Source organism: Chelmon rostratus, chromosome 13, assembly GCF_017976325.1.
Source record: "Chelmon rostratus isolate fCheRos1 chromosome 13, fCheRos1.pri, whole genome shotgun sequence".
NCBI lineage: Eukaryota > Metazoa > Chordata > Actinopteri > Chaetodontiformes > Chaetodontidae > Chelmon > Chelmon rostratus.
The window spans coordinates 5,686,419-5,830,597 of NC_055670.1; the positions used below are offsets into that span (position 1 = coordinate 5,686,419).

The 144,179-nt window shown below is 42.2% G+C and overlaps 5 protein-coding genes, 1 long non-coding RNA gene and 1 pseudogene across 7 annotated transcripts; 1 reads left to right on the forward strand and 6 right to left on the reverse strand.

The window, feature by feature from the left end:
* Positions 1-430: 430 nt before the first annotated feature.
* slc49a4 (solute carrier family 49 member 4) lies at positions 431-48,334 on the reverse strand. The gene is made up of 9 exons (XM_041950778.1): positions 47,920-48,334; positions 43,598-43,691; positions 33,237-33,508; positions 32,577-32,706; positions 27,442-27,550; positions 21,577-21,644; positions 15,618-15,745; positions 10,966-11,148; positions 431-2,315 (listed from the first exon to the last, which is right to left on the reverse strand). Exons 1-9 carry the CDS (start codon positions 48,212-48,214, stop codon positions 2,200-2,202), a joined length of 1,395 nt encoding a protein of 464 aa, XP_041806712.1. The 5' UTR covers positions 48,215-48,334; the 3' UTR covers positions 431-2,199.
* Positions 48,335-48,466: 132 nt separating this feature from the next.
* hspbap1 (hspb associated protein 1) lies at positions 48,467-61,416 on the forward strand. Of its 2 annotated transcripts, XM_041950933.1 has the most exons (8): positions 48,467-48,578; positions 49,583-49,804; positions 50,818-51,002; positions 52,782-52,918; positions 55,008-55,179; positions 57,538-57,621; positions 58,081-58,191; positions 59,936-61,416. In XM_041950933.1, exons 2-8 carry the CDS (start codon positions 49,609-49,611, stop codon positions 60,485-60,487), a joined length of 1,437 nt encoding a protein of 478 aa, XP_041806867.1. In that variant the 5' UTR covers positions 48,467-48,578; positions 49,583-49,608; the 3' UTR covers positions 60,488-61,416. The 2 variants fall into 2 exon arrangements, with proteins under 2 accessions (XP_041806867.1, XP_041806868.1); XM_041950934.1 differs by lacking the exon at positions 58,081-58,191.
* slc15a2 (solute carrier family 15 member 2) lies at positions 61,155-78,512 on the reverse strand. Its single transcript, XM_041950931.1, has 22 exons — positions 78,322-78,512; positions 76,331-76,418; positions 75,020-75,161; positions 74,430-74,522; positions 73,654-73,753; positions 73,148-73,238; positions 72,969-73,046; positions 71,901-71,983; positions 71,664-71,747; positions 71,420-71,509; positions 69,914-69,958; positions 69,560-69,595; positions 68,441-68,529; positions 67,382-67,463; positions 67,094-67,219; positions 65,667-65,831; positions 64,706-64,752; positions 64,478-64,582; positions 64,217-64,316; positions 63,984-64,127; positions 63,026-63,130; positions 61,155-62,745 (listed from the first exon to the last, which is right to left on the reverse strand). Exons 1-22 carry the CDS (start codon positions 78,328-78,330, stop codon positions 62,536-62,538), a joined length of 2,112 nt encoding a protein of 703 aa, XP_041806865.1. The 5' UTR covers positions 78,331-78,512; the 3' UTR covers positions 61,155-62,535.
* Positions 78,513-83,007: 4,495 nt separating this feature from the next.
* si:dkey-91i10.3 (cytochrome P450) lies at positions 83,008-93,851 on the reverse strand. Its single transcript, XM_041950932.1, has 10 exons — positions 93,702-93,851; positions 93,098-93,528; positions 92,162-92,352; positions 90,238-90,437; positions 87,982-88,179; positions 86,723-86,886; positions 86,289-86,455; positions 85,939-86,020; positions 85,538-85,741; positions 83,008-84,678 (listed from the first exon to the last, which is right to left on the reverse strand). The coding sequence occupies exons 2-10, from the start codon at positions 93,323-93,325 to the stop codon at positions 84,520-84,522; spliced, it is 1,593 nt and encodes a 530-aa protein (XP_041806866.1). The 5' UTR covers positions 93,326-93,528; positions 93,702-93,851; the 3' UTR covers positions 83,008-84,519.
* Positions 93,852-99,215: 5,364 nt separating this feature from the next.
* eaf2 (ELL associated factor 2) lies at positions 99,216-104,743 on the reverse strand. The gene is made up of 6 exons (XM_041950991.1): positions 104,584-104,743; positions 104,029-104,123; positions 103,621-103,757; positions 103,069-103,253; positions 102,669-102,905; positions 99,216-101,048 (listed from the first exon to the last, which is right to left on the reverse strand). Exons 1-6 carry the CDS (start codon positions 104,684-104,686, stop codon positions 101,002-101,004), a joined length of 804 nt encoding a protein of 267 aa, XP_041806925.1. The 5' UTR covers positions 104,687-104,743; the 3' UTR covers positions 99,216-101,001.
* Positions 104,744-107,502: 2,759 nt separating this feature from the next.
* On the reverse strand, positions 107,503-108,344 carry LOC121616615. Its single transcript, XR_006007312.1, has 2 exons — positions 108,295-108,344; positions 107,503-107,965 (listed from the first exon to the last, which is right to left on the reverse strand). It is a non-coding gene; the product is annotated as an uncharacterized LOC121616615 (long non-coding RNA).
* Positions 108,345-142,721: 34,377 nt separating this feature from the next.
* LOC121616287 overlaps positions 142,722-144,179 on the reverse strand; it is a 9,876-nt pseudogene continuing 8,418 nt past the window's right edge.

The following is a 144,179-nucleotide window of genomic DNA, read 5'->3' on the forward strand; positions in this document are numbered from 1 at the left end:
GTCATGCAAGCCCACCAGGGGGGCAACACACACATTTTTCTAAGATGCATACAGCAGAAAGTGTTACAATACAAGCATAAGAATGGAGCTAAAACTTTCTCAACTCAAATATAGTCAAGAGTCACTCTGAAAGGAATCCACCTGAAGTGAGACATGACTAAAAAAATGTCCACTGAGTACAGCATCTACAGACAGCAAATAACGGAGCCAAATACACTGCAGCAGTGAGAAAGGCTGACTTTTCAGTGCAGAACCCAGCTGAAGCAAACCAGTTAACTGAGACGGTCACATCCACGCTGTGTGAGCAGTGGAGGACACACCCATCATGGAGCAAAGGCAACAAGTCAACGTCCCACAACAGCAGACCACTAATGTAAGGAATCCAGCTTTTAATAACCTTCATCAGCTCAGTCACAACAGCAGAGTCATTCTTAAAATGTTTATTTTAATAAGGTGCTGGAAATATTCAACAGTCACATTTGTTCTTTTCCCTTTCCCCAGAACAAGGACAGTTACAACCCAAAGCCCAGGAAACCACAGAGGAGCATGACCTTCAACATTATATACAGACAGAACAGTCACAGTGTGGAAGAGAGGGGGGGCTCAACGCACCGCAACGGGCAATTAAGGCAACACGTCAAAAGGTAAAAGACTGTACAAGGAGAGTAAAAAATAAAAAACAAGCACCAGGAAAGACATTACAGAGCCTCGTCGAACCCCAGAGGGAAACACGTTAGAACACTTCTTATAGCTGCTGTGCAAGACAAAGACACAAAGAGAAGTCACGGACAAGTTAGAGGAAAAAAATGTCTTCAAGTGACAGATGTTTTTCATTTGCCTGGGTGTGTTTCTTTGTGGTTACGTCCCTCCAGATCTGGAGCTGGCTTCTGTCACAGCTCCAGTTTTATCAGACAAGGAATCCGAGAAAATGGCACCTTCCTTTTCTTTTTCCCTTCAGGTTTTGTGTCAGTAGACTCTCAGTTGGCGCAGAGACACCTGCTGGTGCTTTGGAGTAGGAGCAGCTCGGCAATTACGCCGCGACGTAATCCTCATGCCTGTGTAATAAAATAATCTCCCTCGGTGTGCCTCAGCTGTGGTTGAAATCATCACAAAACATCCTGTTTCAGTGAAACTAGGTGTTAGCTGTGTTAGTGTTGAGACATTTTCCAATAAATACTGGCAAGGCTGCTGAGGAAAACAAATATTAAAAAACTGTAAAAAACAAATTAACATTAGTGAGTAATATTAAAAAGCAAATCTCCCAGAAATTGACACAATTAAGCATAAATAGGCTGAGCAGCTTCTGAAATGTGACGGTGTCACAGTTCAGAGGGCTCAGACGAACAGTTCATTGGCAGGAAGAAGAAACACAGGTTTATCCAATCCTGGCCCACGTCTCTGGCCTGCATCCAATCATGAATCTGCTAGATAATTTTTGCATAATATACGTCTTGAGAGGGCAATAAAACATAATATATCTGAATGACAGGCAGTATCACAGGTCACTTAACAGTGTTGGGCCAGTTAAGCCTCCCCAGTGAGTCACAGGCAGCAGTTTGAAGCAGCACTAAAACGACAGGAGGTCACTCGCTTAGCCTCGACTCAGCACAGCCAGGCCTGCTGATTGGCTGATGAAGCTGTCTGGTTGTAACTCTTTCAGGTAATTCCTCGTTAGGCAGCCGACACCTTGAGGCTGATCCGGAGCCGGCGCGACATCCAGTTAGTAAGCGTTTGAGTCAGCATCAAGTTGCTTGAGAGACGCCTGAGGAAGGTGAAATGAGCAGCCACACGGGGGCGACACTGAGAACAATGTTAAATATTAGATAATCTGTAAACAACAACTTCTAACAGTCCGACATGCTGTGCCTGGTGACCAGAATTAAACCGTTCATAAAAGTTTGTTTCCATACAAACATAAAAACAGGTAATGATGTGTTAGACAGTCATATGGCACCGAGTCAGTCGTTTTTCAGAGTAAACATCGGTGTAGGGTCGCTTCTTGGTTCTTCTCAGCAGCCACACAACAGCAGTCCATCACCACTGTCACCAGTATATACAGTTACATCCTAAAATCTTACATCTTAAAAGACTGTGGGCTTCTCCCACTTTCCCTTCACTGCCCTTTTCTCCTCGTGGTTGTGCAAGAATAACTCTTCAGTCCGTTATCATCAAGTTGTCGTGTTTTTGTCCTCGGCGGTGTCACACGGAGACGAAGACGTCCAGGTAGAGGCGGTCGTAGGACTCCCTGAAGAAGAGGATGAGGACGAGGCTGAATAGACAGGAGCCGGTGAGACACCAGTTCAGCCAGGACACCTCTGGATAAAGGAGAAAGAGAGAGATGTTAGGGTTAGACTGGAAGTGGTCTGCTTCAGCTTGTGTCCAGAACGTGATACAGTGGTGGGCTGGTCGATGATTCACTGTCCTGCTCAGAGACACTTCAGCAGGTCAATTTATTATTATTATTATTATTTTTAAAAACCCAATTTGGAGACTTTATTAATGTGTTTGCCCTTTATACACTTGATGGCCAAATGTATATGGACAGGCCTGTACCTTTGCATACTATAGGTGTGAGGCTGTTTAATTTGGGGTAGGTCTCTTTCTACTGTACAGCATGCAGTTATATAATAGACACCAACAGTGTAGGAAACAGCCCCCATGAAACCAGTTCCATGAAGAATAGGTTTTCCCAGTTTGGTGCGGAACCTAACTGGCCTCCACAGAGCTCTGACCTCAGTCCCATCCAGCACCCTCTGGGATGAGCTGGAACACCGGCTGCATGCCAGACCTCATCACACAGTGCTCTTGTGGCTGTATGCAAGCAGCAACAGTTCAACAGCTATGGGTGTTCAGGGGCGAGTATTAAATAAAAAAGAAGAAAACATATAATGACATATATTCATGTGTACGTAACATCAGTTCATTTTCCTTAGTAGTGTCAACTGAAATGAGTGATCTGCATATATGCAGAAAGCTAATGACAGTGTAAAGCACCACTGAATAATTTATGAGTATCATATAGAATGAATGGCTAATCAATAGGTATTCCTGACATACCATATAGAAAATAAGAACAGCCTCTTGAGCTGTCTTTCATAAAGATCCTGAATAATTCAATGATATTGGCAGTGTTCCCCATTATCATTGACCTACACTTGAACCTAAACATAGTGCAGAATGAGGTGTTCTATTTTCTCTGCACTGTTCAAGCTCCATTAACCACAGGAGAGGTGCTCTGGCTGTTTGCAATAATGCTGAATCTGGAGGGCAGATGGGAAGCTCGCAGCTGCACTGAACCGTTGGCATCTTAACTCATCAGCACACAGACAAATAGCCTCTTCTTCCTGCTCAGCCCCGGTGATACACGCTCAGATTTTCACCGTGCAGCCTGCACGACCACGCAGGCACACCTTGACTCAAGCGTCAAGTCAGGGCAAAACCCAAATCAACTGACTCCTTCTTTCAAATGCATCAAATAGCCCATCGCTGCGAAGCCGGCTATCTCAGCGCTGCGCACAGTAGATGTTTGAGGTGTTTCGTCCGGACAGAGACGTTAAACAGGGTCTGCGCTGCGCGGGCCGGCTTCTCAGCCGGGACGGAGGATGTGGTAGCAGCAGGCAGCTGTTTGGGTCCTGATTACGAGCCAGACTAAATATAGAGAAATCAGGTCGTAACACGTAGTGGAGGCCCGGGGGCCCTGCCAGCACAATGTGTCTCAACTCATGCCGGCTCCACTTCCATTCCAATCACCCAGTTTTTCATAATGTCGTCAATCAGCCACCCCAGCCTAGAGAGTGGCCGATCAATGCCTGAAGAGACCGGTTACTGGACTGCGCGGCGCTGCCTCTTTGAGGTAAAATATGACTTTTGGCGGTGAGGTGCTAACCTTTGTGTGCCCAATGCTTCGCCGCTTCTATGAGGAGAAAAGAATGTGGACTAAGAGGTGTGAGGATGAAAGCAAAGGATACATCAAGGCATGAGGGAGGCGGGGAAGGGGCCTGAGAGGAGAGGGAGCAGAGGGATTGGGTGAGGTGTTTGAGGCGAGTCGAGACTCCTGAAGCAGCCTCATTAATCAGGGCCGTGTGCGCTGGACAGCAGGAGACCCGGCGTGGAGGCGGGTTAATGGAGTTGTGTTTATCTGACCTGCCGTCTTCTTCGGCTCACTCTGTCTCGCTTCCTCACATGTGCACCCGACACACACTTGTCCATTTAAAGTTAGAGACACGCAGTCTGTGTGTGTGTGTGTGTGTGCGCGCGCGCGTGTGTGTGTGCGCTTGGGCCTGCAGCCTTGAACTAATGCTAATGGGGAGCTTGGTAATTGTATAATTCAATCAGGTGATGTGGTAAAAATGGACAAGCAGCTCAGTTGCTTGCCTCTGATCTCTAAGGACACGTCTGGAGCAAAGTTTGGAGGAAGCACAGTCAAAGTTTGGATAAACGGAGGAGAACTGAGGAGGAGGAGGAGGAAGAGGAGGAATGAAAGGAGAAGATTAGAGCAAATGAGACGAGAGGAAGGAGAGAGAGGTGACTTTGCTCTTTAGTTTACTGGTTTGCTTTAATGTTGGTCATTAGATTTTAATGATCACTGTTTAAAGGACAGATATGTCGGCTCGAGCTGTGTTGCAGGTCTGAATATAATCCAGCGAACGGCCACAGATTCTTGTTCTAAACTCCGGACTCAGGACTAAAAGTGACTCCTGGCTCTGAAGCAGTTGAGAAGCTCCAAGAATCTTTCAAATCCTTTCTCCTAATTTTCCCATACTTTGATAAAATATTCGAATCTGTCGTGCACTCTTGTTTTTCCTTGTTTTTGATTGATGATTAGGCTTTTATACTGATTATTGAAGCACTTTGCATTAATCAGCTGAGTTGTTTAAATGGATGATAATTAAGTTGCGGAAGAGGAAGGGGGGTGATGATGGTGAATATTTGTTAGGGAACAACAAATCTCCTCTTACCGAATTTAGAAAGAAAGAAATCTGTAACTAAAGCTTCCAAACTTCTACAGTTTATTCCAGATGACGGGATGGTGTCCACGCCTGCACGTCATCTTCACCAGGTAGACCCACTGGAAGCAAGCTGCCGGGTAGCTTGTTCCTCAGCAAACATTGTGTAAGCAGGATAGCGATGCCATTCTTGGACAACTTATGTGACATTGTGCCAAGCAAGACTTCATTTCTCCTGTGTCTGTAATCTTGGAGGCAAGAGAAAAGCGTACGAAAGAGGAATCAAAGAAACCACAGCGACAGCCTCCTCCACAGGTTTTCATCCACAGCAGGTGAAGACTAAACTTTCTGTCACATCGCTGCATCGCTTTTTTTTGGGAATTGCTGCTGAGCCTCGGGACAAATTCCTCCCTCATTTGCATGAAGTTGAAAATGTTCAACTTTTAACCATTCTCTCTTTTTTTTATCACTCATCAGTCCTGCTTTGCCTGGAATCCCACAATGCCTTTGCTCACACCAGAAAACACATGAAGGGAGCAAACATTGCCTCGCATCACACCTTCAGTGGGTCTTCATTGTTTTCTCTCCTTGCTTTAAAAATGTATTCAGATTTGAGCCTTCAAGGAGCACTCTAAGATGTGTGACTGTGGTAAGTCCACATCTTCACTCATCCACTGTGGTAAGTTTAGTCTGTTTGCTTGAATTTAATTAATCCTGGCAAACTTTTTCTCATCCTTTTGATTGTAACTGAGTATGTACAAGAACAAAAAAAAAAAGTTAAAAAGACAGTAGAAGGTAGGAGCAGGCGATGATGGCGGAGGACGCTGAGCGATTCCAACCTGCTGGGCTAAGTTTTAACTGAACCAGAACAATTGGACATCAGCCACACAGACTTTTCAATTGATCATCGGCGCCATTAACTACAGCGGGTTCACCGTGACGGTATGATCACATTCAGAGGACAGCAGTGTGAACATGGGATAGTTCATCATATTAACAGCCTATTACTGTAGCTGCCGCCGTCAGCACATTGGTGCTACAGATGAAGACAGAGACGTGGGCCAGCAGGAATCTTATGGCCTTAATCAGTTTTAATTGAGGTCAATGCAGCATTATAATGCTCAGTTCTCCTTTATGGCCGCGGCCTTTGTTTGAGACCACACCTCGAGATACATGGATGAGCTTCATGTTAAGAACAAGGTCATCCAACACAAGACGATGACCGCTTCATCATCACGATGCATGGAGATGACGAAGATCGACAGGTTGTTGAACAGCTGCTAGATTATTCTAAAGGATGCTAAGTGTGTGTGTGTGTGTGTGTGTGTGTGTGTGCACACTCTGCAGGTGTGTGAACTGAGCTAATGTACCGCTGTTCATTTACACTGTCAACGTTGCTTCTCACTCATGATTTAAATATTTCAAAAACAGCAAATGAAAAAGGCTCTTATTCTCTCAGGAGTGACGGAGCTCTACAAAGCAAGGCTGTTTGTTTTTTTAAACACCTCCACAGTCTTTACGGGGGGTTGAAAAAGTTAGACAGCAAAGGCATTTTCACTTCAGACAAGAATGCAAAGTTTAGCAGAAAGGAAAAAAAGTTGTTGGGACGAAAGAACTGTGGCAATTATTTCTCTGTGCTGAATAATCCCTGCCTCCCCCCCATGCAGTAGAGTAACAACTCACAGCTGAACAGAAACACAACGCCACCCCTCCCCTCCCTCCTCATCTTCCTCCTCCTCCTTCTCCTCCTCCTCTTCTTCTTCTTCCACCACAAAACCTTTGAGGCTCTTTTGCTCCACAATTCCTCTCTGCTGCTTTGTATTCCGCCCGATGCGCTGCACTAAATGACACAAACACAGAGTCGATGAAATCGAAAAAGAGCGACAAGCGGAGATATATGGGCCGGGGGCTCCATTCATGTGTCAGAGTCACATGGTTCAGAGACTTTGAGGATTTTTAAAACACGACAACAAAGTCAAGAGGCCAGGTAGGACTCGCTGAACCAAGACCGGCCTCTCGTGGATATTAAAATGGACAAGGAGGCAAATTCATAAACGCTTCTCTGCTTGCAGGGAAAGGGAGCCGTAATTCAGAATGCATAACGAGGCAGCGGGCAGCCAAAAGGAAAACCTTAAAATGAACTGGAAGCTGGAAATAGATGGAAATCTTTAAAGGCCAGGGTGGATATTTTCAATATCAGGAGCTAAAAAGGATTTTGAAAAGACGAGGCTTGTGCAGAATTTATCAGTTTTGAAGTCGGCATATTATTTACCACATCCATTATGGGACTACAGAGAGGAAATTAGAGTAATGAGACGACACACTACAATACTTCCGAGGGGAATTTTCACAATAATCGAATTAATTTCTCGCAGGAGTGATCTCTTCAGGAGAACAGAATACAGCTGGTTTCCGAACAGGACAGGAAATGCGCACTTCAGCTCAGCGATCGTGGATGATCCAACGTCCAATTTTCAGAGCAGACGTGGAAAAAAACATTTTCAACCACAGAATATGTTATTTCATTCCATAATAGCATTATATACAGCATGTTTCCACAATTTATCCTCTATAAATTCAATTGAGAAAATGGTTATAGATATAATAGGCAGATTTAATTAACACTGGGCGATACTGAAAAGGTTTGAAACAAATAGCTAATAATAATCAATTCATGTTGATAAAGAGTGAGGATTAAATCTCAATCCACACTGGGGTTTAAGGCTGATACTGATATTGATGTTTGAGAGTTAAATAAACATCTAACAACAATGCATTTGTCAATATTACCTTTAAAAAACACAAAAGCATAACACAAAGAAGATTTTTGGATGAATCTGGTTTTTCTGAATGTCACTGGGACGTGGAAAATGGTGTGAGAAATGATGGAACTGTACCGTCGACACCGATACGGATACTGCACATCTGTGGTGAGCTACAATTGGCTGATAATAGGGTATGCTGAGACACTGGTCAGATGGGCTCTGTGGGGAAACACAGTGCGAGACTGATGACTAAACAAGCACTGTTTCATTCACTGTTTATTGTATTGAGAAGGGTCAATTAAGCCCAGAATATCACTATAACACCCGCCTGAGGAGTGACAACATTCAAACGATAAGGAGGATAAGATACATTTTTTTATCAACACTTCTCATTAAAAAACAACAATGAATTACTGTAATTGAGAAATATAGTCTGTGTATCCAAAGTCTGATAGACCTTATTCCTCTATGCCACCGTCCTCCATTGTTGTCCAGAAAATATTAAAAACACATCAATGAGCCACACCGATTAAAAAGTGCTCAGCTATTTAAAGGAAAATGCTAAACCAATACTGCACCGGCAAGAAGGCAGGATCAAGATGCAGTTGTCAGGCAGCAGCTGTCAGTAGCCTCGTGCTCAGCTATTTAAAGGAAAATGCTGAACCTATAGATGAAAGATGAAACAATATATGACTGTGACCCATTTTTCAAGATTTTCATCTTCAGGAAGGATTGGGCTTGAAACTGAGATCCACAGGCGGGGTTGGAAAGTTAGAAAGTGTTGAGACACAGACACTTTGTCGGGTTTGGTCTTTTCATGGGATTTGCTGACAATAACAAAAATATGGAATAACACCAGACTTCTCCTTAAATATAACCAAACTCTAAAGGATCTAAAGAACCACTGATTTATCGCCCTGTTCTAACAGCTCTGAGCTCCAAACACTGGTTGGTTACCTGCCACCGTGGCAGAAACAGCAGACTTCGACAACTTGGTGCCGACAGACACTTTGTGTGAGTAGATGGTCGGTAGCAATCTACTCTGCAAGCTCACTTCACGATGCCTGCAAGCCTACAGCAGCGAGAGCTTCCTGACACGGCTTTGATGCATCACACTGCAACAGACGACTTCAGGGCGGGAAGTGAAGAAAAGAGCCTCCATCATCTCAGCTTGATCTTCTCTGCGGCTGTTGCGTGGAAGTTGTCAGGATCCATCTCTGCACATCAGACGGCCTTCAACCCGCCCACATACATAGTGCACACACACGTGTCGGCATTAAACAAACAAACACATGCACTTTACACAAAGTGCATAGCTATGTACAAAGCATGCAACACACACACACAGACACACATTCACATCTAGCAGTCAATCATTCAGCACAGCACAGAGAAGTGTCGAGCGGAGGATATATCATGTATTCTTTATGAGTCGGTTTTGAGTGTGTGTGTGTGTGTGTGTAGGTCTGCAGCTGCTCCATCTACACAAAGCTCCGTCCATCCACACCTGGTATCACGCTGTCTAATCTATGATTTATCGCCACACTGACACAGCACAGCTTCAGACAACTCAAATACATTATTTGGGGCCTGGATCACAATTTTTCAAACAGCTTAATTTCAGTTGGAGTTATTCCTTCACTAATATGCTGTTTACTGTGACAATAACAAAAACTGAATTCAACTAATCCACTAAACATCCCTCCAGCGTCATTCTCAGCTCCTCTATCTCGACCTGCTAAACAAGTTGAGCCAAACCTGTATCTGTGTGGAATTCCAGTGCAGCCCAAGGAAAAACATGAAGCCAGGCCACTGGAATGACAGTGGAGTGCTTTAGTCCTGCCACAAAGGTGCACTGAAGGGCTTCACCCTCTTGAAACACTTCAATTTTTCTAGACTCGGGCAAACTTTTGTAAAATACTAGTATAGCAATCTGCCCGAAGTCTAACTAAATTTTAAATTAGATTATCCCACTGACTGTACCTTTAATGCAATCCAAGGAGGACATTTACAAAAACAGGCTCTGATTTTAGAATTCTACAATAAGACATTATGACTTTCTTGAATTGCTGCTGTGGTTTGATGCCAGCAAAGAGCCAAATGTCTGTTTCTTGGCAGTCGCTGGCAACTTTCTCTTCTTTACAAGCTACATTGGCAGGAAAGCAATCAAAAAATATCTCCGCAGGTTTTGTATATGTATGTTGGTATGTGTCACCTAAACGTTTGAGACCTGCTGATTTCGACAAGACAAGCTGGTTTTGTGCCCTGGCGGTCGTACTTGTTAGCGGGCCCAGTGACTGATCGGGTCAAAGAAGAATCACATGCACCTGCACCGGCAAGACAGCCCAGAAGGCAGGATCAAGATGCAGTCGTCAGGCAGCAGCTGTCAGTAGCCTCGTAGCTATCGGAAGGACTTGGCAGAGGAGGAGTATGACGCTCATGAATATTTATGAAGGTCTGAAAATATATCTCTTATTTACTCAAACAAACAAGGTAGGAGTGTGTGTCAGCGACGGAGCCATTACTCCAGCCGGTTGGTGCTGTGATGTAGCCACACTTACAGGGGAGGTCAATGAAACTGAAGACAGGTGGGCAAGTATCACAGTGGAGCTGGACTCCTGAACCAAAACATGGTCCTGAGTACACAGCAACATACACACATGTACACGAAAAAACTTCCTCACAGACGCAGGCGCTTACATGGATGACTGAGCGAGGCTTACTTCGCTTTCTCCTGTGACCGTCGCAGAGGGAGAAGAGAAGCAGATGACATGCCGTCCTCTCTGCTGTGGGCCTAAATTATTATATCAAACTCTGCCAGGCAGTCAACTCAAAAATAAATCGGAGGCTAAATTACAATGGGGAGTTTTTCTTTCTTTGTGCTCAATGTGTCAATTGCATTGTAACCTAATTTTCCCACTGTTCGCCTTTTATCGGCAGCATCTGCAGGGCTTCAAATGGATTTTTGAAAACAATGGAGCCTGTGGCGTTTGGGAGGCGGGAGAAACCTGCAGGGGTGCAGAAAGCTTCTGAATGGAGCAAAAACTTCAGAGGGTTTAGACTTTTTCCTTTGACAGCAATAAGAAATACAAAAGAAATACTAAAGTGGTGCTACCCTGACCACACGACACGGAATAAGCACGAGTGGGTCGATAACAATGGATGAACAACTGCATTTATATTTTGTGCTAACAACAGGGATGTCATTTCTATGTATTTCTATTGTTTCCCCATGTATATACGCACAGTCTTACCTGTACAGTAAAAGGTGAGGAAGAAGAGAAGCAGACCGGTGACCAGGCTCCCCAGGAAAGTGACAACTCCACACGTGATGCCTTCAGGGACCGGGTACACCGTCTCGATGAAGAGCTCGAAGAATATTGGCACGCTGCTGTTAATGAAAATGCCCACCAGGATGCAGGAAGTGTACAGGATGGCTGCAAGAGGGACAAATAAACAGAACAACGATAAGCTAGAGTTTAACTGGAAACTGTGATTTAACAGAGTATCAAACCCCATCACAGTTCCTCTTTAAAAGGGTGGCAGAGCGGTCAAGTTTATGGAGCAGCATGGTGATTTGTGCCACCTTTCACAGCCATCTACTGTACCATATATTTTCAGCAGCACTAAGATTTAAGATGAACCCTCATCCGGAAATAACATTTAAATTAGAACGCCACCCCAAAACCAAAATATTGTAGGTGTCCACCATGACCTTTACCTGGTCTGCAGCGTCACAAGCTGGATATGTCAGGTTTGTCCTTTGAACTGTGTGTTTCTGGCTTTATTTGCTTATATCACAGTCATGTTTCAGCATCACAAATCTGACCAAGCATTCCACGTCACCTTCGCTAATGGCAGCTTTTGATAGTCTGGACACGTTCGGATAAGAAAGCATCGAGGTTTGATGCAGACACCCAGCCCTCCACAGGGAGGGACTTTCCTCCCAGTCTGGCTTGGAGTGTCACAAGAAAGTTTTGACAGCACTGTGAAAGCCATTCAATTTCAATTTCGTTCAGTTGTTTTTAGTTTACTTGCATGCTCGGCATCACGATATAACTCATTTCACGGATTCCACAGTATATTAAAATCGAATTTCTGATTCTCATACTGCCAAAATGTGCAGATGTCCACACAGTAAACAGCTTGTCTCATTTGCTCCTCAGGCATGACGAGAATGTTACTGTCCGCGCTGGCTGCTGCTTGTTTAATTTGAGTGCAAGTGCTTCTTGAATTGGAAAAAAAAAATTTGGATGATAAACTTTTAATTTAAAATCATGATGTGCAGACTGGCTCAATCTAGTTCCCACAACAGTGGAGGTTTGTAGAGGTTTGTGTAATATAGGCTTATTGCTACAACATACAGCATGCCATTGTCAACTCTGTGTGTGTGTGTGTGTGTGTGTGTGTGTGTGTGTGTGTGTGTGTGTGTGTGTGTCTGGGGACGAGGACGACGTAAATCTGTTTACACAGTCACATTGTGGGGACTCCCGTTCCTTATGAGGACAAAACACAAGTCCCCATGAGGTAAATCATTACATTTTAGAGTGAAGACTTGGGTTAAGTTTTGGGTGAGATCAGTAAGTCTCTGTAATGTCCCCAGATATTTTGGAAACATGACTGTGTGTGTTAGTGTCTGTAGAGCAATCAGAAAGACTTCAGTATGTTTGGCCAGTGTGGGGTCTAGTCTCAGCTGTAGCCCTTTGGTTGTGACCTAAAGAAAAATGTGTGAATGTGTATTAGAGTGGATGTGAAGAGAGATTAAGCCATCACCTCTGGAGCATCACGGCACCCTCCATCTCCCTTATCACAGCAGATTGGTCCAAACGAGGTCCCCATTAGCCTGCACGTCCCTTTAATCACAGTGCCTCTGAGGGCCCTCGCGTGCCTCCCTGCCCGGCTGCCTGTGACGGGGAGCCCAGGACTCACTCAGGCAGCCATCACTGGCAGCCTTCTCGTATTTATTCAACCCTAATGAAGCACTGATATCAGACACTTAAGACCGCTTCAACCGCTACACTTTTCCACTCACGTTATTGAATTAGGCTATCTGGCCCTATTTCCCAGAAGGCAGTGGGAGAAACACGTTGTGAGCACAGCAGTCGGGGAAGTTATATATATATATAACTCAGTAGCTTGAAGAGATGTTTTTTGGTTTTTTTATTTTTAGAAATTATATTGGGGATATACTGTGTGTATATATATATATATATATATATATATATATATATATATATATATATATATTCATTGATTTAAAATGAGCTTACTCTCGTCTGTCACGGCTCTCACTGCGCAGCCGCTTTGAAAGTAAACACGTACGTTGCCTAGCAGGATAACTTATTTCTTTACAGATATTCAGCGAAATCACGTCAAATGTGGAGAAGTGACGGGACATCCCAGACCTGAGAGAGACGTTTTTACATTATTCTGAATTTGATGCAGCTACATGTTTCAAACACGTTGGGACAGGAGCAACAACAGACTGGGAAAGCTGTGGAACGCTCCAAAGACACCTGTTTGAAACACTCCACAGGTAAACAGGTTGATTGGTAACAGGTGATAGTATCGTGATTGGGTATGAAAGGAGCATCCTGGAAAGGCTCAGTGGTTCACAAGCAAGGATAGAGCGAGGCAAATGATTGCATTCTGTTTTGATTTTTACACTTCTTGGGGTTCAGGGCTGTAATTAAGGGTTGAAAGTAATACTTATTTTCATTATTGAAACATTTGGTATGTATGTATGCATATATATGTGTGTGTGTGTGTGTGTGTGTGTGTGTGTATGGATACACATATGTACATAGAAACATACACTCCAAAAAAACTTTGACATAAAAGGTGATTATGCTCTGGGGGGATTTACAGCTGAATCCGCGATATTGTCAACTTCTATCTATATATCTATAATCGTAAATCTGGTATATCTGTGTACCTTGTTCACAAACCTGGAGTTTCTTATATTCGTGCAAACATGATATTTGTCAAGAACTCGTGTCTGTGCCTCGCTGCTTTGAATAACGGGAAGTTAAATGGAGGACATGGAGGACCTCAGGTACGACCAGAGCAAATCAGAAACTGAAGTGCGACTGACCCTATTGACGATTTATTGACAAAATATTAAAGGATTTTTGATTGAAAAGAATGGTCACTTCACAGCAAGTGCAGATTACTCTGATCTGTGTGTGTGTGTACAACTGACCACACCACGATGATGAGGTGGTCTGGCAGTGTTAGTTGCAGTGTCACACCGCCCTCTTGTATGATATGCCTGTTGGATGGACAGGGTTGCAGCTCGTCTGCTGCAGGCTGCCAGTGTCTGGGATAAGAGGACGTGAGATAGAAGGAGAGCAGTGCCAGGGCCGGCAGAATGATGATGGATGATGATGGCAGGAATCAGTGGCTTTGAACGACATGCTGGTACGCTTATTGGTTTGGCTAAGGAAAAGGCAGCTGAGTCCAGTTCAAAGTCCCTAATGGGTTTATCACTGACGTCTAAAAATAGATTGGTTCTGCTGAATATGTACCAAAGTAAGTATTTGGAAAGAGAGACATTTTTTATCGTTTTGGCTCTTTTTGTTGTACTCTTGTAATGAAACAGTAACTACATGGCTGACTTTAAGCTTTCGGGGTGTTTGACGGTCCATACTGGTTGAACTGTGTATGACATCTTTCATACATACTATAATTTAGTCACATGACCTAGATCCAGCTGACTATGTGTTTTGTTTGCTGAGGACCAGACTGAGGGCAAATAGGCTCCAAAACAAAAAAGGAGTGAAGCTGGTTGCAGGATATGTCTGACAGAGCATCATCAGGGAAGACAACAGGTGTCTGCTGTCGTCTGTGGATTACTGACTCAACCACATGAAGGGTGTGGATTTTCTGACCACTAGTGGAAGGCCTCAAAGGTAAACACAGTGTGTCCGGTGACAAAGACTGAGTTTGTTTCCACAGACACTCCACATGTTACTAAGGTTGTCAAATAATATTCTAAATTCAAATTTTAATCGAATTGAAAATAATTAGTATGCTCAGTTGTGAAAATGAATACTAGATTGTAGGGGAAAAGCAGCAGCGCTGCGGTGGCTGCACTGAATGCACTGCATGATGAATGTAGCTAAGTTCCTTTGGTTATAATTTAAGGTGAAAATAATTCCAATGTTAGGCGTGAAGCGGCTCTACACGCTGTTTTCCCCGCCGCTTCTCTGATGTCCACCCTCACTTGATTTGGTGAATTAAGGGTTTACTTCAACCATACCAGAATTAGTGATGATTGTTGGAACAGTGGAAAGATGAGACAGAGGCAGCAAGAAAGTTTTGGTGAATTCTGCTCTGTTTCTGTGACGTTTGAATGAAGTGTGTGTTTTTGGCGGTATAACAGCTGTCTCTGGTTAAATAAAACGGATCTTACTCTACAGGGTCCAGGGTCTATCTCTGTAGGGATCCTTTTTGTAATGTTGTCAGACCCCTAAAAAAAAAACAATCTGAGCCCATCAGTGTTTTAGTGGACGTACGCTGACAGTGCGCAAACGGCCAGAGGGATTACATTGCAGTTCATTGTGCGACTGACAGCTGCTGAGCTCTCACTGAGAACTGGAAAAATTCAAAAACTGTTGTCTCCATACGTCACTTGGATGCAAAAATCGATGTTCGAATGGTTCATAAAAAGGGCCATAATTGCAACATTTTTCACCGTAGAAGACCATAGAATACACAGAAAACACACCTGAGGTCTGATGTTCAACAAATCCACAATAATAATAATTCAGAGTGGACTTTCCTGTGTTTTGCAAATAACCTTGAACTGCCTGCTGAATTCATGTTGGCTGTGGGCTGTATCAGTCTCCCAGCCGCACTGCACGTATGCAGTGTCACCTTGACAGTGATGCTGCTGTGGACCCACCTGCAGTGGAGGGGAGGTGAGTGACACCGCTCAGACACGTCAGTGTGAACCAGGTTGAGGACAGCGAGGCTCCTGCCAGCATCAGCACCAGGATCAGCTTCAGCATCCCCCGGATAGAGTCCGCAAACCTGGGGGCGGGGGGGAGAAAGGAGGAAGATCAATTTATAAACGCTGAGGCGCATCACATTTTTAAGACAGTGACCCTGAAATACACCAGGACAAAAAGCAGACAGGACTACTGAAGTGAGTAAAGACAGCTGCTTCGAAAATAAGATGCATCCTTCACAAACACAATGAGAGGCCATGCAATTTCTAAATGTCTGCTTCCTCTGTGACTTGTGTCATAATCTATTACTGGAGACATGCATTGTTTCAGAGAAAGGCTACATCATTTCCTTCTCCCACTTGTTTCTAAGAGCATCAGTTGCACTTGTCATTACACAAGCAGACACCATTCCAAGAGTTGATTCAATTTGTCTCAGCAGCTAAGCACGCAGACTTCAGATGCGCATTGTATTATAGTGTGGAAGACAAGCCATCGGGCCATTTCCAAACTCTCTTGAGCACTGTGGTTTCTCTTTGTAGCCCTTTCTAAAGCCTCGTAGTTCATTAACTGCTATCCGCTCCTCTGGGTACATATGCATATGTATGCTTGTGAAAGATTAGATGAAGCTACAGAAGCCTGCAGCAAAGACAGACACTAATTACTTTTGTTTTGTTGCTCACAGACAAGATGCTTGAGAAAAGAGGTCTGAACTTGACAATGAACTTAGTCCAAGAATAAAAAGAAGTGTTGGAAATGGCTGATTAGTTCAGCTAGGTTGTGAAGTTCTGTCAGCATGCTGAGGGCCAGGGGACGAGGGAAATCATCCCTTGGACGGATAATGAGAACCTCTCCACTCAGAACGACATTTTTAGATGACATCCCTGTCTCCTGGGATTTCATGAGCTGTCATTCACAGCCTCAACACATTACCTCCATGTTCACAGGACACTGGCTACATCCTGAACCCCTACCTTTGGACTCCAGACCAGGAGTGAGGGAGTTTACAGCGGGGTATTGGTAACATGGGATAACATAGTGAGTACTGTGTCTCTTTTCTGGCAAACAGATCTGAAGCTGTCATATTTCTGTCCGCAAGAATGAGCTGGTTGCATTGCAAAAAGGCGATCTAGTCCAAGGGCCAAGCTATTGCTACTTCACAGAGATGTCTGGTGTCCCTGCCCATAGCTCGAATCTGCATCACCCATCTGCCACTGACTGGCTCGCATCCACAACCCTTCAACCACCCCTGGTGCCAGAGAGGGATGAAATCCTTAGCCTGCACCCAGTCAAGCCCTCGTCTCTTCTCTTTGCAGAGAGGATCACAGGCTACTCCTGTGTTTCAATTCCAATCTGATGCTCTGGGCAGAAACACCATAAGCAGCTTATTTCCTATACAGACTCTGATGGTCCCTGAGTCCACTTGATAAAGAGATTGGTCACTGATTGGCAAGATAAATCTGAATTAAAACTAATACACCTGAGCAGAGTTTGCATTTTGAAAACCACTGGCTTACAGTTGAGCGACAGCAGCATAAATAATTCTAAGTCTTAAGTTTTTAAAGGGTAAGAGAAGTGGTGTTCTGTCTTTGTCTTACTGTCAACAAATCTATGAAGACCTAACCCAACAACCGATGCTACTAACAAGTAATGCCTGTGCAGTCGAAGCCTGATTTCCCTGTGCCCAAGAACATAATGCTGTCGAACAACAAATAAAAACACATCAGTGGACTACACGTTGCATTGGCTGAGACGTTCCATAAGTAGTTCATGTGGTAGTAATCCCACATACGCCGTCCTGATGCTGCAAATTCTCATTAAACCAGCAAATGCATATTAATCCACAGCTGAAAAATTAGTGTGGTTACATTTGTTTGAGTACCATTGCCCAGCTGCTTAAAGAAATGACTGCACCTTTTGTAAAAATGGAACTATACAGTCAGTCCCCGTTAAAGATTTACCTAAGCAGGAACTAAAGGGCTTGTCACAGACAGAGTACAAGAGTTAGAACATATTAAAATACTCAGTACACTAAGTACTCAGTTATGTTTTTTATTAGATTTGTTGACTATAAGAAAAATACACTATACTGATAAAAAACCCACTTTGCTACAAAGGTCTGCATGTCTCCAGTAATGTAATTCAGAGCTCTGTTACACTACTCAGTGAGTAAAGAGGGTCATGTCATCTCATGAGGTAATATCAAAATTAAAAGCCTATCTTTTACACCGCTCTAACAGGATTTATTGGCCATAAAGATAGCATCATTTAAGTCATGTAGAATCAGATTCCATTTTCTGCTCTCCCAGTGCCTGTGGGGAATGATGAAATATCACCATCAGTATGACATTATCAGCTGGGCCTGTCTACGTTTTTTTAGAGAGGGACATGCCGTAAATAACCAAATAGATGTGGACGGTATAATATGATGATCAGCATGCAATCACAGATTGTCCCCATTAACAGGCAAAACAAATTAGGCAGTGGCTCATACTCATTTGTGTTTTGCTCTATCTCATCTCATTAACCTAGAGTATTGTCTGGCTCACACCTTTGTGTTGTGAAGGAGAATACCCTGGTTCTGTTTTCTGCCACCTCCTCGTCCTTCCCCGCCTCCCCCCCTTCTTTTCCTGGAGCTTGTAATGGGAAGATAATGAGGGACGCTTGTTAGTTATTCTTTCTAACCATCCTCAATCTGTGAAAAAAAGCGTACAGTGTGCCGCTGTCATCCAGTCAGCTTCTGTCTGGGCCATACAATTAGACAGCTGCCAGACTGTTTGTCAAATGTTTCCATGATGGCTGCCACACCTTGGAGCATCCACCACTAATTGAACCTGCTGCATCAAGCTCCCTGCCATTCGACTATCCACCGGCAAGACACAGGCAATGAAATGTTCACAAGCAGCCAGTGTTTTTTTGGAACAGGCCCAATGCTAATCCCCCAGGAACTTTAGCTTTGCAGGAGTATAAGCCACGTAAAACGAAACTGCAACACCTGCAGCACAAAAAGCATTTACAGAGGGCCTTTTTCTGGCCCCTGCGGTAAACTGTGCTCTACATTGGCAGCATCGTGTGCTAGCTGGAGGGACAGGGACATCTTAAGGGCTGCTAGGAGATAAGACAAGGGGCAAAGATTGCTCTCTGCTCAGTTCATTACCACAAGCTTTCCTGGGACTGTATCTAATGATGCCATATTGCAGCACGCTGATGAAGAAAGAGACAAAAAAAGGCAGAGAGGCAGCATTTAGCTTTACAGGAGAAGGAAAGGAGTGAGATTCTGTTAAATATCTTCTGCTGTTTTCAAAATTTCTCTCATCAAAGGACCCTGGTTGGATTGCATCTAGGGGATCATGTCCCAATAGACATCACCAATCAAATAGAAGAAGTGAGGAAGAAAAAAAAAAAAAGTCCGGTCAATGATTATTAATGAGAACGTCTGCTCCCTATTGTAAATGACCCAGCAGCAGCTGCAAGTCACGATGGGTTAACACTTAAATCAAGTGACTCTAGCACAGCATGTAGCATTTTACACAGATATGGATATACAATATCTAGGTGACCAAAAAAATCTGACTATAATTCTGAGAAAATGTACTAATGAGGAAATAACTTCTTTTGGAAGTGTATCAGCTTTCTCTTTCACTGTTCTGTTTTCACCTTCCATCCATACAAAACAGGGCTATCTAAAAGCAGCCTCTAGTGTCAGTAGCTTTGCTGCTTTTTATAAACAAAGATTTCATAAGAAAAAAAAAATAACACATACTGCGTTTGAATCCTAGAGTCTAAATTGAACCTAATGGGAAAAGGCAATAGGGGATCATTTCCACCATTGCTACCCACTAAGCACAACTGACTGGCACCATCAGAGGCTACGAGAAGTTCATAACCAAGCCCACAGCCACATTTAGCACATTTCAACAGTTGCACATAGAGCAAATTACTATCAACTGTTGCACCAAAGAGAGTCTAATCAATCCCTCCACTGACTCAGAGTCTATGTAATCAACACCAATAATTCAATGGCTCTGTTTACATACCCTTTCATCTTGTGCTGCAAACAGCTTCATTGATTAACAGTGGGAGTTATGGGCTTATTTCCCTGATTACAACTTTAAGAAAACAGTGGGCCTGCCTGGAAGTGCTGATTGGGCCTCCGCCTGCGATAAACATATATCCGTCAGGAGAGCAGGAATGCATCCCTTGCTTTTGCAGACTCCACACTTTGTCTCCGTGGTGCAGCTCCCTATCCATCAATGGAGGTGAAGTGGCTGTTGCATTAGCATCTATTTCCCTCGCTCTATTACAGAGTCGCCGGCTTCGGATCATTTATTAAACGAGAGTAGATGGGATTAGGTGAGCAACAGAGAGACCCCCCCATCTCAATTCGACCCTCAACCATTCTTCATGAGAGCTTTATTAGATATTAACATTGTTATAAACAGTACAGCTTTCCAAGTGTCAGGAGGATACAGCATCAGTCCAATATGTATGCATGCCAAGTGACCAGAGCTATTCCACCGTGAGGAAAAGTCAAAGGTTCTGGGTTCTAATCTTGTTTGTCAGGTAGCAGAGGCACAGCCGAGGCTATTAAAACAGAATATGAATTTATTATTTCCATGATTTAAGAATTAAAGGACCCTTTGTTCACAGCTGTCTAATGTGTTATGTAAAGAATGAAATTCATTCAGTTTTTTGTGTCAGCTGTCACATTGGTATTAAATTTGCAGAAGTGTTACAAAAAATACGACTCCCTATATTCATAGGATTTTTTCCTTTTTCTACCCTTTTAACTATGCAAAAAAAATGGTCAAGCTGAAAAGATACTTAAGTCAGTTCATATACTTTACCTCTATCTTCATCTAGGCCAGTGCTTCCCAACCTTCCCAAGGTAATGTCTACTGACTTGTGACCCGGGTTGCATGAATTCATGAGTTGTGAGCAGTTCAATTAAAGAGTGATTCTCCCTTCTCAGCGTGTTACATTTGAATCATTTTTACAGATGTGAAGGTGCAAAAATATTCAATATTTTTTTACAAGAAGAAAAATGGGGACAAAAGCGGGGATAAGGCCAACCCAGGTCACTTTGTGCCGCAGAAATACAAACTTTCTTATTAAACATTAATGATCTTCTGATGCTGCAGATTTATCTTGTAGTCCTTTCTGTGGTGAAGAACTGATCTAAACTACTTGTTATATAGTAGTAGTAGTGGTATACTAGATATTTACTTGAGCAAATACTTCTTGGTAGTTCTTTTACCAAATTTTTCTTACTTCCAAAGATTTTTTTATATATATATTAAGACGCTTGAAGAGTAAGTGAAGTGAAGTGCTAAATGCTCCTTTCACAGGTTTTCCCAAGCGGGAGAGGTTTTAACTTTCCTCACTGTGTGCAACCTCTCTGGTATTCTGACCATCTCAGAGACATGTCAGATTCAGCTGCAAAGAAGGTCTGCAAATGTAAAGGAGGGATTACAGCAAATGCTTATTTTCTAATTTGATGCCTCACCAGGTACATCCAAGTTTTCACCGAGCCGAGTGGCATGAGCCTGATAATCGGACTGAACTGACGTTTTTCTTTCACTTAAAACGCTGAGAAAATCTGAGATGTGGGGGGCAATTCAGAGGTCCGGAACCAAGGAATAGTGGCAACTTCAAATCATATTCAATAGTCACACAATGAGCAAGTTACAAAAAGCATGAATGAGAAGGCTGCATACAGGTTATCCAGTTTGATGAGGGTTTGTGGGAGATGTTAATTAGCAAAGACATTACACAGAGGATCTGTACATAGCAGTAGTCTTAGTCTGGACTTCATTGGACAATCTTACCTTCTTACTTCTTTTTCACCTTAAACCCATATTCAACAATTACACTATGCTATAGTCAAACAATAAAAACAGGTATACAGTATCTTACCTGGCCATTGCTACTCCAAACACACATCCACCGACAGTCGACCAGAAACCAATCCAACCTGCGTCCACCTGTGTGTCAGAAGAGAACAGGGGTGGTGGGTAGAATGGAAGAAGGTTATTCAGTGTTCAAAATGCAGTCCATGACTATGAGGACAGAGTTAGACAGAGGGCAGGCACTAAGTGTCTGAAGTCTACAGAGGCCTGTCAATCACTGTGTCTGGTAAATTGCCAAGCAGCTAAGGTGTAAGAGCAGCTGTGTGTGTGTGTGTGTGAGTGTGTGTGCAAGAGTGTAAGATTGTTGTCCTTTCTTATTTACACGGATGAGAGCCAACGCATACACTTGGCCTTAAAGTCAGGAGAAAAGACGTTGTGGCCAAGGTAGAGCAGCAGAATCAATATGAGGGAAAGTGTAGCACACACACACACAAGCACAAAAAAACAATCAGTGTGTGGCACCCAGGCGAGAATGTCTCCGAGTGCCAGTGAAGGTGTTTGGTTCCCATCAATCTCCCCGCGGCAATAGCTCACATTCAACCAAATCCAACCACATGGAAGATGAGACAGCAAGTGACCAGACTCTAAAGCGAGATCTGATGCTGTTCGCTTAATCACACTCTGCAGTGACCTGTCAGGAAACTCCGTAATGAAGAAAAGTGGACGATCAAAGTTATTAAACGTAAAACGTATTCTGGCTTAAGTGATGAATGTCAAAAGGTTGTTATATTTGATCTAAATTACACCGCTCCAAGTGTTGTGTGTGTGCCTTCTGTAAGATGCTAAAAGCTCGTTGGAAAGCCACCCATCTCTTGTTTGCATGGCCTGAGGCAGCTTGCTGAGGTGTACCCTCACAGATTTGAAGCTTTATCTTGTCTACGACACTGCGATGGTGTCAGTAAGGTGGAGATGACTGGTGTTGGAGGGAAAGCCAGGGCTCAAGGCTCTTGACACACTAATAAGTGTATTTTCCCTAATCCTCTAACTGTTTTTCAATCACTTGTTATAAGCCACTTTAAGCCAATAATCACTGACTTTATCCTGAGCATGGATCAGGCATCTAGTTATGCGAATTCTAAAATTGCTGCTGTCCATTAAGGGAACAATTACATATGACCCATGAGCAACGTAAGGTACATGCAAGGCTGAGTCATAACCAAACTCAGTGCATAAGCTTTCTGTTTGCAGGTTTGGAAGTTCACACAGCAGCTGTTCCTGCTCCAGGAGTGCAGTGCTTTACAAAATTCCTATACTATCCCAATTCCAAATCACAAGCAAGAATTATAGACCGTAGTCTTTGTCTGACCATTTATACTCTCACCATCCTTTTGGCTCTTGCCCTTGTCTCAGTCCAGTTCTTAGTAAATACAAACACAGTGGACACTATGCTGTCAATGCTGGAACTGTAGGAAGGACAGATTGACTGCATTTGAGAAGAATGCACAATCTCAGGTGCACAACTGAAACAAGGATGGCAATGCAACCCCTGATGTGTGCTTCTGTCAAAGGAAACTGCCCAGTTCTGTTGTTTTTATTTCGTTTTCAGGCCATGCAGCAACCGTTGTGTCTGCAGGGCTGAAGTCAACGAGAGGCAATACTTCCAATGGCTGCTATATGCTCACTGGGAAATAGCCGAACTTGATGGAGGTGAACTCCTTCACCACAGCAATTCACTCCCAAACTAACTCCAAAGGGGAAATCCACCCAGCAGAGTACCACAGCCTTGGACTCAGCTACAAGTTGCACAGTATGTACTAGATGGCAACAGAACTAAATCATCAGCAACTACAACTACCACCTAGAGATTGTTTGTCAAACTGCAGTCTGACCAGAATCATACATGCAAAGGAATTTAATAAAAGGTATTGTACATAATGTGTGTTTTTTGGTGAAATGGAAGCGATCTCTGTATTGACATGCATGATTCCAGTGAGTAATTTCCTGGTAGAAACATGTTGTCCTCACTTACAGATGTTTTTTTCCAGAGCAGTACAGAGGACTGATAGAGAGCTTCATCACATGATGCAATGACAGTCACCTGAAGCTTAATATCAGCAGAATCAATGAGCTTGTGGTGGACTACAACGCTGCAAAGAAGCTACTAATTGTATAACGTGGACGATTCACACACATTTTCAACTCGGCAGCACCGAAGATCTATACAATCAACACAGTTTAAAGGTCGACACCCAAGATTAGTGCCACCAGTTCAGTATCTGACCAAATGTGAAATATGGTCCCAATCTCCCCTTCTGCTCCTGAGTTATGGTCCTGAATAACAGGCAGAAAAGTGTTTTTATAGAACATTATGATGTCACAGTAAATTGACCTTTGACCTTTTGGAGATAAAATGTCATCACTTCATCATTTTATCCTATGAGACATTTGTGTGAAATTTTGCTATAATTAGCATATGAACTATTGAGTTGTGCTTTGGTGGTCAAACCTCACGGTGACCACCATTATAATCATCATTGAGTCCAAGTCCAAGTCCAATTGTTTCAAAATTGAAGAAATTTCCTCAAGGCATTCATGAGACTCCGACAGACAGACATCAACGGACAACCCGAAAACATAATGCCTCTGGCCACAGCTGTCACCAACATGGAGCCATTAATCAATAATCATAAACTCTCACTCTCTACACCTCTGCTTTATCGAGACATTATGTTCATGAAAATCAAAAGCAAAAAGGTACAGCCCCTGTGGACCTCAATAGCCAGTAAGGATATGCAGCTCTCATGCTTCAACGTGTTATATGACTTGTATCAATGGCACCAGAATGGGAAAACTCTTAAAAACAAGAAAATAGCTGGTACACTTTTCCACAGCCAGAAAAAAAATCCAAATTTCACCCTGAATCTTAGGTTTGACCATGAGCAGCCTGGCATAAGCTTTCCCAGGGAGTCTGAGTAGTATCGTACAATGACCAGTAGCACAATGGCCAATCAAATAAAGGACACTATGACTCCCACCTGCTTCAGTCAGATCGCCACATCTTGTCCCGCTGCACTGTTTGCCAGCCAGCTGGTCCCTGTGTGTCTCTGCCCCTCTGCCTTTAATTTACTGAATCAATCCTCGCAAGTTGTTAAACATCCCAGTTGAATTTCTGGTCATATTTACTAAACTCCTGAAATCTCAGCATGAACGCTTACAAATTATTGGAAAGCATGAGGAAATTAATAGAGAGTATGGAATTGCTCTCTTGCTTTAATGCATTGTGCCTTGGCCTGAGGCTCTTACTGCATACTTTAAATTACCAGAGAAACAGTCAGACTCAGTAACGTTTTTTGGGGATGAGAGAAAGATGATAAACGACCAGGGGAACAGAGCAGGAAACATTTTTGAACTTGCACGGGAATTTAGGGATCGAAAGAGGATTAAGGTCTACATACAGCACATCCTGCGTTTGTATGAAATGCCCCCTGAACAGCATCATTCTGCGCTGTGTCTGGATACGACAGAATCAACAAAGCTTACAGCTTAAGCTACGATACGGGTCTGCAGATTCATGCTGAGCTTAACCAAGAAGAAGATGCAGTATTTGCTTTTCCTCAGTTCAACTTGACTTTACGAATAAACATCTCACGCCCAAAGAAGAAAGAGACACTTCAGAAGTCTTTTGCTGCATCAGTACTCCTCCACCTCACACTGTTTAGATGCACCACTATCTGGTTTCATTTATTTTTTAAGCTCAAAGTTTTGCCCCCATGGGATATCCTGTAACATAGCTCACCTCATTGCAACACACTTTTATTCTTCACACGCTTTTTATCTTCTTAACTAGCATGGATAAAAGAAATATGGAAGAGAGAAAAAAACTCTTTTGAGAACAAATGAAATCTAAGAACAATTTGGTATGCGCTCAGCTGCCTCCTCACTGAGGTATGAAGACAGAGGTGTGACGAGGAGCGTCTCATCCTCCGCTCTCCTGTGTGTGATCTTGTCTCAAGCAGCATCTGTCTGATGATAACCTTGAAAAGATTCTCGCTTTGTCTTTCGGCACACTGCTGCGTCGGGACCCGAAAGATGCAAACTACACACAGCTTTTTCCTCCAGCCTGCACCACACTCCCAGCACCACTCAACATGTCTTCCTCCTCGATCTGTCTCACACGGAAGAAGGTGAGCAGGCATGCAACTGATGGGCAGAAGCTGTGAGTAGGTTCAATGAGTGGATAACACAAAAAGAGAGAAAAGATGAATGATCACTGTTGTTTTATTTTTCAGTTCCCTAAAAACCCACTGGATGTGTTTTTGTGTGGTGAGGCACAATGCTTTTTAACTTTGAAGGGTATTATATATATTATATATTAGAGGGTGGGAGCGAGTTAATAAACCCTTGCAGAAAGGTTCAGCTGTCTGGAGACCTTCTACACTGAAATGCACTTTTCATGGTAGTATAGGAGCCTTGGGGTTAATTATCCCTCAACATCTCCAGTATTTCAGATTTCCTTTAAAGCAACTACAAGGAACTTGTAACTTTTGTGTGATTTTGGCCGACCTTGCAGACAGAAGCGGGGGTGTTTCCCAGAATGAAGACTGCTTTTCCAGTCTTTTTTCTTTATCTGGCCAGTGCTTTCATTTGTTTTGGACGTGAGTGAAAGAAAGATCAAAAATATTTTTTTCTTTTTTAAACACAGCTGTATGCAGGATGTAAAGCAATGGGGGTAGTGTTTTTATTTGTGGCTATTTATGACTATAATATGATGATGGTTAAATAAAGCAAACTTTGTTATATAGCACTTACACAAAAGTTACATGCACAGATCTGGTTGTTTGGTCATATCTGAGAAAGCTAAAGTTATCAGAATTCCCTTGTTATGTTATTGTACTCATAATAATAAGCCAACAGCAAGATAAAAGCAAGGCCAACATGAAATGTTGTAAGCCAGTTGTATTACAGTAACATCCACTGTGATCAACATAAATGCACACAATACTGTTGACTCGTGTTTTTGCCTGTGCTCCATCACCTCCCCTTTTTTGTTCTTTGGTCAATTCTTTTCTTTTTCTATTTGTTGATCCTGCCCCAGTATTAGCCACGGGCACAAAATGTAACGCCAAAAAAAAAAAATCTCCTCTTGCTTCCTTTAAACTGGCTACTCACTGCAAAACTTTACATCGGAAAATGTAAACTAGGTTCTTCTGGTCAGCGTCCCATAAATCGTTTCATCTGATTTGCAGTGCACTTGGACAGGCATTAAGAATAGTACATAGAAATAGCCAGTCTTCTTGCGGCTGGTCTCGTTTTCTGAGGTAGGTCTTACAGAGACATCAGTATCATATTGAAGCAGTTTCATAACCGGTTAAAAACTCCTTGTAGTGGCTTTATACGATGAGTACTTTCTGTGACTTGTCATTAAAGAGTATTGCCTGGACAATGACAGGTCTCAGAGTTTCTGAAAAGTGTTTCAAAATGCAACAATGACACGAAAGAGACACCTTAGCAGCCAGTCAGACCTTCTTAATGGACTGCCGAGCTACTCATGCTACTTTTGTTTTTATGCAGAAATACAAGATGAGCTTCCATTCATACTAGGTTCAACGTATAATACAGAATATATCGTCTAAAGGGTAACCAAGCAGAAAACTAGCGTGCTGGGCAGAATAAGTGCTGACCTTGGCTGCACATTTTCACAAAAGTCAGTCAAAATAGCAGTCCTGACTAAGGACTGCACTATTTTGATGGACTGGAGTTTGGAATGACCCTCTGCAGAAACAACTTTTGGCAAAATGTGCACAGAAAAAATGCTGCCCACAGTCAGTGTGTTCTGTGTTGTCAGTGACCTCGGTTTACTGACGTGCTTCCTGATTCAAAGTCTAATACATGAACAATGTTCAAGGTGAAATGTGTGTGTTTTGCTGCCTACCTGGCTGACTTTGGCTGGTGTTAGGACCATGTCGAGGACCCCTGACCAGCCAGAAACCACTCCTATGGGGACAGCATAGGCCAGAGCTATCATCAGGAACCGCATGTTACTGAAGGGGAGAAGAACACATTAGAGATTCAAGATGGCGCTCAGGACAAAATCTTACAATCTAACTGTTTGTGTGCTGAGTATCTCCAAAATATGAACATGGATGAGTTCTTTGACCTGGTGTGTCTTTGCAAGACTAGCTGCATAATGCGTCCTGATGTCCTAAATAATATGCTGGACATTAAGTTCTGTGAAAAGACAATGGGTTGTTCTTTTGTTACCCCCTGGTTTATTAACATACGACACCCACTTACATATGTTCCTTAAAAGCTGCATTTTTTTTAGAGAGGGCCCTTTCACTGTCCTCTGGGTAAAAGATCTTTACTTCTCGAACAACCGGATCAATTTTCATGGGGAACAGCATAAAGCTCACAGCAGATCAATCATTACATGCAGCAGTTTGCTCCAATCAATAACGTAATGGGCAGATCTCCATAAGAATTTGATGAGCCATCTAACTACATCCTGTTTTCCCTTCAAATCATTCCACCATACAGTATTTTCACATGTGCTCTCATTATAACAAGAGGACAAATGTTCTAACACTTATAGATGTGTGTCTGAGCCTCTGCACATGCGAGGTTCAGCAGTTGACTCCAATCCTCGACGCAGTCATTAAGGGTTTCATAGTCACGCTCTAACAACAAAATGTCACTAATTAGACGAATGTGCATGAGACCTCCTCCCAGTACAACCTGCATCCTAACAGCACGGGCCTGAGACGAGACAGTGAAGGCAGCATAGTGGAGTGTCCCTTCCCCTTCTGTTCACTGGTGTTTGGAGGCCTGCCATTAGCCTCAGGTCTTTTCACTAGCCCACAGTATGTGTCTCATCCCCCTGCTGCTGTCATAGCAGAAGATGACACAGAGGTACGCAGCTTCCTCAGCGCAGTGGCCGGAGCTGCCAGAATAAAGCTCAGAGGTATCGCAGCGGGCAATTTGCATCTAGAACTGAACAATACAGTCCATGAAATGATGATTCAAAACACTGTAGAGCTCAACAGAGTGTGGTGAGTATATTAATTTGATGGGTTGATGAATTGATAATAAACGCTTCTAAACTCAACAATGGAATCAATTCACTCTGGTTGCAGCAATAACCAATCAAACAATTTGGATCAAAATAATCAAATTGAATGGAAATGATTCCCCTCTCTTCTAACATTGAAAAGCCATGATTACGGCAACTACTACACCTGCCTCTGTCAGTTTTAAACTGCTGATCATTTCATTGAGTTCAGAAGATAGTCAGTCTTTAGATCTCAGTTTAAATGCCATCTTCCAGTTTGACGCCACTGTTCAATGGAACAGTCTCAGTATCATTTCATACTATTTAGAAAAAACAGATGGATATTATTATCGTTTATAATAGATTTATCTATTGATTGTTTTAGGTTCATTGATTGACATTCAGTCGATAAAACATTGGAAAATAGAGGAAATGCATTTTAGAAGCTAAAACCAGTTGTTCGGCATTCTTGCTTGATAAATGACCCTATTGATTATCAGAACTGCGGCTCACTACATCGCTGTTCATTGACCAAATGATAAATGGGCTTGATGGTTTAATCTTAATTTGAGAGTATTGTCCACTGAAAGCTGCACATCAAGTCTGTCAATCAGACTGTACAAATAAGAGATCTCCCGGCTGTGACAAACAGCTTCGGGCTACAGATATTGTGCTGCATGGTCTGATATGAGCTGTCTCCTAACATCTCATCAGCTCACAGTGCACTGTGAACATCAGGGAGAAAAGGACACCTCCATACGCCTAGTTATGTATGCACATTCAGTATACACGCAGAGCTAACCTCTTTAGGGTATACGGCACCCCTCCAATCACATGCAACCCAATTACAATCACTCGGAACACCCACGCTAATCACCTTCGCCCAATGAGGTGGCCCGCTGATTTAAATCAGTGCCACCTCCTCAACCCGAACAATATGATTAGAATCACTGGGCGTCTGACAAATGAGGCAAGGCTGGCAGAGCTGGCAGTGGGTTCGCAGATTCTTTCGTTTTCTCTCTCCTCTCTTTTGTTTGTGGACACTGTTCAACCCCTGCCTTTATTCTCCCTCTGCCTCGTTCGCTATTAACATCTACAGAATTTGGGCTCTCCTGCATCTCTACTATGGCTTCAAACACTCAGCACAAAGACAGATAAAGTTCACACACGCTTTGAGTCAGTGTTTGAGTTTGCAAACTATGGGGGGGCTTACCTGTAAAGCAAAAGCACTGCTGCTGTAAAAATATGCACACCCTTTCCCTCTCCTGACACTGGTGCACTTCAGACACTGAATCTCTTTTATTCCACAGAGAAACAAACACAGCCTGTCTCCCTGCTGCAAGCCTGTCTTGTCCAACGCAGTATGAAGCTACTTGGCCTTGGGGAGAGTATGGAGGGACAGTCATAAAAGCCCCATGATAGAGCACCCTCTCTGCTTTTCTCCCAGCACCCCTTTCATTAACCTTGCCACAACAGCAGGAAATCAATACCCATGCACCTTTTCCCCGTCCGGGTGCTTATTTAGATAACCAAATGTAAGCAAGCAGACACTGGCTACTGAGTAAGAGAGGGGACATTTCTTTCCCTTTCCTTTCCTGCTGGTGATGAAATATTTCCGAAGAAGTCTCAAAGCTGGCGGCGTCATCAGCTAAGTGCTATTTGTCCTTGGCAGACCCAGCTGGGGATCAATGCATCAAGATGACAACTTTCAAAGCTAAAGTGAGTATGACTGGGGAGGGAGGGATCATCAATAGTCAAGCTCAGGGCTGTTTAGCATTCCCTCACACTGTGACCAGAATACAATGATAACTTTACACCACGTGTGGAGACATTCAGGCTTCTAATTAGACTGCTGCTGTGGAAGCAGATGTGAACAGCTGGAAGCACTCATCAAGCTGAAGATCATTAACCAGTGCTCAGACCCTGACAGGCTAAATGGATGAAGAGATACATCAATGGATAGGTATCAGGCGGACTAGCTGACTAGCTGCCTCCCACCTGCTGTCATTGTAGAGGCCACAAAATGTTCGCATTTTGTCAGCGTCTAAAGACTAAAAGTTAACTAAGGATGCAACAATCCGCTGGCTCAGCATCAGGGACGACCTTTAAGCAGATCAGGTATCATGCAGACATGAGCAATCCACTTTAAATACAAATGCTTACACACTTGATGTATAGCCTGAAGTTAGCCACTTTTGTTGCAGAGTTTGCAGTTGTGATTTAAGTTACTTTAAAGCCACATTAATAGTTTTTTTGTCCATTTGTGGGCACAAGAATTCCACAAAATGGTCGTATTTCTGTCATCCTGATACATCCAAAATCAATATTCACCAAATCCTGAGAAAAATATTTGACTCCTTAAGCTGCTAGATGTCCCACTCATCTCACCAGCGAATCAGTTACTCTGACATTAGGCACTGGGCAGGAAGCATACAGTGGATTTATGAGGGTTGAAACCAGCTCACTGCTGCTGCTGGAAACAGGACCAATAAATGCAATGAGACTTAACCAGACAATGAATGTGCTGTATAAACCAAACAATGAGCCAACTGAGGCTAAAAGATCACTTTGAGATCATTCTCTGTGGCTGTGTCATTATAAGCAACGCCTTTCACACTGAACACAGCTATTCCATCATCTTTGAACATTAAACATTCACTTGTGGTTCTTTAGAGTTGCATTACTTTTTCTGAAGTGTTAAAAGGATTTGGTCTGAAGTGCTGTATCAGTGCACATGGACACAAACACTCATATGTCACTCTTCCTGCTCTGTGTCCAGTCCCTGCAGGAGTATTCTAAGGCTTGATGTCGCTGGACCGAGATACAACATGCTGCTCAAACAGGTCACTGGAAGGCTGCCTATCACATGTGGAACAGAAACCCTCTCAGCTGGATGGCCTAGTTAAGTTGGCCAGTCTGTGTGTGTGTGTGTGTGTGTGTGTGTACATCTGTCCAAAACTATGCATTAGGTTGATATCAGCTTGGTCCCTGTCATCTATCTGAGGGAGCTCTTACAGGGCGTTAAGCCTCTCTGTGCTGGTGAGAAGCCTGTGGAAAGCATGGCACTGTAGTGAAGCAATTTCTTACTGCAGGGGACCGAGGGTAGCCAGCAAAGCAAGGCCAACTCCCTGGCTGCCATCGCCCAGCTTTTCCTCTCTCTTCTGCAGCCCCCTTTAATCCCGGGCCACTGCCATGGGCCTCATTCCTCCACAAGCCGGGCAAAAGGTGCAGCACTCGCTGCTAAGGCAAAGCTGTTTCCTCTGCCCAGAAGATATATATTGCCATGATGAAAAGTCTGACAGGGTGTAGTGATGGGTGTGTTGCAGGGTCATAGTGTGAATCTATCATCATCTCTAGATTTCCTCTTAGCTCCACCCTTAGGGAAAGAGAAATGTGATGAAACATCAATGAATTCATTCCACTGTGGTGTTTTGAGAATATACTGACGACTGACTCTGGTGGTACAGACGTAGAGGATGATGTGGTTTTCAACAGCGACCAGTATGTTATAGTTTAGTAATTAATCTAGAGGGAAGGCTGGGGTTTCTTTGATAAAAACCAAAGCAGATGGTGAGTGGCAGACCCCTTCATTAAGATTCCATATCCTGCTCCAGCGCAAGATTCTGTCACTTCCACTTTCTGAGACAAGAAACGCGCAATGCATCAGCAAACAAGCAACCAAACTAGACCTAATGGATTTGTAGACACAGTGGTTAGAGAGTACTGAAGGTGTTGCAGGAATATGCTCTTGACTGTTCTCATCGAGTCTGATGTCGTAAACCGTAACAGCACCTGAAACTCATTTCAAATGCTGTCCTGAAAGTTTCACTCGCTCTATATGTCTACAAACGAGCTGAATCAAGGACACGTCGAGTTAGGCATACTGAATAATGCACTAAAAGAATGGTTCTCAACAATGTCAGATGATAACCTTGTGTGTGAGTGCTGTACGTGTGACAGCATGCATGTGTGCGTGTGTGTGTGTGTGTGTGTGTGTGTGTGTGTGTGTGAGGTGTTACCTAAGAAGTCTGCAGATGCTGGTCCTGTAGCTGAGTCTCTGGCTTGCGGCAGCCACACTGGGAGGTATCGGTGGACGTGACGGGAAATAGACCAGGACTGCCACAAAAAGCACAGCAATAGCAGCCAACTCTGCCGGAGCACAGCAACACAGATAAAAGTGTTAATTTCATAGATGAAACTGTTTGACCAATTTGACATTCTAAAAAGGGTCACCGTGACATCTAAAGGTCCTCTGAGACCACCCCTGGAGTGAACATAATGCCCTCTTAGACAAGACACATGTCTCTGTCCTTTTTTCTTCTGATGACCTCCAAAACTTTTGCCTCGCAAAAGGTGTCTGCTTTGTCCTTTAAAAATGAAAGAAAACACTACCCTTACATTAAACAAAAGCCGCAGGCTCAATCTATTACAGCGTGCTTGTTTCTCTTTTCAGCATGCTTTTAATTTTCTGAATCAGTTAAGCATAACAGTCCCAGCAATCTATTTTTCAGAGTGGTGGTTATGAAGATTATAATTGGGGGGTTTTTTTGGTGTTGGTGCAAAATTCTTGGATCCCCTCGCCTGATTGTATTTGTGTCCCTTGACAGTGCCGACATGATGTTGAAATGATGTGCTATCGATCCACCATGCCCTCAGAGGTTCTCGCTCGCTGTTAGTACCTGCATACAAAACCAGCTGGATCCTGTCTCGGATGTGGCTGTCGGAAACTGCTGCCGCCATCTGGGTTCCTGCTTGGGTGTCATTGGGGGCTGGCACTGCCAGAGGTCCTACAACAAACGAAGCAGCGCCCCCCAGAAAGCAGAACAGTGAGGCCACGGCTGTTGCGGTGGCTCTCTGGTCGGGACCGAACCATGTGGTGGAGAGGAGGGGGCCAGCGCTCATTATGGTGGGGCCAGCTAAGCCGTTTAGTAACTGACTGCCGTGTATCAACCTGGAACAGAAACAGCAGGAGGTAAAAGTTAATTTCAACAGACAAACAAAACAAATCAAATTATTATGTTGTGATAAGCATGGGGTCCCCACTCCAACACTAATTTAAATGTTATGTAAAAGAATAATAATTAGGCAAGTATATGCTAGCAGTGAGACGTGAGAAGTTTATCTGGTTAACTGAAGTTTGACAGTAAGACAAAAGCTAAAATCCAGTTGTCACAGCTCATCTGCGTTCAGTAACTGTAGTGAAGTTTAGTCTGTCACTGAAACGTTGAGTCTGCATCTTGTGTATTCACAATAACGTTCAAGAACTGCTATAAATGACGAAAATGAAAATGATGGGAAAAAAATAAAACTTGGAAACCATTGTTTCATCTGGGTCCTTTTCTGTATCAGATTTCTCACCGGCGAACAACAAACACAATCAAACATGACTGCAGCAGTGAGCCTCACATCAGCGTGTGCATAAAAATAAACACAAAGACACGAAGTAATGACGCATTTTTATGAATATCTGATGGAATGATGACAGGCGGAGGAATGAAAATAACGTCTCCTTCTCCCCGGGGATGTAAGTAACAATCTGCCCTTGAGAGAATCCAAGTTGCTGTACGGTCTCACTTGTGCACCTTCACACCGAGCTGTGTGAGACAGATGTTGTCTGAGATGTCCCCCGGTGTCACCACCAGACCACTCACCACATTCCCCCCCCTTCAAAACTGTCTGACTGAGACAGCGAGCCGCTTGAGACAGCGCATGGCTGATTGTCTATGAGCTCAGTGAAGACACCACTCATTTAGAGCAGTCTGAGACAGCTCAGCGAGGAGAAAGGGAGAACGGTAGGGGAGGAGAGGAGAGAAAAAGAGGCAGAGTGGGAAAATGATATGGAAGACGGAGGACAAGGAGGCATCTTGGGCTAATTCTGAATTTATGGTGCACAAAAATATTCAGTGTATTTGCATTTAGATTTTGAATGTGACTGCAAAATTCTTGATGATTCTTTTTCAACATAAGTTAGTTTGTTTGTTAGTTTCATCAAGTTAACTTTCACTGTTAAAGAGCTTGTTAATACCAATTTGGATGACATATGTCCCCATTAAGGTAAGAGAAGTAACTAAAAATAAAGACCTATTGGTACCTAACAACTCTTGCACAATTTCTAAAATAGTATTATTAAGAAATGTTATTTAAGACCTTACTTGAAATAACATTTATTTGATTTACAAGACTTTTGCAGGACTTGCTGAGACCCTGCAAAACACACACAGTAGCTGTCAGGTTTTTGGCATCTATCATTGTCATTGTCAAACCATCATTATGACCATTTAGAACATTCACCTGAGTGGAGATGACAGCTATAGTTAAAATGCACATAATACTAGTGCTGACATTATACCCAGGTTTTGGTACTGATACCATCACACAGGGCCTCTCAAAGTCTGGACGGCGAGTCAAACCGGACCCTTCCTGAAATCACAGTCGTCAACTGGCGGCCCATGGGCCACATCCAACCTGCAGATATTAATAAACTCATGTGCGCATCTAACATTACTCACAACTGGGAGAGGTCCAGTTAGTCCTGAGAGGGATTGCAGGTTAGCTTGCCAACCACCTAGCAATCAGCCATAATTCATAGTTCACCCATTCTTACAGAACTAAGTTATTCTCCAACTCCATCCTATCTACTCGCCGGACCCACTATCAAACCACCTGACTCCGAGGGGGCCCACTCCCCGGAGCTGACAGCAGTGAACTTGTTGAACTACCAGGGATAATTCAAGAGAATCACCAAGCTTGACTCTTGGACGCAAAATGGGGTTCAATATTTCATTGGCTAAAAAAAAAAAAATCAATAATTTTTGGTTCAGTCTGGCCCCCACAGTGCATGCTCAGAAAAACTCTTGCCATTGAGCAAATGTAGTTGCGGCTCCTGCCACACCTCATGTTATGAATAGGCTACAGTATGTCATGAAGTGTAATGTTTTTTATGTTCAAAGAAATTTAGTATTGATCAGTAAATTAATAGAGACATTGAATGCACAGTGCAGCTGGAGATCATTCACACCGATCCTGTCCTCAGATGAATGCGGTTTTTAGATTCTTTCCATATCATTGATATCGTTGCCATGGCGACATTAACTGCTGCAGAGAGTGCCGTGTGTTGTTGCTGCCGAGTTCACACGTTAATGTAACACCGGAGAATATCACCACACAAACAGAACGCATCTCCTTTTCTCTAGTACAACAATGGCAAGTTTAAATGTAGCTGTAGGAAAATGTCTGAGTCAGAAATAAATACGGACTGTCTGAGCCTCGTCTGCCTCCGTTTCATTTTGGACCTCTGACCTTGAATAAAAATCAGATGTGGGCCTTTGAGTATTAAGTTTGAGGACTCCTACCATGAAAGTACAAAATCAATACCTTGCTATGTGAACTCTAACCATGCTCCTGCGTTATGGCATTGAATAATGGCCAGAAAGTGTTTTTGCAGAATATTATGACTTCACAGTGAGGTTGACCTTTGACAGTGTGATCTATTCTTCGAGACACGTCTGTGAAGTTTTGTCATAATTAGCTAATTGATTCTTGAGTTACGGCCAAAAACGTGTTTCGGGAGGTCACGGTGTCCTTTGACCGCCACAATCTAATCAGTTCATCTGTGAGTCCAAGTGAACTTCTGTGCAAAATTTGAAGGTAGATATCTTGTTCATGAGAATGGGATGGTCGGACGCATTGACGGACGGACGGACGGGTCTAAATACACACACACACAAGCACACACACACACACAGACAGACAGACAAACGGACGGACAACCTGACAACGTTGAATAGCCACTAAGAATATGCAGCTCACACTCTTACTTAAAGGTTATATGACTTGTACTAATGACCACAGAAACCTGTATTCCCATATTAGCCCCACAAGACATGATTACATGTGTAGAGCAGATGGGATGAAAAAAGAATTAAGACTTCTTTATTATAGCTAGAACACGCTGGTGTAAAAGCCGGGATAAAATTCACATTCACACTCCTGCGTCTTCCTGAGATGTGACGTTTGTGAGAATGGGACAGACGGATGGACAGACGTTTTCGGGACAGCCCAGATACTTTACGCCTGTGGCCAAGGCTGTCACTGGCACAGAGGCATAGAAATCACAAGTTTGTTTTTTTTTTAACTTGAATGAGGAACTACGTGATCAGAGAATAAGTAAACAAGATGACAAATCTGAACAGGCAATGCCAGCTTTTGAGTTTCTGATAATCTGCTATGGACACATTTCATTTGGTGCCATACGAGTACTGAGGTTTAAGAACTCGACATTTAACAAAGCAGCACGCTCAGACTTCCAGCGGGCACATAGTTTGTTCTACTCTTCAGTCTGCTTACACTTCTCTGCCCTCTAACTCTTTTTAACTTTGCTGTCCATTGCCTCTGGAATTCAAAGATAAATGTGTCATGGCAGAATATAAAGTGCAGCGGTCAGTGGCAGATTGATTGGAGAATAACTTGCTCACCCTATATCTCCTTCCCACATCTTAGACCTGCTAACATTCCAGCCTACACACCAGCACCTCCTAAAATACTCGGTGGCTTTTACTTTTTTCTTCATCCCACTCCTTCTTTCTTTGTAGATGTCTTTGTGTGTGTCTCACTCTTTACTGCTCAATTAACTGCAAGGCTTTTCAATGGTATTCTTTTACAGATTAGTGCACGTCCATGCTGGCATTTATGAAAATGTTTACACGCTATTATCCCATTTTGATCCCATGTGGGATATGACATTTACATAGAACACAGAGTAACTTGGTTATTCATCTCCTTTTATGCCGGATTCTTGCTCTATCTTGGTTTCTGCATTGTTGCACACATGTCTTTGACTCCTCCAATCTAGCCTCCCTGTCATTTCTGTACCAAGTGACTTAGCTTAGCAATTGGAGGATGAATCCACTGTGAGGGCACTGCTGCATTTATCACTCCGCTACTTTCTTCTCCATCTTAATGCGACAAGCAATGACAATTTAGCCTCTGCATTACTAGTGTCACACTGTCATTTTCCCTTCAGCATGTAGATCAGCGTTTCGTCATTTGTCGTTATATTTTTTTTACAGATTTAACACAACATGATGATGATGCACTTTGCAAAAAGTGTTCAGAAACCTGTAATCGTGCAAAGAACTTGAAAACAACATGTTAATATGTTAAATGTTGAACATAATTAGGTGCCTTTGAGTTGTCTTTAGCAGCAAATACCATTTGAAAAAATGATGGTATTACAAGATGGCTTTCTTAGGATTGCTGTTCATCACATGACACTTTGTGGTCATCGAAAGCATTTTTCAACATGGGATTGAGAGGTCAAAAGGTCGCTCCTCTGACCAAGTGGTTAAGCATCACATGCTTTACATCAAAATCATTAGCTCACCTGATCCACTGTTCTAACTGCTCTGTCATGTCACAACCTTGGAAACATCCATGAAATCAAAAAAGATATTTCTTTCATCTCTCCATGATTTGGGATGTTTTTTGTGTACTGTCACACTTTAATTACCCCTAACTACAACACTTAGTCTATCGTCGTGGCTGCGCTCCGTTTGATTAGGCCAGCATGTCACTTCCTAACTGCGAGGGCAGAGAAACCCACTTGAGTGAAGTGCAGGCAGCGTGAGGCGGCAGATTTGACATTGAAACCTCTATCAGCTGATGATCAAACAGCAGCAGGAGATGCTGGGGTTAACTTTGATTGAATGCTTTCACAGCTTTTAAGTGTTGGCTGAGACAGTACAGTGCATCTTCTACTTGGCTTCAGGTATAACAAGCCAAGTGAAATATGTGTTTTTACACTGTTTGCAATGCTGTTGATAACACATGGTATGTTGTTTACCTGACATACAATTTCATTAATTCAACCTGGCACGAGCAGTCTGTGCCGCTTTGTGTGCCAAACTGAACTAGATTGAAAACCACGACCAACTGGCACAAATCAGCACTGTGCTGGTAAGGGTTTGGATTACACTGTGATTACAGTCTCATTTAGGCCTGGGAAGGGTTCACATACCAGACTGGCCACCTGCTGTACTGTATCATCTCATTAGATGCAAGGATTATTCACAACCCAAAACTAAAATCCAATATGTCTAAATACTGATTATCAATCACTATGACACAGTGCACAAATTAAAACGATAACTATGACCTAGCGTGACTACACACTGTGTGTACAATTATTAGGCAAGTGACTATTTTTACCATTCATTCATTTTTATGCAAATTTTCCAACTCGAAGCTGTATTAACTTGAATGCTTTTATGGATTTAAGCATATCAGGTGATGTGTATTTGTGCAATGAGGGAGGGTGTGGCCTAAGGAGATCATCACCCATAACATCACATGCATAATCATTAGGCAGCTTCTTTTCCTCAGGCAACATAGGCCAAAAAAAGAGATTTAACTGATTCTGAAAAGTCAAAAATTGTAAAAAGTCTTTCAGAGGGATGGATCACAGAGCCATCAAACGTTTTGTTGCAAACAGTCAACAGGGTCGCAAGAAACGTGTTGAGAAATAAATACTTTGGCAAATTAACTGCCAAAGATTTTAGAAGAATCAAACGTGAAGCTACCAGGAACCCCTTATCCTCCAGAACCGCAGATGGATGGGCTCATGGCTGGATCAGTGACAGGCACAGAGCTCCACTTCGACTGAGACCCCAGGAAGGTGGAGGTGGGGCACTGGTATGGGCTGGTATTCTTAAAGATGAGCTATTTGGACCTATTTGGGTGGAAGATGGACTCAAAATCAACTCAGAAACCTACTGCCAGTTTTTAGACGACACATTCTTCAAGCAGTGGTACCGGAAAAAGTCTGCATCTTTCAAGAAGACCATGATTTTTATGCAGGATGATGCTCCACCGCATCAGCAAAAGCCTTTAAGATGGAAGAATAATGACATGGCCCCCTTCCTCACCTGACCTAAACCCTATTGAGAACTCTTGGGCTCTTCTTAAACGGGAGATTTACGGTGAAGGAAAGCTGTGCACCTCTCTGAACGGTGTCTGGGAGGCTGTGGTTGCTGCTGCACAAAAATTCTCCTTTTTATGATTGAACGAAACATCAGCAAAACAGCCATTAAGGTGCATATATCTGAATAAATAAACATAACTAATAATCTGACCAATTCCATGAGAGCCTTCAGTAGTTCACAGCCTCTGAAACTTCCTGTTACAAAGTTTGGTCAGAACTTACAAGTATTGAAGTTCAGTACCCTGCCTTACTGACTCTCAGGATGGATGCCACTACGAAAATTGCCTTTAATGTGACAGGTGATGAGGACGGATGGCGAATAACGTGAGGATGAGCGGTCACATAAGGCAGCCGCACAGTGGTGGGAGAAGGAAAGAAAGGGAGCAGCTTTTTTTTCAACAAGATGATTAAGTAAATCAGTATTGATGAACCCTGTCAGATGAAATCTGATCGAGAATGAGGCAAAGAAGCCAGCACTGTGGTGAAATCACCCCACTGCTTCTGGTCCGCCAGGGCTGACAGACCCAATTTTGCCATCACAAAAAGGCCAGGCCAATTCTGTCTGGAAAACGACACCACAGCAATCGTCACAGTAATAGGACAGCCCGCTGCGGGACCCACAATGTGTTCTGATGGCCAATCAGACAGTGTCTGAGTGAGTCTGAGATCTAACTGATTGGCACTTACTAATCACACAGCTGGTCTGTATTTAAATGCATGACAGACACAGACAGAGAGAGAGAGATTTAAAGGGGGAGAGAATGCGTGAAAACACAGGAGAATGAGGAGGGTAAAAATGTTATGTCTTTGATTTGAGAGCAGCCCTAATCACAAGCAAGGTCTAATCAGTGACCGCAGATGCAACCGTGCCTTTTCTCTCCGTATCTAAACTTAAAAAACAAACACGCAGTGCTTTTTCAAATGCGACCGTAGCAGCTACACAGAAGATCCTGGATATAAAAGAGAGGAACTTCCAGGGCGCACAAGTTCACAACTGCCTTTGATTTTCTAAAAATGATCTCAACACACTCAAAACAAAGAGGCAGTTTGCTTCCTCAAGAGGATATCTTAAAAAGACAAAGAAGCAATCGCCTATCAAACATGAAACGGCATGTGGAACAAACAGATCTGCAGGGGGCTGTCGAGGGAGCTTCTAAACCTGGATAACTGTCGCCACTTGTCCCCCGATCGGGGGGGGGGGACGGGGCAGGAAACTCAAATGTTTGATCGCTCTTGCAATGCCTTTGAACTCCACACATTCAAAATTCTGGAGCCGGCTGGAGTTGAGCTGTTTTGTTAGGTCCCCTCCCTGTCTTCCAGGTCATCTCAATCATCATCTGAGCCCATACTTCTGGTATGAGCAAAACATCCTATTTCTGAGAGCCGGCACACACAGCGAGAGCACAGGTCACGAAACAAAGCCCTCACAGTCCGACAGTTTTATCTCCACTACCGCAATGCAAAGAGTGACATCTACTGGTGATACGGGGAGCCACATGATTCTATCTCCCTGCACTTTACTGTGATAATCCACTGTCTTCCATTAGAACGTGGCATCAAGAGCTGTGACCTGTTACATTTAATATGCAAATTAGATTGAACTGTGTCAGAACTAACGTTTGCTGTGTTATCTTAGCTTCCACTTTGCCATCTTGTTTTCCACTCTGAATGCCAAATCCAAAGAGCTGAAGGTCATGGCACTGAAAGGTTGTTCCCATCATCCAATGGGGAAACAGCACAGCTCTGACCTGGGCTACATACCTTGAATTTTGTGCACTTTGCAGCTTGAGCTCAGCAGACTGATATATCCTGTTGCACTGCTGGATTCAGGAGGAGTGAAATTCAAAGCGAGGTGGACATACTGGTTTTTGCACTGAACTGACACTTCAGTAATGCTATAACTGTGTCATTTCGACCACCAACAGTCGTGCCCTGAGTATATGCAAACAAGTAGAGGAAGAGGTTTCTTGTGTCCTTGCAGCTGCCTTTATTCTAATTCTATTTCCCCTTTACAGTAAAAGCCTCAGGTTACACAATGCCTTGTGTGTGACCTGCAAGATTTGCCACTGTAAAACACAGGCAAGACCACATCTTGCTGTTACGTGATTGCAGTGAGGTTAACAGCCCAAGATAAGATACCTGAACACCAAACAAGTTGGTCTACACGCTGGTATCAGCTCGCAGAAGTGGGTTAATGGGAGCCCTAAAACTATTATTATGAGGCTGTGAGGACAACACAAATACAGACATCACACACAGAGCCAATAAATCCAAAACTTGACATTTCACAACAAACTATAAATGCTCTTTTTCAACATAGACACTATCACAAGGGGATCATGATTCTATCACTTGTTCTTTTTGATAATCTTAACAGAAGATTTGTATTTTCCTTACATTTAGCCTGGAGCCATTAGCTGCTCACTCCACTAATGGCTTTCTGAGCGCAGCCTGGCGACACACACAGACTGAGAAACACAACTGATTTATCTGCTCCTTGAAAGACCAAATTATTTAAAGAATTCTCAAACCCACGGAGCGACCGTGACGTGCAACGCATTCTGTGGAAATAAAATTCCCTCTGTGACGTGATATTTATGAGATACCGCCTCATGGTGCCCAATAGGAATCATTAGACAGATTGCCACTCAGAAATATTCAATGAAATTACATTTTTAAAAGGCAACTTATCAGAATGATTGAAACGACCGTCCCCGAGCTCTTGCACTTTCTAAAAGAGGAATACTGAGCTCATGAGTAAAACTGAGAATGAAACACTAAGGGATTCTTTTTATGTTTTCCAGTGATGGCCTGTCTTCCAGTGAAGTGCTGTCTGATAAGGGAGGAAACCGGTAGTGAGGACCCAAAAAAAGAAGTATATGATCCACACAGTATTGAGCTGTCTTTCAGATTCCTGTTCTCTGGCAGCCAAATACTTCCTGACTGTCCCTCTACTCAGCTGCAGGTCTGCACTTTGAAGGAACAGGGCCTTGACTGGAATTAATACAGCTCAATACAGCAGAACAACTCACCATGGCACATTCTAATGTTCATCCTGGTGCTTACACTTTTTAACAATACTAGCAGAATGCCTTATTATTACCTATTTAGCAGCAACGTCAGTCTGTCTGTTTCAGCCGTTTTCCATACATGTGTGCTGGTTTGGCTTAACTCAGTTTGACTCGGCGCGTCAGGGCTACCTGCTTGCAGGTGTGTCTTTAACTTATCATCATTGATTTTCTGTTTGTTGTTACGACTTTGCTTGGCGTCTACGGCGTATTGCTTGAAAAACGGAGACGGGATGATTGAAACTGATGAAGTATATCTGCTGCGCCTGCTCATGCCATGTCGCTGAATCGTCCCTGAATCATGACAAAGCACTTTTGATGACTCTGGAGATGGTCCACCTCAGGTGCCACTCAGGTGCCAGTCAGCAGAAACATAGCGCGGTTTGACTCGGCGCAGCCAAAAGTTTGAATGGAAAAGCAGTATTGGTTCACCACTTTGGCCCAGAATGAAATGTCTCAGTGACTATTGGATGGATTTCCCAGAGCCCATGGTGACTTATCAAATTGTGTATTTTATCCAGTTTTTACAGTCCAAAACACAAACATATTCAGTTTGTTATCACATTTGATGAAAAAAAGCATCAAATCCTCACATTCCTCACAGAGGCTTAAACGAGTGAACGCCTGCTATTTTTGATTGAAAAATGACCGTCTTCAATTATCAAAATACTTGCTGATTTATTTTTTGTGGACTGACTAATCCATTAATCTACTAATCTTGTCAGCTACATCACAAATCACGCTGAACTCATTAGATAAGGAGGGGCTCCAACAGCAGCTCTAAACTGATGCATGCAGCTGGTCCTGAACTGGCCGTGGCAGTCGGTTCCAAAAGTTTCCATAATGAATCAAATTATAGAAATTATGGAAGGCTTATGACTGCACTGAACATCACGAGTCACTCTCTACCTCCTTTTCAAAACCTGTCCAAGGATCATCATCACACTGGCCCTTTGAAACATCTGCCTCCATAATGTCTCCAGAGGAGTCTTACCATCGTCTCAGACGCTCGTCCGTCAGTGGGATGCTCCTCAGAACGGCCCCGAGCAGAATGAAGAGCGCTGAGAGGAGGACGGATGCCCGCAAACCTAATGTACACATGACAGGGTGATGGAAGAGAAGAGTAAAATGATTGATTCTGGATTCACATGTTTTTATGTTTAGCCTTTAAAATAGAAAAGAAACAAGTGAAAATGCCGAACATTATTTCCTGGAGACGAAGGTGATGTCTTCAAATAGCTTGTTTTGTTTGACCAACAGCCAAAAACCCAAAGAGAAACACAAATTTCACATTTCAGAAGGCGAAGCTATCGAATGTTTGGTATTTAAGTTACTTAGATGTTTAACCGCCAAATTTATTTACTTTTTGTTTTAGAATTATTTCAAAGCACCTCCACTCAGTTTATTTATTATAAGTACACCTAATTAAAACTAATGCAGTCTACTACAACAGTTCTACACTAAATCCTCGCTTCATGAAGGTTATAATGCTCAGTTTTTATTGAACCTGGAGCTGAATCAACTGGATGATCATTTTGGAGGATGCAGTGGAGCTGTTCAGTTCTACCATGCTATACAGAGAGGTGTTTCTGTTATTTAGTCCACCCTCATTGATGCAAACACCATGGACAAAATAATGTAAACACCTATCAGTGTAACACAACAGCTCAACACACTGCATCCCACCAAAATGACTGCATTGCTTTCAGCTAGGTCCACCTCATAAACTGGTAACTGAGCGTGTGTGGCCAATAAGACCACAACAAGAATCCCAGAGTTCCTTCTTTAACGTCTCCAGTGTGACAGCAATAATACAGACAAAGCACTTTTCTGGTGACCTGGAGGTCTCGACTCTCAGTTTCACTCTCATGACGCTCATTTAAGGAAACTCTCTCCACTTCCACTTAATAATACTCTTCCCTTTTCTTTGCATGTGATTTTCTTTAGATATCCAAGTGGACATGCAGTCAGCCGTGTGTCTCCATGCTGCGTTCTGCTGCATCAAATATTGACACGTCACCAGTAGCAACAAGTGCTAACAAAGCCTCATTATCATTAAACCAGGCATCTCAAACCGGTTCCATAAAGGGCCGCGTGGCTGCAGGTTTTCATTCCAACCCAGGAGGAGCACATCAGGCCAACCAATCAACATCAAGGGATCACTTAGTTATCAACTGCAGACTGAGATCAGCTGATTAATTGATTCCAGCCAGGTGTGCTCCTCCTTGGTTGGAATGAAAACTTGCAGCCACGCGGCCCTTTATGGAACCGGTTTGAGATGCCTGAATTAAACCAATATTAATTTTCTGCCTGGTGTCCATTTCTTTTCTAAGCAAGAAACACAACCTTGCACCTTCAGTCATAGCTGAATTAGAGAAAGCTTTGTTTCATTTGATTTAAGGAAAATGATAATATCCATGACAACAAACTGATCAATGTCTTATACAATAACACTATTGTGGACAGTAGAGAATTAGTTGTATTATTAAATTTAGGTTTCACAGTCATGGATGTCTTTGAAGGGTTAGCCAATAAGAATAAAGGACTTTTGCTTTGGCTATTCCTCTTTTAAAATGTTGGGGCAGCAGAGGCCTTCAAGGGTTAAGAAGCACCTGTGAGCTTGATTCTGGACCAGCAGGATGGCCCTACATGGAGAAGTAAAAGAGTGATTCCTGCCCCTACCGCTTAAACCAGGGTAGAGGTGCCCTTGAATGAAGCACATACACCACAAGCTGCTCCAGTACAGAAGACTTTACCTGCAGGAGGCAGCTCTCACAATGAATGCAGTAACCATGTGAGTGTAAAGCAGGACATTGTTTGCTCAGCAAGCCTAACGAGTCAGGGAACAAGACTAGTCAACAGTAGACAACAATTCTGGTCATCAATGGCATGTTTAGGTCATTTAATAAGCAATATATATAACTTTCTCTTGTCAAATATGAGAATTTGCTACTTGCTCTGTTAGATATCATTGTAAACTGAATCATTTGAATTTTGTAGTGTCAGTTCAACAAATTAAGTTATTAGACAAATTAATGTGATGGACATACTTCCATATTTTTGACATTTTACAAACTTACTGGTTAATACGAACAAATCATTAATAGAAATAGCTGCTAGGGGTAGCACTAAACCTACCATTGGTCCATGGAGTGTTTTTTAATATCCAAAGAGCTACAAATCCAGTAAATTTTCAAATTGTGTCTCTGAAGCATTCCAGCCGTCGTCTGTTTTCATTGTTTTCTCACCAGTAGATTCAATTGTTACAAGTGAGAACAGACCCTAATCAGATCATCAAATTTTATTTCTGCAAGCATCATGTTATAATACTTTTGTTGCACAGATATTATTGCACTTTGTGTGATGCATGCGGGCCGATATTACACGCAGATTGCATTTGTATTGAGTGACACAAAAAGTCAGTAACCTAAAGCATATTTCAGACAGACCCTTGGGGGGAAGCTGCTGCACGCAGGACTTACAAGTTTTACAACATTGCACTTAAGTGGCTCACCACTCTCTGGCGCATTCTGCAACATCAGCATTTACATGTATGTATGTCATACACTAAGCACATTATGTGGGTTTACTGCTCCACGACTGCATCACATATGACTTGATCTTAAGACTCTAGCCTCTCTTGGATGGCAGCTACAGTGTTGTTGATCATCATCAGTCTCTACCTTTGCGGAGGGGGAACTCCCTGTGTGTGTGTGTGTGTGTGTGTGTGTGTGTGTGTGTGTGTGTGTGTGTGTGTGTGTGATAGAGACTGAGAGTGTGAATCATACATAGAAGACAGTCTAAGCCTGCTGCAATCTCTGGATGTCATGTAGCTCACACCCTGGCTTAATGCAATTTGTGAGTGCTGAATGGCCTGCCCTAATTCGATCTGTGACTTAGAGGCAGAACTAGCCTCAAGATTACAGACTTTACAGGTATGAGGAGAATCTACAACTGGATTATTTCACTTTCTACAGTCTTGTCAGGAAAGAGCTTCCAGCACTTGCTGGGAGCAGCAGATATGAGGTCTAAATTAGATACACAAAACATCCAGGACCATTAATTGCTGATGAATCAGGATCACAAGATGAGTTGTGCAATTTCTTGGCTTCGCTTGTGGCCTTTAATTCATCACCAGCCTGGTTACTGTGATGTTGCTATGGCGTCATCGTAACTGTTTTTGTCATATGATGGTCCAGCCCGGACATGAACAGCCGTCTGTCATTCAGGATCAGGTGACGCAGGGGAACTGGTTAGGTGAAGGGTGCTCTGACTGAGCAGCTCAGGTCAAGAGCTCTTTTACAGGCAAAAGAACTTCACAAAATGTTCTGTGGTTTTAATACCACTGTGAGTTTAAACTCTTTTGAAAGAGGGAAGTCTGGAAGGTCATTCAGGAGTTGCGTGTCCTGCATCAGCACTTTTCATAAACTCTCTCACGGGTCCAACTCTGACACTGGGCGGTGAACACTGGGAAACCCTCAGACACAGGCTGGTGTTCAATTAAAATGTAAGAGTAGCTTTGATCCATTGTGTTTATTGCCAACATTTTAAACAATGCTAAACCTGCGAGAAAAAGTTTTCAAGCATATAAAACTAAAACTAATTGTTAACAATTAACTTATTTATCAATTTACCAATTCTGATAATCAACTTATTGTTTAAGAAAGTTATTGAGTAAAAATAGCATCTGCATTTCCTAACTTCTTAAGAGACGCGGCTTACTTCTCTCTGTTACCTTCATTTTTAGATTAAATAATAAGAAAAATGATATTTTAGAGGCCCTTTATATGTTGTTGTTTGTAGAAATCTAACCAGTAAGTCAAGCTGTTAAGTTAAAATCACAATATTTCTCTCTGAAATCCAGTGGAGCAGAAGTAGAAAGTGACATGACAGCAAAAGACTCAAGTTAAACGTAAGCACTTGCGTAAAAGTGTGAGCCTGTGGAAGTATTACAGGGGTCATCATTTTTGATAACGTAATACATCACGTGATCAGGTACCTCATCTTTCACTGTGATAAACGTTAAATACTAAGAATTTCCACTCAGGTTACAGAATCTGACGGATAACAGAACACTGTGTGCCACCGGACACCACTACACTAATCTCCCTCTACGAAGATAAGGTTATCAAGGGTAGGATGTCCAGTACCAACACCGGACTTTAGAGTGATTCAGCCATCAATGACAACAACAAATGCGTGCGTGTGCCTTAACTTCAGCTGGCAACATCCCCATAGAGGTTTAGTTATGAAAATGACCAGACAAACACCAAAGCGTGAAGATAGGACACAGTGTACCAAATCCGAACAGCTCACCTTTCTTATCCATCAGCCACATAAACAACAGCCATGGGGCGTACCCCACGGGGCCCCACAGCACCAAGAGTGCGATGTCGGACTTGGTGAAGCCCAACGCGTGAACGGCCGAGTTCTGGATGGGACCCCAGAAGTTCCACGCCATCCCTTGTAACAGTCCCAGTAGAGAGAACAGGGTCAGAACCAGCCATCTTCTTCCGTACACTCTGCTGTTCACTGGCTGACTGTTTGTCTCCGCGTGAGAAGGGGTGAGAAGCGGCTCCCTCTCGGCCTCGGTGCTCGGACGGGCACCCATGTCAGCTATCTGTTAGTCAGTTCAGTCAAGATTCCGTTTTTTAACTTCTGCGAGGCAGCGGGGAATGACCGTCTCTCCGGGGATCTGTCGGGCACAAAAACAAAAACAGCCGACAGCTTCGTTCTGTCACTTAACTTTACTGCGCATGCCCGGGCGGAAATAGTTGCGGTAGTTGAAACTGTGGTCATTGGGCCGCCATTTTGACTCGCCTGGTGCATTAGCTTGAGTGGAGCTGTTGCCGCGACCACAGAGCCGAAATGGAGTAGATTCATAGTGGGGCGTTTCAGACGTATATTGAAACCGTATACTGTCATGTGAGGTTTGTTTACTTCCGCCTGAAACTCGATTGCACGTGTGCAGAAAGGTGAGCCCTCTGTTCTATTTTCCGAAGAACCCCTCTCTCTCCGTGGAACTTATTAACTAACGTCAGGTTTCCTGAGTTAGGGGTTTGGCAGTGGGGTCGAAGCCTGTTCTTTAGCGAACACAACGTCCAGAGACATAGCTTAGCTAACAACATCGTCTAAATATTTTGCTGAAACAAATACAGTCTTCAGTGCTGATGGTCGGAGAATTTGAGACGCGCTCTTTCGGGAGCAGAAGTTAATTTTGTCCTATCTGTGTTGTCGGATAAGACGAGTTACTCTCTTGAAACGACGTAACCAAGTTGTGCTTATTCTTCATTCTCAAAACTAGTCAACCATAGCCACAGTATCCGTATGGGCCATTACTGGCGTATAATCCAAATTAGTTCGATCAGGTGGGAACTATTTAACAGTATAAGTATAAAATAGAGCCCGTGCACACAAGTACTGGTTCAAATTAAGTTCTCATCATAGCAAGATCGATACATAAACTATTGATCCGTAATGGTGGCACATTTGCTACACTGATTTTGTCACGTCCGCCTCTTCACTGTCAGACAGAATTACTCCACTCGGAAATGTCGGGAAATTTAGCCAGTTATCACCTAAAATGTAGACTTGCTTTTAAAACTTAAGTCTATGACTGTGTTGCCTTATGAGATGCACTGTATTCCCAAGTTTGGTGTCAACCGCATCCGAGGTTTGTGGTGTAGGTGGTACAAACACAGTATAGTAAGGAAGCTCCAGTTTCCTCTTCTCCCTAAATGCCCCCCAGCTTCCTGAGCGACTGCACAATTTGGGTATTGTTTAAGGTTGTTTGTGAAATAAGTAACAAAAAAGTTGTAAAGAGAAACACAAAAAATGCTGTTCTGTAGAATGCATAAAAATCTACACAATCTGTATCCTGAAGATAAGACAGATCTAAACCGGCACTGGTATATTCTCTGTGAATGCATGGTCATGTAGCACCACAACTTAATCTGTATGTACATCCTCTGTGTTGCAGCCCACTATCAGTGTGTACTACGGACCATGGCTGCCCCCGACTCCATTAAACCCTTCAGCCCAGAGGATATCCAAAAGATTCTTCATCATCTGCAGCAGCCCGCAGTCTTCATGAACATGACCCGCGACTGGCCTGTTCTTCACTGGACTGCAGAGCACCTGTCCGGCTGCCTTGGTGACAAGCTCGTCCGATTCAGACTTGGGAGGAAAGAGGAGACAAACAGTGAGAACACACAATTAATCCAAAAAGATCTGGGTTGAAATAATTCCTGAGTAATTAATCACCTGGATTGAACATGCAGAATGAAAATGACTTCTGTGGCCCAAATAGATCCCATCTAAGCTACCTACCAAGCACTCCTAGTGGATTGTTGATGCATTAGTACATGAAAGGTTTCTTCACACAAACACGATGAAGGAGTCTGTGTTTTTTTCTTTCTAAACTGTCCACTCCAGTCCTAGATATTAATCTAAAATGTTCAAACACTCCTAATCATTTCTATTCAAAACTTACAGCATAATTGATTATCAATTTCACGATGGTAAAATAAAAAACGTACCTGTTTTTGTGTTCCCAGTCACATCAAGGCACAGAGCCTCGTTTGGCAGTTCGCTACTTTCACCCAGTTTTCTTGAGCACATAACCGCATGCGGTCTTGTGCAGTTCATCCTCTGACATATTGTGCTTTACAGATTGGACTGTAGTTATCAGGACCCAGTGAAGTATTAGTGGCTGTAATGATCCAATTTAAAATGCAAAGGAATGAAAACACAGAGGGTTTTTGTCTTTGAGCAGCTGGTGTATTTTGCCCACCATGTGGCTCTAAAACAGCTCCAGTAATGACTCCTCCTGTGATGAATAACAGAGAGCGTGTACTCTGATGAAAACTAGCTAATTAGATTTCGGAATCATCTTTTTCAGCCGTTACAGTCGACAGGAGGACATTGCTCATGATGGATTATAAATGACATCACTCAACCATAGACACACTTTGTTTACTAAAACAAAAGCAAGTAAATGACTACAAATGTGATGTATTTTTCTCATAAAAGCGGGTAAACCAAAGTTTCATGCTTCTGTGGTGATGCACAGTGCAGTGATTATGGTATATGAATTGCCGTTCCTTTATCGTAGATCACTTGAATTGTTTAACTGAAGCTTCATCACAATTTTCCAGTGATTACTCTCTTTCTTGTACTTTTTTTTTTTTTTGCTATGTTTTCCCGCTGTCACAGCACCTCTGTTTGAGACCCAGTGTTCCTATGTGGAGGCCAAACTGGCACACTTTCTCAGCTGGACCCGGGGCCAGGCTGGGACTGATGTAGGGCCTTTCTTTGAATACCCCGAGTCAGAGTATTGGGCCTACGCTGACTACAAATACATCGCCACATTGTTTCAAGATCAGCCTTCCATGTTTGAGGTAATCTTCTGTCTACATACACTATTAGATATCAGGTCAGTTGTGTCATGCTTTCTGGTCCAAAAAATTAAACAGGCATGTTTTAACAATGGCAGATCTAGTTTTACACTGTTAAACATGAACGTCAGACATATTCTAACACGGCAGTCATTGTATTGTGGGCCCTTTGAAGAAGACAGTTTGACAACTGAAGTCAGTCTCAGGATGTAGGAATGAATCAGAGTAGCATATTTTTGATAAAGCAGTGGCTGTTGAATATGAATATGAATACAATACATAGCCAAATGTATGTGGAGACCTTAACATTACACTGGGATGTGCTCCAATTCAGCCACAAGAGCATTATTGAGATCCAAAACTGATGTTTGATGATCAAGTCTGGCTCACAGTTGGTGTTGGATGGGCTTGAGGTCAGGGCTGTGGGATATCAACTTTATGGACCTGGCTTTGTACAAGGGAGTATTGTCATACTTAACAGGTAAGGTTTATTCCCAAACTGTTGTCACAAAGGTGGAAGAACACTATTGTCAGAGTAAAAAAGTATCTGTAATCTTCTCCCTTATCCCAAAACCTGGATCCATTATTTGTCAAGCAGTGCAGTCCTACTGAGATCAGTACATTTTCAAAAACAGGTCTCCATTTTAAATTATGACTCACCAAATGTCACTCGCTGCATTTCCCAGTGCAATCAGACTGACTGAGAGCAAAGGTTGATGTCACAAGACCTGGAGAACAGCAAAGTTGTTTGTTTTAAGCTTCAAGTGAGAGCACGTTTTGCATGTAGTGTATCAATGACCACCCAGGTCATTGAATCAAAACAAATGAAAGAGAGGCCAGGATCAGTTTAAAAGCCAGTTTTAGTAGTGTCCATAGTCAAGAAATGTTATAAGTACCAATTTTCCTAAGATGATAGTAAACACATTTAGAAGCCAGTCTGTTAAAGTTTCATTTAAAAAGTATTATTCACATTTGATTGCCTTCTAATTTATTTGCAGGAGCTTTGGCTTATCAACAAATTAAATACGAAATGAAAAAAAAATATGTAAAGAGCTAAAATATTCCCTTCTAGACTCTTTTTTTGAATCCTTATTTATATTCTTGCTTCTTCCCCTTGTTTTGACATTTTCAATTAAAATGCTAAGCTTTTGCTAATAATGACTTTATATTAGCTGTTTTTCTTGTCCTCCGGTGGGTAAAGACATAAAAGTGTCATCCTCTCTCAAGCCACTGCCACCCATTCATTTTATTTTTATCTTAGTGATACATTTTTATTAGGCATCCACCTGCAATTATTACTCGCTGACTTTCATGCCTTTGAGGCAGGCAGACATGGGCTTTTTACAGGATAAATGGTGCTGGGAAAAGGGCTGCCTGAAGGCTAGATTGACCAGTCTGTCATTTACAGCTGCCTGCATATATGGTAATGACTTCATTATTCAGGATGCTGGCGTGATTGCTACACCTTTGTGCTCTGACAAGACATGATTGACAGACCAGTTTTCCTTGAAAGATGACAAATACTACGGCTTGGTTACTTTACACAGACACCTCCATTGGTCACCTATAATAAGACCTGTCACAGTAGCTGATGAGGTGGGGGTATGTCTGTGAGTTGTGACAGTTGCCAAAATGTGAGTCTTGTCTCCATGTCATGTCATTATCATGAACAAAAAGAACGGCGACTTGTAATTTAAAAATCCAGCTTTTATTAATATTTTCATTATTGTGGATTGATAGCTGTAATTTGAATGTGTGTGTTTTTGTGTTTGTGTGTTGCAGGATGTTCGGTGGTCAGAGTTTGGTTTTGAGGGACGTAATGGAAGAGAGAGCACCTTATGGATCGGCACTGAGGGGGCCAACACGCCGTGCCACCTGGATTCTTATGGCTGTAACCTGGTCCTGCAGGTACAGGGACGGTAAGAAGGATCATAGCAACTTCCCAGAGCAATTTGCCCACTTAACTTACAGTTCAAATAAATTGCTTTGGAATAACAATGTTAATAATATTAATGATGATAATAATGATTAAGAAATAAGAGCTCTGGTATTGGTTTTGGCAAATTTATATTCATGTATTGGAATTGGCTCTGAGCTGAAGAACAGTGCATCGGTGCATCTATATATTTAACAGTACCATTTTATTATACTTTTACATTTCTACAAACTGTGATATTCATCTCATTGATAAATGTCATTAAATAGATGACCTCTCCAGGCCTTCACATCTTCAAGCTGCGTTTGGCATTATGGTGTTGATAACCCCGAGGTTACACATAGCCATTCTGCAATGTCTATTTTAATCCAACAAAAAAATCTTTCTGTTTTCAATTAGGCGTAAAGATCTCCGGCATACCTTGGAGCTCACTGCGCCTCTCAACCTCTGCTCAGTGCTTGCTTTAACCGATAAATGTCAATGCCAAAAATTAGACTCAAAGCTGAACAGAAGGATGAAAAAAAATCAAACCTGTTTGACTTGAAAAGGCACCCGTTGTTATCTACAGAACTTTAAATAAAGCATCAGACATTTCCCGGCCTCATAGATTTGAGTATTGCTTCAAGTCACAACAAAGGATTTAATTGAATGGCGCACACATCAAAACTAAGGCATAGCTCGTGGTGTAAGTGGCCTTGGAACTTTAGTATACTAAAATGTTCAATGCAGAAGAAATAGTTTTATGCTCTGCAGAGCAGAGGAGGAACGAATACTGGTTCAGAAATATGGGAGAATGCAAGAGAGCATTCAGACCCGCTGTCTGATTTCTCGCCATGATCTAATTTCTCACAGTAATCTGTGTTAGTGTGCACAGCTCTATTCTCTTTTGTTTTGTGCTTTCTCTAACGACCCACATTTAGGGTTTTTTAAACATTGATTTTCAATTTGGGCAACAGAATAGAAAGCATAAAGAGAGAAAAAGTGACATCGCCCTGTCAAATCTGTGATGATGGGTTTGTGCACTTGATAGAGAAGAGTTGTAGCTGAGCATAAAGAAGGTTCAGTATCTAAACAACCACAGCTGCATTTCACCGCAGCGGGCCGGTGGCAGGTTTCTGCCGGTTAACCACCTTGCTCATCCGCAACATGAGAGGTGCAGGGTACTGTAACGGCTTACACAGAGTGTGATCTGTCCTCTGCCCTCTGAAAGAGAGTTATTTTGTTGCGGAGCTCACCAGAGCGGGACAGAAATGGAGACAGAGGGTGAGGCGCTATATGGGGCGCCGCGAGTCAAGAAACAAAAGGGAAAAGGTCTTTTTGTATCTTATCTCACTCCTCTGTTCTCCCAGAGAGCAACGGTTTTATCTCACTCCTTGTAATTGGGTCTCAGGCTCTTTTTATTTGGTATTGATCTCAAATGGAATGAAATTCAGCTCAGGCAGATCTTTGACACCGCTGAGCCATGAAAATACAACAGTGCTGATTGATATGATGTTTGTGACAGTGGCGGGTCAGATAAACAGAACACAACATGGCTGAGTGTTTTTACACAACAGCCATATTATTCAGGGTTGAGAGGACAGGATTGTTTTACATTGATGGATTTGCAGATGGCCCCGTCAGCTTTTATCATCTGCCAGCCTAAAAAAAGGATTCAAGAATTTTGATTAATCTGATTTACAAAATAAAAGCATTTGTAATACTTCATACCAAGTTTTTGCTTTTTTGTCTTACTTTAATGCCACCCAGTGAGCAGAGAATATTATAAAGCTGCGTGAGATGGCTTTAATTAACTTGAATATTTTATGATAAGAACATCACCCTTCCTCTTTTTATTTTGTGTTGCACTTTGGGTCAGTGCAAATCAAATCTGGCCCTATCACAGCTAAAACAAATATATTTACCATGCTCTGTCAAAGTGCAATCAAAGTTTTGTTCAGCATTTTGGAAAAGCCTTAATTCATGACTGAATAGATCAACACATTGACACCACTGTGCCCCACGAAACAGCTGAATTCCTTTCCTGCTCTTTCGGCTCAGTCATACCTGACTGTGATGTTTCCCGTGTGTAGGAAGCGCTGGCACCTCTTCCCTCCAGATGACACCGTTAACCTCTACCCAACCAGGATCCCCTATGAGGAGTCCAGCGTCTTCAGCCAGGTGGATGTTCTCCATGCGGACCTGAGGAGGTTCCCAGCATTTCAGGCAGTCAGGGCCCACGTCGTCACGCTGCAGCCAGGGCAGGTCAGGGTTCATCTGATCAGTTATGCCTCCTTAAGAATTCTCATTTTTTGGTCCACATACAATCTAAAATCAGTTTCTTTCAGTGTGTTAAATTTAATTTCATGAACAAATCAGGTGTTTGGACAGTGTTTTTCTAACCAAACTCAAAAACAAAGATAATTACTCTTTATCTTAATGAGGACATGTTTATAAATGAATGATTCACTTCTCCTCTAAGCATTATCTTGTTTGTCAGTTCAGTTGCAAGTAGATCTGCAGAAACATCTGCTTGTGAAACAGATTCTTTAAACCTACAAGACGACCAGAGCTTCAATACTAGCTTAATTAATTGTTTAGGCTACTGACAGAAAAATAATCAACGACTATTTTGATAATTGGTGAATGTTTACATCATTTTAGAAGCACCAATAGCAAATAGTCTGTTGTTCCAGCTTCTCAGTGGTGTGGATTTCCTGCTTTTCTTCGTCTTATGTGAAAGTAAACTGAAGATCTTTTGCTTTAACATTTTATAGACTAAACAATTAATTGAGAGAATAATCAGCAAATTAAGCAATAATGAAAATAACAGCTGCAGCCCCCCGAGACGAACTTTATAAAAAACAAAGAAATCGTCACATTTGAAAACAGCTTTATACACATTTGAAGGAAGAATAGAAAAATATTTGTTCTCGTTCAGGCTTTGTCAAAAATGGTGTAGATGTATTGAACTGTGAGCTCTATATTTTGCATCATACTTGATTTTTTTTCAATCAAATAATGAACTAAAATATGTCAAACACCTCATTTGTAAAGTCAGTTGTGTGTTTAGATGTTGGAAAACCACCATGAGTGATTTGCTCAAGTTTGATGTTATGCAACGCTGTAGCTCTGGATTTATATGATGAACTGCTTGTGACCCAGTCGCAATAACCATAAAATATAGCTTTATTGGTCCTTAAGCTCCAAACATGTAAAAGTAGACTCAACGGTGAGATTTATTTGTTGTGCCGTCCTCCATAAAATGTGAAGCGAGGCAACAGTCGTGACTTGTGTTCCAATTAAAATCTGGCCTTCTCAGTTATACTGTTTCACCTTCAGCAGACCGGAGCTTTTATATTGAAGGAAGTGGAAGGTTAAGTTACATTAGTGTCAGGTGCATCATCACTCTTCATGTTTTGTCAGGAGAAAAGGTAACGTGGACATGTCTAGGCCAGTAAATCACATGACAGAGCGGTCGCGTTCCCGCCACCTGCTCTGCTTTAGCGGCAGCTGAGTTCAGCGAGGTGAGTGAGTGAAGTTATCAGTGAGGCGTTGTGCAATCAGAAGATGGCCATCATTTTCAGAAACGTCCTGCTGCAAAGTCCTCTTGGATGTATTTGTTCCACTTTGCCTTGTTTCACATTCCAGCTGCATTGTTTTGTTCTTCAAGAGTCAAAATGGTGACAAAGCAATTAGCCATCTGTCTTTTTGCACTTATCTGCTTGTGCCTGAGCTCCTGCAGTGTGCTAAATACCCTCCTATCAACAACACCAAACCCAGCTGTCAAATAACTCTGATGGCTGGTGAGGAAATGTGGTCAGGTCAGGGTGACGGCAGCTATACAGTTGACAGGCGATAAACCAAATAGAGCGAAATGCCCAAACTCACTCATCTCTTGTCTAACCAGCTACTATCTTGTTACCACAGTTCCATCAGGGTAGGTTTGGTGTAATAGTAGTAATTCTGGGCATTGGGAGCGACATGTGTTGAAAAAAAAAAGTCAGCACGAGGAAGAAAGGTCAGCTTGCTCTCAGAGCTCTGCAGCTTCTCACAGTCTTAGTCTTCAGTTAGTAAATGGAATTAGCTCAGGTGTTATCACATTACCCCAATTTGGTTCTTTAGTCACATGATAAAAGTGCTTATTCAGTATGTGGGAGGCAGATCTCCAAACCTTAAACTCTTCCAGTCACTGTTTTGGCTTTGGCCTTGCGTTTACGTACAGTGGAAAGCTACAAGTGGACTTTTGTGAGCAGATTAATTTCTCCCGACACTTGGAAATAGTCCAGCCGTTGACACAGAATGGATAGTTTTGGAATCTGCAGCAGGATGGTTCCACCTCTGTAAATCAAACCAAAGCAGGTCATTCCTCTTGTCTTGTCAGGCCGCAGGCCATGAACAAATCAGGACTGCTGAGGTGGCTGCCAATCAATAAGGCTCGTCCATTTTAATAGAGTCACTTTATGAATGGATGGAAGCACTGCTGTGGGGAGAAAGGTGTATGCTGCCATCTAGTGGATGGTCAGCGCAGCTGACATTATTACAAGAAGGAAGGATGTGGGTGATGATACTGAACTGTTGATCCGTTTAAGCTGCTGAGAGCTTTGTATCTTCTCTGCTCAGGTGCTTTATGTCCCCAGACACTGGTGGCACTATGTGGAGTCAGTGGATCCCATCACTGTCAGCGTCAACTCCTGGATCGAGTTGGTAAGCGTCCAGATCAAGTCTCTTCCTCATCCTCAAATATTCCGCTCAAAACCTGCGATAATGAAAAAATGAGCTGTGATTTTCAGGCAGCATTTGATGAACGTTTGGCATGAAGAGCTCCTGCTCGGGCTGATCCTAGCAGTGTTTTGTGCTCCCAGATGAAGCCCCCTCTCAGCTTTGAGTAATGAACAGGCCTGGCAGTAAAAGATTCCCTGTCATTATGATGAGTGTGCACACAGCGAGGAGTGTGTGCAGCATGAAAAGCTCCTCACCACCAGACAAATGTTTATTCAAAGAGTGGGTGCCTCTCTGGCTTTCCCCACAAGGTCACCAACACAGCAAACCGTGCCTGCGGCATACCTCCAGACTGTGTCTTTGTCATTCAGTGTCATTATCTTGATATGCAGCGCCCATTCTTATTTGACTCGTCTGTTTGTTTGGATTTCTGCTCCTGCACAGGAAGTGGATGACGTGGCAAGAGTTAGTGAAGCTGTGACCAAGGCCGTTGTCTGCGCCTTTAAAAGCGCACCGAGTGATGACAACACCGACAACTGGCTCAATCCCACTGAGGTAGCAAATGAATGCTGTGGTATTAATTACTCCATCAAATCAATAGCTCTCTGATTAATACCTCCTGCTTTTATTGATGTAGCTACAGAATATCAAAATCCAAAAGCACAATTTATTGTCTTTCTATAAGATTTATACATTCTTGTGTCTACTTTGACAAGGCTGTGTCTCACTACTCACTTCAAACTACAGACAGTATTCTATCCAGATGGTCTGATGTCAGAATCACAGAACAAATCTGGTCACTCATCATGTCAGTCCTTTCATCCAGTAGCAGCCTTTTAATAAGGCCTGGAAATTAATTCACTGTTATCATCTACTTCACTGGGAAGTGGAATCTTGTCTTGTTTAAATAATTATATTTTTTCAGAATAGTAATGGTGATAATGTTCAGACTGTGTTTGAGTCTTTCCATGTGTTGACGGAGCAGTGATCCCTCTAAAAACTTGCTATTTGCTATGAATTTAAACACATTTGGAGATGGCACAAGACTGTTGTTTGAGTGCGAGATGTCCAGCATTGTGCAACGTCATTGGCGTAAAGTAAAACTTTTGAAGTATGACTTTTACCAGACTTCCACGAGCTTGATGAGACTCTGGTCTGCCTGTGATAGGTTACTAACCGCTGTACCTCCCACACCTTCTTCTTTTTCTGTGAATCAGCAGGCAAAGCCAGGCTGCTTCCACCACTCAGAGGGTATATTTATCCACCCACAGGAGTTCATTTACTGTGCAGTCACAGTCTGAGCTGCTGTATTGAAACACAGATGTTAGGGAGAGGCTAAAGCTCCCAGGATGCTTCCTGTAACTACAATGAGGGGAGAGGGACTGAACTTAAAATCATCTTACTTTCTCAGTATTGCAAGAGCCAAGCTAGACAGCTGACACAATGTGCGATACTTGAGTTAACAGACCAGTTTAAAATGAAGTAGTATAAATCTGAATATTTTATAGAGTTCAGAGAGTTGAGAGTATTTGGATAAATAATGTCAGTCATTTCACTGTGGCCGTTCTACAACTGCTATATGAGCTGCAGTGGTGCTTCTGCAGGACCAGTTCAGTATAATTTATCTCAGCTTGTCAGAATGTAAACAGAGACATTAATACAAGCTAAAAGAACAGAGGGTGATATATACCTGTTATTAAACAAGATCAGTATTTATTTGATCGCAGCTTTTTCTTTCATATTATACCTATGGCAAGTTTTTGTTTGTAGAAAAATGAGAAAAGCGGTGCAGTCTCTGTTCCTTTCACCTCGTGCACCTCACTTGATCCAGAGCTGGATCTGTGGGGGATTCAGGGGGATGCATTGGCACTTATTGCTGTCTGCAGCACAGTCTTTTTTTAGAACGACTAAGGCTCTCTAAAGTCATACATTTTCACACCCTACACAGAATAAAGGGCATTTTTATGACCATTAGTTTTAAGTGTAATTCAAGACATGAGATGATTGGGGAATTAAACACATTGCAATTGACTGAAATTCAGTGCAGAAGAAGTGCAGCTGTTTCCTCCTGTAAACTAAAAATTGAGTATGTGAGAGACAGACAGATAAAATATGAGGTCTTCACATTTTCTTGAAAGGCCCAATGTTGGATTGAAACCCTGAAAATCGAGCAATGCTTGGTGCGGTAAACATCACCTGCATCATGCTGCTCAGTCAGCAGCCTCCTCTTTAACTGCATTACAATGGACTGAATGTGTTTTAGGGTTTTTAGCTCACAGTTTGTGTTATGTTTCTGCAGGAAGGCATGCCATCCCATAACGAGAACATGCAGTATCTGAATCTGGCAGTGAGAGCTTCTGCTCAAAGACACAGGGGCCTCCGCCACAGCGAACCGACCCAGGACCAGAGAGACACCCGTCCAGTGAAGCGGGACTCCAGAGGACAAATCAGGAAGAGCAGAGATTTGGTCAGCGACTGCGTGGCCTTCAGTGTTCCCTTTGGTCCACATCTCACCCCTGTACGCTGTCAGCAAGAGTGCTGGCCAGAGGCCGGGGGGGTGGTAACAGAAGGACCGGAGGTCAGCTCAGACACAGCACCGAGAGCCAAGCTTGCATCTGCAGTCAGACTCCACCAGGGAAAATATGAATGTAGTCCTAGTTTAACTCCACCATGTGACGGTGCAGATGGGATGTCAGAGAACTCTTCAGAGGATTATGAGGAACCAATACACACAACGATAACCACTAATGACCTGTTAGACTGCCTGGTGCATCCTGATGTCATCGCCCATGTCACTAAGCTTTTACTGCAAAGGCACACAGGGAATCGCAGCACCACGACACCATCATAGCTTTAATATTCACCAGCCATAAACGATATATATCAGCCCAAAGAGGAAGGAAAGGTAATGGTCCTAGTTTCAGGGGCTTTTTCGAATGCTTGATCTGAAAATGTTGTAACTTTTCTACTTTCGATGTCTCAGTGGAGTGTGGAGTGATGGAGAGCTGTGGAAAAAAACAAAAGGTCTTTGGCTGCAGAATTCATCCCCCAAGGTACCGCTAATGCTTTGGTGTCAGTAAGAAGTGCGAGAGGAGAGATGAAGAGTTTCACCCTGCTTTTCTTTCTACTTTCATCTGTCAACGTCCTCCCGGACCCGGGATGTGAGAATTCACGACCAAAACTAATCATAATGTGATGAGTGATGCCATCAAGTGGCTCTACCATTTCCTTGTTTTGACGTCCTGCGCATTCTAATCCTGTTTGCTTCTTCCAGAGCAAGAAAAATTACCACTTAAATCAAGTTGGTATGGTAATAAGCCACATCATGCAAGGTAATATTCCTGAAATGTGAACATTTGTTTTCCACATAATGTTTCCCTGTCTTTTGCTAATGAAGGTTGTCATTGAACAACCACAGAAGGCTGGCTCTAATGGTTCAGTGACAGACGAAAGCTGTGATGATGAATGAAATGTTTGTTTCACAGCAGGCTGCCGCCACAGGTCACATATCTCTGAGAGGGAAGGATGGACATGTACAAGAATAATAAATGCAAATCTGAAGCTTTCCTCTAACTCTGCGTTCTATATTTGATGTCCTGCACGCACTTCGCAGTTTGAGCATGAGGATTTTTGCAGTTTCAGCATAACACATTGCGGAAAAAAATAGTTTTGGTCACGAAAATGGAGAACTGACAAAATGCACATTTTAATCTTCTATAAATTTTTCAGCATCAGAGCTGTCTATTTACAGAAGTTTATAGGGAGCAGCGTCATCCACACCTTCCCTGAATAAAAAATGATTTTAAAGGACCAAACTGTCAGCTTTGCATGTTTTAGCACATGAACTGCAGATCACATTATAAATTACAATACTGGTGGCTATTTCTTGAGGGTTTTATATCTATTTCACCTGCTAGCCGGTAACTCAGTTCGATTTGCACATTTGAAACTTGCGAAAGAGAAAATCCTTCACCCTGGACTGTCCCATGTCTTTGGTTTTTGTCAAACATGGTAATACGTATTTCCTTCATGATTTGGTGTGGTCATTTCTGGCACTTTGCAATGACAAGCCTTATTTTCAGGAAATGAAACCCAGATGACAAACGGTGAGGAAACTTTCTCAAATGAAGAAATGTCAATTTAGTTTCCTGCCCGCAGAGAGAGAGATTGAGTTTTTATAGAAATCTGCCTGGAAATGCGCAACCAAACCATAATAAGGTCACTGACAAAAACTAAAGGCTATGAAGGTTAACTGTAATTCACTGAGCTTAAACATATAACTGACTGACTGTTAAGAGCTGCTTCCTTCATTGCAGGACATGATTAAATAATAGTTATGCTAATCTTGTCTACTGAATTTTAAATTAATGGCGTACAACATGGAAAACCTGCAGCAGCTCTGGTTCTTTAGTATCGTTGCTATAGGCACAGAATGTAAACTGAAGCGTTTCTTCAACATGTTCTGTCAACGGCAGTGTCGGCTCAGGATTAAGTCGCGTAATAGAAAATCAAAAATTTTGACATGAAGTTAATACTCAAAAAATACATACAGCATATAACATTTGACATTCATTTGCAATAACACTATTGATCATGGTGAGGGATATCAGCATTTAGCCTCTTAAACAACATCTCATGCGTTCATGTCTCATTCAGAAAATGCTTTCCTGCTCCCTGCTTAAACATTTTATAGTGATTGGAGTGTTAAAAAGGTTCCACAGAATATATTAAATGATGTGACAAACCAATACTGTACTTCTAACCCGCTAGAAACACCCAGTGATCACATCTAAGTCACATCATCATCAAACAGGGTGCTCATTCATCCCACTCACTCAACTTTTGTAGGCAAATCAACTCAGCTACAGCGAAGAAGATGGAGTACGCCATGTGGCACGGTTACAGTCTGGTGCCCGTCCCCGCATTCTTCAGGTGGATGTCATTAGTTTTTGACTTCATGTCCTCGTGGTTGTCTTCCTCCACCACTGAATCCTTCATATAAATCTTATCCAGTTGATCAGGGTCAACGTAGGTGTAGAAGCAAGCCATGATGGAGAAGATGATGCAGACGCCCAACAGCAGGCAGGCAAACAGCAGGAACTCCACCCACTGGGACAACAAATACTGGTTAGTGTATGAACAGCACGGGGTCTGCTGCTCTCTTGAGAGGCAAAATAAAATGCTTGTAACACTTCATGATAAAAAGTTGTAAGTGTGTGTAGACAGACAGACCTGAATGCCTCATTTCAACTTGATACAGTGATTATGAACAATACACAGTTAAATGAGCTGAGACTCATAACCTCCAGCATGGTCACCAGAACCCCCCAGAAACCCCAACAACAACAGCAGCATTGAAAAACAGGTTTTGGGATGTATAACCTCGTACCTGCTCCAGCCCCGCGCCCTCTGCCACAATCAGCACGATCACGTTTCCAAAGGCGACTGTGAGCAGCCAGCCGCCCTGCAGGACTGACTTCATGTTGGCTGGAGCCTGGGGGGGAGAGAGGGAGATAAATAAAGGGAGGAGAAAACACACAGCCCCGGGCTTGAGCAAATATTTAAAGGCTCCATTAAGTGCGATCATTACTTCTTTAATCCTAAAATCGGTTGACCTAGATAAATTTCCTGACACGTCCAGGTTGTAAACCATAACAGAGGAGGGGGTTTGAGGCGCCATCTGCCCCAGCTTACAGAGCCCTGTTCAAAAACTTGTGCTTCTGCACTTTATGGATGAGCCAGTTTGCTCCCATGGGCTGCTGCTACAGTTTCCTCTGACAAACACGCCAGTGACATTTCACTCGTCATGTGACTTATACGTCGAATGTCAGGTCTTACATGTGAGGTCATGTGCTGATCACCTGACTTGTGCGACTTCAGTTAGCTTGGCTTCACGGAGGTTATAGCTGCAATGACAACCAGCAGCATAATCGTCTTCCTCACTTCCAGTTTGTCTGCTCTACATGTTCCAGACACTCATGTTTGTGCTAAAGCATGGGGCTGAATACACAGCTTCTTCTTGTCATTAGCATGGCTGGCCGTTTACGTCCGTCTGTCTGTCTGTTTCTTTTCTTTTTTTCTTTCCATTGTAACCACCTAGATGACAGTCAGATTGAATGCAGGCACTCTGGCTCTCATGCATTCATAAAATGATTTCCAAGAGGAAAGCTGGAAATACATGTGAACCCAAGCTGACTACAACTTGAAGAAGGATGCTACAGTCTTTTTTCTTTCACGCCTGCAGGCAGTGAGTGTTTGATGCTCAAACACAAAGGTTTTCAGCGGAGCATTAAGAATGCAGAGGATGCAGAGTCACTGCTCAGTTGATAGTGTGTATCATGACGTACCTGTGAGTAGGAGAACTCCAGGCCCGTGATGGAGAACAGGACCTCTCCGGCAGTTATCATTGTGTACTGCGGGATCTGCCAGGCAACGTGCACGTTGTTGGCCTTCACATCCTCCATCTTGTGAGCCACAATGTTACCCGCTTCCTGACATAACACACACACACACACACGGTTCTGTCATGCTGTGTAACTGGTAAGATCTGCATGTAAACTTGTACAGGAAGCATCCTGACCTCCACGAGTATGACGGTGTAGGAGGCGCCGAAGTCCAGCAGGCCCAGATTCAGGTTAGAGCATTTCTCTGACTGCAGGCTGCAGCTGAGATCTGAATATCTACCCAGAGCAGGAGGAACACGAAGGATGAGGTGAAAACACATGATGTATGATTTGACTAGCTGTGCACGAGTCTGCATCAGACAAACAGTTGTCTATTATATACACATTCATCTGGAGTTGTGTTTATGTCCACCTGACAAAAACCCAGTCCCACTCACTCTGCCCGTTCCACCGCTTTGCTAGGAGACATGTGGTCAGACGGCATGAGGAAAGTCACATCTCCAACAGTCAGGTCCATCATCTCTGGCAGTGTGTTGTAGAACCTGTTCGATCAGAAGCAGAGGAACAGACTAAACTAATTGTTCAAGTGGGATGAATCAGGTTAAAATGTTGACTTTGTCAGTGTAAAAGATGAGTCGCAACCTCAAAGTTTAATCACACTGTACCTCAGGAAAGGATCTCCAGTGTCATTTTTCTTGATGGAGTCTTCCACCTGGATGGTTAAGAAGAGCACAGACACGTTTGTGTGACTTTACAGTGTTACACAAGTTTCCCCAGAGCTCAGCACTCACCATGAGCGCACAGTGTTTCTTTTAAGGCCATGAAATGCTGTTTGATCATTCAGCCTTTTAATATATCTGACAAAACTGAAACAGTTCTGGTTATTTCACATGACAGATTTCTGTACCAGTGCATCAGTTTTGTTTTTTTTTTACTCACTAGTTTTCGCCCACTTCAAGTGGGTTGGATCAGCTATGAAAAGGTGATGACTCTAATGTTTGTGCACCAATCAGAATTTAGCAAATTTACAATCAAAATGCGGTGACAGCCGTGTGGTTGTTTGCTTATGCTGCCAGGAAGACTGTTAATCAAATCTGATGAAAACACACAAATAACTGCTGACCTCACATCTGGGGACTGTAAGCCAACGGGAAGAGACTTGGGTCCCTTTACATGAGATGCATCACCTCCATTTGGTGGTCTTTTCTATTCCTTTATTTTACTTATTCATTTATTAAAACAGTCATGTTTCTCTACTCAAGACTTTGACTATGTGTGCTTAAACTCTAGAATTTAAGAAAATTAAAAAACATTTTTCATTTTTTCTTCCTGCCCAGAATAAAAACATAATGGTACAGTAACTTCACTGACACACACAAAGTCACCTTTATGCAGCAAGCTAATCTTTAGCATCTTGACTTTGCATCAGGCTCATGTTAAAATGTTCACTTACAGCAGTTTCACAGAGAGACTGTTCCACTCTCACTCCGAGCGACAGGAGTTCAGTTGGCCTTGTAATAGTTAAGGATGTTCCTTTCAGGCCTTTGACTGTTGCTTTTTTAGCCATGAATATTTAATGCCGTTGACAAAACAGACTACTGGAAACCTGTTTTCAGAGGCACTCACAAGCTTGCACTGGATTCCAGTAGTTTCAGAGAATAAGATGAGGCTGTAGGCCTTCTCTTGGTAAAACAGGTGGTAACACTCCGAGGTTTTTCCATTCAAGGTGACGCCGATCGTCAGCACCTTGCTGGGCGCCTCCAGGGGAACCATCTCATATTCAGCAGGGTCCTGACAAAGACAAACCATGGGGTTAATGTTCAGGGTCTTACCAAAATCTCTCTCTAATAAAATGAGACTGAAATACAGTCCATCACCATTCAAAGACGCATGTTCTTGTCTCTTTTAACTCTTTCTTAACTTTTTTCATTTGCTGAGTGTAAAGTTAAGTTTCTCACCACATCATTAAATGTACGAGTGATTGTGTGACGGCATATCTCTGCCTCGTGAAAGTCTCGTCTTCGTTTGGAGATGTCCATCCAATTCTGTCATTCATTAGTGAGCAGCTCCCCAACATTAAAGCCTCACTTCTGCATTTCGAATGGCTCTGGTGAAGCAAACATTTCTAAACTCTTCCTTGTATTTTTAAGTATAATGCACATGATCCACGTTACCTCAGCAAGAGAACATGAACATGAACATGTTTCCAGATCCAGTTGTGCAAGAATGTGGGGGGGTTGACCAAGCACACACAGCGTGTGAGTTGCACAACCAAGCGTAGCAAAAGAAGAGCATTCTTCTTCTATTTTAATTAGGAAGATGAATGCACACATCAGAGCACTGTCATGCATTTTATTTTGTCAATTAGCAATCCACTAAAAACTAGTCTGTGACGACCCTGAGTTTGGGAAACGCTGGTTCAGAAGACTGAACCATGAACCTTTATTACATATTTCTTAGAATGAAGTTGCAAAATTAGCCATGGACTTGTGAAAGACAGAAAGACGTGTCCTGATCTCTAAAATGTCCCTGGAGAACTGCTGGGGGCTCGGACAGTACATTCATAAACACAAGTTTAGCTGAGTGGATTCATTAAAATGTAAACTTCAGAGGACAGAGTTTGACACGTCTAAAGGGCTTTGCCGAAGACAAACGCCTTCTCTCTGTTGTGTGCTGCTAACTGCTGTGCATGCTTCAGTGAATGCTGACAGTGTCCCTCTGATCTTCTGTGTATTACTTGATCCCTGTGTATTTTCCACATATTTTATGTATAGTATTAGAAATCTACTGTAAATGTTTCGCACATTCCTGCACTCCTGCGAAACAAATGTTTAATCTCAGCAAGGCATTTCCTGGTTAAATGAAGTTGATTTTATTGAACGCAGGGGGTGATAAAGTCTGCGCAGGTCGCCACTCACAGAGCTCACACTCTCACAGGCAGACCTCTGGCCACTTTCCAGTCGATGATCCTCACTTGTGTTTGAAATGCAAAGGAAGATGAAAACCCCAGTAAACACATGAATCTGAGGGAAACCCGGTCTCTGAGAACTTACCCGAAGGTACTTGATCGGTTCTGGAAAGGGGTTGTTGCCGGGGAACGTCAGACTGACATCACTTCCTGCCAGATTGAAGACCTGCAGGAGACAGTTCCCTGCAGGGGCAGGATCCACCACTGTTTTCTAGAATCAGAGAACGAAATTAGAGCTCCATACTGATCAATATTAGACATAAGGAGAGCTCAGTGTTCTGTGGATGTTTTGGTCGAAGTTGTGTAGGTGAGTAAGGGCTCTGGTAAGCGTCTGTAACAAGAGGCAAGATTCATGATTGCTCTTCATACGTACCACAACGTTCACCTCCACCACTGTGGCTGCTCCGAAGGCCAGCGCCGCGAAGATCATCCCAGTGGCCATTTTCCTCAGAGGCCTGAAGGACAGACAGTCCACAGTTTTACACACCTCTCAATCCTGTCAGCCCAGCGGGAGTTTACTGTTGTGCAAGTCAAGCTTTATCACAACAAGATGATCCTCACCGATCTCCTGCCTGATAAGAGTCTGAATCATCACTTTTGACTTAATGTCATCGTCATCCAACGTGTCCTTTACAACCTGAGCTCTGTTCTAAAAATCATTGATAAAATCAGTAACTAAAGAGCTCTGTGCTATTCGTGTGCGTGGAACCAGCTGACAGCACGTTTGTACTTGTATGAACCCTGACTCCAGAAAAGTTGGGACACAGTGTCAAACAGGATATGACCATTCAAACAAGTCGGGACAGGAGCAACAAAAGACTGGGAAAGTTGTGGAACGCTCCAAAAGACACCTGTTTGGATCATTCCACAGGTAAACAGGTTGATTGGTAACAGGTGATAGTATCATGATTGGGTATGAAAGGCTCAGTGGTTCACCACTTTGTGAACACATGATTTTGTAAAGGATGTTAGTGCATGGGCTCAGCAACACTTTGGAAAACTGCTGTAAGTAAAACATGGTTTCTTTACAAATGACTGTATCCTGTTTTTATTTACCTTTAGTGTAGAGTCAAAAACATTTTAGAATCAGGGTTGAAGTTTTAGTTCCCCTTTTCTGAGAAATAAGTAGTGAAATGTCATAACGTAGTGTACAAAGTAAACCTTGTGTTTTGCAGTACACTGTGAAATTCCCTGAATAATAAAGAAAACTGCTGAGTGCTTTCCATATATTAAGAACCCACTCATCAGATTTACACTTGTAAACACACAGGACAGACTCCTCCTGCATTCGCTGACTATTTATTCTACTGAGGCGTATTCGTGGGATATAAACGTGAGGTCACATGGGTCATTTTCCCAGTTTAAGAGGCTTCCTAAATGCTTATTTCTGCAATAAAGATGGCAGTATTCAAAGCAGCAGGCGTCTACTCACGTGATGTTGATTCTACAAAGGCCAACGAGCGGATATATGATGAGGTCAAAGATGGGCACAAAGAGAAGAATCAGCAGAGCGTTCAACATCTAGACGACATGGAAGGGGAAAAACGCACCTTTAATTGACTCTATAAAAGCTCACTAAAACTCATAAAATCATAAAGGCTGGAGTTATACATGAATTGAGACACTGGTCCTGGTGTAATATCACCAGTAAAGAGACGACAAGATGGCAGCGTTTCAGAGCTGTAAACGTGTTTTCATGAGAACGACAGCATCATTCGCCCGGTCAAACATTAGTCGTCTTTAGTGCTTTACTTGAGACGTTCTTGTGTGTGTGTTTTCACATGGAAAACACATCTTTCCAGACGGCCAGTCTACATCAAATATACACAGTGGTCTGTAGGTTTTACAACACAAGTCTACAGGTCATTAATTGGCTATTGCTGAGCCTTTCCCCCTTAGTTACTGTCGTCAAGCTTTCTGTTCTTGCACTGCATGCATGCAGTTTACAAAGCCAACAGTGGCAGATTTACCACACAAAATTCATCAGCTAGATAATTAAGCAAGAGTTATCTGCTTAAGTTGGCTGAAAAAGTCCTGCTAATTCGTCCCTAAACTCCGACAGCATGCAGAACCCTCTCAGGAGTGAGTGAGTTAGCAGGACATGCTAACATATGCAGCTTACATTAGATCTGACAAACACACTGTTAAACCACTTCCTTTTGGTTATTTTGAAAAGGCAATAAATAGATAAAGTGTGTGAATATCAATCTTATTACGGCTTCATGCACACTACTTCTGCATGTGGAGAGGTCCAGAGCTGACAGACCCGCCATGCATGTTACCGTTGCTATAAATGACTGGACATCATGGACTCTGGGGAAGGATTAACTAAAGGCAAATGAAATTTTAATCATTAATCATTCAAACGCAGTGTGCCTTTTTTTCTTTGGTATGTGGCCATGGTATAAGTAGTAATCTCTCTCTCTAATGTGTACAGATATAGACTATAACTGTGCCACAGTGTTCCTTATTCACCTCTTCAGGTGTTTTCTTATATCAGAACAACTGTTGTGCATTATTGCTTATTTCACTTGGAGCAAGAGGCACATACCTGCATTTGGTCCGGCTTGATACTAAAGGAATCGCCCTGTAATGAAAGAAGCTGATTTCAGCTAAACAGGACCATCACTTAAACTTTAACTTCATAGATTTAAAAGGATGTGCAGGGCATTGCCCAATAAAATGCACTTCAACCTGATGAGTGCACGATTTATCAAGACCATAAACAATGCAATTTACTGGAATAAAATGACAAACAGCAACAAGACAGTTTGCACAATCTGATAAATAACGTAACCCAGCCACTGATAAGGCACAATAAAATATGTTATCAGCTTATTGCAAAAAAAGTAAAAAAAACAAAACATTTGATAACAACTGTTATTTAACATAAGGAGACTCTTACAAAAGCCAAGTTCATCCTGGCGGCTTGAATTGTCCAGCGGGAACCCTGCGATGAAGAAAAACACTGAGGGTTACTGTCTGTGCAGTTCAGGACAACAGCTTGACTGGTAGCTCAGTAAAATCAGCCTTTAACCACAGCAGCAGTTTGTTTGCTCGTTTTCCTGGAGAGGACAATGATGAGGATCTGGTAACATTCGACGGGCCCTCTGAGGAAGATGTGGGTTTGCTTGACAGTTTTCGATTGTTGTTCTGAGGACGTTTTAGATGAAGAATGAGTTTGTGAGGAATGCAATTCAGGAATGTTGAATGCGGGTTTGAGGTATTCCATAATCGAATGGTTGTGTTGATAAGATAACAGATAGTTATGGGATTTTTTGAGAGAGCTATGACACAAGGCTTTGACCTTGAGCTGACTGAGGACGCTGGTCATGTATGTACAATCAATAAGAGCGTTTTACTCAGTGCAGTGAAGCTGCAGTGTAACAGTCAGGAACACACTTCTATCTATGCTTTAGCTGCGTCCCAGCTACACAATGAGGGAATAGGAACTCGGCTTCAAATAGTCTGATCCATCAGAATTATATGCCTCCGATCCTTTCCTTTTAGCGAAGCATTTTTTCTGACAGTTACGTCAAACTGACGGGAAATTTGCAACTAGAAGGAGTCATGGCAAGAGGAAGTGACGGCCCAAAGATTCATTTCATGCAGTCATTCCTGACGAGTGTCACTGCCTCCCAACCGAGCACCACGACCGTTACATAGGGTAAATATCCTGTGTTACACTGACATTAGTGCCACACAGGCAGATTTTTTATTTGAACAAGAAAACCTACATGAAAATGAAATTAATGAAAATTAATGTATTTCATCCATTTTAGATGATGACACAGACAGATTTTCCTTTTCTGCCTTTTTTCGAGTCTGTTTCTACACTGTGTGCAGACTCAGAGAAAATAAAACAGCTGTGTAGGTTAGTAGTAGTATTAGTCTAGGAAATTGATAAGGAATCAATAAGCGAATCGATAAAGAATCAGATAATCAGAATCGTTAATGGCATCGATATCAATAAAATCTTCTCAATTCCTCATCCCCACACAAACTACATGCTAAAAAATACAAATAAAATATACTTAAAGCCCCCATGTGTAGAGTGTTTTTGTGATTATAGCCTCATTCAGATTATTCTGATGGCATCACTCTTTGTTTCTAATGAAAAATTGTTGTTGTTTAATCTGTACAAAAACTGAAGTTTGCATTTTATGTTGTTTTTTTTATGGGATATATCAACTCGACTTTCGAGTTTCTGCGTGACAATCAATCCAATAGCTGTTGAAACACTTCTGTTTGGACCAACGTGGTGGACCAACACACCAACATTACATCCCTGGAGCCTCTTTTGACTTTTTCAGTGCACTCAACTTTAGCACAGGGTATGAATTGCGGAGTTGGAGCACATTAAAGAGATGGACTCTTGTTGCGACAGTTCAAGTCTTTTGTCTTCATGTACCTGCTGATCAAACAGAGCCCAGAACATTGGCAGTGGGATGTAGAGCACCAAAACCCGCAGCACCATCTTAATCTCCTGGATCAGACGCTTCTGTTAACACACAAGCACACAGACCGGACAGATTATTGATGCACTGAAGCCACCAGCGCCCTTCTGGCTTTTTTACGTGCCATCGTCAGAAAAGACTCTCCGTCAAACAAAGGTCATTGCACGGAAGAGTTAACAGCAGGACTCCTTTTCTTACCGAGTACTTCTCCTCGGCCCAGTCCAACCAGTGCTTCCTCGGAGACTCAGACCTCCGTCTCTGCCAGCGGTTTCTGATGGCAAACTGCAAACAGAGAGTAATAAACACAAACGTGGGCAGCTTAGTCCCAAACAGAAGCAGAAGCCATGTGTAAAATGCATAACTTTATTGCAGCACAAAATGATTCTTGGCTGTAAATAGGACTGAATAAATCATAGGAACGGGGAGATGACTCACCCCAATGCATCTGCAGACATCCAGCAGAACGTTTCCCTGGGGAGGATTCCTCTTGTACAAGCCGCTGCCAGCAATGAACACAACTGTACAAGATGGATGAAGAGTTAGAGAGTTGTTGGAAATGTCTCGGCTGTTGTGCAAACAATTGCTCTGCTTGCCTGCTGGTATCATCACATCAGCTTTATGTTTTCCCTCACCAGCATGAGAATAAACTGCAGAATGTGACACAGTGGTTTACCATTTAAGGATGTTTGGTCCAGTTACGGTGGCTGAACACATTGTAAACACACAAATCTTTGGTCTAACAGCTGAGACAGTGAAGCCTGTACTTTGTCTCGCCCTCACTGCGATTTGTCCGTGGCCCCGCCAGCAATAGAAGCGCAGTTTGTTTTCACAGTTAGCGGTCAGCCAAGCGTGAATCTAATAAGGTTCAGTGGGACGGGGATCCAGCGGCAGAGACAACTGACTGTCAGGACGTATGGAAATGGGCCTTGATCAAGTCCAGCCTGTGAAAAGCTGGGCTTCATACAAACATGCTCTCAGCATGCAGATCGCAGCCTGAACTTAGCATAGATTTGAAAATGTGACACTGATAGTAATAATATCAAAATTAGGGCATTATGTTGCATAAGCGGTGGCACAATTTTCTATGTCACTTATCTGATGTGACATAGGCTAGCAGGTGAATGTATTATAGTCATAGTCTTTCTCGTATAGTAATGCTTAAGCCAAGCGAATGCTGGTTACATACTGTAACCCTATATTCTCTGAGTATATGCTTGGTAATTACTCTCTGATTAATGTGTGATGCTTAGGCTAATGTTGTCTTTTTCATGTGTGTGTGTGGGCAGTGGAGGTGTTTCACTGACCACTGATTTCAGTCACGCCCCCCCAACCCCCACATATCAACATAACAATCATCATCAGATTTTTTTCCTTTTGAATATCCATAGTTATCCGCCTCGCTCCACATCAGCGAGGCTCTAAAGAAAAGAGGACTGTGCAGCGCGTTCACTACTATGTGGTTTACATCTGACTGGATGATGCTGCAGGTGGATGGACACTCACCTAAAGCCACCGCCATAAGAGCTGCAGGAACCCCGAAGGCCAGAGCGTAGCAGTCACCACCGAAACACTGCACATCACCTGCAGGAGCAAATCCAGCGTTAACGCCACCAACAAAGTGATGGTGGCCACACAGTGGACCTCAGTGGGTGTACAACATGTGTCAGACTGTCAGTGCTCACTTCTCAGAATGGGTGTGATCAGAGTCGACAAGAGGCTCCCGGCGTTGATCGACATGTAGAAGATGGAGAAGAATTTCTGCCTCTCCTTGTTCTGTAGGCGACCAATGAAATATTTATGAGACACTTACAATTCTTTGTCCCGACTTCTTGCAAGTGTTGTATTTTGTGATCTATAAGTCCCCATTAATGTTTCAGATCAGTTTTCTAAACACTGTGATTACTGTACAAAGCTAAATATAACATATACTATGCAATTCTGGCACTATAGAGTTTTCATATAGCCGGGTTGGTTCAAAACAAGCTGAGAGATACGTAACAACTAAGGCCTCTACCAACAGAAACTCTGATAGATGATTACACTCATTTGTACTGGACAGATGTTTCTGGATATACATGTTTTTCCCTCGCTCATCTCATAGATTATCTTTCTCACTGCATCGAGGACAACACAAACAATGAAAGCTACGTTGCGTCCCCATCTGCAAGCTGAAGAAGCTTCGCCTTACATTCTCCTCGTCGAACTGGTCTCCTCCAAACGCTGCCACGCATGGTTTGATTCCTCCAGTGCCGAAGGCTATGAGTATCAGGCCCAACATGGACAGAGCACTGCAACATACGCAGTGTGTGTCAACTGTCGTGCTGAAAGTCCAGCATTAGTCTACTTACTGATTAGTCGACCAACAGAAAATCAATACATGGTGATACTCAATTCACTGTTGAATTATTTATCAAGGAGGTGTTCTCTGAAGTGGGACACAGCCGTTTACTCGGAGATCAAGAATTCATCTAGTGCTAAAACCAATTTGATTTATTAGATGAGTCTGTTGAAAAGCTAAGTCATTTATGCCAAACATTGACTTTCTGTTTCTAAAGAGTGAAAATGTGATGCTTTCTCTGTCATTTCACTGTAAATGAACTGATCTTTGGGTGTCATCTCGAACCGTCTAACTGAATAATTCTAACTTAATAATTGGCCTAGTTTATTATTTGTGAATAACAATAAGAAAATAATCAACATATGCATCGATAATGAAGACAGTTGCTGAAATTGTTTAACTATGGCTTTGTTGAGGAGACTTCCCACATCGCTGATATGCAGAATAATTAAAAGTTAAAGAAAATGGCCACTCAGTCTGATTCATCTGACATCTGTGGGCTCTTAATACGCAGTAATGATAGGGTTAGGGTTAGTAATGATAAAGACCACTCTGTCTTCTGTCAAACAGCACTGAACGTTGATTCTGCCTGCTCATCATGAGCCAATCAACTCCGGGTGACTTACATGTGCGCATCGCTGTTCCCCACGGTGGGAATGGCTCCGACCGACTTGACCACATGTCCGATTACATAGATGATGGACAGGTAGATGATGGTCCTGTTGAGAACAGACTGTGATTACGTACATGCAGAGCTGTGCTATTATTAATATTATACAAGATCTGTGTGTGTGTGTGTGTGTGTGTGTGTGTGTGTGTGCCCAGAATGAGTCACCTCCACTAACAGGTGGTGTTACACAAAGCAGAGGTTAAAGGGCTCAAACGCTGTATGATGTATTGCAAACTGAACTCATGTGCCACAGATGATGATGATGCAACTACAGATGCATGATGGTTATGTAAATTAGCTGCAACAATTTTTTTGCTGTATTTCTCTAATTTTCACACCCCGTCTATGACACCTACCACAACCGAGTGGAAGTAAGCAGATCCAATAGAAACTGTATAAAGTAAGGTCTATATGGGACACTGTTTCTGGAAAGGCACCATATTGATGAGGTATTCTTCGCCTGGTTTGACACTATTTTATAGTGGCTTTGGGGCGAACTAACCCGGTCATGCATACAGCGTAGGGATGAAGCACGCAGGGACTCACTTGAATTTTCCGAGCCATGAGTCAGCAATGAGAGCCCCCAGGATGGGCGTGAAGTAGCACAGGCTGCTGAAGGCGTGGTAGACGGCGGTGGACAGGTCCTTGTCCCAGTGCAGGTAGGTGAGGAAGTAGAGCGTCAGCACCGCTGTGAACAAACACGCGAGCATGAGTTGTGACCCGGGTCAGGGGGCGGACCCTCCCGAGTCCTATGTCATGTCCAAATAGCTCACATGTTAAGGACACCTGCCCTGTTGTAAACTATCTTCCATTATTGACACCCAGAGAGCTCTAGTTTACGTACTTCATACTAAGGAGATCCCAAAGGTTCCAGATATATTTAATTTGTCATAAATTTCACTTATATTATATAGCTCATGAATAGCTATGAAATTACACAAGAAATATATGAGATACTCTCAGGAAGTGTGGATATTTCCAACCTTAAAGCTACTTAAGGGAAAATTAAAGGGGTGATGCGAGGAAAAACCTCACTGTTTGCTGTATTTATCACCATATTAGCCATTTGACACAAACGCGAGTCAAATGTCCATGTTTACCGTTAGCCTTGTACGCTGTTTGTCCAAATCAGTTGAAGTATCACAGCTAATGTTGTAAACTCAGGGGCCAGAGGACCACTTTGTCTGCCATTTGAGGCCAGTTTGCTGCCTGTATCTCTTTATTCAAGGGCCACTTAAGAACCTTTCCTTGAGCTTCCGATCATGCCTCATCACAACTTAACACAAGTCCAATCAACGACTCTTCAGTCGGATTAACGAGCGTTTGATATTCTGTGCTTACAGTCACTTCTCAGTTGCTAACATTTGAAGTGCATTTTAAAGAGAGGTTTGATGCTCAGTCATGTCTTTCATGCAAATTTTAATTATGTAAATGACAAATAAATAAAACAATTAATAAGTACATTGACAATGTCATTTATATATCTGTGCTAAATTGATAATATTGAAACTTCTCTCACATCTTCTTTTCAGACAATTAAGTGAAAGTCACTTCCTTGTCTTAAGTTAGCATCAATCCTTATATTCAGCTGAAATTTTTTGACATGATGTGTCCATTTAAACAGCTTGAAAAGGAAACTGGGCTTCTCTACATGCTTATATGTGACAGACATGTGAGTAGAAGTGAGGCCATATGGGGGGGGCTTTGTCTGTCTGTTGTAGACTTCTTACTCTGTGAGTAGCAGTTTAACAAGCTGGGCATCATTGCTCATCAAGGACTTCAGACCCTGAAACTTCTCTGTGAATCTTGAGGGCAGTCTATAACACCACATGTTGTCCAGACAGAGCGTTTGCATACCTCTCATGCCATAGTAGGAGAAGCGTTCACAGAACTCATTCACCACTATGAAGCAGATGCTGGTTGGGTAATTGGTCCCACATAGTTTCTAAAAGAGGCACATTTAGTTTACTGAATGAGGTTCAACATTTTTAAAACAACATACAGCATGAGACATTAATTATACAAACATTCTCACAATAAATCAATAAAAAGACATTATATATATTTTATATTATAAATTTTTATTTTCATTTTTTTTACATGCTTCCTCCTAAGCTCCCCTGTTGCGTGGTGTCCCTCAGGGTTCACTCCTTAGACCGATGCTTTTTTCATTGTACATTGTACATGCTTTCATGACGTGTCATATCACTTTTATGCCGATGTTACACAGATCTATTTCTCTGCTAGACCCAATAACCTGAATCACCTGTCCTCCCACCATTATTGCTTAGCTGCCACCAAAGAATGTATGTCTCTTAATTTCCTCCAATGATAGCTATATAACTTTTCCTCGGCAGCTGATCAGTTTATTTGTCCATTTTACTCAAATATCAGATCTACTGCTAAGAATCTTGGTATCATCCTTGATCAGTTTATGACTGTTGGCTAACATGTTATTCAGCTTGTCCAGTCCTGTTTTCTTCAGCTGAGAAATATCTCAAAAATCAGATGTATGTTGTCTTCTACAGATCTTGAAATATTAATTCACACTTTCATTTCCTCCTGCCTTTCCACCTGATTGTTGATTGATCGATTCCCTCTACACGTTTCTCAGTCAATCTGCTCTAAACCATTTACAGTTAGTTCAGAATGCAGCTGTCAGGCTGTGAACTAGAACGGACTGACGGTCCCACATCACCCTGTTCTTACTTTCCTGTAAAACAATCAGAATAAACCACAAGATCCTGTTGATCACATATCAGGCTCTGCATGACCTCGCCCCCTGTTACATTTCTGATCTCTTCGCTCCGTATTCTACCTCTCGACCACTCCGATCCTCTAATGTCAGTAAATCTGATGGATGGAGCTTCTAAAAACACTTTTTAGAGGCAAGCCTTTTTATTCACCTCCACTCCGGGCTTTGTTTTTTGTAACTGTGTGTTTTAAAAAGTGTTACATAAATAAAGTTTTACTAACATACTTGCTAACTGCTGCTCACTATATTTATGTAAAATTTGGATTGTTGGATGTTGTTTGCAATAGGGGCTGCACTGATGCCGCATTGGTGCATATTCCCTCTGGCAGATGCATGCATATGCAAATACAATAGTTTTGGTGGTGATTGTCCCAGTTTTCAAATATGTTACTGTGGAGATTCATGTAACTCCGTTTGCCACTTCAACTGCATTGAAATCTCGCGTTTGTGAGGAGTCATCAGCATCGCCATAAAGTGCTCAGAAAATATGGAAATTGGAGCGTTTACAAGATCATGACAGCTGAGTAAATGCTTCCACTAATGAGGATCATGTGATACAATGAGGAGCTCCAGAGCAGTTAGAGCTCTTGGAACTTGAGGGGTGGTTTCTTTGTCAATCATTGTCCCTCTGCCTCTGCTTACTACACGCCTCACCACCACTTCTTCTGTAGAAACTGTCAGTACAAAGAGCAGTGCACAGATATTCTGCACACGCGTCTGTAGGTGATGCAAAAAGTTTGCTTGTACTTGATTTGGGTGAAATGGCCCTTTAAACTATCTACTCCACGATCTGTGTCCAAAGTAGCTCATCAGAGGGGCCTGTGCCATCAAATTTCTGCCCTCAATCCCACATTTCCAGCCTTTCCTCTCGGCGATGATGCGCCTGATCGCCGCAGATCGTTAACAATCGTCTGCACCGAGAAAACTTTTCTGCTGCACTTCCAGCCCGGCTGTCCACGCGTCTCTGCCGCACACTCGCTGCAACTCTCCACAGTGGATTCAAGTGACTTTGAAGAAAAATAAAAACTCTGTAGCCCACAGCTGCACAACCTCAGCTCATTCTGAGCTCCACGAAAACATCGCGTCCACTTACCTTCGTCATTTTTCTTAACTGGTTGGTGAGATTTTTTGATCTTTACTGGCGCATCGGGAGCCGCTGACTGACATCCAAGTCCGTCCCACTCTGTCTGTCTGTCTCTGCTGTCTGTCTGTCTCTCCCTGTCTGGGGGCACGAATGCAAAAGCTCGATCATTTATGCTCTTTCCGCCGCATTAAAGTTAATATTCCACTACAGAGCTTGGAGTCGCTCCAGGACGCACAGTCGCCCTCCGCAGACTTCACTGCTTCCTGTGTGAGGATCGCAGTTTGAGGCGGACTCACTTGTTGAGTGGAGCAGGAGGTCCGTTATTCGCCTGAGTGAAGAGGGACCTCCACCAGCAGCGTCACCTCCACCAGCAGCAGCAGCAGCCTCTGTTGGGACAATAGTGTCGTTGTTAAGCTCACAGGCGCAGAGCTCACCGCTGGATGGAGGCTCAAACTGCTCTGCATGTGGCGGCCAAGCTGCCTCTTTGATGTGCATGTAATTCACCACGAGCAACGTGCACAAGGCTACTGGTGTGTGTGTGTGTGTGTGTGTGTGTTGGTGTGTGTGTGTGTGTGTGTGTATGTGTGTGTGTGTGTGTCACTCACTTTACCCTGAAAACAGTTCATCGTCACTGTTAATAAACAACATGAAGTGTGAACATTTTGATTATCTGGTAATAATTTCATTCATACTTTTTGTAGGTTTAGGCTATAAATAATAAGTAAAACCTTCTGAAATCTGCTTCACATATCCAGTTTGGACTTCATACAAGGGGGTTAAAACTGGGGATGGTGTCTCCACATGCAACAGGTCCCCAGCGGGCAGTTCACGGCCGACGTCTGGCGCCCCCTGGCGGTGCTTTTTGAACGGGTCAGAAGAAACGCAATCTGCATGGAAGAGAAGTTTAATTGATCTTGAAAACAGTCAGCAGCAGGCCGTGGTGTAGAAGTATTCAGATTATTTACTTGTTAAAACTGAATTCCACAACAAAAACATCCTGTGTTACCAGTAAAAGCCCTCAAAAGAAATCATTTAACGTACACACAATACATTTTTACTGCTGGTACTGGTGGAAGTGAAGCTAAGTTGAAGTACTATATAAACTTGCATAGTATGACCTCTAACATTTCAGCACATTTTATATACTTGCCACATTTGAGAGTAAAATCTAAAGCTGCAGTGAAACCAGTGAACACAGATGTCAGCTATATGTAGCGTGAGTCAGCACCAATGCTGCTGAAGAATCAACCCTCCCTGAAGGTCTCTGGGTTAGGGCCTGAAACGCTCATGGCGGATGAACACAAGAATGTCGAATGAGTTTATTTGTTTATGACCTGCCTTCACAGATCCGCCCTGGGACCGACCAGCAACAGGCCAATATTCCATGATCTGGATATCATCAAGGACTCACACAGGGAAGAAAAGACACAGAAACTGAATTTGCAGAGCAGAGCTAACGAACATCAGCTGATACATATTAAAGTTTTGTTTCAACGTGCAGACTTTGGTTGGTTATCGTGTGCAGTAAAGAGCAATAAGCTTTCATTTATAAACAATCTGGTTGTGTGAGTTTGTGTGTATGAAGCATTACGGATCACTGCATCGCTGTACATGAGTCAGGAACCCTGTAGCAACCTTAAAACTAGACTAAATTAATTAAGTGATGAATTTTCCCTTTCAAAGGGTGGTGCTCTGAGGTAAATGTAATGCAAATTCAATTCTGTTGTTTAATAAAATGTCATTTCTGATAGCCAGGAGCGAGAGTGAATCTGCTACGTCTCTCTAACAAAGTGAAGTTCTTTGCAAAACAATTGAATATCCCCGAAGGTAAAATATCCTACATAATTCTAGTTGAGGGAAAAGTATGTTTTTATTCAGTGGAATAGAAACAGAAAGTAGAAGACTATGGGGATACTCAGAGTACAAGTGCCTCAAAATTGTTGATATAGTTTCTTTGCAAAACAGGTTGCAGCCCTCCGTTTTTAAAGAAATGATGGACACATTTGTTTTCTCTATGTGCAAATACTTAAATAAGCATTAAATATAAATGTGTGTGTTATCTTTAAAATATCAATACAGTTATTTCTAAGGTGTAACACTGCATATGTTTAAACGTTACTTACTAGCTTTGTCTGACACTTTCAGCTGCATGAAGGAAACATTACATGTCAACTTCAGCTGTCTGTGAGCACCAGACTGGCTGAGGGTCACTAACCAGCGGTCTGGATCCAGGATTTCAGGGACACTGAGGTCACGAGTCCATGTCCTCGAGTGCCGCTCGACCCACCACAAAATGTTGGACAATCTAACAACATATCTCATATCTTATGATTATATATTCCTTCCAGCAATCTATCAACATCTCCTTCAAATGAAATTTCAACTTTCCTGTTTGTGTCACACGCAGAACACAGACTGATAATATTTTCTGTTTATTTTTTGCCTGTGTCTAAAATTTGTCTTAAAAAAAACCTCTCAAAATCCACCATATGTAATTTATTTGTAAATACCATAAGTCCTCATCAGGTCAATTTTTAATTTAAATAAAAGAAGCATTACCACAAAATAAAATGGTCTTACAAGTTAAAGTCCTGCATTCAGAGTCATGAAATTAAAAGTATTGTGCAGAGCGTCACCACAGTGTTTCTTTATGTCCTCTATGAGTTAATTCAAATATTATTGCTGTAGTTGTTCCCAGCAGCGCTAATTTTAACGTCTTTATATTCTGTTGGGTAGTTTAACATATTACATTGCCTCATATTTCACATGATGTTTGAAAATTCTTAAATAATTTAAATAATAAATAGTCAAATTTAAGGATTTGCAAACTAAAAACATTTGAACATCCTTCAGAGGGAGCAGTTCTGAGGACGTGATCTCTGTGTCGTCATGGTAGCTATGACCCTGCTGAACATCTCTGTTCAGAGACAGGTTATGATCACCCCCTAAAAGAACACTTCACAGAAAGAGCACATTACTTAGAAGTTTGTGACTGCACTGGTGTGTATCCTAAGGTAGAGCTTTTCTTCCACTTCCCCGGCTCAGACAGATCCCTCATTAGTGTCCATGTTGTGAAGTTTTACTTAACTAACAAAAAACAGGATTTATGTGAAAACACAAAGAAACTTGCCTTCAAAAACATTATAAAATCACCACAGAAATGTGCAGGTAAGGCAACGTTTAAAGTTTAAAGTTAAAGTGAACCTCTTTTGCCCTACTGTGAGGTCCACTGATGAGGTGAAGTCAGGTCGAAGACATTGTGGACTCACTGACTGTCTCACTGATTACATCTACTCCAGGAGGAGGTGCAGGAAGTGAGCAGTGGATGAGGATTTCTGGGCTCAGAGACAGAGATATGGAGTGTATGTACACATATAGCATCTGACATTTTCTGGCAACTGCAACATCTGTTCAGGGACACATTATAATAATGTTTATAAATGTGCATTATTCCTTTTAAAAGAATAAACCAATGATTAAGGTCTGTATCAGTGAACTGGGAAATCATAGAGGCATAGAGCCATAACAGTCCACAAGATGGCAGCATTGGCCTCCTGCTGTACAAATACAATAAAACTGAGAAGTGTTTGAGAAAGGGAACCCCCCCCCATCTCTCTATTTCATGTAATTTCATAGTATAGTATAGTATACACTATTCTAGTTATATACATGGTATCTATGCACTGCTGTGTTGTTTTATTATCATTATTCAGTGAGGTTTTATTACTTAATATTTTCTGTGTTCTTATGTTGTTGTTGTTTTTTTAATTAAATTAAAGCCAGGCTTCACAGTGTTAGTCACTTCAGCTGGTTTAATTCTATGTAAAAGAGGTGTGTGGTGAAGATGTTTCCAGTGGGTTCAATCAGGATGCTCGAAGGAATCTTGAGTTTGCATAAATGTGTAACATGCCACGCTCACTTGAATCAATGTGGCCCTTCAGATTTTGGTTAAAACTTGCCTCCAGAGCACGCTCACGTAAACTGGTGAAATTCTGTCAACTGGATTTTTTAAGGTTCACATGTTTTGGTAGGTGTGGCGCCCCCTAGAGCTCAGACTCAAAACGCTTCAGTAAGCCCATACAAACACAGCCTGAAGATACGTGCTCAGATTCATAATGACTGGACACATTGTTGTAGAGTTCACTGAGCCCCACCTCTTGCATAGTTTGGTTGATGGCAGCAGTTTTCCCACTGATCTTGCTCTCTTATAACAGGGATGTGTTTCTTTACAGCCCAGTTACAACGCCACCAAAAAATTCATCCTTTTCGCTCCTCACATTAATAATAATAATAATAATAATAATAATAATAATAATAATAATAATAATATAAGAATAAGAATAGGAAAAAGAAGAATACACCTTAACACACAGAGCTCTGCTAATTCATAGCGTCAACCCTAAACAACAGGATGAGGTTGACAGTAAACTAACAGGTACATTTGAAATGATGACTGAGGAGCTGACCGAGGGGACAAAACTACCGTAGTGGCGTTTTTTAACCACCAGATGGAGACAATGAACAGTTTCTCGTTATAGCAAGAAACTCAGCAAATGATTTATATATATTTATTTTATTTTATTTTTATTTTTGCAATAAAAATGTGTCTAGAAATGTGTTTCTAAATTTTTACATACAGCACAACAAACTGTAACATTTTAGGAAATCATTGAATACTCGTGCTGTCAGAAGTCAATCAATCTGTGACTCTACAATGCTGCCACCAATTATAGTTCATAAAGAGAAAGCACACTGTTCTCCAAAAGATTTATAACCTTTTTTGTTTCCAAAAACGTTTTATTTCTATTTCACCACCATCACTGATTTGCATTTTTTGCAGCTTGAGAAGCGCCTTGGTTCCTCGATTCCTTTGTGCATCAACAGTACACTCAAAAATGAGAAGTTTCTCAGTTTGCTTACAGACTTTTGTCACTTTTCCAGTGTGAACACATTATTTAGTCAAATCCTGCTCAGAATTTGTAACTTGAATGGAATTGGGATACAGCTTTGGTCTCAATAAGGAAGTAACACCTAGAACAATACAGACATTGAGACATTTGTGATATTTCTGCTTTTATTAGACAAAATCATGAGAGAGAGAGCATTATGGTGGAGATTCAAAGTCATATGTTACTCGTCCTGATGAAAGAAGTCCTAAACCTCTTGAGAGGGCCACTGAGACATTCCATGAAATATTGGGCTGTACATATTTTTAATTGTAGTTTTAATTATAAAAATAAATCCCAATTGTGAACCCTGTTAAAAGCTAAAAATACATTTCTTCATGTACAAGAAGCAGTCACTTAAAATATGGCAGTAAACCTGAATAAAGAATAAAGAATTTAAGAATTAGTTTGACTGGACACCCGAGGTCTGCAGACGTTCAATGGACACAGTGTAGATATTAGTATTACTTGAAAGGAAACCAGCTTACCAACTTAAATGGGCAGCTTGATCAGTGGTTTTTTAAAGATAAAAATATCTATATTCAATCATCCTCTTTTCTTAAACAAACTCATGATGAACATACTGATCCCAGTAATGAGTTGTCTGTGTGCACAAAGCCTGGTTTATCTTGCTCCTCTGTGTTTAAAGTTCTGGTGTTGCCCAAAACCAAATAAAACCACTGAGCTACACTGTCGCAGTGGGTGAACACTTCCTTCATTACAGTGAACTCACATAGTGGTTCATTTTGACTCAGACCGACATACAGAATCCTGCTGCGCACCTAAAGTCTCCAGCAAGTGCACTAATTCCTCCTGTTTGACTAATGTTTGATAAAAACGGTGACAAGCTGATTGCTAAACAGCTAAAGAAAACAAAACAAGATTTTTTTGGATCCGTTTCGAAAGATTTCTGTTTTCAGTAGGAGCTGATGGGTTTGGGGCCGAGTGCCAGAGACAGAACGGAGAAATCTGAAAAGCAGACACATCGTTGGTTTGGGCCTTTTTAAGGCATTTCTTGACAATAAAAATATTTAGCGTAGCACACATGAGGAGAAGATGCAAACTCCACACAGTGAAGTCAGCCCTGCTGTCCTCGCGTGTGGACTCAGGACGCTTTCTGCTCTGAAGCAACTGAAAAACCACACGGCATTTGTGGAAAAGAGACTAAGTGAGGAAAGCTTTCTTTGTAACTGTTCACCGTTACACTGCCCGCTGTGCAACCTTCCACATGTTTAATCAAGCTTGCATTTTGTGCCACAGCTCACAGAGAAGCTCCTGCCGCCGCTCTCGGCTCCTCCTGCTCGACTCTTCTGTCCAGAAACTGCAGGTTGATTGGCTCAGCAGGGCAAAGCAGGGTCCTGGTGATCGGCGTGACTGTGGTTCCAGCGGGATCCGGCCTCACCTCGAAGCATTTTATCAACTTAAAACAAAAAAGAGAACATTGGTCAATGGATGAAATGGTATTTTTGGCAGGCTCTTTATGTACGTGGGCTCAGACACAGTCCACGTTCCAGTTAACAATTACCAACTCCTGAAGTCATCCCGATTCCACTGTCATGACTAAGGTGCTGTGCTGAGGTTGCGCAATTACTACGGCTCACTGCTGCTCTCTGAATGCAGCTAAAAAGTAAGCAATGTCCTGGGAGTGAAAACAGAGGGAGGTGTTGAAGCTGCACACTAACAAAACGGCGACGTGTTGGTTTGTATTCTGCAGGAGTCGAAAGTGGCTCATGCAAACAAACTGACGCAATAATCAGCAAATATATACTCAGCCCTCGGAGATAGGACCTTTTCCTCAAAGTAAAAAAAGTTCAGGATGGCAACTTGATTATTTTACTTGACTAAAATGTATTTGATTAAAATAAGGCTTTAAATGCATACAACCCACTAATTACAAGAAAATAAAAAAAATAGCAATAAACTATAAAAAAAAATTTCCCAGCAGAGCAAACTTTAATGGACATGACATTAGAGAAAAATAGATTTTTCCTTTAAAGTTTAAATGATTGAGTGACACTTTTATTAACTAGCCCAGTTCTAGGCCTTGAATTACACACACGACACACAAACCCAAATCTCTGGTTGTTTTCAGAGATCCATCTGGACTTCAGGTTGTTTAGCCTGCTGCTGCCACAGCACAGCCCCGTATAAGCAGGAGAAAATGGATGATCATCATGTTCACTTGCACTTTGCATTTCTTAAACCACAAAAAAAGCACAAATAATGACCAGAAATGATCGATAACAGAGAAGGCAGATCTTTTATGAAGCCCTTGTTACCCTTGACAGGAGGAGGTACATCTCCAGCTCCGCCACGCGTCTGCCCAGACAAGCCCGGATTCCAAAACCGAAAGGCACCGAGCCGAACGGGTGCTGCTTGGACCTGTCTGCTCCTCGCAGCCAGCGCTCCGGCATGAAGGTGTGGGGGTCAGGGAAAATATTCTCATCATAGGACACACTGTAGTGGCACAGGTGGAACAGCGTCTGTGAGAGATGACATTCCTCTTACAAAGTAACACTGGCTTTCATCAGGCTGGGTTTGGGTCATTAAGGAAAATGTTGCCGGGTGTATGACTACGACAGAAAAGAGCCAATCCTCAGTGAGGACAGCGAGAACAGAACGTTTTCCCGTTAACAGGTGAACATTTCAGGACTTGTGTCGTGTCTGACATGTTCCTCACCTTTTTGGGGAAGATGTAATCTCCCACCTGAATCTCATTTTCGACGGTGACACGAGCATTTCCCGGCACCACCGGATACAACCTGGTGACCACAGAGCACAGTGAGTATGCATTCTGACCCCTGGGATTCACTCTCTTTAACACTGCTACACTCCAAGCCTTAGTTGGCTTTATCTGAATGCAGACTGGACTTATGGTGCCATTTCAAGCAGAGGCCATATCAGGTAATCATCAGCTCTTCAAATCTCATATTCCTGAGATATACTGTACATCACTTCCTGTTTTGGTTTAGAGTTTGTGCAAACTTGTGCACTCGCGTTTAAACTACACATGAAAAAAATCCCTCTAACCGTAGTGTCTCTCTGATGATGGCCTTCAGGTACGGCATCCGAGCAATGTCATCACTGTTCGGCACCTTGTCTCCAGGGCAAACACTGATCACTTCCTGGTATAACTTTTCTTGGATCTCTGGATCCTTCGCCAAGAGGTACAGAGACCATGAGACAGTATTGGAGGTCTGCAACAGAGAGCAACACAGACAGTCATCCTATAGGTCAAAAGGGGACTAGATCAGAACTGGGTTCATTTGGTTGAAAAGTGAAAGTTTGGCAGAGATCTAGGTCACATAAAACTTCTAAACAGATACAAAACAATTGTGTATTTATTGCTGACAAAAAAATCTATATAAACTTCATGCCAGTAACAGAAGTAAATGTAAGAAAAGTCTGCTCCTGCACATTAAACGCCCCCATCCACAGACAGCACACACTCCGTGTCCACTCACCGTGTCCACTCCTGCCAGCAGGAGCTCGGTAATGCTGCCCAGGATCTCAGTGACCGTCATCTGATCGCTGACCAGCAGGTGTGTGAGGTACGCTCCCTCCACGCTCTTTTGCAGGCGCACCTCCTCCTGGATCGCCTCCATTTTTTTCTGCACCAACTCATCAGCTGCGAGACACAAGAGAAAATTCATCCCTTTCGCTCCTCACAGGAGAACCAACAGTAACAGGGGATGGGCTCGACGCTTTCACCCACTGGATGACGAAAGAATCACAATGAGGGGCAGCAGGACCTGTGAGGGGGAATGAATGATGCTACCAGGTGAGATGCTGAAATGAACTGAGAAGCTGTTCCCCTGGAACCAGGTCCAAAATGAGTGTATTTGAAGGGGGTTTATAAGCCTGACAGGTTAAACATATCTCATTCCATAGAAAATCATGCAATACTTAAAAAATCCTGAAAGTTTAATCTATTTTCTAATGTAAGTACAATAAGTTTTATAGTATCTCATATCATTATTTCTGCAAAGCAGAAACACCTGCAGCTAAAATGACTGCATTTTTACATTTGAAGAAGAACATAATGTCAGCTTAACACAATTTACTTCCATTATAGCAGGACTGAGTATTAAACCTCAATATTATCTGACTACCACCTGGTATCAAAACAAACAAATCGTGTATACTTTACCGTGTAGTTTACAGTTACAGTACCAATCTTTGTCAAACGAATGCTGTGCAGCTTTAAATTTGTGCATGAGTTTTTCACTCTGTCCCAGGTAGCCATTGAGTTCCATTTATTTCTATACAGCATGAAAATCAAGAATAATTACTGACTGAATGTATAACTTTGCTGAATAAATTACAAAACTGAGGAGAAATACATGCTGCATTTTAATGTTGTCTTAATGCATCCTTCATAAATAAATCCCAATGCATTAGAAAAAAAAGCCTGTGCCATCCATTCAAAGATTTGTGTTTGATAGAATGGTGGATCGGTTTTGAAGATTTCACTATTTAAGTCTCAAATAGCATTTATGTTATGTTTTTTGTCTTTCTTCAAAGTGACTTCAGGAAACATATAGAGGAAAGAAAATGGGGGGGTCAGCAGTAAATGTAACCCTTTACTGACATCAACATCACTTATCTAATGATTAATTTATTATTATCTATTTATCACATATGAATTAGCAGCCCTCTTTCTGTAACAAAATGGTCAAACATGCTACACGTTGATTCACTGGTTGAAATGATTATCGCTCACCAACTTTGAAGAGATGATCCCAGGCTGCCACAAACTGTTTCCAGAAAGGCAGGTAGGGCCAGGTGGACTTGGGGAATAGGATGATGATTGGGGAGAGCCTGAACATTTCCCCCACGGAGAAGATGAACTTCTCGGTTTCCTCTGGCACCACTTCGTTCATGCAGCCCATGCGGCTCTCAAACAACACTGAACAGATGCCTGCGTTCAAGAATGACACTGTTATACAGAGACTGTCCCAGGACAGAACAGGCCATTTTAAAGTAGCATGCACCGTGAGTTTCCTCTGCTCCACAGCACATGAGCTATACAAACTATGCTAAGTTGCAGTTCAGGTTGCAGGGACAGGCTCCGATTCAGACACAAGCTGGTGTTCCAGTTCATTTTGAAGGAGTTGAAAGTCAAAGCTCGGTGCAAGGCAGTCAAGTTTCTTAATAAAGCTGGCTTTTTGCTTTTTTTGCTGTGTTGAAACAGAAGGTGGTTCCCAAAACTGTTGTGTAAAATATCATTGCAGGCAGAACTTTCACAGGGTCGGCTTCACTCTTGTCTCCACTCATTCTTCCTGTCTGCCCTTCCCTTCAGCACCTTGAAAGTTCATTTAGAAATATTGAAATGCTAAGCAAACTACAACCTGATAAGATAAGACAAGATAAGATAAAATTAATCCCAAGCCATGGAAATTTGGGTGTTACAGGCAGCAGGCAATAGTTGTAGGAAAAATAACACCAGAGTAGAAGACACAAAATAAAAGTTGACTATATATATGTATATATATATATGTGTGTGTGTGTGTGTGTATGTGTGTGTGTGTGTGTGTGTGTGTGTGTATGTATATGTATATATGTATATATCTGCCATATATACATATGTATATGTGTGTGTGTGTGTATGTGTGTGTATATAGCAGCCCCTCACTGGAGTGAGAGACTGTGAGAACTGTGAACCACTGCACACCACATTTTTACACCTCCACCTCCACCTGCACCTTTTGTGTACTTAACATTTAAGTACACACACATACTTAACTAAATTATATACATTTTAGTATATTGGCACATTTCATTTTCATTGGTATATTTTATTGTTTACTGTTTATATACATTTTTGTATATTTCAGCTGCTGTCAGTACATTTCACTAGTATATTTTATTCTGTTTGTATATTTTATTCTGTTGGCACATTTCACTGGCATATTTTAATGTTTATTGTTTAGTATATTTTTATTGTCTTAGTATATTTTCATTCTGGTATATTTTTAATTGCATTTACGAATATTTTTATTGCATGTTGGTTTATTTTATTGTAGTTATCTTAATTTTATTCTTTCTAATCTTTCTTATCTTTCTTATTATCTTATTTCTAACATGGGGGTTGCAATGCAAATTTCATTGACATGCCATGCTCAATGACAATAAAGACTCTTGAATCTTGATATATATATATATACACACACACACACACATATATATGTGTACATCTTTTACAAGAACTATTAAAAAACGTATTATTATTATTACTATTGACCCAGAAGGACTATGAAAAATATTGCCATAAAAAATATACTGCCAAAATTTTTTGAATTTTTACAGAAATTGCATGGTGGGTGCAGATTAAATAAGTATAGCGTTTAATCTATTGCACAGTAATAAATATATGTGTGTGTAATGTGTCACAGTAGAATATATGCATGCTGATGTGTAATTGCTTTAAAAAGAACCTTGATTAAAGGTCACAAATGTAGGTAAACCTACCTCTGGGATCACAGGCTGGGGTCAGACCTGCAGTATTATCTTGCAGTATCTAATCAGCTGTCAAGGCCAAAAAACTCACCAGCAGTGTCAAAGTCAACACTGTGCACGCACACTGACGGGTTGCTCTTCGAATAGCAGCCTAACTCGTCTCCACCGACATAAAGAGGTCAGTGTGTCATTACAGAGCGCTCAGGCTGAGGCCGATCTGTGACTGACCGCTTCACTCCACTGACCTCAGACCAGAGTGAAGCAGCTCACTGAAGTCACAGATGGCTGCTAAGGTCTGCAGGAGCCAAAGAGTCAAGGACGCTCACAGCAGGGCTGATAACATTTCCCGCTGAGAGATAACACATCATATGACAAAACATGTTTTAAAGCAAAGTCAACTGCTGAGTGACATGCGTCCTTTTTTTGTTGCCTCTATATTGCAAATCGAGATGTTTTCACGAATCTGAAGTTTCTACAGATGATTAAGAGGAAACATTTCATTTGATTGTTCTCTGCTGACCTTCAAAAGCAAATTTGTAGAGTTCCCCAGCCACGTCATTCACCATAACTCCCCCGCCGCTGGTCTCCTTCAGCCAGTTCACCCTTTTGATGAAGTCTGTCACCACCTCGTTAATGATGTTGGCGTACGAGGAGACGTGCTTGGGCTTCAGCATCTGAGGATTCAGGATGCTGCGGATGCGCTGCCACTTGGCCCCCATTCTACAAACGACAGGTGATCAGAGGAAACTTCCAGACAGAGAGACTCAGATAAAGCTGTTTAATACCTACAAAAATCAAACAATTCATTTTATTGTTCTTATTTCCTTGTAATGATGAGGCTGGTCATAGTCTATGTTTTTCATTTCATCATGAGTGGATCATTATAAAGTACTGCTTGTGTATCCAAAACCTGATATGTCTCATTCCTCTGTGTCATAGAGCTCCATTGTTCCAAAAACACATCAGTGTTCATTACCATGAACATACACACAGCTGTTTATTTTAAGTAGATCCCACATACACCATCCCTCTGTCTGAGATATTCAAATATCTGCATTCAGCCAAGTCTATAATGAGTCCCCAAACAATGCACCATCTCCTCCCACTGCACTGATGTTTGCTTAAAACTACAGAGCCCAGCTGTTTTGTCTCAAAACGTCTTTAAAATGAGAAGATATATTTGTGATTTGTGAGATTTAAGTCTTTAGGTCTGAAAGGTTTTGGGAATGAGTATGACAGACGGGATAGGGAAGTCAAAAAGCACCACCAATGACGGGTGCTGCCACAAGTCTGACTGACACCTGAATACCAGAGAGGATGAGCAAAGAAAACTTATGCTCATCCTGCCTGTTTGGGTCTGCCCGGTGAAACACCTCGGGCCACATGAAGCTCCCTTTGCATGCCTTAACATTTTGTTATGAAACTGTAGGCGATGTTTTTACTCTTACGCAAAGACAAAAAATGAGCTGCAGAGGCCAAACTCGATCCTTCTGCCTCCCACACAGTGCTTTGTTTATTAACCCTATCACCTACAGCTGTACATCCAGTGCAAAGCACACAGCAAGTCTGCTGAATGCTCATATTAGCTTCATCTGAACGCTGCTTTGCACAGAATGAGGACTGTGGATTTTGTTTTTGCATTAGAGCCGTGTTAGGAGGGGATCTGCTCGCAGCCAGTATGGACAGGAGAAACAGCTACAGTGACCAGTAACTCTTCCCATGCACATACTGGCATACTGAGTATTGTTTTAAGACAGACTTGAAAAAATGTCAATCAGTTCTTTGAGGCCTTGAGATCTTACATGCATGCAGACTATACAAGTATGATATCCTTTACACTAGAATGTGTGCTGCATCCACAAATTGAGTTCCTGATGAAAAAGGCAATTCTTTGAATTTAATCTTGAGAAACCAAACAGAAGTCCTCTGTGCTGTGTGACAGGTCGAATCATTATTGTTTATATAGCCCAGAACCACAGATCACACATCTGCCTGAAAGGGCTGTTGTATGCTGTAAACAGCATAAAACCCCCTCTTTCCTTATATCCTCTACACAGTTGATACAAAGCGTTTGTGGTAATAAAATTAAAACAACTTTAGTCAGGAGTATGCACCATGTGGACATACTGCCCAGTAAGATAAAACTAGATTTGGCTGAAGGCCTGTCCTTAAGACAGTTTTATTGAGCTCTGGGTGTAAGGAACTTAACATTGTTTTCCCAGCTTTTTTACTTTATTGTGTTGTGGGAAAACAGGGTCTATCAACAGCACACTCAAAAATCCAGCCTTATTTGGCATGTGTGCTGGTTTGAGTGAACAGCTTTTCCAGTGCGAACATAAGACATACTCAAAACCTGCTTAGGATCAGAATGCATTTGGGACGCTTTGTTTGTCACAAATCTCTACTGCTGTAAGGCTCGAGGATCTACGGTGTGTTTCACATACTCTGTCAGGGGTCCATGGGCCTGGTTCCTGAGCTCTCTGTAGGTCCTCCAGTGGGGCATGTCTGTCCGGACCGGGTGTCTCCCCTCCTGCCTCAGCACCTGCTCTATCAGGTCGGCATTGGCCACGTTCACCACGACCAGAGGGCCGTACTTCGTCTTCCACAGAGGGCCGTAGACCTTGCTCTGCTCGATCTTTGGGCAAATAGTGCAAGTTAATGACTTATTTATTGGATTTGATATTAAATGTACTGAGGACACGCAGAACCGGATTCTTATCAACACAATTAATCATCAGCTTGAATCAGAAAATGACAAACAATTCAGACTTTTAGCTGGGAAGCTGATATGTGTAATGTCTGGATTCACATGAGGCTATAAGCTTAAAGGGTCAGTTCACCCAAAAGAAAAGGAATCTGGTCTCTGTTGCATCAGCACATCCTGCAACGTGATCCGCTGCTGATCAGAAATGTTTGAAAAGAATGGAGGTGAATGGAAAAAACAGGCATTTCGAACATTGAGCAGCACCTCCTCTTCCCAGAAACTGTCTAGCCTGGACAGTCTGGACAGTTTCTGGTTTTCACAGGAAGAACACTGTCCACATTGAGCTCTGTGGACGATCAGGGCCAACGAGGACACTCTCTGGAGACGGATGTGACTGCTGAATAAGTGATTCTGCACCGATGCCAGCAGCGCTGCCAAAACCCATTTCACCTCCATCGCAGAGGGGTCGAGAGACAAAACCAAAACGCACGTAAAGCGGATACAGTGTGGCTGCACAGGGGGCGAGCCACATCCAGCTATTTAACCTGCAAAGTCAATGCAGAAATCCATAAACGCTGGGTGCACTATCGGGCAAATGAAACGGGATCAGCGACACAATGCTTGAGCGCGCACTCCGCCCCCCCACCCGGGCAGAGAGCCCCCAGGTCCCACTTACTTGCAGCTGTTGCGTCGTCTTGAAATACCCCTTAATGAAGAGCCAGTTTAAGGAGGCCATTAAACCCGGTCCGCCTAAATCGTCCATAGTTTTCAGTTTGACGTTGTCAGCCGCTGTGGTGGTGGTGGAGGAGAAGGAGGACGCGTCGCGGCGACGGGTGTCCCCATAATTCAGCGTCTGGATCCCGCTGTGCTGCGGACGGATCACTCGCAGAGATCTCCGGAGCATGTTCACCGTGTGTCTGCTGCGGGGTCTAAGATCCAAACACGCGTGATCGTCCCGGTGCGCGCTGTGAGGTGGAGGCTGCTGATAATGGCTCCGCGCCTGCAGTGACACCGCGCAGCAGCCCTCTGACAACCCCTGAGCCAGCTGTGGACTTTGGCACCGTCATAAACTTGACTTTGACAGAGAGCTGCTGGCTGTGTGGTTATCTTTAGAGAATAAACACAACACAAATGCACAAATAAACAGATACTGTTTTGTACTACATATATCAATGTACATGAATATATATAAATATAATACAGTACTGCAAACTCTGAGGCTCTACTGCTGCAGCTGACTCAAAACAAGACCAATAAAGACAATTATTAGCTGCATTTACACATTCAACACTGTCTCCCCTCGCTGGCTTTTAGAGCACACATGTGTTTCGTCTTGTCCTGCTCTGGTATGGTGTTATTTCAACCAGGCCAACTGTGGCAGAAAGCATTTCCAGTGGAAACCATTCGCCGTGAGCTCTCAGGGTTTTTTGTCAAGAGTAACCAAGTCATTTCTGGAAAGACAGGTTGCTGCTGAGTGTTTACTTTTTCCTTTTTTTCAAATCACATTGCATTCACCTCCCTTGCGTTGGGGTGGAGACGCACAGATCTCAGACACTGATACTGTGAAACCTGGCATGGCTGAAGGGTTAAGTAAGATATGTACTTTTGCACTGTGGTTGAAATGAGCCTTTAAAATAAAGATATTGCCTCAGCATTATGATGCTTCTCTTCTGTCTTTACTGTCTGCACCACATTGATTTGATATCACATGACAGAATTAATGCATACAGTAACTGCAGAGATCTGCAGTCTGTCCTCCTTTTCCCTTTTGTTCTCTTGTCTGTCCCCCTCCATCTGTCTCCTGTCTGTCTCTGTCTCTGTCTGTGTTACTGCAGGGCATGGCTGCCCTGCAGTAACACCTGGGTAACAGGTTGGGCCCAGCTGCCTCTCCACCTGAGCATTGCTGCACTCAATCATGCAATCAGCACTCGCCTGCCTGCACAGTATTTAAGCACCAATGGGTATTCATCAGATCGTCTGCCTTCCTACGTGGTAGCCTCAAAATGTCAAAGTACCAGTTTGTCAGTCTGCAACTTGCCTTCCTGACTCTGCCTGTCTGTCTGAGCTCAGGTGCACCAATCCTGCATCTTTCATTAAAGTGTTGACCTGTCCTGTCTGTCTGAACGGGGAATTCTGGGTTCTAATACTCTGGAAAACATAACTAACTTCCTGTGAGGTCATCTTATTATGTCATCGCTCTCACATTCTTCTTGCACCATGCTATTAATTCTGTTATGCTAAGCTATTAACAAACATTTATTAACATAGCCTCAATAATAATCAATAATTGTTTCACATTGTATCATGTTATATAATCATCACATTATACTAGATTAACTAGATTATAAGCATTATGCCTGTGAATATTCTCATTTGATTATAACCATTATGTGTCACATACACATTTATATATTGTCTGTTACTATTTGTTACTATTTCGTTCTTGTTTGTGTTGCATTCACACTGTTGGAGATATTGTTGAAATATTTAATGATTAAATATCTATTATTTATTTTGTTGCTGTTTTATTTGAAGAATATAGGTCAATTAGTTTGATTACAACATTAGTATCATTATTTTAGCTAGTCTGTGTACTTGTTAATGCTTTTGTTTTGAAGGTTCTGGGCAACTTGGGCACGTCAGGTGAATTTACACACATAGGTGTTAAGAGTTAAGAGTTTATGGTTATTTACCAGGGCCAGAGAGGCCGCAGACACTATTGTTCTTTGTTTGCTGAAAAATAAACCACAGTAAACGTGACGCCTGCCTGGACAATGGACTCATTTTTCCCTGCGTTTAGATTAGTTCCTGAGGTGCCTCGGTGACTGTTTGATTTTGATTCAGCATATTTTTGTTTTGCTTTTTATTATTTCGTTTGAGGACGAATCACCACTGCACTCTATTTTCCTTCTGGGATCAGTAAAGGCCTTCGATCAATGTATACATTTGCACTGGAAACTCTACCACTTTTGTTGTGTGTGTGTGTGTGTGTGTGTAAATGGTAAAAGAACTGAAAAGACAATAAGGAAACCACTTCTGACATACAGTATTTACCAGCTTTAGTAACGTAACGTAACGTAACATAAAATTGGATTAACTTTGTAATAAGAAGCTGATATGAGCTCTGGGTTTGTATCAGGATCATCAGACTTCATACATGGTTGTTGCTCTGGAAATGTCACATTCTTGCGAAACTACTCCCCAAAATAGTTTTCTAAGAAATCTGAGAGAAGCCAGTCCGCCTCTACTGTGCATTTGACCTTGTGAGCCACAGAGTTCGATTTGGACACACGCTGTATTGCTTTGTGGCACAAAACTAGAAGAGGAACCTCTTCAGAGCAAATGGAGGTAAAGCCTTCAGAGTTTGTGGTGATGACAGATGATGGAAGGAGTGAAGAATACTGGAGAGATCAGCTGAAACAATATGAACCCTTTTTGTGCCTGACTGTGTAAACATGCACTTGAGGCTGGGCCCGGGGTTTGGCATTCAGCTCATCAAGTTGTAAACACGGCAGCTGCCTGGAAATCTTTGGAAACATTTCTCCTTAACTACTCACCGAAATTATTTTCTCATCTTGGCAAGAAGATTTTGCAGGGACGTCTTTCAGGATGATGTAGGTGTTTATATGTTATGCCTGCATCGGGCCAGGTCACATTTGACTTTGTTGCCATTAGATACTGGGCCTGCGAGAAGGATAACATCTAGTGTTAAGCTCTGCCTCTGGCAGTCGTCCAGAATTCATAGAACAGCAGTCAATGCCTTCACCAGAATCTGATGTGTTAATGTTAATGACTTTTGGCACCTGTCAAAATAATGTTACAGTTACATAATAATTCGAAATTAGCATTGACTTGCCCTTAACTCAAAAGAAAAAACAAAACAAAACAAACAAATTATTGTATTTACTTCTCTCATAGCCAAACAAATCATCCTGCTTCACCAGAAATCTACCAAAAGTCCTTCCATATCCCAATGGCTGAAAGATGTACTGTTTTCTCTCAAACTTAAAAACATAAAATACACTCTGAAGGGCTCCAGGAAGATTTGTTTTTAATATTTTACTCCTTACCTTTTTGTTATTTCTATATATTTTTTATTTCTATTATTATTTCTGTTTGTGAAAATTAAAAAAATATCAAATATTTAGTCATTATTGAGATACACTGTAATCTACCCGCTCTTAACAGCTGCAACAGTGAGTGCATGATGTTTCATGTGTCTTTGTGTGTTTAGCTCGGTGAAAATGACTCCATGATGAAATGAATGTTGTTAAAATGACCTACACAATGCTTGAGTTTTCAACTGCAAAAAAAAAAATATTCCACTAACAACAGCCAATGAGACAGAAGAGTCCTGTGAAACAAGTTCCTGTGTATGTTCTTCATTTGAAATTTCCTGAAATCATTTATTTTTAAGAGTGAACAAGCATGACATCGTCTGTTTCAGATGGATCAGAGTTTTATTTAACTTGTTTTCACATAAAGTTATGCCTATGCAACTAAGAGCAGAAAACCACTGTTGCTGAAACATCCAGAAGTATTTCACTTGTCTTAACTTACAAAGTATATAACAAAGTACTGTAGACATTTAACCTTTGGAAGCATCAAACACTTTGAAATAAGAAAATTGTTGCCATTTGCAAGAGGAGATCAGAGATCAGTTATACATTCATCACTCTGAATCCCTCAACAGTACATCATCTGTGTCTGGGCCTTTTTGATACATTATCTGATCCATACATTTCTGATCAGAGTTAAATTGTTGCATACTACAAAGAAACATTATGTTGTGGGTGTAAGAGTTCATAAACTGTAGTGAACAGACTTCAGCTTGGTCCAGGGGTTTGAGCTGCACTCCTCCAGGGGTGGGTGGTTACAGAAGATGTAATTACACAGGTCCTCCAGTGGGGGTGAGCGTTTGTAATGGCAGACTGTGCTGCTTCTTCAGTGTCTTTGGTAACTACACTTCAATCTCCTGCATCAGGCAGACACAGAGAAGCAACAACAACACCCAGAAAGTTTTAAAAAGCTGAGTTTAATCAGCACCAGCTGGAACCTTAACCTGTTATAATGTATAGGTGATGACAGAATGTGATGAAGGTCTGACCAGCAGGTGAGAGCGATGCTGGTCACAGAGAAGAAAACCATCACTGAATGATTCTCACTGTGGAGTATAGACTGTGGCCTGGTTAATGAAGAAAGACAAGTCAAGTAGCACGTTATTAAATGTATTCTTTTCCTGCTGCACTGCAAAGACGTGGAGGTCAGACTAACTGGCCCCAGTGTCAGCTGGGATATAACCTTAAAGCCCATTATGCAAAGGATAAGGGGCGAATGAATGTTTGAATATGATATCTCATTTACATTTAAACAACAAAGACCTCATTTGCTAGATTTATTTATTTTTTGTTTGTTTTATCAGTCACCAGTATCTTTCAGCCTGATTCAGGGATAATAAGTCCAGTTGTTGGCACATCAAACCACAAGAGCACACCGTGTCTATAACATGCTTGATTCAGAAATATGGTGGTGTTTGCATGGTTGTGGTTTTTCACTTTGATGAAGAAAATCACCCTCACTGAGTCCGCATGGTCCAACAACACTTAGTTTTTGGAAAAGAAGCTTCGCTATTTGAGGTGCCAAACTGTGAAAGCCGAGAACAACTGCAGCGTTTGTGTTGGATTAAAAAAAATTACAATGCCGCAAACAATTACCGGTAAAGCACAAACAGAAACATGTGACTGCTTTGCCGAATGCAAACCAGGTTTTTTGGCTGCTTGGTGAAAATGAGGGTGAAAGGGAAGAAAACCTGCAGGACTCCCTCTGCTCTGTAGAGGAACTAAAAACAAAGAGATGGTTTTATTTTCTGCTCTTTGAGGTTTTGTATCTCTGCTCTTAAAACCAGGCTGATGGATTCACACAGAGTTTGAGTGTTTGACAGGTTCACACAATACATTTTGGAAAAAAACATATACCATGTCACTCTGTACAATGTTGTACATGTAGGTATAATTTCTCTTGCTCAGTAAACAGCTGAAGTTATTGTCTGCTTTTATAATACATGTCATACAGGTTTATTTATCCACTGTAACTATAGGAAACCCCATTCTAACATGCACACTGGTGGATAAATATTCTTGTAGTACAGCCTTTTACCAAGGCACTGGCCTTGCAGTTAGAGCTGGATGAAACAGGATTTTAGTCTCAGACACACATGGAAGGACTGTGTCTATATATCTTTTCCTATGAGACATGTTTTGTTTTGTTTTGTTGTCTTTGCCTCACACCTAGTGGTGGAATGTCAGTACATTTACTCATTAATACTCCATATAGATATGTAATGCTACAATACTATAACAAGAGCAGATTTCTTACCTATTCTCATGTCAGAAAGTCTGGATGATTCGCACAACTGTGAAGAGATTTTATCAATAAGATTGTGCCAAATGTGAGATGAGAATTATGAGCAGTTTTTTTGAAAGAGGTGTGGTTTAGAACTGCAGTGTGAGTGTAAAGCAGGAAATGTGTTCATACTGCAGCAGAAGGTGAATAAGGCCTCAGACCCTCTGAGGTTGGTTTCACTCAGCTCCTACTCGCTTCAGCTGTAACCCTCGATTTGATTCTCTCTTGGGGCATAGAAGTGTCGGCCCCAGGCGCTGGACCTTTTTCTAACTGCATTTGAAACAGCAGAGCCCAGAGTCAGACCCTGTCAGTTAATCCACGCTTTCATCTCCAGCAGGCTGGACGACTAAATACAATTTAACAACAACTCAGGCAAAAGCACAGAAAACTGTTAAAATCTTTATTTTTCTACAAAGAAATTACAACAGTTTACAAATGATGCTCGGTTCTCCTTGAGGCTAAACAGATTACTGACTTTTCAAATTCAAAAACATCATCTCAGTGTCTCACGGACTCATTCAGCTGGGAATCCAAAGAAATGCTGGAACATAAGCAGCAGCTTCCTGTTCGCTGAGACAGCTCGGCGGTGATATGGGGCTCAAGACAAAACAAGATGGCGGCCTATGTTATAACTGGCCAAGGCGAATAACAAAAGGCTCTGTAAAACTGACATTGAGGTGCAGTATCAAAGCATCTGGCTTGTTATGCAACACAGTTCATACTACCTTGCACTTCCAATTGCTTGGCTATTAAAATATATATAAAATATATTAAGCAATTCACCATTGGTCGAGAATATTTTGAAATATAAATAATTAATTAGATTCAAGTATTGCAGGTTTAAAGCTACAAAGCATGACCCTTACTGAGTCAACTGAATACTAGTGCAGTACTCTGCCAGAAATGAGACCCACTTCTTCACTGAAGTATCACTAAACAAGGTTTTAGAGGCATGTTAAAGCTGCAATTATCAATATTTTAAGTTAATAATGAAAAAATGAGCATGTGCAATATGAAAGGGGTCTCTTGTAGTTGTGAAGCCAACAATGATGATTACCACCCACATTCCCCCTCAAGTGCTTCAGAGCATTTTAGCATCTTTCAGCTCATTGTGTTGGTGTTCTGGCCCATTAACTTCCAGTCACAGCAGGCAGCTCTTTCCTGCCAAAACCTTTGATAAAGCCACTGTAGGCAGCCCACCCAGTGTCAAACAGCAAAGTTAGCAACGAGCTGGTGAATATAGTGGAGCATCTAGCACCTAAAGAAGCAGATTTATTTCTCTGATGAAGACCTAAACAGAGCTAGAAGGAGAGAGATTATTGGACTTGCATTCATCAAGAAAAACAACAACAAACTAATGATAATGTAGATCTGTGGCTTGTGGAAGTATAAATGAGCAACTCTTTGTTACAACTTTTGCAATAACAAGCTTCCAAGGAGAGAATACATCAATCTTACATTTTCAGCTTGTTTCATCTAATTTTTTTGCCCCCAAGAGCAAAAAAAAGCAATTAAGGCAGCTTTAAATGAACACATGTTGTAGTTCTGCAGCAGAGTTTGCAGTAATCCAAAGCAAAAGCCTCTACAGTTAACTTTACAATAACTATAAGACAAAAGCAGAAGACTCTGTCATATCATGGAGACTTGGCTGAAGAAGTGTCATTTCTGTTACGACAGACGTCTCCAATCTGAAGCTAATGCAGGTGAACTGAAGCCATTAACTGACCTAAGGCACAACAAAACTTCCCAATATCGCTAAACTGAAATGCAGAAACTCCAGTGGTGGTTTAAGACAACTGATTGGTGGACAGAAACATCCATTTACACTACATCAACACCACTGTTCTGCCTCTGATATGCTTGATCAGCTTAACCACATGTGCATCCAGTGACATGAAAGATTAAGGATAGTTTGTCATAATTTACTGCTTCTCTGACACCAACCACATCAAGTCTCTCCGAACTAAGGCATCTGTGTAACATGCACTCTTCACACACAAAAAACAAAGACAGAAAATTTGAAGTTTGTTGGCAGAGAAGCGACAAATTATGTTTGCTAGCAGAATTGTGGATATGTAGAGAAAACAGTCCCACATTACAGGAAGGAAGACACTGACAGGTGTGAGCCCGGTGCCTTCACTCCTGATGTCCACAGGCAGGCATACGTCCTCGTGTTGTTCAGTCATCACTTTCACTGCCTGATTCACTCAGCTGGAGGTCATTCTCTGCAACACAAGTACAACACAAAATAATCAATGAGTTTTAAAGACTGGTTCTGTGTATCTTTAAGCAAAATGAATTAAGTCCACTTTGTGCCATTTCTTCAACATCTTATGGCTGTTTGAATTTTACTGGGTTCTCTTTTCATTTCTGTCAGTTTGTTTGTTTCAGGACAATCTGTAAAGAACTTTTTAACTTTACAAGGAACTAAAAGGTATGTTATTAAATTCAGTGTGGGAGTGTCGTTTTTTTTCACAGACAGATTCCTGTGGTGCTCTCCACTTTAGACAAGTTTACGATACTCTGCAACAGTGGTTTCAAGTTTTGGAGTTGGAGCATATACAAACCCCTTTCTATAAAAGTTGGGACACGGTGTAAAACGGACACAGAAACAGAATGTGATGTTTTGCAAAACACTGAAACCCTGTATTTTATTGGAAAGATCACAAACACAACACATTAAAAGTTGAAAATGAGACATTTCATCGATTTTGAAAATTATATCCTCATTTAGGATTTGATGCAGCAACACGTGTTTCTCAAAAGTTGGGACAGTGGCAACGAACAGCGGCCTTGGTGTTATTCTTGATTCTACTCTCTCGTTTAAAAATCATGTTAAAAAGATTTCAAAAACAATAAAATTCAATCTACTTAACTTCAAGCAGATTAGGCCATCGCTAACAGTTTATGTGGCAAGAATGTTTATGCATGCAATGATTTTTTCCCACATTGAATATTGTTTTACAAACTGGTCTCTCACTGGAATAACTACAATTAAACCAATAGAATCATTATATAAAAGGGCCCTAAAAATCTTTGAAAGAAAACCAATCTCTCACCACCACTGCCATACCCTTATAGTACAACCTCTTGAGTTTTGAAAACTTAGAAGTTTTTAAGTATGCCTGCATCATTTACAAAACACTCAATGGACTTGCACCTCCTCCGTTAAAAGAATAAATAACACTTAAAGTTAGCAGTGGCAGAACCACCAGAGCCAATTCCAGGGGAGATTGCGAAGTACCTTACAGACACAGGACTTTTAGATAATCTGATGTCTGGGTCCACTCTAAGCAGCAGGTGTGGGCCACCACATGTGGATCTATTATAATTCACACTGCACTTTATGTCTATGTATGAATGGGTATTTTAATGTGAACTCCTTGTGTACTGTTATTATTATATTCCTTCTTTTCTTTTCTCGTCTACCTCCTATGTGTCTGTCTGTCTATTACCTGCCGAGGGACTATGGATGTAAATTAGCAGGCTTGCTAACTCTGACACATTTACACATGTACACACATACTCACATACTGGTGTTCATTAATGTGTATTGTCCCTTTCAAATAAATAAATAATAAAAAACATCTAGTGGGTGCAATGTGTTTAAATTTATAATGTAGCCAATATTTTTAGTATTCTAACAATTTATTTTTATTTTTTTTAATATTTGTAATCATTTTGTTTTTGAAGCAAGTTCTGAGGACTTTTAGAAAGATGTAATTTTCCAGAACTTCCCCTGTATCTGATCTGAAAATGTTGTTGCTGTTACTGTAGTAAAATGCTTGGTGCGATGTGGCTGTGTGTGGCTGAGTAAGAGGTCCTTCCTTGAGAGGGTTACTCACTGAGTGTGTTCATGAGTCCTCCTCCGCTCTCCTGGGGGCGAGTGTTGGTGTTGGCACTTGTGTTGATGATAGGCATGCTGTGGTTGGCCTGGGTTGAGGGTAGCGCAGAGGTTTGTTCGTCCTCAGAGTCACTGCTGCTGGAGCTGTCATCACTGCTGGAGGACGAGGAGCTGTTGGAGTCTGAGGAGCTGTCGCCGCTGCTCAGCTGGTCCATGACCCGCGCCTCCGCCATCAATTCTGTACACAGTAGCATATATACAAACAAAGATAAAGAACTATGTGACAATTATCCCCATTTTATTGGAAAAGAGTGCACACTAAATAAAACCAAAAAGCCCTCAACAAAAATGAGACATGAATCGTGGAAGTCACGAGTTGAAGAGACAGCGCCCCACGTTACCTCTCTCGATGTCGTCCAGTGGGGACGCTGGGGATGTCTTCTCTTTGGGAGGGGAACTCTTGGAGCTGGCCGAGGTCTTGCTGCTGCTGCTGCTACTACTGCCGCTGTTGTTACACTTCATCTGCTGGCTCAGGCGACTGGTCTGTTGCTCCAGGCGAGAATGGATCTTACTGCTGCCCTCAGCCCTGGGAATGCACACGTACAATACAAGCAAAGACATGTAGAGTGTTTCTGCTAAAATGCAGCAAGTTTCAAACTAATTTCAGAAATGCTGCTGAAATAAAATGTGAACTAGTGGATGTTTCTATCAGCTCTTCTATCAGCATTTTGATGTTATGTTGACTTTTCCATCTGAGCCAAGCTTAAAAAAAAAAAACAGTTTTTAACTGTAAATTGTCTTCATTCCGGTTTTTCTGCCAAAAATGCACATTAAAAGAGGATGGAAACATGTATACAGATGCATGTATACAAATCACAGATGTCAAAATTATTGAAGAAATATAGAATAAAAGAACAGTGGTAACATGATTTGTAACCAGTTTGTCAACCCACCTGGTCTTCTTCACAGCTATATTGCTGTTGAGCTTTTCCAGTCTGTACTCTCCTGTGTCATGGTTCACAATAAGGATGCACTCTTTCATGTACGGCCTCTTGGATCCCTTGAAGACTGTTACTGGAGCACTCGAACCCTTGAAGAATAAATAAATAAATTCATTAATAAGGCAACACAGGCCAGATCGCAAACAAGATTTTAGAAATATTGTGATCAGGAGTCTGTGTCCTCTTTGCCTACCATAAATGTCTTAAGACTTAATCCAAAAAGCAGTAAAGTCTTGCAATCAGTCCATTGCAGTATTCAGCTCCACACAAATGAGTTAATACTCATCAATAATTTGTGAAAACCCCAAACATCCAAGCATGTTTGTGGTGGAAAGAAGCTTTGGAGCATCAAACACTGACCTCTAAATTGGGCAAAGTGATGGTGACTTGCTCTCCTTTGCCCACTTCAAGCTCCCCTTCACATGTTGTATCAATGGAAGCTGGTTTGAAGTCATCTGTCACAAAAAAGCAAGAAAAGTGAGTATTTTAACACATTATACATATATGTGATATTATTATTAGCCTTCAATCGCATTGTTAACTTTACATGTGGTACTAACACATCGATGGCTGCCCCCTCAGTGCTGCAGTTGTCTACCGGTACCACCAGATGGTGGTAGAGAACAAATTGAGCAAATGCTAACATTAGCTAACATTCTTGACAGCTGGAGCATCAATTGTTTCTAATGTTTCAGAGTTAACTAAAACTTACGAAAACGACAAAGAACACGGAGAACTGACAAAGTACAAAAACGCACCAGCAGCAGGCGGATATACAAATGGAGTGGCGAAGCGACTAACCTGGTTAAATGTCAAACAGGAGCATTCGGACTTTTAGCTCGAAAGCTAACTAGCGTGCTACTGTTAGCTTCTGTAAAACCCAGACATATTCTAGTCATTCAAACTCCCACTTACATCGCACTGTATGGAAGGCACTTTTCGGGTGTTTCTCAAACGTCTCTCCTAATTTCAAGACATGTTCTTGATTGTCGAAGTTGGAATAAGCTGTTCCATTCATTCTGAGACTTTCATGAGCTGTAAACTTTCTGCTTCTCTTTCACATCCGATAACCATGTACGGCAGAGCCCTGGCCGTCTCATTGGTACAGTTAACGCCCACCTCCTCCTTGTTGTGATTGGTCAAGCGGAATTGTCGCTTGCCTGATTGATTCAGAGTCTGTCAATCAAGACGTCGTAATGACAGGGCCGACAGGGCCGCTTCAGTGCAAACGTCACGTGGTTTCTTGGCTATAATCAGTGTTGTATGACCTGTGCTGTTTGACGCCTTGTGCTATGCCACCAGTTTATATGACTGATCTAAAGTGATCCAAACCTTTTGTATAGTCACTCACTTTAAAGGAAAACCTTAAAGAAAAACGGAATGAAATGAATGTTCAGACAACATCGTCACATAGACAGACTACAGTCATCATGTGGATGCAAAATAGAATGTGTCATAATTATTTCAGATTTGTGTGTGTGATTTATGCAGTCGTCCAACATTGGACAGCTATCCACTCAGCTGCTAGTCAGGGGCGGACTTACCATTAGGCAAAACTAGGCAGCTGTCTAAGGCCCCAAGTTCCTGAGGGCCCCATAAAACTCCTCATACACTTGTGGTTAATATGGTTATTACTTATTTGCGCATATTAATTATGTTTTTGATTAAAATCCTTACGCTAAAATTTCAGCAGAATGCTTATTGTATTATGTGTGTCTTGGGCCCCCCCTTCAGTCTCCACTACATTGGATCAGTCCATCTTATTGCGCATGTGCAGAAAGAGAAGAGAAGAGAAGAGAAGATAAGATGAAAAGAAGTTACCCAAACGGTGCTGAAAAAAGGAGAAAAGCAGAAAGCTGCTCTCAAAATTCCCCAAAGTGAGTACATTTAAGTGAAACGGCGACGTCGACACCTGTTGGGGAGGGTCCGTTGTCGACGTGTGGAGATGAACAATTAGTGAGTATCAAAACTGTCGAAGTAGCGACCCCCCCCACCCCCGCTGTATTGATAAGTATTTCTTTATCTCATTGAAGACGGGAAAGCTTATGTGTCATTTTGTAGTAAGCTTTGAAGTTCGTTTTTATTTGCTACAGAGGTTGAGAAATCAATTATTTAGTAGGCTTTTTTTTCGTGTTGAATTTCAAGGAAAACTTGAAATTCACCCAGAGGTTTTACAGGTATTTTTGGCAGGTGTTTTAGTCCTTAATGTGCTAAGTTATGCATTCAAAATGATAGAAACTATGTAACTTAAGGAAGTTATTAACAACTACTCCCTGCATTAAAATATTTCCTGTCAGTGTTATAGCGTTAGATTAATTAATATTGCTTTAATGTGTTATCATTTACTGCTGTAGATGTTTAAGGTTGAGCTAATTTTAAATGAATTGATTTACTGTTGGGCAGTTTAAGCAATTGTCATATATTCACGAGTCTTTCCTGTGACATGCAGCCTGTTTTCAGCCTTGTCATGATGCATTTTCCAGCTGGCCCAAGATGATTTTTTTGAAGCGTTTTGGCTTAAGAAGTCACCCCTCAAAGGAAGACTTTAAGTTTATCACAAATATTAGCATTAAATCATTTTGGGGGTACATGGTTTCCAATGAGCAGGAAGAGTTTGAAAATATAGAACCAGCAATGTAAATAATGTTCACTAGTGGAGTAGAAAGTGCAGTATTTGCCTCTGAGATACAGACAAAATTGAAGTTGCATGAAATCCTCAAATTTCTACGTTAGCAATTGAGTAAATATTACTATTATTAATATTATTACAATTACTATTAATGCATTTCCCTACTGGGTAAGAGCCTCATACTGTGTTTTGTATGTGTTTGTTTTCAGAATGAGACAGGGATGGGCTGTGACAATGAGAGTTCTGAAATTATCAAGCCAGACTTTGAGGATCATCTTGTTCCACCAGATTGTGAGAGTCCAGCCTCATCCACTCTGCTAGCAAGCGGTCAGCACAGTGTACCTCTTGAAGATGACCCAGCACTCTGGCCAAAACAGTTGTACAGTCATGAAATTAAAACTTATATAGTGAAATCAATTCTATGTTTGTGATCTATCTTAAGTATTCTATCAGAGAACCTACTGGTAGAAAAATAGTGTGTGCGTATTCTGTTAAAATGTTTATTTTAATTGACCTGTTGTTTTGTGGGTTGTCTTCTTATTTCAGAGGGCCCCATGCCAGCCTTTGCCTTGGGCCCCAAATTTGTTAAATCCGCCCCTGTACATACACACAACATACGGGCACAGGCTGCCATTTACAAACTCATACAGACAAACTTAATCTCATTTGAAGTTTCATGTGAAACACTTCATACAGTACAGTACTGATTAGGAGACAGAAGTATGGAAACACTACTGTAGGTGGGGCATTATCACAGGAAAGACATTAAAGGAAGCAAACAGTTTTTGACTGTGTCAGAGTGGCAGCGTTGCAGGCAGCATTTGGACAGGAAGAAACTGTTCAGAGAAAAACTTACCCATGAAGATCTATGGGCTGAGCTGTACTAAGGTGAGCATGAATACACTGTGTGGAAATAAATAGGTCACGGCACTCAAACAAGGTACTGGACATCACTTTTATTCTTTACTGAGAACACACACTCTCCATTTCTCCCTCTGTAGCTTGAACATTTTCTTTGATAGATGAGGTGTTTACTGATTATTTTGACGTTGTATTTTCTTCACTGACAACATTATTTTGTGAATTGGTTCATACAGGGCCTTTCTGGACAGTTTTGTAATGTATATACAAAAGAAGAGACAATGAAAAACAAAAATAACAACACTGCTTCCTGTTCAGCAGGATTCACACCATTTACACCAGTGTCAAATTTTAAACACTAGGTTTTATTAAAGGTGATATCAGAGTTTCTCAGTTGCCAAAACAAAGATATAAATACAGAAAAAAAACAAAAAGTGCAGATTCTGTTGAGGTCATCATTTAAAGACCTTTGTAAAGCCTCACCAGTGAGCATAACATGAAGTTGGCATGTCTATAACAGCTGAACGTGGTGATTTCCATGCTGCTCTTCACAAATTGATCGAGATCTGATGCTTTTGTGCGTTGATTCAATGCTGAGTGCAGCCAAACTCGATAGCCTCTTTTCTGTCTGGAAAAATGCCGACATGCAAAACAGTAAGCGGCATCTTTTGATTGTGAGTTTTCTAACCAGGGATGAAGTTTGTAGCAGTCGCTGCGGGAGCTTCTTCCGGCTCCTCCCTGGGGGGGTCTGAGGGAAACTGTCTCGCTTTGGCTGCGCTGGTACCTCAAACCTGGACTTGGATACGTCTAGAAGATGGAGGGGGGGAAGATTCAAAGTGCATTACATCTGAACTAATTATACAATATAACCAGCAAAAACATAATCAATTATAACCATCAGACTGTGTTAACATACACTAGCAGTTTAGCCTGGTGAATCAACAGAGGCTTTTGTAGCCTACTTTACACCGAAAACGGCAGACCTAGCTAACATTACATGTATAGCTAGCAAAACAGCGTTCTTCAACTTCATTGTTATCATCTTAAAATCAGCATTGCAACTATACTGGCAGTGTGCTTTAACTATAACTACATTTCTTAACAGATAGACATATGGATAGTTGCTCAGTTTTTACCTCTTTCCTCCGGTGTCTTCTCTCCTCGCGACTCCTGGCTCCCTCGGTTTTTCAAAACAAATCAGTCTCTTACTGCGCATGCGCTGCAGCCGCTGCGGCCTCATCTCCTGCTGCATTCGCCACAGTCAGACATTGTAGTTCCTTCATCGTAAATTTCAAAGTCGTCGCGGCCACTTTTCTAATGCGTTGCCCTGAGCGCTGCTTAACAATCAGTGTGAGATTAAAACAGGTGTTATAACCTGTTCAGAGAGTTGTCAGTGGTGCAGTCCTCTTGTTTACGTTTGAAAAAAGAATGCAATTTTCAATTTAAACATCAACAAAAAAAACTGTACAGATCAAGGCAAAGATGACAGCAAAGATCAAGGCAAAATGCCGATGACGTCATTAGGTCGCTGTATGAATGAGCAGCTGGATCATTACTAGTGACACTGTGAACAAGAGAGAGAAATACAAATCTGTGAGACAACATAATTTATTTTAGACATATTCTACCAGCCAAAGAAAATGAAGATTAAAAGAGACATGGAGAGAGCAATCCTTCCAAGACCACGCAGGTCTTGGAAGGATTGTGGTAAAGATGTTTGCAAGCCCGCAAATACACTCGTCTGTAACAGCATAACGAAGGAGGGAAAGGACACGAAGAGAGAGCTGGAGAGGCAAGAAACATTCTGCAAACCAGAACCTCTCAACACTGCAAAGACCAACACTCAGGCAGGAAATAGTGCCAAGAGAAGGAAGGAGGAGAGACACTGTCAAGTAGATCATAAGGAGGTGCAAGTAACAGAGAAAATCAGTGAGGACAACATCACAGCGGAGCTCCAGGCGGAGAAGCAGAAGAACAAGGCTCTCCAAGAAGAACTGGACAGAATCAGCGTTGTCAGACAGCAGGGTGAGAGCCTTCGCTGTCAGCTGGAGAAGGAACGCCAGCAGAAGGAGCTCCTTCAGAAAGATTTGCAAGAGCTCCAACAAACATATGCAGTCAGCCAGCAGAAGTTCACTGCTGAGCTAGAGGAGGAGAAGGAGAAGAACAAGCATCTCATAGAAGAACTGAAGAGAACCACCATTGTCAGACAGCAGGGTGAGAGCCTTCGCTGTCAGCTAGAGAAGGAACTCCAGCAGAAGGAGCTCCTTCAGAAAGATTACCAAGAGCTCCAACAGACATATGCAGCCAGCCAGCAGAAGTTCACTGCTGAGCTAAAGGAGGAGAAGGAGAAGAACAAGCATCTCCAGGAAGAACTGAAGAAGATCTATGTGGTCAGCCAAAAGATTGAAGCTGATCTCATCACCACGAGACAGCAGGCTGACACCCTTCAGTGTTCCCTCGACAAGGAAATCAAGTCTCACGCAGACACAGTGTCAGAGGGCTGGCGTGTGATCAACGCCTTGAGGGCTGAACAGGACGCTCTTCGCCAAAAGATGGCGGAGGGGACGAATCTGTGGCAGCAACACGTCTTTCAGAGGGAGAGATCGTTCGGGAAAGAAGTGGGGGAGCTGAAAACACAGCTCAGCGCTCAGATCTCACTCAACCTTGAGCTTTCCACCGAGCTCCAGGCTGAGAGAGAAGACGGGCGACCTCCCCGGAAAAAGGCCAGGCGTGAGGAGAAGCCTGAGAATGAAGCACAAAGGGATCCCTCCCTAATGCACCCGCTTTCAAACCCATGAAAGAAGCTCAAGGCGCTGAGGAGAAGCCGTCAGCCACCACTGCTACATCCACCCTGAAATCCATGGAGGAGGATGAAGATGATGATGATGATGAGAAGCTCCCAGAGACAACACAATCCACAAACCACAGAAGAAGGAGACTTCAAATTAGAAAGGACAGGAGAGAAATAATCAATAATAAATCAATAATCAATAAATCAATAAACAAGCAAAAACACTGAAAAGAAAATTTGATTCCTGCAATATTATTTGTTTTATATTATATTATTTAATATATTTGTTCGTATATTTGTTCATTTATTTGTATAGCTGTGATAAAGCTTTCATTTATGAAGAACTCGGTTATTTGAGTTTGTGCGTATACAGCATTGGCTGTGATCACAGTATGTATGCACATGTGTGCGTGTTTGCTTATTTGCACACGTGTATGTGTACAGAATGCATCTGGCTGATATTTCACATTTCCATTCAGGCAGAGAGTAAGTAGGCTGGCACCTAATGAGCCGATTACCAGGAGAAGCACATGGTGTGTTCTGTATGGTTCTCTTGACTCCACCATTAGCACTGATGAGAGCTGGGAGAGATGTGGAGAGTGGGTGGGTCAGCTGGGGAGAAAATGCACAGATATGCGTCTACTTATACACACAAAGCTGTTAATTATGAAACAGCTGGAATGTACAAAAACAGAGGATTTAATATCCAGAGCTGCAGGGTTTGGGAATTTGCATCATTTCATCTCATGTTATCATGAACGGTAATTGTTACAGTAATTTATTGCTTTTTGCAGTCATGGAGTAATTTTACTATTAAAATTTTAGTAATTGTATTATAACTACTATATCACATAACATATTGCCACCAGCTATTAAGTGTTCAGCAGCTATCAGCAACAGAGGGAAGGACTCAAAAACACTGTTAGATACAGCTGGTGTCAGTGACTTTACAGGAAGTAAAAGTATTATTGGACTTCATGTCAGTGTTTTACTATTAGGGCTGAGTATCGATTCAGATTTCAAGAATCGATTCGATTCGATTCGATTCGGGTTAGTGTTATTAAAACCGTTTTTTGAGCTGTTTCCTGATTGTCTAGTTGTGCAACATATTAATAATAGTTTTATATTGACATTTGGCAGCAAATTAATGAAGTATTGGCAGTTAATGATGGTAATAAGACTAGTGAAAATGGCAAGGACCAATCCCCCTCCTAGAATGTTGATAGACGAGTATTTTACAGACATGATGTACAGCAGAATTACTGATGCATTATTAAAAATATGACATTAAGAATTCACCCAAAAGCTGTTGCTGTTAAATACAAATGTACCTTTAATTTGGCCATTTTGTCCACAAACAGCTGTGAAGTACTTCATCAAAATGTATAAAAAATAGATTCATTTAATGTAAACAAAGTGCTGCTGCTTACAGGCTAAGTGATCAAACTAATGGAATCAACATCAGAGGTAGTAGGGTACCTGAGAAAACATAAGTGTCTCAGTTTTTCTTTAGAGTAAATCTCACTGTAAATCTTTAGAAGTATAAGACATTCAATTGCTTTCAAAATGCGAACATGTAAACTGGACATTTTAAACGTGAACTGTAAACTGTCTAAAAGTCACATCAAAGCTTTAGTGCATATTGGTTAACAAATATTGGTTAATTATGGCGTAGTCATAATCGTAGTCAGGGGGCGTGGCCGAAGTAACAGCGGTAAAAGTGTAAAGGGCATTCCACTCTCTGCGTGCCGTCATCCTTTTACTGGCGCGTGCTGTCAGCTGTCAACCTGAATAATAAAATGACTATTTCACTGAACAATGAAAAAATATGAATATATGCCAAATAATATGCAACTAGAAAATTCCCTCTGGGAAATTTTGAAAGGGACACGGGGTGTGTTCGAGCCGACAAAATTATCTACGTTTTAAAGTTTGAATGAAGTCTCTAGGAGAAACTATGGCGAAGCAGCGGACAATTGAAAAAGGCTGCAATTTGAGAAAACAGCAGATATCAGAGGTAGTCAGTCCCTGATTAATGAACTGGTCCCAGCTGTGTTTCTGTGGCTTTCTCCTCTGCTTCATGTCTCTGTTAACATGAATTAATGAACTGAATCAATAAACATGAATGGAGCTAATGCTGACGGAGCTAACAGAGCTAACACTAACGGAGCTAACAGCTAACGGCGCGAATAGAGCTAACAGCGCTAACGCTAACAGAGCTAACTGTGCTAACAGAGCTAATAGAGCTAACGGCGTTAACAAGGGGGCGGGGGGATGGGGTTTTCATTATGCATTTGTCTGTGTGTGTGTGTGATTATGTATCTGTCATTGTGTGTGACTGCGTTTGTGTGTGTCTTCGTCTGTTTGTGTGTGTGTGTCTGCTTGAACTACACAAGCAGCCCAACCTGCTCCTACATGGAGATGTGTATAGTATATATGTGTCTGAATGTGTGTGTGTGTGTGTGTGTGCGTGTGTGCGTGTGTGCCTGTGTAACTTTGTGTGTGCATTTGTGTGACTACTGTCTCAACCTCTTTGGCAAAGAGCTTTCTGAAGCTGAGTTTAACTGTTTGTTGGACGGAGATTGTTTTCAAACAATGTCCTTGTTTTGACTGAGCTCGTTAAGATAATCATTCTCAGGCTTGTTGTCCTGCAGATGTGTGTGCGTGGGTTATTGACCGGTGTGTGTGTAAATGACAGTTGCACCTGTCGTTAACTCTTCCCTTGAAAAGCGGCTTTTTCGCTGTCGGTTTCTTCCGAACAACTTGCGATTGTGTCAAAACCGTAGCTGCTATCAAAAAACCGATTACACTGTGAGATGCGGACAAGTCTGGGCCAGATGTACGTGTGTTTTATGTCCAGATATTCTTTAGAAAAATGACAAAATGGTCGACTTAAAAAGACTCTGCGACTCAGAGAACAGGAGTTTGTATTGTATGCAGTGAGATTTGGGTTCGGCGAACCTCCTGAACTAAATCCTCTGGTGAGAGAACCGTACCTCGTATCAGAGTGTACTATAGATCATCGGACTCCCGAGACCTTCCTGAGTCCGACCATCTCCTCGTTTTATTCCTGAGACAACAACTTTTCGTTTTATGGCGATCTAAAGACAGGAGGCATTTCTGCTTTGCTCACAAAACAGCTCTGAATTTTAATATGGGACTTAATGGGAGAGCAGGAGGGAGATGGCTGCACAAAAAGCCTCACTATTTAAATTCAGTAAGTCTCTCGGATTTTTCGAGGGCATCACACGAAAGAGGACAAGTTTGTCTACAAAAATCCCAAAATTATGTGTCTCCTATTCACCGTTTGGATTTTACGGCAATTTTAGAAACACATTTCAGGCGATTTCTCACTGGCTGTCTCACTCTAACTTTTGAAATTACCCACTCTAGGGGGAGAAATTCTGAGCATTTTTGTGAGAAACTTGATGGTCTTCGGATGGTCATAGCTCGAAAACCGTAAGAGATATCAAAAAATGTGCCGGTGTTCATTTTGAGCCGACAAAATTATCTACGTTTTAAAGTTTGAATGAAGTCTCTAGGACAAAGTATGGCCGAGCAGCGGACAATTGAAAAAGGCTGAAATTTGAGGAAATTTCCCCATTCATTTCTTATGGGAAAATCTTCGCAGTTGTTCGCGTCTTACGTCGGCCTTCAATGGTCATAGCTCGAAAACCGTAAGATTTATCAAAATGTGCCAAGGGTCATTTGGAGCCGACAAAATTATCTATGGTTTAAAGTTTGAATGACGTCTCTAGGAGAAAGTATGGCGAAGCAGCGGACAATTGAAAAAGGCTGAAATTTGAGGACGTCCCCATTCATTTCTTATGGGAAATTTATCGCAGTTTTTCGCGTCTTATGACGCGAAAAACTGCGATAAATTTGAGAAAAGTAATAGCACACCGATCCCGATCAAACCGCACGTTTTGATATGTAATTTGCGAGGGTTTTCTCAAAGCTGCGGGACGAGTTAAGGGACGAAAATTTGGAGGAGGATGAAAAATAAGAAGAAGAAGAAGAAGAAACACGCGGGATAACAATAAGTGACTCGGGACGTTGCCCCGTGTCCCTAATAAGAAGAAACGCGCGGGATAGTAATAAGTGACTCGGGGCTCCACCACTTTCATAGCTGTAGGAGCCAGTGCCTCGGAGCGTGCCCCGTGTCCCTAATTAGGGACACGGGGCACGCTCCGAGTCACTGGCTCCTACAGCTATGAAATAGCTGCAGGAGCCAGTGACTCAGGGCTGGCGTAGCCCCGAGTCACTTATTACTATCCCGCGCGTTTCTTCTTCTTCTTCTTATTAGGGACACGGGGCACGCTCCGAGTCACTTATTACTATCCCGCGCGTTTCTTCTTATTAGGGACACGGGGCGTAGCCCCGAGTCACTTATTACTATCCCGCGCGTTTCTTCTTCTTCTTCTTCTTCTTCTTCTTCTTATTATTTTTCATCTTCCTCCAAGTTTTCGTCCTCAAACTCGTCCCACAGCTTTGAGAAAACCCTCGCAAATTATATATCAAAACGTGCGTATTGTTCGGGATCGGTGTGCTATTACTTTTCTCAAATTTATCGCAGTTTTTCGCGTCATAAGACGCGAAAAACTGCGATAAATTTCCCATAAGAAATGAATGGGACGGGCGAAAAAAACAAGATTGAAATTGGAGTTTTTCAAACATCTGTAGCTCAGGCATACATTCACCGAGAGACTTCATTTCAACTTTAAAATGTAGACCCAAGTCTGGTCTATTGGTGTGTTCATCCACATTTTGATTGGTCCTATAGTTTTTGATCAGTCACTGTTCAATGACAGTGATCGTTTGGCGGGAAATTTTGAGATTATAATGGGTGTGTATTGCGCGGAATGTTCGTGCTAGAGTGCGTGCTAGAGTGGCACAGAGTCTAAAAACGATCTGAAAATCTTCTCTTTTTCTCGTCGCTACGGCCACAAATTACACTCTACACGCATAATTTTGGGCTCATTTTGTAGACAAACTTGTCCTCTTTCGTGTGATGTCCTCAAAAAAGCCGAGAGACTTACTGAATTTAAATAGTGAGACGTTTTGTGCAGCCAGCGCCCTCCTGTTCTCCCATTAAGTCCCATGTTAAAATTCAGAGCTGTTTTGTGAGCAAAGCAGAAATGCCTCCTGTCTTTAGATCGCCATAAAACGAAAAGTTGTTGTGTCAGGAATAAAACGAGGAGATGGCCGGACTCAGGAAGTTCTCGGGAGTCCGATGATCTATAGTACACTCTGATACGAGGTACGGTTCTCTCACCAGAGGATTTAGTTCAGGAGGTTCGCCGAACCCAAATCTCACTGCATACAATACAAACTCCTGTTCTCTGAGTGGCAGAGTCTTTTTAAGTCGACCATTTTGTCATTTTTCTAAAGAATATCTGGACATAAAACACACGTACATCTGGCCCAGACTTGTCCGCATCTCACAGTGTAATCGGTTTTTTGATAGCAGCTACGGTTTTGACACAATCGCAAGTTGTTCGGAAGAAACCGACAGCGAAAAAGCCGCTTTTCAAGGGAGGAGTTTAACAGGTGCAACTGTCATTTACACACACACCGGTCAATAACCCACGCACACACATCTGCAGGACAACAAGCCTGAGAATGATTATCTTAACGAGCTCAGTCAAAACAAGGGCATTGTTTGAAAACAATCTCCATCCAACAAACAGTTAAACTCAGCTTCACCAAGCGCTTTGCCAAAAAGGTTGAGAAAGTAGTCACACAAACACACACACAAGCAGGGCTAACCAACAGCTAAAAAGTGATTAAAAACAAGCACGTCAAAACTGAACAGGAACAGGTAAAAAGTGGGAGAGGTAGAGAGGTAATTATCAGCAGGTGGGGCAGAAGTTACACACGCACACAAACAAACACACACACACACACACATTCAGACACACATATACCAGACACATCTCCATGTAGGAGCAGGTTGGGCTGCTTGTGTAGTTCAAGCAGACACACACACACAAACAGACGAAGACACACACATACGCAGTCACACACAATGACAGATACACAAACACACACACACACAGACAAATGCATAATGAAAACCCCATCCCCCCGCCCCCTTGTTAACGCCGTTATTAGCTCTGTTAGCACAGTTAGCTCTGTTAGCGTTAGCGCCGTTAGCTCTATTCGCACCGCTAGCTGTTAGCTCCGTTAGTGTTAGCTCTGTTAGCTCCGTCAGCATTAGCTCCATTCATGTTTATTGATTCAGTTCATTAATTCATGTTAACAGAGACATGAAGCAGAGGAGAGAAGCAGACACAGACAGCTGAGGTGATCAACAGAGACAGACAAGGAGAAAGCCACAGAAACAGACGAAGACACACACATACGCAGTCACACACAACGACAGATACATAAACACACACACACAGACAAATGCATAATGAAAACCCCATCCCCCCGCCCCCTTGTTAACGCCGCTAGCTCTATTAGCTCTGTTAGCACAGTTAGCTCTGGTTGCGTTAGCGCCGTTAGCTCTATTCGCACCGTTAGCTGTTCGCTCCATTAGTGTTAGCTCTGTTAGCTCCGTTAGCATTAGCTCCATTCATGTTTATTGATTCAGTTCATTAATTCATGTTAACAGAGACATGAAGCAGAGGAGAGAAGCAGACACAGACAGCTGAGGTGATCAACAGAGACAGACAAGTAGAAAGCCACAGAAACAGACGAAGACACACACATACGCAGTCACACACAATGACAGATACATAAACACACACACACAGACAAATGCATAATGAAAACCCCATCCCCCCGCCCCCTTGTTAACGCTGTTAGCTCTATTAGCTCTGCTAGCACAGTTAGCTCTGTTAGCGCTACCGCCGTTAGCGATATTCGCACCGTTAGCTGTTAGCTCAGTTAGTGTTAGCTCTGTTAGCTCTGTTAGCATTAGCTCCATTCATGTTTATTGATTCAGTTCATTAATTCATGTTAACAGAGACATGAAGCAGAGGAGAGAAGCAGACACAGACAGCTGAGGTGATCAACAGAGACAGACAAGGAGAAAGCCACAGAAACACAGCTGGGAGCAATTCATTAATCAGGGACTGACTGCCTCTGATATCTGCAGTTTTCTCAAATTGCAGCCTTTTTCAATTGTCCGCTGCTTCGCCATAGTTTCTCCTAGAGACTTCATTCAAACTTTAAAACGTAGATAATTTTGTCGGCTCGAACGCACCCCGTGTCCCTTTCAAAATTTCCCAGGGGGAATTTTCTAGTTAGGGACACGGGGCACGCTCCGAGGCACTGGCTCCTGCAGCTCTGCTGCAGGAGCCAGTGACTCGGGGCGTAGCCCCGAGTCACTTATTACTATCCCGCGCGTTTCTTCTTCTTATTATTATTATTTTTCATCATCCTCCAAATTTTTGTCCCTAAACTCGCCCCGCAGCTTTGAGAAAACCCTTGCAAATTATATATCAAAACGTGCGGTTTGTTCGGGATCGGTGTGCTATTACTTTTCTCAAATTTATCGCAGTTTTTCGCGTCGTAAGACGCGAAAAACTGCGATAAATTTCCCATAAGAAATGAATGGGGACGTCCTCAAATTTCAGCCTTTTTCAATTGTCCGCTGCTCTGCCATACTTTCTCCTAGAGACGTCATTCAAACTTTAAAACGTAGATAATTTTGTCGGCTCCAAATGACCCTTGGCACATTTTGATAAATCTTACGGTTTTCGAGCTATGACCATCGAAGGCCGACGTAAGACGCGAACAACTGCGATAAATTTCCCATAAGAAATGAATGGGGAAATTTCCTCAAATTTCAGCCTTTTTCAATTGTCCGCAGCTCGGCCATACTTTGTCCTAGAGACTTCATTCAAAGTTTAAAACGTAGATAAATTTGTCAGCTCAAAATTAATACCGGCACATTTTTTGATATCTCTTACGGTTTTCGAGCTACGACCATCTGAAGACCATCAAGTTTCTCACAAAAATGCTCAGAATTTCTCCCCCTAGAGTGGATAAATTCAAAAGTTAGAGTGAGACAGCCGGTGAGAAATCGCCTGAAATGTGTTTCTAAAATTGCCGTAAAATCCAAACGGTGAATAGGAGACACATAATTTTGGGATCTTTTGTAGACAAACTTGTCCTCTTTCATGTGATGTCCTCGAAAAAGCCGAGAGACTTACTGAATTTAAATAGTGAGACTTTTTGTGCAGCCAGCTCCCCCCTGCTCTCCCATTAAGTCCCATGTTAAAATTCAGAGCTGTTTTGTGAGCAAAGCAGAAATGCCTCCTGTCTTTAGATCGCCATAAAACGAAAAGTTGTTGTGTCAGGAATAAAACGAGGAGATGGTCGGACTCAGGAAGTTCTCGGGAGTCCGATGATCTATAGTACACTCTGATACGAGGTACGGTTCTCTCACCAGAGGATTTAGTTCGGGAGGTTCGCCGAACCCAAATCTCACTGCATACAATACAAACTCCTGTTCTCTGAGTCGCAGAGTCTTTTTAAGTCGACCATTTTGTCATTTTTCTAAAGAATATCTGGACATAAAACACACGTACATCTGGCCCAGACTTGTCCGCATCTCACAGTGTAATCGGTTTTTTGATAGCAGCTACGGTTTTGACACAATTGCAAGTTGTTCGGAAGAAACCGACAGCGAAAAAGCCGCTTTTCAGTTAACAGGTGCAACTGTCATTAACTGTCATTTACACACACACCGGTCAATAACCCACGCACACACATCTGCAGGACAACAAGCCTGAGAATGATTATCTTAACGAGCTCAGTCAAAACAAGGGCATTGTTTGAAAACAATCTCCGTCCAACAAGCAGTTAAACTCAGCTTCAGAAAGCTCTTTGCCAAAGAGGTTGAGATAGTAGTCACACAAATGCACTCACAAAAAGGGCTAACCAACAGCTAAAACGTGATTAAAAACAGCACGTCAAAACTGAACAGGAACAGGTAAACAGTGGGAGAGGTGCAGAGGTAATTATCAGCAGGTGGGGCAGAAGTTACACAGGCACACACGCACACACACACACACACACACATTCAGACACATATATACCATACACATCTCCATGTAGGAGCAGGTTGGGCTGCTTGTGTAGTTCAAGCAGACACACACACACAAACAGACGAAGACACACACATACGCAGTCACACACAATGACAGATACATAAACACACACACACAGACAAATGCATAATGAAAACCCCATCCCCCCGCCCCCTTGTTAACGCCGTTAGCTCTATTAGCTCTGTTAGCACAGTTAGCTCTGTTAGCGTTAGAGCTGTTAGCTGTATTCGCGCTGTTAGCTCCGTTAGTGTTAGCTCTGTTAGCTCCGTTAGCATTAGCTCCATTCATGTTTATTGATTCAGTTCATTAATTCATGTTAACAGAGACATGAAGCAGAGGAGAAAGCCACAGAAACACAGCTGGGACCAGTTCATTAATCAGGGACTGACTGCCTCTGATATCTGCTGTTTTCTCAAATTGCAGCCTTTTTCAATTGTCCGCTGCTTCGCCATAGTTTCTCCTAGAGACTTCATTCAAACTTTAAAACGTAGATAATTTTGTCGGCTCAAAATGACCCTCGGCACATTTTGATATCTCTTACGGTTTTCGAGCTATGACCATCGAAGGCCGACGTAAGACGCGAACAACTGCGATAAATTTCCCATAAGAAATGAATGGGGAAATTTCCTCAAATTTCAGCCTTTTTCAATTGTCCGCTGCTCGGCCATACTTTGTCCTAGAGACTTCATTCAAACTTTAAAACGTAGATAATTTTGTCGGCTCGAACGCACCCCGTGTCCCTTTCAAAATTTCCCAGGGGGAATTTTCTAGTTATTTTTCATCTTCCTCCAAGTTTTCGTCCTCAAACTCGTCCCACAGCTTTGAGAAAACCCTCGCAAATTATATATCAAAACGTGCATATTGTTCGGGATCGGTGTGCTATTACTTTTCTCAAATTTATCGCAGTTTTTCGCGTCGTAAGACGCGAAAAACTGCGATAAATTTCCCATAAGAAATGAATGGGACGGGCGAAAAAAACAAGATTGAAATTGGAGTTTTTCAAACATCTGTAGCTCAGGCATACATTCACCGAGAGACTTCATTTCAACTTTAAAATGTAGACCCAAGTCTGGTCTATTGGTGTGTTCATCCACATTTTGATTGGTCCTATAGTTTTTGATCAGTCACTGTTCAATGACAGTGATCGTTTGGAGGGAAATTTTGAGATTATAATGGGTGTGTATTGCGCGGAATGTTCGTGCTAGAGTGCGTGCTAGAGTGGCACAGAGTCTAAAAACGATCTGAAAATCTTCTCTTTTTCTCGTCGCTACGGCCACAAATTACACTCTACACGCATAATTTTGGGATCATTTTGTAGACAAACTTGTCCTCTTTCGTGTGATGTCCTCGAAAAAGCCGAGAGACTTACTGAATTTAAATAGTGAGACGTTTTGTGCAGCCAGCGCCCTCCTGTTCTCCCATTAAGTCCCATGTTAAAATTCAGAGCTGTTTTGTGAGCAAAGCAGAAATGCCTCCTGTCTTTAGATCGCCATAAAACGAAAAGTTGTTGTGTCAGGAATAAAACGAGGAGATGGCCGGACTCAGGAAGTTCTCGGGAGTCCGATGATCTATAGTACACTCTGATACGAGGTACGGTTCTCTCACCAGAGGATTTAGTTCAGGAGGTTCGCCGAACCCAAATCTCACTGCATACAATACAAACTCCTGTTCTCTGAGTCGCAGAGTCTTTTTAAGTCGACCATTTTGTCATTTTTCTAAAGAATATCTGGACATAAAACACACGTACATCTGGCCCAGACTTGTCCGCATCTCACAGTGTAATCGGTTTTTTGATAGCAGCTACGGTTTTGACACAATCGCAAGTTGTTCGGAAGAAACCGACAGCGAAAAAGCCGCTTTTCAAGGGAGGAGTTTAACAGGTGCAACTGTCATTTACACACACACCGGTCAATAACCCACGCACACACATCTGCAGGACAACAAGCCTGAGAATGATTATCTTAACGAGCTCAGTCAAAACAAGGGCATTGTTTGAAAACAATCTCCGTCCAACAAACAGTTAAACTCAGCTTCACCAAGCGCTTTGCCAAAAAGGTTGAGAAAGTAGTCACACAAACACACACACAAGCAGGGCTAACCAACAGCTAAAAAGTGATTAAAAACAAGCACGTCAAAACTGAACAGGAACAGGTAAAAAGTGGGAGAGGTAGAGAGGTAATTATCAGCAGGTGGGGCAGAAGTTACACACGCACACAAACAAACACACACACACACACACATTCAGACACACATATACCAGACACATCTCCATGTAGGAGCTGGTTGGGCTGCTTGTGTAGTTCAAGCAGACACACACACACAAACAGACGAAGACACACACATACGCAGTCACACACAACGACAGATACATAAACACACACACACAGACAAATGCATAATGAAAACCCCATCCCCCCGCCCCCTTGTTAACGCCGTTAGCTCTGTTAGCTCTGTTAGCACAGTTAGCTCTGTTAGCGCTAGCGCCGTTAGCTCTATTCGCACCTTTAGCTGTTAGCTCAGTTAGTGTTAGCTCTGTTAGCTCCGTTAGCATTAGCTCCATTCATGTTTATTGATTCAGTTCATTAATTCATGTTAACAGAGACATGAAGCAGAGGAGAGAAGCAGACACAGACAGCTGAGGTGATCAACAGAGACAGACAAGGAGAAAGCCACAGAAACACAGCTGAGAGCAATTCATTAATCAGGGACTGACTACCTCTGATATCTGCCGTTTTCTCAATTTGCAGCCTTTTTCAATTGTCCGCTGCTTCGCCATAGTTTCTCCTAGAGACTTCATTCAAACTTTAAAACGTAGATAATTTTGTCGGCTCAAAATGACCCTCGGCACATTTTGATATCTCTTACGGTTTTCGAGCTATGACCATCGAAGGCCGACGTAAGACGCAAACAACTGCGATAAATTTCCCATAAGAAATGAATGGGGAAATTTCCTCAAATTTCAGCCTTTTTCAATTGTCCGCTGCTCGGCCATACTTTGTCCTAGAGACTTCATTCAAACTTTAAAACGTAGATAATTTTGTCGGCTCGAACACACCCCGTGTCCCTTTCAAAATTTCCCAGAGGGAATTTTCTAGTTTTTCATCCTCCTCCAAATTTTCGTCCCTTAACTCGTCCCGCAGCTTTGAGAAAACCCTCGCAAATTATATATCAAAACGTGCGTATTGTTCGGGATCGGTGTGCTATTACTTTTCTCAAATTTATCGCAGTTTTTCGCGTCGTAAGACGCGAAAAACTGCGATAAATTTCCCATAAGAAATGAATGGGGGAGTTCCTCAAATTTCAGCCTTTTTCAATTGGTCACTGCTTCGCCATACTTTCTCCTAGAGACTTCATTCAAACTTTAAAACGTAGATAATTTTGTCGGCTCCAAATGACCCTCGGCACATTTTGATATCTCTTACGGTTTTCGAACTATGACCATCGAAGGCCGACGTAAGACGCGAACAACTGCGAAGACTTTCCCATAAGAAATGAATGGGGAAATTTCCTCAAATTTCAGCCTTTTTCAATTGTCCGCAGCTCGGCCATACTTTGTCCTAGAGACTTCATTCAAAGTTTAAAACGTAGATAAATTTGTCAGCTCAAAATTAATACCGGCACATTTTTTGATATCTCTTACGGTTTTCGAGCTACGACCATCTGAAGACCATCAAGTTTCTCACAAAAATGCTCAGAATTTCTCCCCCTAGAGTGGATAAATTCAAAAGTTAGAGTGAGACAGCCGGTGAGAAATCGCCTGAAATGTGTTTCTAAAATTGCCGTAAAATCCAAACGGTGAATAGGAGACACATAATTTTGGGATCTTTTGTAGACAAACTTGTCGTCTTTCATGTGATGTCCTCGAAAAAGCCGAGAGACGTACTGAATTTAAATAGTGAGACATTTTGTGCAGCCACCTCCCTCCTGCTGTCCCATTAAGTCCCATGTTAAAATTCAGAGCTGTTTTGTGAGAAAAGCAGAAATGCCTCCTGTCTTTACATCGCCATAAAACGAAAAGTTGTTGTCTCAGGAATAAAACGAGGAGATGGTCGGACTCAGGAAGTTCTCGGGAGTCCGATGATCTATAGTACACTCTGATACGAGGTACGGTTCTCTCACCAGAGGATTTAGTTCGGGAGGTTCGCCGAACCCAAATCTCACTGCATACAATACAAACTCCTGTTCTCTGAGTCGCAGAGTCTTTTTAAGTCGACCATTTTGTCATTTTTCTAAAGAATATCTGGACATAAAACACACGTACATCTGGCCCAGACTTGTCCGCATCTCACAGTGTAATCGGTTTTTTGATAGCAGCTACGGTTTTGACACAATCGCAAGTTGTTCGGAAGAAACCGACAGCGAAAAAGCCGCTTTTCAAGGGAAGAGTTTAACAGTTGCAACTGTCATTTACACACACACCGGTCAATAACCCACGCACACACATCTGCAGGACAACAAGCCTGAGAATGATTATCTTAACGAGCTCAGTCAAAACAAGGGCATTGTTTGAAAACAATCTCCGTCCAACAAGCAGTTAAACTCAGCTTCACAAAGCTCTTTGCCAAAGAGGTTGAGACAGTAGTCACACAAACACACACACAAAAAGGGCTAACCAACAGCTAAAAAGTGATTAAAAACAGCACGTCAAAACTGAACAGGAACAGGTAAAAAGTGGGAGAGGTGCAGAGGTAATTATCAGCAGGTGGGGCAGAAGTTACACAGGCACACACGCACGCACACACACACACACACACACATTCAGACACACATATACCAGACACATCTCCATGTAGGAGCTGGTTGGGCTGCTTGTGTAGTTCAAGCAGACACACACACACAAACAGACGAAGACACACACATACGCAGTCACACACAACGACAGATACATAAACACACACACACAGACAAATGCATAATGAAAACCCCATCCCCCCGCCCCCTTGTTAACGCCGTTAGCTCTGTTAGCTCTGTTAGCACAGTTAGCTCTGTTAGCGCTAGCGCCGTTAGCTCTATTCGCACCGCTAGCTGTTAGCTCAGTTAGTGTTAGCTCTGTTAGCTCCGTCAGCATTAGCTCCATTCATGTTTATTGATTCAGTTCATTAATTCATGTTAACAGAGACATGAAGCAGAGGAGAGAAGCAGACACAGACAGCTGAGGTGATCAACAGAGACAGACAAGGAGAAAGCCACAGAAACACAGCTGAGAGCAATTCATTAATCAGGGACTGACTGCCTCTGATATCTGCCGTTTTCTCAATTTGCAGCCTTTTTCAATTGTCCGCTGCTTCGCCATAGTTTCTCCTAGAGACTTCATTCAAACTTTAAAACGTAGATAATTTTGTCGGCTCAAAATGACCCTCGGCACATTTTGATATCTCTTACGGTTTTCGAGCTATGACCATCGAAGGCCGACGTAAGACGCAAACAACTGCGATAAATTTCCCATAAGAAATGAATGGGGAAATTTCCTCAAATTTCAGCCTTTTTCAATTGTCCGCTGCTCGGGCATACTTGGTCCTAGAGACTTCATTCAAACTTTAAAACGTAGATAATTTTGTCGGCTCCAACACACCCCGTGTCCCTTTCAAAATTTCCCAGAGGGAATTTTCTAGTTAAAATATTAATCAAACGTGGTTTATGTGATTTCTGTTGCTGAACCTCAGCGCACAGGGTCTGCTCATCAGCGCTGTGCGCCGTCACCTGCATCTTTACGCAGGATAAGCTGTCACATGTAAGCGCGCGCGGCGTTTGTTTCAAAACGAACAAAATAAAATACATTTTAAATAAATGCTCATTAATTATTTTCAGGAGCCGCATCAGAGGGATGAAAGAGCCGCGGGTTGCCGACCCCTGATCTAGTGGATGCACAACGCAACCCCAGACACCACAGTACGGTACTTTCTATGCGCCTTATAATGCGGTGCGCCCTATGTATGAAAAAAAGTTTTAAAATAGGCCATTCATTGAAGGTGCGTGTTATAATGCGGTGCGCCTTATAGTGCGGAAAATATGTATATAAATGTATTAAAAAATCGATCTTTGGACGCGAGAATCGTTTTTTTTTTTTAATAAAATGAGAATGATTTAAAATCGGCGGATCGATTTTTTTAACCCAGCACTATTTACTATCATATCTGATGTTTTTCGATTCATATTACTACTGCATTATTGTGTATGTTGTATTTTACTGCTGTGGATGAGGTTGAGCTAGCTTTTGCTACTTTATATACTGCTGGCTAGTTTTACCCCTTAACGCCGATTGTCGCGAACTCGCATCATCCCGCTTTAATCCACATTGCAGCCATGAAAACTACATCCGTTGTGTTGTTGTTACAATGTAATGGTTGTAAGACAATTTTGTGGCTGGTTTGATGAAATAAATACATTTTGAATGGCTTTTATGATGCACATTTATGAATTTTGAAAAAAAAAGTATTTTTATTGCTTTTAAGCATTAACGCCTGTTGTCGCTAATTTGCATCATACCTAAGTTTATATCTATTGTATGCGCTACAGAAAAATTAACAAACTCCTCTTAATTTAGGATTATTTGAAAGCAAGACACAAAGAATTATTTTTTTAATATAATTCTAAATAAATTCAGGCGTCAAGGGGTTAATCTACAGGAATGCATCATAGTCACTAAGATCAACATATGTTCGCAGTGTCACTGTCCTGTGAGAGCCACGTGTCTTTAAAAAGTCTATTTTTAATGAGATCACCTTATATTGAGTTTCGTGACAATGCATTTTACAGCACACACACACACACACACACACACACACACACACACAAACACCTCTTTTACACCAAGTTTACTGAAAGCTGCAGGTATGTTGATATTCCAGATATATTCCAAGGTGTTGTTAGCAGCTCAACTCTTAATAGCATAGAGACTATTTACAGAGGAGCACAGAGGACTGACAGAGAGCTTCATCACACGGTGCAACAACAATCACCTGAAGCTCAATATCAGCAGAACCAATGAGCTTGTGGTCGACCACAATGCCTTCTGTTGAGCTGCCGTGTTGAATAATGGCCAGAAAACATCTGTCACATTTCGTGTCTCTGTTGAGCAAAGTGCAGTCCTGTGGTCACACAGATGCTTTTTTATGATCTAATGCATACATGGAAGAGGGGTCATGAGCACCAGTTTGACCGTTTCATATATTTTTGCGTACATATTCCATATGGACCCATATTGATATTGGGGAAAAAGATATCTGTGTCATTATTATAACTTTGACTTCAATCATATAGGTAATGTAATGTGACTATCAACTTTGACAGTGACAGTTTCAAAACAATACATAAACATGTTCAACACATCTGTTGAAACAACTCGAGAACATGGCTCCATTAACAGTCATATTAGGAGGTCAGAGCTATGACGGCTAATGTGTTCTGTGGTTGTTTATTAAAGAAGCCTCACTGGATTTACACTGACCTGGGGTGAGTTCAGTATTAATATCTCAGTCCTCACTTTGAGGTGGATGGGTTTACTTCACAGAGCAAACCCCGTATGTACAATAAGTCTGTTAACTCGGGTACAATGATAGTTACCATGGAAGTGCCAGTCCCGCTCGCCTGTGCGCTCCTGTGTGTGTGTGTGTGTGTGTGTGTGTGTGTGTGTGTTTGTGTGTGAGTGTGTACAAAATTATTTTAGTGGGTGATTAATAATTGCCAGCAGAGGTCATAAAAACAACAGAGTACGACATCCTAGGTGTCAATATTTAGCCAGCAGTCTGAGTTTTTACCCTCTTATGTCTCTCCCACACCTTTCTTTTGCAGTGTTTCTGACATGCACCCTAAAGCTGAGAGCTTCTCCTCTACTCCTGAGCTGAGCTCTCGCCACGCCTCCATAAGACTTTTCATTTATGCTCATGTGTGTCATTCAGTGGTGCCCAGCGTGATGTCTGTGGAGGATGGGCATCCAGCCCACACAACCAAACCAAACCACAATGTCCTGTGCTGTGGGTACTGCTAGTTCTGTATTTCTAATAGCACATTTATGATATGGTGCACATTAAAGATGAAGGTATCTATTTGATGCGTACTGGTGCTGCCAGAGAGCAATGCTTTGATGAGCGTGTCCCTGTAGTGTTTGTATCACTTGTTCTGCTGTTTCTGAAAAAGTCAGCAAACACGTGACAACTCGTGAACTCAGAGCTTTCAGAAAATTTCCACTTCCGAGGTCGTGAACACCACAAGAGGAGTTCACATGCACTCTCCTCATGATCATGGTAAACACGACTCCATTTGAAGGCAGCATGAGGCTAGTGTCTGGTGACTGCTGCCCCTTGTTAGCCCACTGCCACACTGTCAGTCCAACTTTTACTTTTAGTTTTGATCAGTTCATTAGTTTATTTCAAGTCTACATTTCCTTAGTTAGCACACTGGGGTACATTGTGTGTTTTAAGGATAAAAGCAGGTCATGTGCTTCATGCTGATTACTGTGAGCAGCACACTGCCAGCCTCATTCTGCAGGGCAATGTACAAGAGGGTGAAAGTCTCTCACGTGAGGGCCTGCAGCTATTTGATGCCGGATTTTACCTCGAAAGCTGTCAGCTGCTATATTAATGCCTTTGCAACCAGGAACAAACATGAGGGTAAAACTGTATAAACCAAAGGCCGGTTTTGTTGCATGAGTCCTGTGTATGTAATATATCACTATGACAATTCTATGAGCCTGTTATTACCCCTGTGTTACTTCAGCTTTGGGAAGGCAAAGTGCACTCTTAGACTGCAAATTAAATTGAACTTATTTAATGAAAAGCTTTCAGTTTTCATCAGAAAACAATCATGTGGAGTCTAGTGCATTATTGACATGTACATACTTACATTATGCAATAATATATCTTAGCAGGGGGATGTGAACATTCACAGTGTGCACTGTGCAATGGCACCTGCAAAGCTGCAAGACAGTGTTGCTTTTATGAAAGAATAAAAAAAAAAACTGAAAAGAAAGCACATAGAGACAAATAGTATTTGATAGGCAAACACACAGTAAACATATGCATACTCACACCTGCATGTGTGCAGACACACATTGTCATTATCTCAGGCTTGTTTTCTCTAAATGTTTCTACAGGAGTGATGTATAAATGTTTGCATGTTGTATTGCACGTGGCCATGTATATATCTATGTTGTAATGCCATTATTTAATGTGAAAGCTGAAAGTTGTAATGTGGACCCAAAGACAACAAGAGAAATGCTGTTAGCGCATTATACAGCAAACAAACGTGCGAGCCAAAGGCCCTTACGCTGGACACGTTAACACTGTCCATAATCATATGCAACAGGAAGCATGGCCACAGGAAACAGGATGTCATGCTCTGCAAATAAAACAAAATGTCTTCTTTAAAGTTTAAGCTAGGTACATATCAAAACTTGTTTGAAACTTGAGCTTAAAACTTAGGACAATTCTAAAATATTTAAAGCAACCAAAACAACCAAAGCATTCATTAGGCGTTGCTGTACTGTTTTTACTTTTTATTTTGGGGAGGCTGTTGGTATTTTATGCCTTTTTTAGACAGCTGACACAAGAGGGACAGCAGGAAATGAGGAGCGAGGGTGATGCACAACGATGGGAAACAAAGGTCCTGAGCCTGGCCAGCCCACAGCCTGCACCCCAACAATCAAGCCACCACAGTCCCCTTTCACATCATATCCAATTATTTAATTCATCGTTATTAAAATTATATTGATTAGTGCAGATTTAAGAGTCCACATGGGTGAGATTAAATGTTTTTTATTCCTCTTCACAACACGTGAAGTGGCAGACTCAATCATGCCTTTGCCTGTCCTCTGACCTCCAGTGTCACAGCTTGTTGGCATCTCAAGAGTGCAAAGCGCCAAAAAAAAAAAAAAAAACCCACATTGTTAAAAAACAAAATGTGAAGAAGCAGCAATTTAAAAGAGTTTGGCTTTGACTGGGAACATTTCTGGGGCACCAGATGCTTTCAAGCAGCCCCGATGCCTCACAGGAGACGCTGAACTCCTGGGAACTAAAAGGTCATTCTGTGAGTCATGCCTTTGAAGAAGAAAGACAAGCCCACCGACAAACAGAAGAAAAAGCACGTTTAATTTTTCATCCCATGCATCAAAAGAGAAGAGACAGAGAGGGGACACTGGCTAACTAGAGATTCTTCCAAATATAGACCCTGCATTTCAATACAGGCCATACAGGAGGCACTCTTTGATGTCAACACCTACCACTCAAATCTATTTTCCTCCAATGCTTTTTCGCAGGAAACAGGTCCATTTTTTAATACCCGGGTAGGTCTGTGCACCCAGTGTGCTGCTATCCACCTTGACAAACGGAAGGAATGACCACCTGTAGGACTTCTCTCTGCCTGCACAGATATATCCAAAGCCGGGAGGTGAAAGGATTCAGTCTCCTTCTTACCTTAGGCCTCAGAACCAACGCAGCCTTATGAAATGGTCTAAAACAAATCGACAAATTTCCTGTAACACGCTCACCATGTCACTGGAGAAGCCTGGAGCTTACAGAGAGAAAAGACGTGGCCTAAGAAGGCGTCCCCTGGTCTGCCTGCATGATGAAACGATGAGAAATACTAACGTGTCTCCTGGGTTGACTTGTCCTGCAGTAACACTCGTCATGCATTCCCCCCGCTCGTCCCACCTGAGCTGTTTTAAACAGATGCACCTCTGCGTTTTTGGTGGCGTCTTAGCAATTACTACCAACACTGTTTCTCTCAAAAATACTTTCTTGGCAGCATAATGAATTTAGACCACTGCACATGAAAACCTTTATTATTAGACATTAAAATGATCATTGCATGAATAACATTCAAGCATAGTGCAGAATGTTAGAGAAATAGCTTGACGTTCTATTTGTTTTCTTTGCTGAGGGCTAGAAGAGAAGGTGGATAACTCTCTTAAATTCTGTTAGCTAATTATAAAGGTACAGCCAGCAGGTGGTTAGCTTAGGTTAGCTTAGCATGCAGCCTGGAAGGAGGCTATTAAACAACTGGCCCAGCTCTGTCTAAGTTCAAAACTTCACCAAGCAGCACCTCTAAAGGGATTTACATGCTGAAACTACTTATTTCCGCTTGCACTGACCATTTTAGCATTCCCCCAAATTTCAGACTGTTCCTTTAAGGACAATTAGTGTAGAATTGATCAGTACCAAAGCCACTAAAGACTCATCGGGACTCAGCAAGGCATAAAAAGAGAAAGACGCTGACATTCGGTCAGAAAGAAAGGAAGAAATTAATCTGGTGGTGAGGTAATTATGGGACAGTCTGTGATTATATATCCACTACACTAAAACACACGTCTTCAGAAGGTAGCCAGGAATACCCACTCTAAATCTCTAAAAGCTCCCTTAAACTAGCTATAAGAAGAACAGAAGAATAGCTATTCTTCAGAAAGAATGGCTATTGATGATACCAAAAGCCATAAAGCCTTAAATTTACATTCATACATAGCTAATTTGCACAGGATGTTAAGTATTGTCAGAAATAAAAGTCAGAAAACACTTAAAACCTTTGTTGATAATTAAAGGGAACATAACACAACAGTACAAAGTTCAGCGTAAGTACAGCATGACAGTGGACAGCTGCAGTGTTTTTAATAGATACAGTCAGAGGACACTCAAACTACTTGCAATAGGAAGCTCCATTAGATACAGTAAATCAATTAAGAGACGTTTTTTGTGCAAATATTAGTCCACGAATGAGTCTGCTTTTCATATGACACTGCAATAATTAAATTATACTATAAACACTGAGGCACACTGCCACACAAGATGCAAGCTGCAAGGTAGAGTAAAAAAATGTCGCAACATCCACTAAATGGACTGACTTTCCTTCACTGTGCAGTCTGTTTCATAATGCAGAGCTTGGCTGAGTTCAGAGAGAAATGGACAGCTGAATGAAAATTAAATCATGTGGTACCAACTACTTGCCTTGTCTGCCATAGTTTGTTTCCATTGAAAGCAGGTCTTTGAATTACATGGCTGGGAACAAATAAGTAAATTACAACACAGGAATTCGGCCTGATGAATGAGCTAGATGTGAGTTCCTTGTGGTAGCCTATGAGGAAAGAATGGGTTTGACCAGTGGGAGAGCAAGAGGCAGCTTGAGGATGCAGCCATACTTTGGCTAACACGTGAGTGTTTCGGACATACTAAACCCATGGACGGCAGAAGAAAGACAATAACTGTTTCATTAAGCCAACTGCCACTCTGGATCAGAGCCTCCATCCTCTGTGAAGTGTCGGCCCATTCAAGAGTCGCCCAATAAGACGGACATAAAGTTGGCTGCACATTGAGAGCTGGTGTTTTATATCTAGTTTGGATGCCTGCTTTTAGTACTCCCATGTAAGCAATATTTGTGTCTCTGTGCCAGTTGGCTGTCTACAATCTCAGCCTGCAATATCTTCTCCAAAATCAGAGCCAACTGCAAACTCCCTATTCAACAGAATAAGCAGAAAACAGTCCAAACCCTCCAGTTTCTCAGAGAAAAATTACTTTTTCATAAAACTGACGAGATACAACAAATCACACGGCTTGAAGTGGATCAGTGGAAACTTATCTGAGATTTCTGTAAAGGTATAAAAAAGTTGATTCTGGATGTAAAGAATGATCACACAGTTGGAACTCCAATCCAAAAATGGGAATATCTAAAATTCAGCATCAGAAAATATTCTATAACGTTTGGTAAAAAACTCAATGAGGAAAAACAGGAAACATTTGTGATTAAAGAGCTTATGATACTTTCTAGTAAACTCGACTGGAATGAAGAAGATAAGGAAAACATAAATAAACTGCAGTCTAAACTGGATGAAATATGTATAAACAAGGCAAAAGGAGCATATATAAGATCCAGAGCCCGCTGGATTGAAGAGGGAGAAAAGAACACATCCTATTTTTGTAATGTGGAAAAACGCAGACAAGAATATAACTCAATTGGTAGTCTAATGATTTATGGTATGGAGTGCACAGAAGCCAGACGCATAGCAAGAGAAGTTTTCAACTTCTACAGTAATCTTTATAAATCATCATACTCAGAACGAAATGCCTCATCCCTCCTCAATAAAATAAAAAACCTGATTCCTACAATTGATGAAAACTTCAAAGAAATATGTGATGAGGAATTAAGAATCACAGAACTTGACTGTGCAATTAAAAAAAATGGCATCTGATCGCTCGCCAGGACCAGATGGCTTAACAACTCATTTTTTTCAAACATTTTTGGGAAGATTTAAAATTCATCTTGTTCCAAGCTATCAATGCATGTATTGACCGTAAAGAGCTGATGGAAACAATGAAACAGGGTGTAATTAAATTAATTCCAAAGCCCGGGAAAGACAAGAGAATTTGAACCAATTTAAGACCTATTACACTTTTAAATACTGATTACAAGATTTTGACAACAGTTTTGGCATTGAGACTAAAAACGGGAGTATCTAAGTTTATTAGCCCAACACAATCTGGATTTCTCAAAGGTAGATCTATACATAACAACATCCGCCTGGTTCTTGACCTTATTGAATATAATTACTGAACTGAAGAAGATGCTCTGATACTATTTTTAGACTTCCATAAAGCTTTTGATTCGGTCGAACATTTATTCATTATAAATACGTTAAAACAATTTGGCTTTGGAAATACGTTTACTGATATAATAACAATGCTTTATACTGGTATTAACAGTTGTGTTTCTCTTCCAGAAGGCACATGCCCTAGATTTAATGTAGAACTGGGAATGAGACAAGGATGCAGTATCTCGCCGCTTCTATTCATTACAGTCACAGAATTATTATCTATAGCCATTAAAAATTCCAATGTTGAAGGACTAAACATTAATAATAACAAATTGATTATAAGATAGGCTCCAGCCTCCCCGTGACCCTGCAAAGGATTCAGCGGTGTACAGATAATGGATGGATGGAAGTTGATTATAAGTCAGCTAGCTGACGATACAACTATGTTCTTAAAAAACAGAGAACAAATACCGCCAGCTTTAGAAGTTATAGAGCAGTTTTCACAAGCATCTGGTCTGAGATTGAATCTTAGTAAATGTGAACTTATGAGTATCCACAACTGCCCTGATTCCTCAATATATGATATACCAGTCAAGGCTGATGTGAAACATTGAGGTATTTGGATCTCTAAGAAGGCTGACACCATTATAGAAAAGAATATTCAAAACAATGTTGATAAATGCAGTGAAATATTAAACCATTGGCTACAAAGGGATTTAACATTATTTGGTAGAACGATGTTAACCAAAATTGAATCGCTCTCTACATTCATCTACCCTGCGTATTCTCTTGCTATTTCTCAGAGACAAATTAAGGAGATCAACAGAATTAATTTTAACTTTATTTGGAAAAATAAACACCATTACATCAAAAAGGGAGACTTGTTGAAAGATTATGGAGATGGTGGACTTAAGGCAATTGATTTTGAAATCATGAATGGGGTATTAAAAGTGAAATGGCTCCAGTCTTTTTTACAGAATGGAAATGATATATGGTTCTCATTACCCTCATTTATATTCAATAAAGTAGGAGGGATTCAGTTCTTACTTACATGTGATTTTGAAATCACAAAGTTGCCTATAAAACCTGCTTTTCATCAACAGGTATTGTTACAATGGAAAATGATCTTCAAACACAATTTTATCCCTCATACGATTCTATTATGGAATAACAGAGTTATATTGAGCAGGAGGAAATCTATCTTTATGGAAGCCTGGTTTGAGAAAGGTATTTGGTCTATTGTACAATATAATGGTCAATCAAGGTAATATTCTTGAACTGAAAGAATTTAATAATAGATATAACATTGAATGCTCCATTGAAGTGTATAAAAAAGTACCACATAACATTCCAGGTGCCTTTATTCAAATAGTAAAGAATAGTCTCAGGACTGCGGGAACACTATGTCTGCCCAAAGTTAAAACTGATGATGTTGATTTCATGAATGAAAAATGTAAAAATAAATAATAAATTCCTCAGACAGTGCTTTGTAAACTCCATATATCCAGGAAAAACAAGGAGCACTATCATGCTCCAGAATTACAATAAATCTGACAGATCAGCTATTAGAACAAAATTTCTGAAATTTCCTCTTCCTCCAAAATATAAGGAGATTCACTTTAAAATGATAAACGATATATATCCATCCCATGAATTCTTGAAGAAGAGGTTTAAAGTTGAGCTTGATAATTGTCAAATATGTGGCCTGAATCTGGAAACAACAGAGCATCTATTTTTTGAATGTGAAAAAGTCCAGGATATATGGAGATGTCTCTGTCTTCCAAGTCCATAGAGATGGATTTCTTCTCTTATCAAACTATTCAAATGGGTGTAATCCTCAAAATTAAGAAAACTGAGTTCTTGGTTAACAACCTCATCATAGTAACAAAATTTTATATACATAAATGTAGATGCTCCAAAACTTCCCCCTCATGGTCTGAGGAAAAAACAAACCAAAACGGCGGAAAGAAAAAGCCTCCTCTCTACCTGCCAGGTGTCCTTGGCTGTGTGCCATGTGCTGTGCTGAGACCCTCCCCTCTCCACCCGCTTCCCCTCTTATTCCCTCCTCCTCTCCACCTGAATGAGAATCCACCTCAGGTGTGCAACAGGTAGAGAGAGGAGGAAACAGAGCTGAGAGAGAGGGAGAGAGAGGGAGGGAGAGAGAGACAGCAGCCGAAGCACGAAAGCCTCCTTTTCAATAGTTAAATACGCGCGCTGATGCCGGTTGAATTTCCTGGAGAAATATGAGACGGGATGCTACACCCCATCATCTCCATCCTGAAGGAGGACAGCACCCGCCCCTGCATCACTCACATCAACAGACAGTTTGAACGAACGATCAAACTTAGGCGCAGCCAGATTTGGGGCATGAGTCAGTAAAGCTTTCACACATTCAAACGCACGCTGTGAACTGTCAGACCAGTGAAAGCGAGTCTTTGGACTCAGTAAGTTGGTGAGCGGAGCCGCCACAGCCGAAACGTTTTTACAGAAGCTTCTGTAGTACCCCGCCACCCCCAAGAAACGACGCAGCTCATGGTGTGTAACAGGGGCAGGAAACGACAGGATAGCCTCGACTTTCGAATCAACCGGCTTGACTTGTCCCCGACCCACTTGTCACGTAATTGACACTACCGACATGATCAACACAATCCTCAACTCTGGGAAGAGGATAACAATCTGATTTGTCAGCTAAAAGACACGGTGAACTCCACGGACTGGCGTTGTGCTCAGCAATACCGTTCTCCAGCATATAGTTTACCTGCTGTTGTAGGGGGAGGCGCTTATTGGGATTTACTCTATACGCGTGCTGCTTTATCGGGGGAGAATCCCCCACATCGATGGCATGCTGCAGCACGTGGGTCCGAGTCGGCACGTCTGAAAACAAAAAAAAGGTGAGATTTTAATACACTGACCACGTGTTGTAATCTAGTCAAATGTGGAAAACAATCACCAAGCTTGGACAACATTTCAGAGTTCTTCAGTCGTCCATGAATGACAGCACTGGACGGACCAGCAACATCCTCCGCGTCGGACAGGGCCGAAACCACCGGTGCGTCCGCAGGATTAGCACTGGACAGCGCCCCAGCTACCGGTGCTTCATCCATACGTTCAGCACTGGACAGTGCCAAAACAGCTTTATCAGCTGAATTAACAAAGGACAACGGGGCTTCTCTGTCCAAGTTGGGCTTCAACATGTTAATGTGGCATAATCTACTCCGCCGTCGCCTGTCTGGAGTAGCAACTATGCAATCCCGTGCGCTCACCTTTTCCTGAACTACACAGGGGCCACTATAACGCGCCTGCAGAGCTGAGCCCGGCACCGGCAACAACACTAACACCTTATCGCCTGGACTGAACGATGTACTTTTAGCACCTATGTTAAACCACCTTTTCATTCTGGCTTGAGCAACAGACATGTTTTGCCTCGCCAGTTCACAAGCGCGGTGCAGCTTGAAACGAAAGTTGCTGACATAATCAAGCAAATTCTGTGGCTTGTTATCAGCCAGCCATTTTTCCTGCAGAAGTTTAAGAGGACAGTGTGCGCAAAAACTAACTCTGCTGGACTAACACCCAAGGACTCTTGAACAACCTCTCGAGCAGCAAAGAGTAGGAGATGGAGACCCTCATCCCAGTCTTTGCTGGACTCCAGGCAGTAAGTGCGGAGCATGGACTTCAGAGTCTGATGAAACCGCTCAATCGCCCCCTGACTCTCCGGATGATACGCACTGGAAAACCAGTGAGTAATGTCAAGCTGCTTCATTACTTGTGCAAAAACCCGTGACATAAAATTGGATCCCTGATCAGTTTGTATTACCTTCGGCAACCCAAACAAAGAGAAACACCAATACTCTTACAACAGATGGAGCTGTGATTTTTCTCATGGGAATAGCCTCAGGAAACCTAGTTGCGGAGCACATAATGGTCAGAAACTTGTTTCTGAGCAAAGAGTGTTTAGCTACAGTCATTTCGCCTTTCAGTTTGAAAATTAGCGTACAGACTAGTGGTCGTGCATTGTTTTCATGCCAAAACTGAAAATCTACAAGCAATTGACAAAAATCTAGTTGTAATAAATCTCCCATGAGCTCATATTTGGAATGCGTGTTTGGCAGATACTTTATTCTGAATCTAGCGATGCATTAACGAAAAACAGGAGAGCCAAATCGGCAGATGAACTGGATGATTAGTGCAATAAACTGTATTCATGTAGGTCAGTGTCATGTAAAAGCTATTTTGTTTTGTCTGTTTTTGTGCATTTAATGAAATCAAATAACTGCTGCATTTGAAGAAATGGATTTGTGTAGCCAAACTTGGTCAAACTTACAACAAAATTAAATAAAAACTTTTACTACACTTGTGAATGTGTTATGTTTTGGTGAATCAGTCATGTTTTCTTTATGCATCTTCATCACTCTGCCCATATTATGTTTCCTCTTCCAATTTTAGTTTGATAAGTTTCTAAATTCATTCCCTGATTTTCATACAATGTCGTTCATTATTCAGAAGAAATGGAGTCTAGCAACAGCAGAGTCACGTATTCTTAAACACCACCTGTCGGCCAGCATGAGACACCCACTATCCCTCCCCTGGGCCAATGTGAATACCACACCCTATTTTAAACCAGACCAGTGTGGAGCCTCGGTTCTTCCCAGGCAGTTCCCAAGTCAAGAATAAAGTACACCTTCAATTAATAAAAGATCTGCAAGTGGTGCACTGTAACACCTGATGTTGTACAAGTCATTTGGTAGGTAACGTTCAGGTAATTTGAAATTTACAGTGGTCTGTCATTTCAGCCTGGTGTGGAGTTCAAACATCTGTTGAACTCCACTGCCCCCAAGTGACTAAAGTGAGCTGAGCAGCAAGACCATCTACAGTCAAAACATTTTAGATCTAAGGTTCTTCACTGAGAATGAATCCTCTTTTTGAGCACAAGTATCTTGTGTTTAAATTAACTCACAACTAGCTTGGCTAGTGACTGTTGTGAATAGAGCAGCTGACAACATGGGAAAGACCATGTGACTGCTTGGAAAGACAGCTGACAGGAGGGAAAAGACCCCACAGGTGCTGGTATGGGCTAGCAACCCATGGCAGCAGTGGCAAGCCTTAACCTTGCTACAACCAGACTTAGCTACAACCAATATAAGGAAAATACCCCAAGAGTCAGCGAGAGCAGGGGTGGAAGATGACTCACAGGTGGATTGCATGGTAACGAACAGGATAACGGATATGACTATGCCTTGGATACATGACTCAGTGAGGGATGGGGGCACGGACCCATCTCTTAGGGCCAGAGGTAGCAGTACTCAGGTGACAGGGAAGGCAACTAAGGAGAGCAAAAGTTGTGCAGCAGAGGATAAGAAGCTTCAAGTTTGCCCATGTGGCTGGCAGAAAATAACATCAATCCGAGGCCTTAGAACTCATCAGGGAAGGAGGAAGTGTTTAGCGGTGGAAGGGCAGAGTGGCCGCATTGACCAGTATTTCTTGAGAAGTCAGTCGAATCAGTCGGATGAAGTCCAGCGACAGGTAGAAAACCACAGTTCGCAGGATATCAGTAACACTATCCCTGGAGAGGAGGAGGTACGGAGAGGGGATGCAGTTGGTGTTGAGGGCAACAGGCCAGCCAAGGAGAGAAGCATGGAGCAGAAAGCTAGAGTTAAGTGGCCGAGGGCTAATGATAGCAAAGAGTGGGAGGCAGTTGATAGAGATTTATCAGTCATATTAAGCAGGCTTAGAGGAGATGTAGTGGAGAAATTGGATAAAATTGGAGATGTGATCTACTCCTATGGTCGAGAGAGATTTGGGGTGCTTGTCAAAAGGAAAGGCGAGAGGGTGCAGGTCGGCAAGTCTAGGCGGCAAAGAGAAATAGAGAAGTTAGTAAAGGAAAGGAGGCAGTTAAGAAAGCAGTGGAGGAAGGCGACAGAAGAAGAAAGGGAGGGAATTAAGGTGTTGCAGGAGGAACTGAGAAGCAGGTTAGCAGTACTCAGAAGGGCAGAACACCTTAGGGAGAAGAGAAAGAAGAAGGAACGTGCAAGGTCAGCATTTTTTAGGAACCCCTTTAATTTTGTGAAAGGCTTGTTTAATCAAGAAAAAGGAGGGCAACTTAAGGCAACGAAATCAGAGATTGAACAGTATTTGAAGTCGACGTATTCAGATTCAAAGGAGAATAGGAACATAGGTCTTCCACCTGACATGCCACCATTAGGGGAAGTGGAGCAGGAGATGGATGTGAGCCCACCTAGGTGGAGAGAAGTGGTGGAGGTGGTTAGGCGTGCAAAGGCTTCTTCGGCCCCAGGGCCTAATGGAGTCCCCTACCGTGTCTATAAGAGTGCACCTGGCATCTTAAGGACACTATGGAGATACCTGAGAATAGTTTGGGAGAAACAAAGTATTCCAAGAGCATGGCGCAGGGCAGGAGGTGTCTTCATCCCTAAGGAGAAGGAGTCATCGGACCTTAGCCAGTTTCGGATGATTTCTCTCCTAAATGTTGAGGGAAAGATTTTCTTTAGTATCGTAGCACAGAGGCTGGCTAAATACTTAGAAAGGAATGGTATGATAGATACGACAGTGCAAAAAGCAGGGATACCAGGATTTGCGGGATGCTTAGAGCATACTAGCATGATTTGGCATCAGATTCAGACAGCTAAGAGGGAGAAAAGAGACTTGAATGTTGTATTTTTAGATCTGGCTAATGCGTTTGGGTCAGTGCCACATAACCTTATTTGGAGTTCCTTTGACTACTTTAAAGTGCCGGAGATAGTTGTTAACTTGGTGAAAGCATATTTCCAAGACATCAGACTGTGTGCAAGTATCGCAGAGCTCACAACAGGCTGGCAAAGATTGGAGGTTGGTATTATGGCAGGATGTACAGTGTCCCCGCTAGCTTTCACAATGGCTATGGAGGTAATTATTAGGGCTTCCAAGTGGGTCGTAGGTGGAGAGAGACGGCAGAATGGAATGCGTCTTCCACCAATTAGGGCTTATATGGATGATATGACACTGCTAACTTCAACAGTGCCATGTACAAGGAGGTTGTTAGATAAAGTCAATCAGAATCTCAAGTGGGCTAGTATGAAGATTAAGCCTAGTAAGTCAAGGAGTATTTCAATATACAGAGGGAAAGTAAGTGATAGAAAGTTTGCTATAGATGGTGAGGAAATCCCAACAATTACGGAGAAATCAGTTAAGAGTCTAGGACGGTGGTACAATGTGGACCTGAATGATGTTGAACAGGTTGTGCAATTTAGAAAGGATGTTACAGAAGGGCTGGAGAGAATAGATAAATCAGGGCTTCCAGGAAAACTGAGGTTGTGGTGCTTGCAGTTTGGCTTGTATCCTAGGTTAATGTGGCCAATGTCAGTATATGAAGTCCCATTATCTGTAGCAGAGAGAATGGAAAGGCTAGTTAGCTCTTATATTAGAAAATGGTTGGGTGCTCCCAGGTGCTTAAGCAATGTAGCTTTGTATGGGAAAGGAATGCTTCAGCTGCCAGTATCCAGTCTAACAGAGGAGTTTAAATGCACTAAGGTTAGGACAGAACTTTTATTATCTGGGAGTAAGGACATGTTAGTTAGCAATGTGGTTCCGAATCCTTCTGGGGGGAGGAAATGGAACCCAAGGGCAGCAGTGCAGGAGGCAGAGGCAGCTCTCAGGCATGCAGAAATAGTAGGAAATGTTCAATTTGGCCGGGGAGGCTTGGGGCTTGGCCCAGGCAAACCAGTGTGGAATAAAGCAGGTCTAAAAGAGAAAAGAAAGCTTGTAGTGGAACAGGTGCGTAGGCAGGAGGAGTTGTTAAGAGGGGCAAAAGCAGTTGGTCAAGCCAAACAGGGACAATGGTTGAATTGGGAAGGTGTTGAGAAGAGGAAACTTAGTTGGAGGGACCTGTGGAATATGGAGGAAGGCCGTATTAAATTTCTGATAGGGGCGACATACGATGTGTTGCCAACCCCGCAGAACCTAAGTCTCTGGGTACAGGGCGATCAATCGTGCCCACTCTGCTCAGGTACAGCAAGTTTAAAGCACATTTTGTCAGGTTGTAGAATTAGCTTATCACAAGGCCGGTATACATGGCGGCATAATCAGGTGCTGAGAAGCTTAGCCGCAGGCATTGAGGAGAGAAGGAAGCAGGTGAATTCTGGAAGTTCTAGAAAGGAGAGGTTAGATGTGCAGTTTGTTCGAGAGGGGGAGAAAAATAGAGCTGCTAAGTCAGGGAGAAAGCAGGGAGGTGGCTGCCTGGTAGGGGCTGATGATTGGCAAATGCAGGTCGACTTGGGAGGAAAGCTAGTTGTGCCCCAGGAAATAGTTTATAGTAATCTGAGGCCAGACATTGTCTTATGGTCCATGAGTAAAAAGACTGTGTATTTTATTGAGTTAACAGTCCCTTGGGAAAATTCAGTGGAGGCAGCTTATGAAAGGAAGAAGACTAAGTATGCAGATTTAAAGACAGAATCTGAGCAGAGGGGATGGAAGACCAGGGTCTGTCCGGTTGAAGTGGGGTGTAGAGGTTTTGTTGCAGGGTCAGCTGTTTCACTGTTGAGGGAGCTGGGAGTGCATGGGCAAAATTTAAGAAAGACAGTGAGGGAGATGTCAGATGAGGCTGCTAGGTCTAGTCAGTGGATATGGATCAGGAGAAATAATAGTAGTTGGGGGGTGAAATAGGGACAGTGGGGGGGCAGGCAGAGGACATGCATGCCTAACCCGGCAAGAGAAGAGGTTAAAGTCTGAACAAGACACCTCTCCTCTGCTCTGCTTTCCCCGCCCCATCTTCTCGCTCTGCCAATAGGAAGAGAACCAGGAAGTTTAGATAAGGTGGGGGTGTGGCCAGCTAGAGTCTCTCTTTGGGACCATGCGGCCTGTTCAGGTGAGTTTGCGTGGTAAGACATAGAGTTGGCTTGTTTTTTGATCTTTTTGGTTGTTTTCCTGTTTTGTCTGCTTCTTGAAGGAAATGTTAGGGTTTGTTTTCCTGCTCTGTTTGCTTTTTGAAGGAAATGGTAGGGTTTGCTGCTTCTTGAAGGAAATGTTAGAAGAGGCTGTTAAATCTAGTCTGTGGTTTAGGCCTCCACCTTCAGCACCTTCTAAATTTTCCACCCCCTACCCGAACAAGGGTCTGTATCCAATCCCTACTTTCATCTTTTGACTCTACCTCTTTATTTTCTATCCCCTACCCGAACCAGGGTTTGTATTCCCACCCCGCTTTTTCTTGGTGCAGTTGGTGAGAGGCAGGGGTAGATGATGGTAGTGTGGCAATCGGCAGTTACATGTGGCATCTAGGCCTGTGGTAGCATTGTAGCAGCTAACAATAGCTAAAGCGGTGAGAGTATGATAGTATCTTAGCAGTTAGTATTGGTAGCTAGTAATTAACATTAACAGTATAGGTGAATCTAGCGTTATTGTCTTCTTCTGTTCCTCTTAGCAGGTATCGGTTAGCACATAACATTAGCTAAATGGTAGCATCGGAACTGTATTGTCTTCTTCTGTTCTTCCTAGCGGTTAGCAGTAGCATTAGCAATAGTTAAATGGTAGCATCGGTACTGGCCACTACCTGGAGCATCTCTGGGTCAGTTGAACGTGGCGGTGCTGTTTGGATTGTGTAGGAGCAGTGTGAACTGGCACTAGGGGGGGTGACTCTGGGACGCCGGAGTTCACTGCCTAACCTCCTGGAGGTGTAGTGGGACTAAGTAGGCGAAACACTGTTGAAGGGAGGTTTCCACCTGATGACCCCCAGAGACGTGTTAGGAATCACTGCTCTTTGGCAGGTATAGAGGCAGATTTGAGCTCCAAGGTTCTTCACTGAGAATGAATCCTCTTTTTGAGCACAAGTATCTTGTGTTTAAATTAACTGAGTGAGAACCAAATTAATATCAACTGATCTAAGGCAGATATGTTACTTAAAGATGTTTATCTGTGGCTTGGAGTGCAATGTTAGCAGAGTAACTGTCCTTTTACAACAAGGTATGACTAAAACTAATGCCATGTGAAACTACACAAACCAGTTTGATACTGCCCAAGATAGCAGCTGCCCTTAGCATTAAACTACAGAGACAGAAGATTCTGCACTTCTATTTAAAATGCTCTCTAATAGTACTTCTGCCCTATGGAAAAAGTGTTCAAGTAAACAGTACTGCAGTCAATGAACAAACTTTATTTTTCCACAAAAATAGAGGCACAGATCAGAATCATTACAGTGGAATGCATGCCTGCTCAATACTCCTCTCCTTCATCATCCTCTCCAACACTATCAGCTCCAACCTCCTCATAATCCTTCTCCAGAGCTGCCATGTCCTCTCTGGCCTCGGAGAACTCTCCCTCCTCCATACCCTCACCCACATACCAGTGAACAAAGGCACGCTTAGCGTACATCAGATCAAACTTGTGGTCAACCCGAGCCCAGGCCTCTGCAATAGCAGTGGTGTTGCTCAGCATGCACACGGCCCTCTGGACCTTGGCCAGGTCTCCACCGGGAACTACAGTGGGCGGCTGGTAGTTGATGCCAACCCTGAAACCAGTGGGGCACCAGTCCACAAACTGGATGGTGCGCTTGGTCTTGATGGTGGCAATGGCAGCATTCACATCTTTGGGCACCACATCACCACGATACAAAACAAGCCACGTATTTGCTGTGGTGAGGGTCACATTTCACCATCTGATTGGCTGGCTCAAAGCAGGCGCTGGTGATTTCAGACACCGTTAATTGCTCATCGTATGCCTTCTCAGCAGAGATGACAGGGGCATAGGTGGCCAGAGGGAAGTGGATACGGGGATATGGCACCAAGTTGGTCTGGAACTCTGTCAGATCAACATTGAGGGCACCATCAAAACGAAGGGAAGCAGTGATGGAGGACACAATCTGACTGATCAACCTGTTCAGGTTGGTGTAAGTGGGACGCTCAATGTCGAGGTTCCTACGGCAGATATCGTAGATGGCCTCGTTGTCCACCATGAAGGCACAGTCAGAGTGCTCCAGGGTGGTGTGGGTGGTCAGGATGGAGTTGTAGGGCTCCAACACAGTACCGATGCTACCATTTAACTATTGCTAATGCTAATGCTAACCGCTAGGAAGAACAGAAGAAGACAATACAGTTCCGATGCTACCATTTAGCTAATGTTACGTGCTAACCGCTACCTGCTAAGAGGAACAGAAGAAGACAATAAAGCTAGATTCACCTATACTGTTAATGTTAATTGCTAGCCACCAATACTAACTGCTAAGATACTATCATACTCTCACCGCTTTAGCTATTGTTAGCTGCTACAATGCTACCACAGGCCTAGATGCCACATGTAACTGCCGATTGCCACACTACCATCATCTACCCCTGCCTCTCACCAACTGCACCAAGAAAAAGCGGGGTGGGAATACAAACCCTGGTTCGGGTAGGGGATAGAAAATAAAGAGGTAGAGTCAAAAGATGAAAGTAGGGATTGGATACAGACCCTTGTTCGGGTAGGGGGTGGAAAATTTAGAAGGTGCTGAAGGTGGAGGCCTAAACCACAGACTAGATTTAACAGCCTCTTCTAACATTTCCTTCAAGAAGCAGCCAACCCTACCATTTCCTTCAAAAAGCAAACAGAGCAGAAAAAACACTAACATTTCCTTCAAGAAGCAAACAAAAGAGGAAAACAACCAAAAAGATCAAAAAACAAGCCAACTCTGTGTCT

What these genes read in the sequence shown, in the direction of transcription:
- hspbap1 (XM_041950933.1), top strand. Translation starts at nt 49,609, where the DNA reads ATGGCTGCCCCCGACTCCATTAAACCCTTCAGCCCAGAGGATATCCAA. An exon ending in GTCCTGCAGGTACAGGGACG is followed by an intron (nt 52,919 to 55,007) that starts GTAAGAAGGATC and finishes TCCCGTGTGTAG; the next exon opens with GAAGCGCTGGCACCTCTTCC. An exon ending in TCAACTCCTGGATCGAGTTG is followed by an intron (nt 57,622 to 58,080) that starts GTAAGCGTCCAG and finishes GCTCCTGCACAG; the next exon opens with GAAGTGGATGACGTGGCAAG.
- slc49a4 (XM_041950778.1), bottom strand. Translation starts at nt 48,214, where the DNA reads ATGGGTGCCCGTCCGAGCACCGAGGCCGAGAGGGAGCCGCTTCTCACC. An exon ending in AGCATCTGCAGACTTCTTAG is followed by an intron (nt 27,551 to 32,576) that starts GTAACACCTCAC and finishes TCTCCCCTTCAG; the next exon opens with TAACATGCGGTTCCTGATGA. An exon ending in TCACCTCCCCTCCACTGCAG is followed by an intron (nt 11,149 to 15,617) that starts GTGGGTCCACAG and finishes TCCCTCTTGCAG; the next exon opens with CCATCCTGTACACTTCCTGC.
- eaf2 (XM_041950991.1), bottom strand. Translation starts at nt 104,686, where the DNA reads ATGAATGGAACAGCTTATTCCAACTTCGACAATCAAGAACATGTCTTG. An exon ending in TGCCTTCCATACAGTGCGAT is followed by an intron (nt 104,124 to 104,583) that starts GTAAGTGGGAGT and finishes TTTTTGTGACAG; the next exon opens with ATGACTTCAAACCAGCTTCC. An exon ending in ACTGGACGACATCGAGAGAG is followed by an intron (nt 102,906 to 103,068) that starts GTAACGTGGGGC and finishes TACTGTGTACAG; the next exon opens with AATTGATGGCGGAGGCGCGG.
- si:dkey-91i10.3 (XM_041950932.1), bottom strand. Translation starts at nt 93,325, where the DNA reads ATGCTCCGGAGATCTCTGCGAGTGATCCGTCCGCAGCACAGCGGGATC. An exon ending in GCCCATGGACCCCTGACAGA is followed by an intron (nt 90,438 to 92,161) that starts GTATGTGAAACA and finishes TGTCGTTTGTAG; the next exon opens with AATGGGGGCCAAGTGGCAGC. An exon ending in ATTACATCTTCCCCAAAAAG is followed by an intron (nt 85,742 to 85,938) that starts GTGAGGAACATG and finishes CATCTCTCACAG; the next exon opens with ACGCTGTTCCACCTGTGCCA.
- slc15a2 (XM_041950931.1), bottom strand. An exon ending in GGGCCGAGGAGAAGTACTCG is followed by an intron (nt 71,510 to 71,663) that starts GTAAGAAAAGGA and finishes GTGTGTTAACAG; the next exon opens with AAGCGTCTGATCCAGGAGAT. An exon ending in CTTTGTAGAATCAACATCAC is followed by an intron (nt 67,464 to 68,440) that starts GTGAGTAGACGC and finishes TCTGTCCTTCAG; the next exon opens with GCCTCTGAGGAAAATGGCCA.